The 144179-nt window shown below is 43.5% G+C and overlaps 6 protein-coding genes, 1 long non-coding RNA gene and 2 other non-coding genes across 11 annotated transcripts; 5 read left to right on the forward strand and 4 right to left on the reverse strand.

Annotated features, from left to right (window-relative positions):
• Nucleotides 1-10397: 10397 nt before the first annotated feature.
• Nucleotides 10398-13136, forward strand: s1pr3b (sphingosine-1-phosphate receptor 3b). 3 transcript variants are annotated; one of them, XM_076988841.1, is made up of 3 exons: nt 10693-10825; nt 11235-12517; nt 12609-13136. In XM_076988841.1, exon 2 carries the CDS (start codon nt 11445-11447, stop codon nt 12498-12500), a length of 1056 nt encoding a protein of 351 aa, XP_076844956.1. In that variant the 5' UTR covers nt 10693-10825; nt 11235-11444; the 3' UTR covers nt 12501-12517; nt 12609-13136. The 3 variants fall into 3 exon arrangements, with proteins under 3 accessions (XP_076844955.1, XP_076844956.1, XP_076844954.1); XM_076988840.1 differs by lacking the exon at nt 10693-10825 and adding an exon at nt 10398-10465 and having other exon boundaries at nt 11235-13136; XM_076988839.1 differs by having other exon boundaries at nt 11235-13136.
• Nucleotides 13137-17539: 4403 nt separating this feature from the next.
• Nucleotides 17540-41238, reverse strand: shc3 (SHC (Src homology 2 domain containing) transforming protein 3). Its single transcript, XM_076988859.1, has 12 exons — nt 38527-41238; nt 31005-31075; nt 29455-29518; nt 28410-28529; nt 28171-28224; nt 27756-27807; nt 24196-24325; nt 23553-23700; nt 21620-21674; nt 20611-20805; nt 19914-20239; nt 17540-19625 (listed from the first exon to the last, which is right to left on the reverse strand). Exons 1-12 carry the CDS (start codon nt 39130-39132, stop codon nt 19497-19499), a joined length of 1950 nt encoding a protein of 649 aa, XP_076844974.1. The 5' UTR covers nt 39133-41238; the 3' UTR covers nt 17540-19496.
• Nucleotides 41239-45962: 4724 nt separating this feature from the next.
• Nucleotides 45963-47328, forward strand: LOC143490243 (uncharacterized). The gene is made up of 2 exons (XM_076988857.1): nt 45963-46902; nt 47034-47328. Exon 1 carries the CDS (start codon nt 46083-46085, stop codon nt 46857-46859), a length of 777 nt encoding a protein of 258 aa, XP_076844972.1. The 5' UTR covers nt 45963-46082; the 3' UTR covers nt 46860-46902; nt 47034-47328.
• A 3136-nt stretch (nt 47329-50464) lies between these two features.
• On the reverse strand, nt 50465-75635 carry dmgdh (dimethylglycine dehydrogenase). Its single transcript, XM_076988864.1, has 16 exons — nt 75391-75635; nt 74561-74732; nt 71456-71554; nt 70966-71130; nt 60297-60501; nt 58041-58289; nt 57592-57790; nt 57162-57331; nt 56597-56750; nt 54752-54917; nt 53906-54036; nt 53194-53411; nt 52150-52307; nt 51823-51882; nt 51441-51575; nt 50465-51305 (listed from the first exon to the last, which is right to left on the reverse strand). Exons 1-16 carry the CDS (start codon nt 75510-75512, stop codon nt 51093-51095), a joined length of 2616 nt encoding a protein of 871 aa, XP_076844979.1. The 5' UTR covers nt 75513-75635; the 3' UTR covers nt 50465-51092.
• A 2066-nt stretch (nt 75636-77701) lies between these two features.
• On the forward strand, nt 77702-83181 carry bhmt (betaine-homocysteine methyltransferase). The gene is made up of 8 exons (XM_076988849.1): nt 77702-77955; nt 79000-79132; nt 79489-79601; nt 80101-80292; nt 80615-80762; nt 80863-81045; nt 81530-81758; nt 82378-83181. Exons 1-8 carry the CDS (start codon nt 77932-77934, stop codon nt 82553-82555), a joined length of 1200 nt encoding a protein of 399 aa, XP_076844964.1. The 5' UTR covers nt 77702-77931; the 3' UTR covers nt 82556-83181.
• LOC143490234 (uncharacterized) lies at nt 82913-85389 on the reverse strand. The gene is made up of 2 exons (XR_013124903.1): nt 85215-85389; nt 82913-83235 (listed from the first exon to the last, which is right to left on the reverse strand). It is a non-coding gene; the product is annotated as an uncharacterized LOC143490234 (long non-coding RNA).
• Nucleotides 85390-88022: 2633 nt separating this feature from the next.
• LOC143490294 (U6atac minor spliceosomal RNA) lies at nt 88023-88160 on the reverse strand. The gene has a single exon (XR_013124921.1). It is a non-coding gene; the product is annotated as a U6atac minor spliceosomal RNA (small nuclear RNA).
• Nucleotides 88161-100556: 12396 nt separating this feature from the next.
• On the forward strand, nt 100557-103640 carry LOC143490235 (C5a anaphylatoxin chemotactic receptor 1-like). The gene is made up of 2 exons (XM_076988850.1): nt 100557-100628; nt 101429-103640. The coding sequence occupies exon 2, from the start codon at nt 101434-101436 to the stop codon at nt 102523-102525; it is 1092 nt and encodes a 363-aa protein (XP_076844965.1). The 5' UTR covers nt 100557-100628; nt 101429-101433; the 3' UTR covers nt 102526-103640.
• A 17207-nt stretch (nt 103641-120847) lies between these two features.
• Nucleotides 120848-120985, forward strand: LOC143490293 (U6atac minor spliceosomal RNA). The gene has a single exon (XR_013124920.1). It is a non-coding gene; the product is annotated as a U6atac minor spliceosomal RNA (small nuclear RNA).
• The last annotated feature ends 23194 nt before the right edge of the window (nt 120986-144179 follow it).

Raw genomic sequence — 144179 nt, forward strand, 5'->3', positions numbered from 1 at the left:
CTTGGAAATGGTTCTAGTCAGGGGCGATTTTAGGATCTGGTCTTTAGGGGTGCCCAGCCCCCAGTGCTCACAGAGGCACATTTTTTCTCACCAATTGAGGCGAACTAGTACATTTATAAATTTTGGAGCCGTATTAGTTTTGCTTTGAGTTGTTTTCCCCTACAACATTCAATCTTAAATCAAGTACAAATCATTGTGCTTTTAGCATGTAAACTGATAAATTTAATTAACTTGAACGGTTAGTTTTTTTGTGCTTGTTTTGAGTTCAAATGACTTAAAATAGGGTAAAATTCTAAGTAAGACCGATTAAGTTCATTATACTTAAAATAAGCAAAATAATCCTAAAACTTGCAATGCCTAGTAAGTCAAAAATTCTTATCAGAGAAAAAAAGATTTATTGCCTTAAAATGACTTAATTTTACTTGTTAAGATTTTTGTTTTTTTTTGCAGTGAAGAAACATACCTTCTCACCCCAGCTCAGGTGCTGGCTGCCTCGCAGATCCAGAAATGTAGAATGTGAACAGCTAGCTTACGACCAGAACAAAATGCCAAGCTGTAGACAATTCTAGCAGCAAACAGTCGCGTGAATGTGCCAACCAATCAGAAGAGATATAGTTGATAAGTGGACTGGTCACAAGCCTCGAAGCAGGGTTGCCAGATTGGCCAGTCGAACCAAAGTATTGCGCAGGTGCAGAGCAAGTTTTTTGCATAATATAATATTTTAAAAATGTGTTGAGCCAGGGGGTGCTGAGCAACCTGACGGTGGTGCTCTAGCACCACTAAAAATACCCTAGCCTCGCCCCTGGTTCTAGTCATAGCTACAAGAACGTTCCTATCAGGTAACATGGATAGGATCCACATCCAATCCATGTAAACTCTCCACTGGAGTCCCCCAAGGCTCAGTCCTAGGCCGGCCCTCTTCTCTTCTCTTTATATACTCGTTCCCTTAGTAACATAATTTTGTCTCATGATTTCTCTCATCATTGCTATGCTGATGACACCCAGTTAATTCTTTCTTTTCCTCATTCTGACACCCAGGTGTCTGGGCGTACCTCGGCATGCTTTGCAGATATTGCTTCATGGATCACCACTTGAAGCTCAACCCTAGGAAAACTGAGCTTCTGTACATTCCAGGAACCCCAAACCCACAGAATGACCTCACAGTTTCCTTTAAGAACACATTGTTAACACCATCAGAAACTGCTCGAAGCCTGGGTGTAATGTTCGGCAACTAGTTGTCCTTCTCAACATATGTTTCAAAGCTCACCAGACCCTGCAGATTTCTTCTCTGCAACATACGGAGAATACGACCCTTCCTTTCACAGGAAGCTACTCAAGTGCTTGTGCAGTCTCTAGTAATCTCTAAGCTGGACTACTGCAATTCCCTACTTGCAGGTCTTACTCTATGGGTCATCAGACCTCTACAACTAATTCAGAATGCTGCAGCACGACTGGTCTTCAATCTCCCCAAGTTCTCACATGTGAAATTCGCCAGTGGTTGGCCCCACAGCGAACTAGTAACTCATTGAATCATAAATATAGATCAGAGGTAAATAAACCCTGAACCCTGAATAATTGGGTCTTATTATTAAGGGGTCGGGACACTTTGCACTTTCGCCCCCCGTGGCGCCGGGCCTGCTGTCTTGGCTCCAAGATTGTGGAACGATCTTCCATTAGCTGCTTGGACTGCAGAGTCCATTGCTATCTTCAAGCGTAGACAGAAGACTCACCTGTTTGTTGAGTTATTACCAGAGCACCAAATCAGCAGGTAGCACTTGCTGTTGTTCTTAAATTATATGTCTGTCCAGGCCCGTTGACAGTCTTGCTAGGGCCCGGGACAAGAAAGTCTAATGTGCCCCCCCCCGGCGCACGTCATTTGAATTTCGTCATTTGACAATATAGCCACACATCAAAGCTGTTTCTGACAGCTGACTGGTTATATACTTGACGCGTCGCGAGCGGTGCGAGGGTTCGCGTGAAAATGACGTAATCGCAGTGGCACCGACCGTGTGCGAGGGCCTCGCGCGCTGTCCATGCGAGGTCGTGCACCTCTTGACTTTTGTAACTTCGCGCGCGACGCGCTTCAGCGCAATGAACAAAGTCATGTTTGCAGGGTTCATACACCTTTATAATGTGGAATTAAAGCACTTGTACTTCACTTTAAAGGTCAATTTCAATATTTTCCAACACGTTAAACTTAATTGAGTTAAATATTTATACATTTACTCGAAATAATTCGCTTTTTATCACATTATTTAATGGTTGTTTATTTTCAAAACGCCCAATCTTAACGTCTTCACGAGAACTGTTCAGTCAGACAGCTATTTGTTGTGAAACAAAGTAGTTACTTTCAAGCATTTTCAAGTACTTTAGCCTAAATTCCAGCACTTTTCAAACCTGGAACACAATGCAACATTAAAATTCGTCAGGTAAATGTTTTCCTTTCTTTTCTGCGCTCCAGATTTCTGTATTTACTTTAACTATCCACCACTGTATTTCCCGCTGTTGTGCGGGTACCAGCCAGTTACGGTCGGTGCTGGATCAAACCATTTTCCAGTGGGATGCGGGGGTGTATGCACTTAATGGAAAATATGCAAATAGGTTAAAAAACATATATTTTAGCCATTGAATTTATTTTGAGTACAGAATTTTATATTAATGAAAGATTTCAAGATTATTTAAAAATTATAGACTTTAAATAAAAAATAAATTGCTGGGCTCTTTGATGGGCCCCCCTGGCCCTGGGGCCCGGGACAACAGACCCGGTTGTCCCCCCCTGTCGACGGGGCTGTGTCTGTCTATGGTCATTTGTGCTTCTTGGTGCAATACACTAGGTAATGACATTGACTCCTGAAGTTTAGTAGTAGTTTGACTCAAAGGTGTCTTGAATTCTAAGCCTTTACTTAGATAGTTGATTTAATGAGAGCATATTAGAGAAGTTTCATTCTTGTTCTATTTATGTATCTTCTTGAAATACTGCCCACAATCTCCACAATCCCCAGCTGTGAAAAGTCAAATGACTAGAAAACACACTGTGTACCAATGATGGGAGAGATAGCTCCATATCCTGTGTGGAACAACAGGATACAAGGAGAGGAGTCAAGAAACTCTGGACATCATAACCTATAAACAGTGAAATATACATACAGTCAGATATATGGCATATAATAGCATAACAATCCCAACTTCCCCATTATCTTGAAGGTGCTTGTCATTCTGTACTGTCTATATGAAATTATTTGACACAACAGTTTGAGGAAAGTGGTGTGCAGTTTACTGGTGGGGATGAGTCATGGTTCTAATTTTGTTTTTACGGGTAAACTGTCCCACAGTATCTGAGCAAACTGCTTCTGTGCAAAAGAAAGTCAGAAGGTTTGACGGTGTGCATGCTCTAAAACATCTGAATTGCTGTGTCATTTTAATGACAAAGTCTTTAGAATGCCTCAAATTAATTATACAAGTTAGGAACTGTCTCAGTGGGCTTTTGGTAAGTCTCCATAGCACCACTGCTGATGTGTTTCGCGTCTTGTCCAAGAACTGGGAAAAATGTTCATGTTGAGTGAAATCCTGCTAAATTCGTATAGTGCACTAGCCTGTTTGTGTTCAGTTGTGTGAGATGTTTAAACAGCCTGTGCTGAAGTAAAGTCTCATATCATCATTATGTTGGTGATCAATCTTTTATTTGTTGCCCATTTATGAGTTTCGTATACTTCATGCCTTACTTACCACACTGCACTCTTATTTTCAGTGCAAAACTAAAAAAAGCAAAGTTTTGCACTGGAAATATGGGCAGTAATTATGTCTTGGCTGATTGACTACATTTGGGGTGAGGAACAACCTTGCAAATGTGCAGTTTTGATAAGCAGCTCCTTTAATGGGTCCTAATCTGCTGAGCTCAGCTTACGCAGAGCTATATGGTCTATCCGAGAACAGTTCAGGATGAAGCAATTCAGATCCGTGTTGATTACATCCTGAGCCAAATGTTCATGGCAGAGAGAATGAAGAAATAAATACACGAAGGTGGAAAACTCAACATTGTGACGACGGAAAGTTCGAATCGGAGAGGGTGATGTTGAGGCCTGTGGCAATCTCGCAGTCCCTGGAGTACTGATTTTCCATGAGAGAGAGATGGAGGGAGATCACTTTAAAACTCAGTATATCGTTATTGCAAATGAACCACACTTTGCTCAGAGGTATACAGCATATAGTTGAACTTTAGTCTATTTGCAGTTGGTGACAAGAAGAACAAACTTAAATTATAAATAGCATAAGAATTGCAGAACAGTGCTATCCCCACATGCGGTCGTGGGTAACTTTATAAAATAAATGCCTGACCATAAAGGCTTAATAGACTAATTCAATTAGCATGTGCAAAACTCTAGTGATGGAGCAGGTGAAGAGAGCCAGTCGGTGGCTGGATGAGAAAAAAGTGTTTCTGTCACTCATGATGGCCACGCACATTATAAACTCAAGATAGGTCGTCTGGCACTGTATATGAGTGAAAGAATGTCTTTGCCTGCTTTCACGTTGCCCCACTGTGAGCTTGATTTGACTTGAGCAGGTTTGAGACGTGGCCACCACGGTTATCTGGTATCTGAGCAGGAACATGCAGACCACTGCTGTTTATGTTTTCATATCCCAGTGGATGAATGATTAGAACTGGGGTCGTAGGTCAGGGGGTCGGCCGGTTCTGGAGCAGCAGTGTTGGTCAGGCCTCACCATCAACATTCAAAGCACAAGCAGAGTGAGTCTTTCCTTACAGAACAGATTCAAAATGAATCTCAATCTTTTGCCTCTGACCACAGCAATGGCTACGTCAGAAAAAGAAAAGTACACATTATAAATGAAGAAAACTGAAGAACTGGGGGAAATGTCAATCAAGAGGTTGTTGACTTGATTACAAAGAATAGCACTGAGTCCTTAACATTCAAAGAGACCTTTATATCCCCAAACATATCCCTATATTTTCATAAGAAAATATGAACATTACACAAAAGATAGAGAAGGTCCCACTTTAAAAATAGAAATATTAGTTCTTGCCCAATTTAAACCCTAGCATCCTTACTTACTAAATATGGTGCTAAATATGGTGCTAAAATGTATCAAGCGCCATCAGACTCCAAAGAAATTTGAACAAATGTGCATCAGAAATACTGAAAAATCTGGAATCTAATGACCATAATGATCATCCAGCCGGCTGATAAAGGAGAATCAGTTGTGGTTATGAGTTTTGAGCATTTAATTAGCATAACAATCCCACTGGCTGAGACTCTATGAAATAGATGTAGGACTATATTGTCTCTGCTTTTACCATTTTTTTTAGTTGATTTGGTTCATTTCACAGATCAGAACTGAAATTCTCAAAACTGTTAATTCAGTTTCCACATCTCCTTGTCACTTGTGCACATCATAATAGCATTTTGCAATTTTGTACATTCTGCAAATGGTTATGGACAATTGAATTGTCTGCTGTTTTTTTTTTTTTTTTTTTTTTTTTTTTTGCATTATCAATTGCTTATGTCATGTTTATCAAAACATGTTCTACGGATTGTCTGTTGAGTTGTCTTACCCTCCAAAACATTTAGGCTTTAGGTCATCGCCTAGATCATTACATGCAAACGTGCTGAACAAGTTGCCATAATCTCTCAGGCATCATTTGTACATTTCTTTTTTGTTGACTGACCTAAATATTGATTGATCAAATAAAGAACTCTGAGGGAAGTTTGTTCTTTTGTAGGTATTTCATTGAGTTTTGCTGTTTGCACTAACTGTTTTGAGAAATGCACTTTTGATGTCAATGTAAACCATGATGTGAGAAATGTTCTAAATTCATTGAGAAAAACTGTAAGAGGCGATGGATAACAGAAAGAGAAAAGGCCGTTTTGATTGAGGAATGTCATAAATATTTGTATCTCGGGATCTTGTTCACGAGTGAGGGGAGGATGGAACAGGAAGTTGACAGGCGGGTCGTTGTGGTGTGTTGTGGATGCTGTACTGGACCGTCGTGGTGAAGAGAGAGCTGAGCCAAGAGGCAAAGCTCTCGATTTACTGGTCAGTCTACATTCTGTCACATATGGTCCCGAGCTCTGGGTAATGACCGAAAGAATTAAATTGCGGATTAAGTGGCTGAAACGAGTTTCCTCCGCAGGGTCTCCGGGCTCTCTCACAAAGAGTGAGGAGTACAGTCATCCAGGAGAGACTTGGAGTAGAGACACTGCTCCACCATGTAGAGAGGAGCCAGGTGAGGTGGTTCAGGCATCTTGCCTGGATGTCCCCAGGGTGCCTCCCTGATGAGGTCTCCTGGGAGGAGACCCCGGGGAAGACCCAGGTCATGCTGGAGAGATTATATCTCTCGGCTGTCCTGGGAACGTGTCAGAATCCCCCCAGAAGAGCCGTAAGAGGTGGATGGGGACACAGAAACTTGGGCCTACTTTCTTAGGCATCATGAGACCAAGATGACACCTTAAATTTGTACCTCACCATTACGAGGTTTCAAACAGGATGTTTTCAGATGGAAGTCGTCACCGAGCTTAGACTGTCACAAAGTGTCATCGGCAGGTTGCAACATGAGATACAGAGAGACTGGAAGCATCACATCCTTCGGTCACAGCTGACACCGCTCACACCGCTGACCTCATCACTGTGAACAGTTCCCGGCAGAACTAGATGATGATGCCACACAACACCAAGCACATTTAAGGGAAGTGAGAGGTCAGACCATTCTAAACCGTTTACATCAGACTGGCCTGCATGCTAAACAACCTGCAAGGCCACCTGACCACACGACCAGACACAGGAGTCATCATCTTGCGTGAGCTAGAATGAGTTTACGCTGGACGATGGACCAGTGGACCTCGGTGCTGTTCACTGATGAAAGTTGATTCAAGCTGAGCAGAAATGATGGTCACCAACGATGTTGGAGACGTCAAGGAGAGCGCCATGAATCAACCACTGTTGTCACCAGACGAGCCTTTGGTGGTGGTGGTGGTGGTGGTGATGCTGGTGGTGGTGGTGGTGGTTTTAGAGTGGTCAGGTGTGTCTAGTCAATACAGAACTGCCCTACACTTTGAGTCAAGTTCATACTACATAAATAACAGGACATTAGGCCTGTGTTGTTCACATGGTGTGAAGGGAATTGCAACAAACTACTGTACAATGAACAAACAATAAGGAGACCAAACGTGCAATAACAGCAATGGTATATTTACAATATATGGCAATAGAGACAATACAAAGGCTAAAGTACAACAGCGGTTATAAACTTCAGAAACAAATGGTGACAAACCCACAACCCCTACTTGCAAATGTACATACAGATGGATAGAACAGCAACCAGGATGTGACGACCAAAGTTTGCGTGCAAAGAAGCAAAGTCCTACACAGACATCAAACACTTCATCGAGTGACCACAACCACAGACATCACACAGCACCGAGATGAGCAACAAAATCCCACGATAGCTTTACGTCCTTCTGCTTTTTATATGGTCTGACGAGGGCGGGGACACCTGATTGGGCAATGGTCAGTACAAAACCCCAGAACAAAACACCGGACACACACAACATATAAGAGAGATGACCGTAACACGCACAACATATAAGAGAATGACCGTAACGCACAAGCTATAACAGATCGAACATGCCCTAAAATCCTGCTACTATCACATTAGCATTAAAATGTGATCGTGTTTGGAATGTCCTACCATTCATTTGACAGTGGTGAAAAGTCTGGGAATGTTTACCTGCAATATTCATGTGATCAGTGTGGTCATTAAACCAGACAGTGAGAGTAGGTACAGGCAGGTGATTCTACTACAGTATGTTATTAATGTACCTATGCCCGATCATTTTGACCATTTACATGTGTTGTTAAGAGTTCTTTTGAGAAAGATATTGTGAGAATACTAGCTCTGTGTTTCATTTCTCCAGTGCACATTTCTCCTGAGAACATCTTAGACGTAGTCTGTCTCGAATGCACACATATCGAAACACTATTGCTATTAGGGGATTGACCTGTTTGTACAGTCAGGGATTCAATCATTACACTTCCACACACTGGGACAAATCTGAAACTTCAGCTAGATGTGTGTTTCTGCTATATTACTGTTCCAGGAGGCACTGCTGACTTTGGATACAGTTATTACTGTAGTTCCACAGCTGCTTGGTGTTAGCAAGCGATTATCTCAGACCCACTCCGGCACTAACAGAGCCTACTCCAGAATGATTGGCACCCCTGGTGAAAATGAGGTAAAAAAAAAAACAGAGACACAGACAGAGAGAGAGAGAGAGAGAGACAGACAGAGACAGAGAGAGCGATGATAATCAGTTTTATCTGTCAGTAAAGTACAAGAACGACATTTATAGACAATAACTATGGCATTTATAGTTCCTATTTATTATTTACAGGATTTTTTGTCTGTTTTTCATAAAGGACAGCTCAAGTGATGAAGAATCAAATTGATTTGTATACTTCAAATGAAACTCTAAAGAATTTTAGATCTAAAGAATTTTCTAATCTAATGATTTCCTGGTTCACTGGGGTGATGAGGTGACATGATAGGGATAAACCATTAGTTTAGAAATTAATCTAGAAATTAGATTAGAAATTACACCAAATGTAAAAATGCCTACAGCAATAGCTACATTTCAAACGACCAAAGCCATGTCGAATATACATGCTAAAGAACATTTTTGCCTCCGTGATGAAGAGAATTCAACGGGCAGATTTTCTCCGAAGGTCAGAGCTGGAGAGTTTGAGGAGTTAGTTTCGTCCTGGCATCAGCTCTGCTCGAGATGGCCACTCTATAATTACACACCACTGCCATGACAGCAAACTCTCGCCATGCTTGCCAGAAAAGAAACTTCTGTGTTTGCCAAACCGCAGATGTAAGTTGGAGTTTGTTAAACTTTACTGGAGCTTTGAATGGATGAAATGATGAAATCAAAACAGATTAGATCCTGACGTGAATATGGTATAGAGACAGTGTAGAATTCTGCAGAAAAATGAAGCTAATCTTACATGGTGGTGGAGCTGTGATGGACTTTCTGCATCGTGACATGGCATTGTGGATTAAAATTATGTCAAATATCAGGAGACGATGGCTTTTCGCCAGGAGGCTAACACTAGGTACACGTCCAGTAGGATAGTGATCTAGTGCACACTTCCCCAAGTCCACACGACAAAGGGTCACAATACAGGTTTTAAATTCAATACAAAAAAACGTGAGGCCAGGCTAATTCACCGCTGGCCTTTTTGCTAAGCTGTTTGATGTTTACATTTCACCCGATAAACAATGTTAGAAGTGTAATAACCGAACTCTCACAGTCTCACAGTCTCTCACATATGGCTTGGCTGAGGCCCGTTTGAAGCTAAACTCTAAACGCTAGCCAGTGTTTTGTGCTGTAATGGCCGCCGTGTCCTAGTTGCAGGTCACTTTTCCTTCCTGCTGCTCGTGTGAGGATCAAACTCTTCCCCATCTGAGCTGCTGCCGTGGTCCAGCGTTCACCGGACCCACCCAATCCTGTCCTCCCTTACAGTAGCACCACCTGCTAGGATCACACAATGCAAGACAAAAAAGAACTACACCGCAATAAAAATGTGATTTCCATGCTTGAACCAGTGAAACCTCAATTTCACAAAAATTATCAGTGTTTATGTGACCTGAATGATTCATCAAAGCACGAAGATGAATACTGAATAATGAGCACGAAGCAGCCCATGTATGATATGGTGACCATATTTTTATTTTGGAAAAACAGGACACCTTGGAGTGCGGTTATACTGTGGCATGCACTCACTTAACATAGGCCCACGTAATCCTACAATAACATGATATCTACAGTTGGTTTATTAAAAAGGCTTTTCAGTGAAAGTCAACAACAAAAACTCCAATAACAAATGATATTCCAATGAAAGTAATTTAAAAACCAGGACATTTCCTCACTTAAAAATAAAAACCCCGGGACAGGACGTGACATACGGACATGTCCCGGGGAAAATACGGACGTTTGGTCTCCCTAATGTATGAGACAGAAATAGTGCTAACCCAAGCACACATCAAAAGAGAAGCCAAGCCTGACCATGCCACAGAGCGCAGCACAAACCCAGATGGACACCACTCACATACTCATTCACTTCAGCTCTCTGCATGGCCATGGCAACCAAACAAACCTCACCTAATCATACCATCACCCAGGATTGTTGACATATATTTAGAAAGGTCAAAGGGCGCCCTCTGAATATTTTTCTGTAAGCATAAATAAATATTTTTAGGTCATCACTCCTTTTTCTTTCTCCTACTCTTTTCTTTTTGTTTATTTGCAAAGCCATTATTGGTGAACTGCCCCTCTTTCTCTCTGTCTGGCCTACACCCACACAAGGTCAGTCCAGTCTTTCCACAAACACAGGCAGAACTTGACCAAGCGTTCTTGACACTCCCTGGACCAAGAATGGACATTTTCCATAGGTAGCTCTTCCTATAACTCTCAGTGTTGTACGCATATTGTATTGCATGTGTGCATTCTGTATTATATGTTATGTTTGTTTACATAACTATAATAGCCATGCCACTCTAATCGCTGTAATAACTCTTTAAACTGATTATTCCTGCTGTACAGCCTCTGAATTTATTGGGTTAAAGGGGGTCGAGACACCATCATATCCGCTTCAATTATTACCGGACGGGACATTCCGTCTCAGACAGCCCAGCAGTAGCGACTTTTCTTACAATACGGACCATTTCGCAACCTAACCATGTGTACCGGAGATTTATTACAGAAAACCTAAAGGATAAACTTACCACATTTCAGGATCCGTTTGAATAGCTGTAAGACTTTTTAAATCTCTCTGAGAAATTGAGATGACCAGCGTTAGACCACGTACTTAATTCCGTGATGTTTCTCATTGTTAAATGTGCAAAGATTATGTTGAAAGACGTAGAAAGTATGCTTGTATTTAGTGGTCTCGTTATTTTTGTACAGACTGTTATGTTGATTTTACTTTTGAATGACAGACTGCTTACCGTATTTTTTATTTATTAATCACACAAATGAACAAAGTCTTTGCGTACTTGTCCAGCAGACAAGATTGAGGCGAAAACTAAAAACCTATCAAACTGTTCGATTAATATGAATTAATATTAATGTTTTAAGAGTTAACGTGTTATTCGGATATTTGGACATGTTTAGTTTTAAATGATTGATAAATATAACAATTTGCTTCTTTTATTTAACCAGGAAAATATGTTGAACTAACCTCTCAACTTCGACGTGGTCCTAAGAGACATCGTGGGATAAAGTACAAATACACTGAGTGTCTAAAGCCAAAACAGGCTGACCGGTGAATTCTCACCTGCTCAGTCCGTTTCATTCTCCTCAGAGAGTTCTTCGTTCGGTGATTTCCAATACTCTACCGCCACCTGCTGGAACAACTCGAGCACGGCAGCAATGAGAAACCCGGTCATTCTGGAGCATTACAATCACACCGGAAAGATGGACAATCGCAAGGAAAGTACTTTAGATGCCGAAAAGGTGGTTTTCCTGGTTATATGTAGCTTTATTGTAGTCGAAAACCTGGTAGTCCTAATAGCAATATGGAAAAACCACAAATTCCATAATCGCATGTACTTCTTCATTGGAAACCTGGCGTTGTGCGACATGCTGGCCGGAGTGGCGTACACAACAAATCTGCTGATGTCAGGCGAGAGGACGCTGCACCTGACCACAGCCGAGTGGTTCATGAGGGAGGGGAGCATGTTTGTGGCCCTGGGGGCCTCTGTCTTCAGTCTGCTGTCCATAGCCATAGAGAGGCACCTCACTATGATTAAGATGAGGCCCTATGACTCCAGTAAGAAATACAGGGTGCTGCTGTTGTTAGGCACGTGCTGGCTGATCGCCGTGGCTCTGGGCTCTCTGCCCATCCTGGGGTGGAACTGCCTGGACAACCTGCCCGACTGCTCCACCATCTTCCCGCTGTACTCAAAGAAGTACTTGGGCTTCTGCGTCGTGGTCTTCACGGTCCTGCTGGTCACCGTGGCGGCGTTGTACACCCGCATCTACAAGCTGGTCAAGTCGAGCGGGCGCAAGGTGACCCAGCACGGCAGCTCGGAGCACTCCATGGCCCTGCTGCGCACCGTCCTCATCGTCGTGGGCGTCTTCATCGCCTGCTGGATGCCCCTCTTCGTCCTCTTCCTCCTCGACGTGGTGTGCGAGGTCAGGAGCTACAACGTCCTGTTCCGGGCGGACTGGTTCATCGCCCTGGCCGCCCTCAACTCCGCTATGAACCCCGTCATCTACACGCTGGCCAGCAGGGAGATGCGCAGGGCTTTCCTGGCCGTGGTGTGCGGCTGTCTGCCCGAGCGGACCGCCCCGGAGGCCAGCAGCAGGAGCAAGCCCAGTTCCAGCCACAGCCACAAGCCCGCAGACGAGCAGGAGACCCCTGAGACCGTAGCCCCACAAACGCCCCTGAGGAAGGGGCCTCACAACCACGGAGGGCAGTGCTGAGACTCCCGGAGCCCCAGGTGTGTGAACATAGTCCCCATCACCAGAAGGGCCGGTATTTAAGACAGAGCTTCGCTGCTCTCTCACACTCTGTATTTGTCTACGCCGCAGGGGCAGTTATGTTCACACGCGTACATCCCTCTAAAGAACACAGGCCAGAACAGACAGGGCCTGGGCCTTGGGCTGAAGAAGAGGCAGATGGTGACACACTCCTGAGATTGTATTGACAGAACAGCACAGGCTGGTCCGTGGCTCCAAACCAAACCCTAACGCTGCCCTTCAGTGATTCATGAACACCAGCTCGGCTCTGGTATTCCCAAAGCACACCGGAGTCCTGCTGGGGCTTCAGCTTTGTGACTAACACTGAGATGCAGAGGAGGAATTGGGTGTTTCAGCAGCTCCCATTTGAAACTTTTTAATGAACGTTGAGCCTGGCCGTCTCTGCCTCAGCTGAGGAAACAGATGATGTCCTGGAACAAGATTCATGGACAATAGTATAACCTAAACTAGTAAAACTTTTAACCAAGTCTCTCTCTTTAAGGCTGTTCTGTGCTCTGGGGAAAAAAACTGCCCTTGGAAATGTTATAATTTTCCTGCCCATAAGTAGACCTCACCACAGAGAGCTGGCAGAGAATTATAAAGCGGGAAGTGTGTGGGGGTGGGGGTTGGGGGTGGGGGTTGGGGAGGGGGTTTGCCTCCATTTGCCTCCTTCTACTTCAAGTAAAGTTTCCATTTTAGGACACAAACCAGCAGCTTGAGGAGAACACAGTAGTTCCTCACACACCAGATCCAGGGCAACACGTTCAGCTGATACTCAGCGATGCACTTCAAGTCCACGTTCAGCTGTGGGCACCGTCCACACAGCCAGCCACCGCAGAACGGGCCTGTTCGGTTCATCTGAGGGAGAGCTAAAGACAGTCAAAGTCAAATTGTGTTGAACTCAACCTCATGTTGCATAGCAAACCTTTCTTCATGGCACACGTCGGACCCAACAGACACGACAAAGTCCTGTTTGTGTTTCCAGATTTACTGCCGAGCGACCAAGTTATTTATAAACAAGTTTAACACACTTGTGTTTTTGCTTTTTGTAAATATTCTGTTTTGAAATTAAATGTGCCATATTTGTCAAATGTGATTTTCACCTAAATCGAAATTTGTCCTCCGCATTTACCCATCTGTGCAGTTAGAACACACACACACACACTAGTGATTACTAGGGGGCTGTGTTGCGTGCACGTGCCCAGAGCGGTGGGCAGCTCTAGCCCGGCGCCCGGGGAGCAGTTGGGGTTAGGTGCCTTGCTCAAGGGCACCTCAGTCATGGCCTCAGGCCTGGGAATTGTTTGTATGCACTATGTAAGCATGATTTACATATTTATCAGAGTCTGTAGTGAAGGATTTAGCAGCTATATATTGACACAATATGTTTACATGGAAATTAATTAATAAAAATTAATAAAAGAAATATAAATGCTCAACCCCTGTATCATACTGTTTGGTTAACGATCAGGTCTGGTGACCCAGATTAATGTTGGAGATTAACAGTAGGTGGTCAGTCAGCTCAGCCTGGTTTGGTATATTTTCTTTTGTAAAATGGAGAGAGAAAAGGAACCTTTGGTTAAAACATGATCACATAGGGAAGTTCTGGTCATCAAACCCAATTGCACAGTTACCCGCAGTTCTATGAGGATCTTATCATTGTTTTTCTAATCAGAAATTATCACTTGCAGAAGATCAGAAAGATTTTCTAATGATAAGGGATCCAGCATTTAGAGTGGGTTATATGCACAGGGGGTAAGAGAGACAGGGAAGGAATTCAGAAAGAAGACTGTGGAAGATTGTGGTGCTATCTGCAGAAGTAGGGTGGAGCAAACGTGTTGTACCTGGGGAGTGTTCCATATAACGACCATAAGGATAATGGAAGTGTATTGTAGATCTGGGTGATTGGGTGGATCATTTGAATTACCATTATGGGTGATTTGATTCAGCAGTAAAAGATGCCAGAGACAGGACTAGTGATCTAATGTGCAACCTGTTTGCTGACTGGGGTGCTGATACAGAGCTAAAGTACAGTGTACCTAGAACCTGGAGTCATGAGCTCTAAAAGGCTTTTACACAGTTTTTCCCATTTCTGCTCAATGTGTTTGCTCTTCTGATGAACTCATGGGTGTGTTCAGTAGTTACACCTGTGCCTGATCTTCTGATGAACTCATGGGTGTGTTCAGTAGTTACACCTGTGCCTGATCTTCTGATGAACTCATGGGTGTGTTCAGTAGTTACACCTGTGCCTGATCTTCTGATGAACTCATGGGTGTATTCAGTAGTTACACCTGTGCCTGATCTTCTGATGAACTCATGGGTGTGTTCAGTAGTTACACCTGTGCCTGATCTTCTGATGAACTCATGGGTGTGTTCAGTAGTTACACCTGTGCCTGATCTTCTGATGAACTCATGGGTGTGTTCAGTAGTTACACCTGTGCCTGATCTTCTGCACCCGCTCGTCTCCCGGCCACGTGTACGCAGAGAGTGTTCAGTAATCATCTCTGTGCTTGTGTTAGAGATTGGCTGAACACAGTGCCGCTCACACATAAACCACATCAGGGTTCTGAGAACGCAACCCTTATTTTAGTGAACTCAGAAGCTAAACTGAGTTCTGTCTAAATATTTCGCACAGGTTTAGTTTATTGATTTTGGTTCAACTTTTAAGGTAATAGGCTGATATCCTTTTAGACATCGAGGATGTATACAGTGGATTAGAGATTTCCTCACAGATCATTCTCAGAGTTCTGATGAATGAGACCGATTCAGACGAGAGTGTTGTAAACACCCAACCTCCACAAGGTGGCGTGCTTTCACCTCTACACAAACAAGCGGACAGCAGAAAACATGACGTTGCTTACTCTCCTATGTATGGTGTCTCTTTCATGTATGTCACAGCACTGTAAATTGGGGGGAAGTATCGGGAATGACAGATATTGACAACACAGAATTGTGTATGAAGCTAGTGACAGGGAGGGAGTTGAACAGCTGAAGATTTCTGATTCAGATTTTAAATGAAAATTCAGTAGATGTTTTAACGAAAGCTGAGCATGATCTGTTGTTAATTAGGCAATTAAAAAGCTTTGGAAAGACGTGTTGGAGATCTTTTTTATGATAACATGGTTTGGAAATCTAAATGTACAAAATAAAAGTGTGTTTTCCAAGGTAGTCACTTGTGTTGGAAAAGTGATTGGTAAGGCACAAACACATTTTAGTGTGTTTATTAAGAGATATTTAGTACTTAATATCTCTTTGATGAGGAAGGTATCTGACAATAAGAAAAGGCCCTTCTCACCCTCTCATTGTAGAATGTGAATCATTTGCGTCTGGCTGATGATTTTTGAACCCAAGAGCTACCAGGAACATTTCTGAATGTCTTTTTGTCCGGCAAAGCTTTAAATATTTTAGAGTAGTATACATGAGCGGTACCGAAAGATGACAAAGATGGTGTTCTGATTCTCAATTGTCTTGCAACACTATTACCTGTTGAATGTTTTATGTTTTTATGTGTCATTAAACTGTTAACTGAACAGTTGTAGTGCACCGCTTTACAAAGGGACACTTGGCTACATCCATTTCATCCATAAATCCATTTCAGATTTTGCTGTTGCCAGTGGAGAACTGGCGCCCTCTGCTGGACGCAAGCGTGACGTTCATGTGGACTGGCTGGTTTTTTGGCAGCCGGTCCTTCCTGCTATTTGGTCTTGTACTGGGAAATTCAAACTCTTAAAACCAGGATATTGTGATATTGGGATATTGTGCTGTCCAGTTTCATGCTTTTCCTGCTCTAACAGCTCCGACACAGCCACTTTGCATGATACACCATAGACAATCTGAATCTGTGAAGGGCTGTTTGAGTTAAAGATAGAAACCCAGGCCCCTGTACGTCTGTGTACTGACAGTGAACCGTACTAAAGCGTTGAACTGTATATCGTTACATATCTGTGACCATGTACAAACACACAAAAAATAACAGAAGAAATATTACTATTGTTAATCTGCTTGACGCATCGTGGCATTGTCTGGCAACAAATGTTTATAACCAGATAACATAGCAGGAACGGAGTCCTGCAGCACTAAGGACTGGTGAACAAGAATACGGTTTAAAATGAGCAATGAAACAGCCACTACACTGACACCTAGTGGCCGGACGTGTCAGAGATTCTGTACTAAATCATCCATTTTAAACATGGACGCTTCCATGTGAGGCGCCAACTCGAATTGCTTCATTAAGGGACTAAAGCAATCTGATTCATCATCTAATGTGAACTGCACTTTAGAAACAAATAGAAATAGCAAATCACTTTAATATTTATTCTTTGTAACTTTCTGGTGGTAAAGGTGGTCAGATTGCTCCTTTAAAATAGCATTTTATTGCACCGTATTCCCGTGACTTGTAATCACGCGGTCACGTTGAGCGGCGGTTTAACCGGTTGAACTGAGCAGAAAGGCCAATGGTACAAACAAAAAAGTAACGACTTTATGGACAGAAATCGGCCAAACCAGCTCTCCTCCCCAACCTCACTCACGGTTTAGGAATTACGGAGTCGGTCAACTGTCATTTAGCAGTTAAAATGCGATTAACCAAAAATATGTAGGACTCATTTTCTTATATTCATATATTAGAATCAGAAATATCTACAGGACTAGGCTACAGGAAAACCCTTGACTTTATAACCTTTTAGGTTCACTGCGACCTTCAAACCCAGTTGCTGAACTAAACCAGGTCCACTTGTTTGCCTGCAGAGATACAGTGTTGAGGTACAATTGTACCAGATAAACACGTGGATGAAAATATCTAAATATGTTAATGTGCCACGTCTGCACGACCAAACACACTCGTCTTTCTGTTTGAGTCTATTAACAGTTGATTATAAATCAAACTGGGTTGCATCTCAGTGTTTTATATCCAAAATATTTCTGGGTAGGGGTGTGGATGCGGTGTAAATATGATAATTTCTGCTTCTTCAAATTAGGACCAAGAGATTTTCACATAATCCCTAAGGGAAGCATAAATACACTTTAGTAATAAAAGGTATACTGAGACCTTTTTAGCATTCGTGAAAACAAATAATTTCATTTGAAACCATTATCTGTACAGCCAAAATCCACTCTCAAAAACATGTGACCTCATTGGTTTTGGCTAGCAGGTTTTTTTTGTTTTTTTGTTTTTGCATGTTTTATGTCATTACATTCATATTGTGCGTCCAGTGTGCGATTCAGAAAAGCTCACAATATTCAGTAGGTGCTTAAAATTAAGGATCAAAACAACCTTATATGAAAATAACCGTTTTGCCTATGCAAATACTCGAGCTTTGGAGTACAAGCCCACTGTCTGCTGCATCATGTAACCTCCTGTTGAATATTCATAAATGCAGATTATTATTACACATTAAAAAGCTTTTTTTTTTACATGAATAACTGGACATGGATGCTGCATAGGTAAATGATTAGTTTCATATTATCGCCTTAATGAAAGTCATAAACAGTAGGTGTACTTTTGTAACATAACTGTGATTTACTTTGGAAAGACTTGTCAAGTACTGTGGTTAGCTTTCCTTCAAATAAGGATGCACACTATGAAAAATCTAATCCATGGTTGGCACTGTGCATAAAAACATTGGCAAGCATCCTTGTTAACAAACAGACAATCTAAAACACTTGATTCACTAAAGTCATTAGCATGCGCAGAGTTTCTTAGCTTGCGCAAAACCAAAAACACAGTCAGTGATTGGGTAATAACTTTTTGAGCATCCAATCATCGATTGTGTTACTAAAATTTCCTTTGCTAACAATTTTAATATCTACTAATTACCTTAGTAAATCTGAGCTTACGTGTTGGTTGTGCTATCCATTTATAATTGTTTAAATTTAAATTATAATATCAATGTATTTGTTTTTTAAGCCCACAATCAAGTCATGAAAGCCATAAGTGATATAAACATCCATGGTATAAAATAAGCCCTGAACATATTAACTACACACCTTTACAAGTTTAAAGAAGGAACCAAATTCAGTAAGTGTTGGGAAAAGCATAACTATTTTACACAGGGCGCAAACACAAGCACCTCTCAGAGGGCCCGAGGAACTAACAATGACCACAAGAACAGGTACGTTTTCAAATCATGCGGATGCTTTGCCAAAGACTGAACATCATAGAAAAGTGTCAGTACTTTTAAAGCTGTGTGTGTGTGTGTGTGTGTGTGTGTGTGTGTGTGTGTGTGTGTGTGTGTGTGTGTGTGTGTGTGCAAGATGTGTGTGCGGGTAAGCATGTTTGTGTGCGAGCAAGTGTGTGTGTGTGCATGTGTGTTTGTGATTACTGTTAAAGCAAATATTTGATATCTTCCTCCATAAAAACAAACCCCAACAGTGATTTGATAGAAGCCTACCAAATGATCTCTCACACAAGCCGCAGTTAAAGAACAATTCCTAAAATAGTTCAATATAAACAACTTTTTTCTCAAATATTTGTTTCTCCTCTAACTCTTAACAACATACATGTGAATCCTGTTGTGCTTCATAGACAAAACTAAAACTGTTTAGGTTATTCTAAAATACTTTTTTAAATCTTATCCCTCCTGGAGGTTGACTTCCTTGTCATCTAAACTACATTTGCCTTTTTAGTTTAAAACACCAAATCAACGCATGTCCAAATGCACCTATGTCTTCTCAAAAAATATAGAATTTCAGTCATCACAGCAAAATAATTATAACAGTTCTATAAATCAGGTGTCATCTTTATACCCACAGATCTCTTACATGGTCCAAACTGATCAGATATGAATCTCACTGCTGTTTCACTGACCACATCCACTGGCATTTTCCCATAACTGTCAGAACTCGTCAAATATCCTTCGGTGTATTCATATCATCACGGCGTTATTCTTCAAGTATTAGGGTTGGGGGGGGGGGGGGGGGGGGGTGCTGACACAGCTCTGCTCATGCAGGTGTTTTGAGGGGAAATCACTGTTTTCTTTCCACGGGCTGCTTCAAGCACAGTTCACTTCCTGCTGAGACGATTGGTAGGTTGTTGTCACGGTGATGACCAATCAGGTGGCTGATGCTCTCGAATATGTGATCTTTAGTTCGTACCTTTGGAAGATAAAAGATTAAATTGGCATTCTTTTTTGCATCAACGTGACATAAGTTAAAGTTTGTTTTACTTTAGATGCTGGTAAAAATGAATATTGGGGTTAGTTAACAGTTGTAGGATGAAACTGAAAGAAGCATTAAAATATACTGAACAAATAGAGAAAACACAAACACACACACCCACCCACTCTCTCTCACACACACACGCACACTCTCACACACACACGCACACTCTCTCTCACACACACACCCCCCCCCACACACACACACACACACACACCCCCTCACCGTTCCCTCCGGGTCCACCAGCAGCAGGTGTTTGGTCAGCCCGTTGTGCATGCCCGTCAGCACGTACGAGCCCGGGTTTGTGGCGCTCTTCCGCACCAGGAAGTCTCCATCATTCAGCAGCATCTTCTCGGCCTGCCGGCGGTTCATCTCGCCGTGGTACCACGCCTGGACCTCCAGCTCGTCCGGGTCGCGCAGAGCCGTCGTACGCACCAGCAGCGGGCTGCTGTTGTCCACCGACGCCACCTTGTGGAGCGCCGAGGGGGGGGCGGGCCCTGCTGCACCCCCCACACTGGCAGGCTGGGACAGGATGGCGTCTTCAAAAGGCTCTGCAGGACAAACGGAATCAGGAATGTGAACCAGACGTTTGAACTTCATATCTGAGAGTTTTATTTTATCTGAGAGTTTTATACATTTTTCATCAGAACTTTTTGATCTGAATGTCTTCATGCCCTATAGTGTTTTTATATCATCCTATATACACACAATTAGTAAACATGTCTATAGTTACATCTATTTACATAATGTATGTACTTTATCTGCATATGCATGTATTTTGAATTTTTTTATCTATAAGCAAATACTGTAGTCTACTCCAAGATACTACGCTTGCTCAATCCAAGCTGTTCAGCCTCATTTCCAGGATTCCTAAAGACACGAGACATGCGGATAACCCTCCGACCCCATGAACATGTCTCACTCATGTCGAAGAGGTCCTTCCTGGGACCGTCCCTGGGGGCGGAGCTACACGTGGGCTCACACGCCCCCTCTGCCTCGCCCTGCAGCGCCGCCCGCACCTGCGTGTCGATGTGCTGCGTGTTCACGTACGTGGGTGCCTCCCCGGGTTTAGGCATCTGACCTTTGACCTCAGGCAGACTATATATGTCGCAAGACCCTGAACAGAGCCAGACATCAGCATGTATGTTTATTTGACATGGTTAACAGTTTGACTCTTCACTAAATGACTGTAACCCACTGGGTACATTAAATAACCATAACCCACTGGGTACATTAAATAACCATAACGCACTTGATACATTAAATCACTGTAACCCACTGGACAGATTAAATCACTGTAACCCACTGGGTACATTAAATAACCATAATGCACTTGATACATTAAATAACCATAATGCACCTGATACATTAAATAACCATAACCCACTGGACACATTAAATAACCATAACGCACTGGGTACATTAAATCACTGTAACCCACTGGGTACATTAACCATAACACACTTGATACATTAAATAACCATAATGCACCTGATACATTAAATAACCATAACCCACTGGGTACATTAAATCACTGTAACCCACTGGACACATTAAATAACCGTAACCCACTGGGTACATTAAATAACCGTAACGCAGTTAATACATTCAATCACTGTAACCCACTGGACCCATTCAATCACTGTATCCCACTGGACACACTCATTCACTGTATCCCACTGGACACACTCATTCACTGTATCCCACTGGACACACTCATTCACTGTATCCCACTGGACACACTCATTCACTGTATCCCACTGGATGGTTACATAAAAAATCCAAAACCCACTGGGTACAGGGTACTGCTATACTGATACTGGGTATATTCAACAAGCTGCAAACAAGAAAAAAAAGGAGATGGAGAGAATACGGAATGAGAGATGGAGAGAATAAGGAAGACAGAAGAGAGAGGAGAGGTGGAACTCTACCTTGCTGGATGAGTACTGGCCTGCCCTGGTAGTACGTCTGCTCCTCTCCCACCTCCTGTGATGAGAGAGAGAGAGAGAGAGAGAGAGAGAGAGCGGAGAGAGAGAGAGAGAGAGAGAGAGAGAGAGGCATGACTCACCCCCTCCATAATAAAGCACACGCTCTGCACCACTGAAACCACAGGCTGCAGCCGTAATGCACTGCAAATAAGACCTTATGTAAGCAGGAGGCAGCACACTTGCTATATGTGTTATCGTCTCATTTCAAGTGGACAAGGGAGAAAGCAGGTCTGGGGTCAGGAGTTTTGGCGTTTCAGTGGAGATATTTGTTAACTAGAAGCTTCTTCTACGTGTTTTGTTGGACTCTATAGCTGATCTATTGCCATGGACAGTTTATCCCATGTTAGCCTCGAGCTCTTTAAGAGTGGACCTCTGACCATGGGGCCACCATTGGCTGGATTCTTCTGGGGGAAAGATCACTCTCACCCAGGCAGCGACACAGACACAACAAAATTCTCCAGTAACATTGCTGTATCTGGTAAACTAGGGCCAGCTTGAAACCTGCCATCCCACTGTTACCATCTCAATGCTGTGTGGATATGTGACCTGCCACTACAACACGATCTGCTCACAAGTGCCCCTGTAATGAAGCCCTGACACACGATCCACAGTGTAGAGGGTGACTAACAAATGTTTCATTCAGATTCTGAAAGAGGCTGAAAATGTCTCTGTAATGGACAGTAATGTAAACGGTCGCCGACGTCAGCAAAGCCAGACATCAGGAAACTGAACCAAGGGTTTACCTGGTAAAGGAAGCCAAAGTCTTTCTGTGAGATTACATTGAAACAATGACGATGTAACAAAGATAGATACATGTTAATCATTTCCTTTGTTATAGGTCACCAAATGTAATTAGATATTCTCCACTGGGTGTTACTGCATGGCTAGTCAAGGCATATGAAGGCCAACCTGAGCCCTCCTACTGATTCTAGATCAGTGTGTACATAGATATGTGCGCTTGGACCTGGGGTCAGCTGGTGTTGTATGTCAAAGACCAAAGACATGTTAATGCCAGCAAAGCAGTCCTAAATCAGCCTGAATCAATCAGAGACAGAGGCAAGACGTTAGTGCTGTCTCACTCAAGCACTTTGTTGCTACGAGGAAGAAAGCAGCCCGACACTTAGAAACGAGAACAAGCTTGTGAGACCATAAAAGACAGTAGTGCAGTCACGACGAAAAAAGCGCTGAACAGATCAAGAATATTATCCAGGACAGAGACACCAATGTGTCAGAGACTGTACTAGAAAAAGAAGAATACCTCGGCGTGACCTTAGAGTGCCACCGGAAGACACAACACGAAGTTTTAAGAACAGCAAGGCAAGGTTACAGCTTGCTAAAAATGACACAACAACGCCTGTAGTTCAGTGAATTATGGGCAGACACGATGAACTGTTATCAGCCTCCGAGAACCACGAAGAAGAGTGGTGGAGGAGGAGAAGGAGAAGGAGAAGGAGAAGAAGAAGAAGAAGAAGAAGAAGGAGAAGAAGAAGAAGAAGGAGGAGGAGGAGGAGGAGGAGGAGGAGGAGGAGGAGGAGGTGGTCAGGAAATAAAGTGCTTACCACCACAACTTTATTTAAGATGAACGAAATTAATTTTGTCCCCTGAAACGAACACGCTGTGCATGAAAAAATCATGCATATGTGCCTCAGCTACTCGTAGATATAAACACGGATGAATCAAAGGTGTTTATGGTCACTTTTTTTCCAGATCAAATGCCAAAGATTTCAGAGCCAGAACTGCAGTTACGTCACTGCCCAATTACGCAAACTGTACAGCTAAATGAAGAGTCCATATGCTATAAAGACTGTGCGCATCAAGACGAATTTCTATGTTAGTTCGTTTATATTAGACAGTAGATTTGCTTGGCAAAGGAGACCTGGCTGCTCTCTGACGTCTGATTGGTTAGTCGAGCATCAATAAAGCCACCGGGCGGGGGCATCTTGCCAGGGATGTTGTTGTAATAAGGATGATCTGGAGGTTCCTCCTCTTCCTCAGTCCACGAAGGTTCCTCCACACTGAGAACCCTGGCAGAAACAGACAAATCGAACAGAGAGAGAGAGAGAGAGAGAGAGAGAGAGAGAGAGAGAGAGAGAGAGAGAGAGAGAGAGAGAGAGAGAGAGAGAGAGAGAGAGAGAAAGTCCTGCTTAAGGAAGCCTGATAAAGTCTCTCACACATCCTCTTTTGGAATGATAAATAAAATGACCTTGATCTGAATATATCTTAATGCCACATCAGGTTTCTGATAACACACTGAACGATCTCCACTTTCTTTAAAATCCAATAAAACCTTTAATGACATTGATGACTGCCAACTCTGTCTGAAGAATAACAGACCAGTGATGCAGAGAGAGGAAGGTTTGGTTGTGTCTGTGTCTTTATAAGATACTGTCTGTTCTGGTAATGCCCAAACTTGCACTAACAAATAGCCCATGTAACAGGAACGAGGCCCGAGGTTCCCAGCCTGGCCCTGATCGGCCACCCAGCGTGGGTCAGCCAGGTGTGCTGAGCGGGACACTCACCTGTCGTGGACCGCAGGAAGCTTGCTGGGAGGACACTGCAGATACTGCTGGAAGCGCAGGTCAAACGCCTGGCCTATCGTACAGATCACGTCCTGGGCCAGACCGTCCCAACACTCCAGTATGTGGCACGCTGCGAGATATGCAAAATACCAACACACACACACACACACACACACACACAGACATACACACATAGACATGCACCCAACCAGAAGTATACAAACACAGACACACACACGGACACATACAAACAGATCATGCACACAACCAAAAGTGTACACACACACACACACACACACCCACACCCAACCAGAAGTATACACACACACACACACACACACACACACACACACACACACACACACACACACACACACACACACACAAAACCCACAGACATACACACATAGACATGCACCCAACCAGAAGTATACAAACACAGACACACACACGGACACATACAAACAGATCATGCACACAACCAAAAGTGTACACACACACACACACACACACACACCCACACCCAACCAGAAGTATACACACACACACACACACACACACACACACACACACACACACGGATTAGAAGGATTAGATATCAGCAGATTGCCAGGGAAAACGGAAGTCAGTTTGCTGACTCATTCCCCACACGGCACTCATTACTGGACCTCCCCCCTGACGTCATCATGCATTCTGAAGGGGGGGCATTTTCAACCGTGGTCTCTGCAGCCTGTACAGGATGTCAAAGACACATGAAAGGAGGGAAAGAGACAGCAGTAGCTACAATCGATTTGTCCTCCGCCTAACTAGCTAAATATGGCCACACAAGATCAATCAAACCCTTTCATTTTTAAATACAGATTTGCAGACTATGAAGACTAACCATATTACCACAACTCCACCCCCACCCTAAAACACCCTGATATTACTGCTACAACACAACTCCACCCCCACCCTAAAACACCCTGATATTACTGCTACAACACAACTCCACCCCACCCTAAAACACCCTGATATTACTGCTACAACACAACTCCACCCCCCCACCCTAAACACCCTGATATTACTGCTACAACAACTCCACCCCCACCCTAAAACACCCTGATATTACTGCTACAACACAACTCCACCCCCCACCCTAAAACACCCTGATATTACTGCTACAACACAACTCCACCCCCCACCCTAAAACACCCTGATATTACTGCTACAACAACTCCACCCCCACCCTAAAACACCCTGATATTACTGCTACAACAACTCCACCCCCACCCTAAAACACCCTGATATTACTGCTACAACACAACTCCACCCCCACCCTAAAACACCCCGATATTACTGCTACAACACAACTCCACCCCAACCTAAAACACCCCGATATTACTGCTACAACACAACTCCACCCCCCCACCCTAAAACACCCTGATATTACTGCTACAACAACTCCACCCCCACCCTAAAACACCCTGATATTACTGCTACAACACAACTCCACCCCCACCCTAAAACACCCCGATATTACTGCTACAACACAACTCCACCCCAACCTAAAACACCCCGATATTACTGCTACAACACAACTCCACTCCCACCCTAAAACACCCCGATATTACTGCTACAACACAACTCCACCCCCCCACCCTAAAACACCCCGATATTACTGCTACAACACAACTCACTGCTACAACACAACTCCACCCCCCCCACCCTAAAACACCCCGATATTACTGCTACAACACAACTCCACCCCCCCCACCCTAAAACACCCTGATATTACTGCTACAACAACTCCACCCCCACCCTAAAACACCCTGATATTACTGCTACAACACAACTCCACCCCACCCTAAAACACCCCGATATTACTGCTACAACACAACTCCACTCCCACCCTAAAACACCCTGATATTACTGCTACAACACAACTTCACCCTCACCCTAAAACACCCTGATATTACTGCTACAACACAACTCCACCCCCCCACCCTAAAACACCCCGATATTACTGCTACAACACAACTCCACCCCCCACCTAAAACACCCCGATATTACTGCTACAACACAACTCCCCCCCACCCTAAAACACCCCGATATTACTGCTACAACACAACTCCACCCCCACACCCTAAAACACCCCGATATTACTGCTACAACACAACTCCACCCCCCCACCCTAAAACACACCTTGATATTACTGCTACAACACAACTCCACCCCCTCCCACCCTAAAACACCCCGATATTGACTGCTACATACACAACTCCACCCCCACCCTAAAACACCCCGATATTACTGCTACAAACACAACTCCACCCCCCCCACCCTAAAACACCCTGATATTACTGCTACAACACAACTCCACCCCCCCACCCTAAAACACCCTGATATTACTGCTACAACACAACTCCTCCACCCCCCACCCTAAAACACCCCGATATTACTGCTACAACACAACTCCACCCCCACCCTAAAACACTCCGATATTACTGCTACAACACAACTTCACACACCCCCCCACCCTAAACACCCTGATATTACTGCTACAACACAACTCCACCCCCCCACCCTAAAACACCCTGATTATTACTGCTACAACACAACTCCACCCCCCCACCCTAAACACCCTGATATTACTGCTACAACACAACTCTAACCCCCCACCCTAAACACCCTGATATTACTGCTACAACACAACTTCACCCCCCCACCCTAAAACACCCCGATATTACTGCTACAACTCAACTCCACCCCCACCCCTAAAACACTCCGATATTACTGCTACAACACAACTTCACCCCCCCAACCCTAAACACCCTGATATTACTGCTACAACACAACTCTACCCCCCCACCCTAAAACACCCTGATATTACTGCTACAACACAACTTCACCCCCCCACCCTAAACACCCTGATATTACTGCTACAACACAACTTCACCCCCCCACCCTAAAACACCCTGATATTACTGCTACAACACAACTCCACCCCATCCCAAATCACCCTGATATTACTGCTACAACACAACTCCACCCCACCCTAAACACCCTGATATTACTAGCTACAACAACACATCCACCCCACCCTAAACACCCTGATATTACTGCTACAACACAACTCCACCCCCCACCCTAAAACACCCTGATAATACTGCTACAACACAACTCCACCCCAACCCTAAAAACACCCTGATATTACTGCTACAACACAACTCCACCCCCCCCACCCTAAAACACCCTGATATTACTGCTACAACAACTCCACCCCACCCTAAAAAAAACCCTGATATTACTGCTACAACACAACTCCACCCCCACCCTAAAAAAACCCTGATATTACTGCTACAACACAACTCAACCCCTTCCCTAAAACTCTGTTATTAGTGCTACGAGCTACAGACCTTCAGGTTTATTAAGCACAATTGAGGATGACCAGTGTATAACTCTTCATCACCTCATTCTTCTATATGACACATTCATCTAACAGTTTGGCATGAAGTTCATTTGGTTAACGTACTAAAAAATGAAAAGCTTAATAAAGTTGGACAGTGGTACCATCTTACCTCTCCTGTTGACTGGATCTTTTGCTACGTAAGCGACGTAATCTGTTGTGTCCTGTAATCATAGAACAGAAATAGTACCTGATTAGCAGCTCCATCTAGAACCCTGCCCTCCAGGAAGGACACGGTCATTCTCACATTTAAACTTATGAACTGCTCTTTACGGTCATGACCAGTGGTGGTGTTAGGAATTCTGGGTCCCCTCACATGCAACTGGTTTAAGATCTTTTCCTTTCTTAAAAATAGCACAGTGAAAGAAAAATAAAGCAATACACCCTTAAAATACCCTGGAAGACGGAAGGATCTAGAGAGGGGCAGGATTCTCCTGTCTGATCGAACATAAACATCCTCTTTGGTATTTGTTCTATATTACGGTCTTAAAAGAGAAACAGCTCAAGTTACCAACAGAGCATCTTACCGGATCTCCACCGGATGCAAAAGATATGGACTGCATATGGTGATTGGCTATTATCTAGCAGGGGGGAGGAGACAGGAAAGACAGGCATTGATATCTGGAAAGACAGACCTATAGTTTTTAAATGCTACTCCATCCTGATCATTATGAAAACAGGCACCATAGAATATCCCTATATTTAAAATAGTCACATGAATGTATAGTCCGTGTGTGTGTGTGTGTGTGTGTGTGTGTGTGTGTACCTGTTTGGAATCAGGCGTCATCAGGTTCAGACTGCTGATTGAGATGTTGAGGTTTATACTCATCCCAGCAAACTGCAGGTTACTCTTCCCCAAAATACTGGACAGAGCTTTGGAAGGGGGCTAAAGGGTTAGTAGTAATGGGGGGGGGGGGGGGGGGGGGGGGGGGGGAGACAGGGTGAAGGAGAGAGGGAAACAGAGAGGTAGTCATCCAATTAGGTCCCTCTTTTTATCAGTCACTGTAAAGTTTACTTTGCACATTCTATAATGCAAAAGATCAGCTACAGAACACAATTAGATATCAGTCTGTTTCTTACTTCAGTTTCCATCCATCCACTAATCCATCCATCAACGGCTGTAATTCCTCACACAGTTCACAAATGCATCTATCACTGATTACATCATTTTAGACACGTGCACCACAACAAAGCGAGTGATCTGATCCATAGGGACAGTAAGACAACAACGTTACTGATGGAACTCATTACACATCTTGGTTGATAAATGTAAGCATACAGAAAACATACACAAACACACAGGGCCGGAGTGGGCCCCTTTTTCAGCCCGGGAGTTTCATGCCCAAATCCAGCCCAAAATAATTTTTCCCTCCCAATCGGCCCAAACTAGAGATTGACATGAGCTGGCCCATCGGGAATCCTCCCGAATCTCCCGATTAGCCACTCCGGCTCTGCAAACACACCTAAAAGCGCACGCGCACGCGCGCACACACACACACACACACACACACACACACACACACACACACACACACACACACACACACACACACACACACACACACACACACACACACACACACACACACACACACGACTTGCTGAGCTGATTACGATTCCTCAACACAAAATGAGTCACAGTTCTAGCAGTGTGGATGTTGGGCTGCTTGCACACCCCCCACACACACTCTACTCTCCCTCTCTCCCTTTCAGAATCCCTGACTTTTACTTCATCTTTTTCACTCTCTCTGTCCGTCTCTTTCTCTCTCTCCCTCTCTCTATTCCCTCCTTGATCTTTTTTCTTGTTCTACCTTTCTCTTGCGCAGACCTCCTTTGGTGCCTGGTACTGCCTCACACACCAGACTGATGGCTTCACTGAAGAAGAGAGAAAGAGAGAGAGATAGAAAGAAAGACAGATAGTGACAAGAGAGAGAAAGAGGAAGAAACAAAGGAGAGAGAGAGAGAGAGAGAGAACAGAGAGAGAGAGAGAGAACAGAGAGAGAGAGAGAGAGAGAGAGAGAGTGAACAGAGAGAGAGAGAGAGAGAGTGAACAGAGAGAGAGAGAGAGAGTGAACAGAGAGAGAGAGAGAGAGAGAGAGTGAACAGAGAGAGAGAGAGAGAGAGAGAGAGAGAGAGAGAACAGAGAGAGAGAGAGAGAGAGAACAGAGAGAGAGAGAGAGAGAGAGAGAACAGAGAGAGAGAGAGACATACAGAGTTGACATGTGGTGCCACCATCTCAGGATTGTGACATTATTCTTACTTAAAAATAAAATAAAAACAACGTTAACTTTTGAAGAAGCAGATAGTTATTTATAGGACAGCATTCAAGGCTTAATGAAAAAAATTCATTTTGATTAAAGGAATTCAAAACCAGCACCCGTCCTCCGAGCACGAGTTAAAACATCGACTAGCACAAAGAAGGAAAAATGAGATGTGATGTACTAAAGACACATGCAAGCTGGATAAATCACCACCCTCAAACGTAGCCAACACTCAAACTCCCTTACAACGTGGAAAGAAATGACAAAACTAAAGAAAGTAACAACAAAACTGGTTCCTGATACCATATTTCTATCTACAGTGTCAATCAGCCAGTCTGTACTTTGTGGAGTAAAAGTAACTTGTGTGGTTCTTAGATTTCCACATTCGTCTGTGGCTGCTTTTGCTGTAGACTGCTCTGTCCGTAGTTAACATGACAGCACTGCCTAGTGCCGTGTGTGAGGGTCATAGGGGGTGAGAGACGTCCTCCATCTTCACATCCGACAGCCGAAATCGTACAGGAAAAGCACAGATGTGTTCGCCACTCTGAGCTTTGGTTTAGTCCCTAAAGAAATCTATAAAAAGTGCTTTCACCTCCAATTGTGCTGAATGGAGAGTATTAATGTGTACATGTGCGTACGTGCGTGCGTAAGCGAAGTAGAGAACAGGAAATCACGTGGAAAAGTAGATGTGACATGCCATATTCACTGTTTGTGCTCTCTCTCTCCCTCTCTCTCTGCGCTCGATAAACAACCAGTGTCCACTGGGAGCTTCTCCTAACCAGTGTCACACGGCGAGTCATCCACACCCATGGACGAACTTCCCCATTCCACGCTTCACATCTCCAGACCTGAGCAGACGGTCCGAGCAGAGCACGAATTTACACCTCAGCATCCATGAAACTACACTCCCAGAGTCTAAGAGAGTCTCTCTCACCAAGAGTCTAAACAGGTACCAACACCACACCAGACAAATGTGTCCTCATCAGACACACCCTTATCGAATATTAATACTAGTTCTGGATTTTTTGCAGCAAGAAGTCCGTTTCAGAGTCAGGGCGACTGATATTACCGGGCGATGGGGAGGGTAGGAGGAATCTTACCGCGTTATTTGGGATCTTGTGGTGAAGTCCAGCGATCTCATTGACCGAAGCACTTCAATGCAGCCCAAATACTGATGAAGAGAAGAGAAACGTGATCAGCACACAGGAATACTGCAGACAGCTCCTTTCAAATAACAAACGCTTCCGTAGAACAGTGAGCTCCAGAAAAGTATAATATTAAAGATGCAGAGTTATGTGTAGCTTGCCTGAAAAAGCCAATCCCATATCATTTATTTAGCACAATATTCATGGCATCCTGCTGAATGCTGTCCTGAGATCACTGCCCACTTTTTAATTGCTAATGAACACAGAAATGCTGTCAGTACAGAGCTGATTTAAGATCAGTACTGTATTATGGAATTTCTTGATGAAAATCATAGAAGTTCATGAGCTCAAAAATATTGCCTATCCTTTCCAAAGTGATTTGAGTAATGCCATTCTGATGCCGGTGATAGTAATACGTGAGTATTGTGAATGCAGTGAACACAATTTACTTAAAAAAAAACACACACTCAAAAACACACACACACACACACACACACTATTTAGTGTTAACCCAGATTATCATAAATGTACATGTAAGGGAAGTTACACAGTTTAACACCAACCAATTTGTGTACAAGTACAGACAACACACACACACACACACACACACACACACACACACACACACACACACACACACACACACACACACACACACACACACACGCACACAAGTGCAAGTAACTGAGTAGGAGAGTGAGAGAAAGAACATGCCGATTACACACTGTCAGCTCACACATTCAACACACTACAGCAGGTGCTCAGTGCGCTGACGCAATGCATGTGTGAGTTTGCAGGCTGAGCCGCTCACAACAAATGTGGCACCTTTAGCACTGCCTGATGGGCAGTAAGAGCTGACCCGCAGTGACCTCTGGGGCTGACCCGCTGACCTCTGGGGCTGACCCGCAGTGACCTCTGGGGCATAGCCTGAGGTTTAGTTGAAGAGGCACAGAGCCTTCAGCCAGCATCGAGCAGCCAATCTCACTAACACTTCACCAACCCTTACGAGCCTTCACCAACCCTCACCAACCCACACAAACCCTCACCAACACACACAAACCCTCACCAACACACACAAACCCTCACCAACACACACAAACCCTCACCAACACACACACACACACAAACCCTCACCAACACACACACACACACACAAACCCTCACCAACACACACACACACACACAAACCCTCACCAACACACACACACACACACAAACCCTCACCAACACACACACACACACACAAACCCTCACCAACACACACACACACACACAAACCCTCACCAACACACACACACACACACAAACCCTCACCAACACACACACACACACACAAACCCTCACCAACACACACACACACACACAAACCCTCAACACACACACACACACACAAACCCTCAACACACACACACACACACACACAAACCCTCAACACACACACACACACACACACACAAACCCTCACCAACACACACACACACACACACACACAAACCCTCACCAACACACACACACACACACACACACAAACCCTCACCAACACACACACACACACACACAAACCCTCACCAACACACACACACACACACACAAACCCTCACCAACACACACACACACACACACAAACCCTCACCAACACACACACCAACACACACAAACCCTCACCAACACACACACCAACACACACAAACCCTCACCAACACACACAAACCCTCACTAACCTTCACCAACACACACCAACACACACAAACCCTCACCAACCCTCACCAACACACACCAACCCTCACTAACCTTCACCAACACACAAACCCTCACTAACCTTCACCAACACACACAAACCCTCACTAACCTTCACCAACACACACAAACCCTCACTAACCTTCACCAACACACACACAAACCCTCACCAACACACACAAACCCTCACCAACACACACAAACCCTCACCAACACACACACACACACAAACCCTCACCAACACACACACACACACACAAACCCTCACCAACACACACACACACACACACAAACCCTCACCAACACACACACACACACACACAAACCCTCCTCAACACACACACACACACACACACAAACCCTCACCAACACACACACAAACCCTCACCAACACACACACAAACCCTCACCAACACACACACACACACACACACAAACCCTCACCAACACACACACACACACACAAACCCTCACCAACACACACACACACACACACAAACCCTCACCAACACACACACACACACACACAAACCCTCACCAACACACACACCAACACACACAAACCCTCACCAACACACACACCAACACACACAAACCCTCACCAACACACACAAACCCTCACTAACCTTCACCAACACACACCAACACACACAAACCCTCACCAACCCTCACCAACACACACCAACCCTCACTAACCTTCACCAACACACAAACCCTCACTAACCTTCACCAACACACACACAAACCCTCACTAACCTTCACCAACACAAACACACACACAAACCCTCACTAACCTTCACCAACACACACACAAACCCTCACTAACCTTCACCAACACACACAAACCTTCACCAACACACACAAACCCTCACTAACCTTCACCAACACACACAAAACCCTCACCAACCCACACAAACCTTCACCAACACACACCAACCCTCACTAACCTTCACCAACACACACCAACCCTCACTAACCTTCACCAACACACACCAACCCTCACTAACCTTCACCAACACACACCAACCCTCACCAACCCACACCAACCCTCACCAACCCACACCAACCTTCACTAACCTTCACCAACCCACACCAACCCTCACTAACCTTCACCAACCCACACCAACCCTCACTAACCTTCACCAACACACCAAAGAGCCTCCAGAGGATACTGCAATCTTCCGATATATCTTTTACATATATGTATCTTTTATATATATTTATATAAAAATGAAAAAAAAAGTTCTCAAAAGTTTGAAACACTCTCCACTTCTGATTAATGCTAAAAAATTTTATAAAATGTAAAAGTAAAAAAAAAAAGAAAAAGAAAAACACCAAACAAATAAATAAAGAATTCTTGTCCAGACAGTGAAGACAACCAAATGAAACAGCAGGTCGTCTTTGTTCCTGATACAGAAATACAACAACAGAACGTTTGCAGAACTTGTCCACGGCGGATTCTGTGCTGAGAGTAACGGTTCATGTCAGGAGAGACACTGAGAAGCCACACTGCTGTCTCCACACTGGTGCACGCGAACTCGTAACAAACACTAAACACACGGCCCGTTAGACATCAACACGCCCTTAACACCGCATACAATTACCACCCGCCATTGGAAAAGCTGAGGTAAGTCGACCATACTGAGGCCATTTGGATCCAATTTCTTTCTGAAGTCCCATTCAGGAATTTCTGCAGTGGCTAGGGCAGAGCTGAACAATGAATCACTGAACAGTATTCAAACAGGCCACACCCTCTTCTACCTATGACCTCAGTACCATGATGTCCCTGAGCGCTGGAGACAGTGCAACCTCAAAAGGTTCTGACTGGGGCTTTAATGTCATAGTGACTGTATCAAAGCTGAATATCCAGATATCCGGTCATGTGCATATTATATACCCACAACCTTTGTTGTATAGCTTGTGGATATGAACTTGCATGCCTGAGATACCCCCACACTTGTTCTCTAGGTTTGCTCTCGTACCCACCCCACATGAGCACGCCGGCGACTCACCCCACATGAGCACGCCGGCGACTCACCCCACCTGAGCACGCCGGCGACTCACCCCACATGAGCACGCCGGCGACTCACCCCACATGAGCACGCCGGCGACTCACCCCACATTAACACGCCGGCGACTCACCCCACATGAGCACGCCGGCGACTCACCCCACATGAGCACGCCGGCGACTCACCCCACATGAGCACGCCGGCGACTCACCCCACATGAGCACGCCGGCGACTCACCCCACATGAGCACGCCGGCGACTCACCCCACCTGAGCACGCCGGCGACTCACCCCACCTGAGCACGCCGGCGACTCACCCCACCTGAGCACGCCGGCGACTCACCCCACCTGAGCACGCCGGCGACTCACCCCACCTGAGCACGCCGGCGACTCACCCCACCTGAGCACGCCGGCGACTCACCCCACATGAGCACGCCGGCGACTCACCCCACATGAGCACGCCGGCGACTCACCCCACATGAGCACGCCGGCGACTCACCCCACATGAGCACGCCGGCGACTCACCCCACATGAGCACGCCGGCGACTCACCCCACATGAGCACGCCGGCGACTCACCCCACATGAGCACGCCGGCGACTCACCCCACCTGAGCACGCCGGCGACTCACCCCACCTGAGCACGCCGGCGACTCACCCCACCTGAGCACGCCGGCGACTCACCCCACCTGAGCACGCCGGCGACTCACCCCACCTGAGCACGCCGGCGACTCACCCCACCTGAGCACGCCGGCGACTCACCCCACATGAGCACGCCGGCGACTCACCCCACATGAGCACGCCGGCGACTCACCCCACATGAGCACGCCGGCGACTCACCCCACATGAGCACGCCGGCGACTCACCCCACATGAGCACGCCGGCGACTCACCCCACATGAGCACGCCGGCGACTCACCCCACCTGAGCACGCCGGCGACTCACCCCACCTGAGCACGCCGGCGACTCACCCCACCTGAGCACGCCGGCGACTCACCCCACCTGAGCACGCCGGCGACTCACCCCACCTGAGCACGCCGGCGACTCACCCCACCTGAGCACGCCGGCGACTCACCCCACCTGAGCACGCCGGCGACTCACCCCACCTGAGCACGCCGGCGACTCACCCCACCTGAGCACGCCGGCGACTCACCCCACCTGAGCACGCCGGCGACTCACCCCACCTGAGCACGCCGGCGACTCACCCCACCTGAGCACGCCGGCGACTCACCCCACCTGAGCACGCCGGCGACTCACCCCACATGAGCACGCCGGTGACTCACCCCACATGAGCACGCCGGTGACTCACCCCACATGAGCACGCCGGTGACTCACCCCACATGAGCACGCCGGTGACTCACCCCACATGAGCACGCCGGTGACTCACCCCACATTAACACGCCGGTGACTCACCCCACATTAACACGCCGGTGACTCACCCCACATTAACACGCCGGTGACTCACCCCACATGAACAGCTGTTGAGGGATTTATGATGCTCAGACATTACAAAACCACAAGAAGATAGAAGACCAAAACCTTCTCATCATGCATGATCATCCCTCAAACGTACAGGACACCATCAAACAGGAGGAACTGGACCTCCTGTCCACCCGAGGGACGTCACTGTCCTCGTGCAGAGCTGGATTACAGAGCCACATTACATGTCCATTGATGTTCCTGCACCGTATCAATTAGGCAACGTACACCACAAACACTAATAAAATAGATCGTGTGAAAAATAAATATAGATAGCCTGAAGATCAAGCTCACACACTCGCTGTAGAGGGCAAAGTTATGTTCATATAAAACAGAACAGAGGTGCACGGCCTCTTTAAACGTGAGGAGAGAAACAGCACGCTGGGAAGATGTATCACACCATTATGTATTCAATCAATCAATCAAAGTTTATTTGTATAGCGCTTTTCACAACACATGTTGTCACAAAGCGCTTTGTATTGTATGTATTGAAACGCAGGGAGCAGTCATCAACCAAACCCAGGACCATCAACCAAACCCAGGACCATCAACCAAACCCAGCTCCACACGACACACATATCCACCTGCCCATCTAACACATACACACACAAGACGTTGAACCGGAAATTCTGGACCACAATTTTGCCTCTCATATCACTCTTGATTTGTTACTTTTCAATTAGTAATTCAGCTGAGCCACAACGGACACAAGCTTCCACATAGAGACCAACAAGTCATGTGGGGGTGAGACCCCTTTAACATGAAAAAATAATACATCACTTTCTCTCTCATCCCTATGGCCCATTACCCATCTTCGTTTTCTCTCATCTTGTCCCCATTGTCTCTCTCCATCTTTTTCTCCCTCCCTCTATCTCTTCATCTTTTCCACTTCCCCTCTCTATCTCCACCCATCTCTCTCTCTCTCTCCCACCTCTCTCTCTCTCTGTGTGCAGTGTACAGTGCTTCAGTCCTCCAGCTGTAGCAGTGGGTGATTCATACTGGAGGGGAGAAAAGCATGAATCATACTGTAAGAATGGGAGTTACCTTTACCTCAGCACACGTCTAATCACACATGATGGAGAGGAGGTCAGAAACCACAGCACAGGAACCACGGCCTGGTCCAGGTGTGTTCTGGAACACGTTCAGGTACCATTTCTTCTACATTTGCCTATGACCATACCTACATTCAAGATTCAGCCGCCTTATACGCCTGATTAATAAAAAAAAATAACATACACACCATACACAGATATTCTCACTTCGCTTCTGACCAGTACAAACACAACTGAGCAGTATTAGCACATCCCAGAACTGGTTCTACTTATGGGTACACTACCAGAACCTGCCAAAGTTAAAACACACACCAAAGCTTCCACAGCCAACATGTGTTTAGAGCCACTTGCATATCACCTAACCAACATCACAGCAGAATAAATAAAGCGCGAGTCTCTGTGGGAAAATATTTAAAATACGCTTTTCTCAAAGATATAATAATTAAATTCCCGATTTAAGTGACGTTCATCACCCATTCACAAATAAACAAGGCTAAAGCAGAATGCGTCTATTAAAAATCCAGCGTGCACAGAAAATATGAGTACAGTTCATCTTGATCCATAACAGGTTCCACCGAGCAGCGGAACCCCGTTGTCTTAAACTCAAACACACGTCTCCACAATTCCACCATAACACAACTGCTGTAAGGACGGCTGTATCGCCATCGCTCCGGTTGCCGTGGTTACACCATTTGCATGTTGTTTCTGTTTGATGAGATAAACGTGGTGCTCGTTTGACTAGATTAGCTCTGGCGGTAAAAACAGCGATCCCATGAACTACCTGACCACCGTGTCCCTGCAGCACAGAGGACAGAGACGGGACGCTACTGCCAGCAGCACAAGGAGACGGTCAGAGATGGCAGGGGACAGATAGGACCCAGCAGTGCAAACACCTGATGTTTGTCTCCTAGAACTGATATCTGCAGACTCAGGGGCAATCAAGGTTCAGATACCACACACACACACACACACACACACACACACACACACACACACAGAGGTGCTTTATTCTCCTCCATCGTTTCTCTCCGCACGCCGTCCGACCCGACCCAGACGAGCCCGGCGCTGCTCCCCCTGTGTTCGCCCTGCATCACGCACTCATTACAAACCCACACAACCGGAGGGGGGTTAAAAGACACAGGGACGTGGGGACAGACAGGGAAGAAATGGGGGGGGGGGGGGGGGGGGGGGGGGGGGCAGCCGTACCTTCACGATGTACGTTACTCCGGCTCCCGATATCTTCTCGCTGGAGTGCAGCCATCCGCGCGAGGGTTTATTCACCAGCCCTACGCACCCATCGCCTCCTGGTCCACCCGCACCACCCAGGTTCCAGTCCTCTCCACCAGGCTGCACCTCCTCCAACCTCCCCTTCTTCCCGGAGCTCATGGAGCTCGCTTCCTGCGACCCGTGTGGGGCTCCTGAGGTGGTGGCCGTGGCAACGGCGGAGGAAGCGCATGAGCTGCCCCCAGTGGCTGCCCCTGGGCTGACCCCGCCCCCGACCCCTCCCGCCCCCTGGAGCTTGGCGACGGCCAGGTCCTTCACGGCGGACGGCAGGCCTTTGATGCCCAGCAGGCCGCCGGAGTTGGCGAACTTGAGGTTGGAGACTCTGTTGATAAGGGTGCACAGGGTGGTGCCCGTGTCCTCGGTGGGGTCCGGAGGGGGCGGGGCCTCGGCGGGCATGGCGTAGGGGGGCTCGGCGGCGGGTGGGGGGGCCGCCGACACCTTGGCGTTCATGGGCAGGCCGTGGAGCAGTTCGTCGACGGACGTCACTGACTCATTCCTGAAGCGGTTGTATTTAGCGCGATGAAGCATGCCCCCGGCTCAGCCTGCCTACGTACTCATGGGCCGAACCGACGCCGAACTCACCGTCCCCTCGTCCGGCATGCTGGAGAAAAAAAAAGCCTCCACCACACCCCCCCCACCACCACCTCCACCTCTTCTGCTCCACCCGGGCGCAGCGCTGGGCGCTGGAAGGCTGCCTCTCCCGCTCTGCTTGGTGATCGGTGGTGGTGTTTGTTCGCAGTGATCTTGGGGCTGGTGGCGTTAGCAGTGGTGGTGGTGGTGGTGGTGGTGCAGATTCTGCTCCCGAAATCCTATGAAAACCCTGCACTCCGCTTCGCCACCTCCAGGCCCAAAATGACACCAGGACACGCACAATCCATCGAGGCCAGAGGACAGAAGGAAGAGAAAAACAAGGAGGATGGATGTGGAGACGGAGGAGAGGTTCTTCTTGAGCGATGGGAGGTCCAGTGATATAGGAGAAAACAGCTCTATGAAGGAGATGTCTCTCTCACGCTCCGCATCCTGGCAGCTCTGGCCACATGCATGACTCACTCGCAGAGAGAGCGGGAGAGAGGGAGAGAGAGAGAGAGAGAGAAAGGACCCTTCTCAACAAAAGACTCACTCAACACCACAGATCACTTCCTGTTACAGAAAAAAAAACTCCCACTTACAGCACACTAGAACCAATCAATTCTCAAATTTCCACCCAGCGATATTTTGTCACCATCCACAGGAATGTTTTACTGTTTAATTCACTCAAAAATAAAAAATAAATAAACAAATGAGAAAGCTGATTCGAGCTTTTATAATTGCCTCTGATGAAAGGTCCCCTCTCTCTCTCTCTCGCCTGAACGTCAATCAAAATACACATATATCTGGTCCAGACAACAACTGGTGCCGTGGGAACAAATACGAAAACGAGTTAGAAGAACCCAAATCAACACAGAGATTAAAATAACACAACTAAAGGGCACGAGACGTCATGAGCAGATAAAAAACAACCGTCACGTTTTGAATCATGACATTAAGCAGAGCTGCGATGGCGCCAGCGGCCAGACGTGGGCTTGTGTGTCCATGACAGAGAAGTTGAGCTGCGCTTCACGGCTCTTTCCCCAAACACACGGTAGAAGGACGAAGCTCTCGGACTCTGTGTCGTCTCATAAAGGCAGTCCATCAGGGGCACGCGTAGGAGGACACGGCCGCGTCTCATTGATAAAAAACACCGTCCGGCAGCAGCGGAAGACGCGGGCTCTGCGGGCTCGGCGCAGATGTGACGCGCACTAATATTCGCACCTATAATAAACGCACCTGTGTTTCATCCTCGCGCTCTCCATGGTTACCACCAGGCTCAGAATAACATCCCAAATCACATAGAAAAGGAGAAAATTTTCCTCTTTGTTCATCAGCTTAACGTATCTGTTCCATACATACTGAAAGACAGCGCGAAAGAGACGATTTAATCACATCTAATGTCTACTCTGGAGTCCAACAAGCCTTTAGTGCGCTGCTGAATAATTACCATACCAAAACCACAACGCTAAGAAGTAATCAGACTAAAATCCAGTATGGGAGCGAACAGCATGGCAAATCAGACAGTCCGATCTCTCTCGGTCTCATTAAGAGCCAGCCAGTAGCGTGACGCCCACGACGTTAATCCAGGAGAGAGAGAGAGAGGTAGAGATAGAGAGAGAGAGAAAATAGCCATTCATGTAAAAACTGTCGGCGGGAGTGTGTCAGGAGAGCGTCGGTCATTCATGGACCTCCTCCTCTTCTCACTACTGCTGCATTCGCACTGCAGTGCCTCCCAACCGCCTGTCTGCAAACCCAAAAAAAAAGAAAGGAAAGAGAGATAGCGAGGGCGCGCGCACGAGAGAGAGAGAGAGAGAGAGAGAGAGAGAGAGAGAGGCAGTACGTTTCAGCTCTCCGGAGACAACAGCAAAAACACACACACACACACACACGGGGGGGGGGTGCCTCCCTGATGCTGTGCCAGAAAGGGAGAGGATGATGAGGATGAAGAGGGGGGGGGATAAGAGAGGTGAGCGAGGCAGGCTGGAGCGCGGATGCTAAAGGGTGGAGATGGCCGGGCTGTGAATGGGGCAGCAGGCCTGTGCCGTTTCTGTGAATGGAGGCAGAGGCCTCGACTCCTTCTGCAAGGCAGTCCCTCGGGATGACACGCGCACCGGCCAATCAGAGGCGCGCGGGATGACTCATTCAGGGGAGGCTGGCTGAATAGTGGGCCGAACCATTCACGTCTCAGGTGATGGAAGAGACCATTCTCAAATGTGCACCACTGCAGTATCGTCACACTGCGTTTTCATTTCCATCATCCTTTCATTGTTTGTTTGTTTGTTTTTGGTTTATCTCGTGGCTTGTTATGATGTTTTTTTTTGTAGAGTGTTACAGTGTCTCCAGGATGTGTTCATTTTTGGAGTTTCGTTTAAGGTGCTAAATTAGGACGCAGTTCGCTCTTCTGAACGGTTCCCAGGGGCCATTTCCTCATTCAAACGTCCCAACTGGGGCATTCTCGCTCTGAATGTCATGGAGAAGGAAACTGTGTAAAGGACCTCTGGGTGTCATCTGTCTGGTAATAATAAACCATGTCAAATATCTGACCAAAAAATAAAACAGAATAAAAACAACAAAAAAATTTAATTTATAAATATTATATATATAACATTATTATGTATATAAATATAAAACAGTAATTTATATATTTTTTTTTACATTTTTAAAAATCCTATCTATTTAAGATAGGATTCTACAATTGGTTACATGCTGGAAGTGTCAGAAAAGATTCTCTCAGTCTTTGGTCTTTCATTTGGTGTTTCCATGAAGGGATGAGCAGAACCAGACTAACCTCTCACAAAAAAACACTATACTGCAGTACAACCTTTGCCTGTGATTTACATAAACTACCATTAACCTGAATTCAGCAACATAATATGCAACAAAGAAAATGATTAGCACTTCTATCCAGAAAACACTATAAAAGACTATAAACTATTAAATTTAACATCAAAGTTCCAACATTGACCTTTTTTCTTTGTAGAGTCCAAACACGATGCCTGCAGGTATCCAGATGGTTGGCCGGTCGCAAACACAGCAGGACATTCCCTGATTTCACTGCAGCAACATCACTCCCGAACGGAGCCAGTGAGCACTTATGCAGGTGACTAGGAACCATGCCTGACACAGGGTAGCTGCGTCCTACTGACTTAGGAACGTAGGTGAATAATGATGACAAACTGGAATAAAGTGCCTTTGTTTTATGAAGCAGACCCATAGTCTGGATTTTACATGACACTCATGCATTTGATTTGAACAACATTTTCAACGAGAGCATTAAAGCCCAGACTCGTACACAGGGGATGATTCAGAGCAACGGAGGCAGTTCACCGAGTTCATTATATTCTGAAACCCATCAGACCTGCAACACACTAGATTTGTTTTACAATGTTGATAGATGTTATGCTCTTTACATGCTCAGATGGTTGGATTTTTATTTTAAGAGTATTTTCAGGACTGTTCTAGTTGGCTTGCTCTAGCCATGATGTATCTAGAGTTTTTTTTCTTCAGTCTGTTTGTTGCAACATTTTGTAAAAAGTTATTAATAATCCAGGAGTGGATTTTGATTTTCCTCTGTTATCTAAATTTATTAGTCTGATGTCAGTCAATCTGCATATAATTTAGTTTTCTCTCCAGTTGTGATATTCAACAATTACTGGGAAATATTTCTCATTAGATTTTTCTGTCATATATAGATACCCTCTCTGGCTATTTGGAGAAAGAGAATGAAAATAAATGATGTCTTTGTGTGTGCCTGTGTGTGTATGTGGGTGGGGGAGTGTGCGTGTGTATGTGTGTGTAAGCGCATGTGTGGGTGGGGGAGTGATCTCCATAGTCGTGACTGAAGTGTGTCAGGTTTACTCCTACACCAACTCATTAAAGTGGTAGGAAAGGCAGAGAGAGACAGGGAGAAAGAGAAAGATAGGGGGGACGAGAGAAAGAGAGGGAGAGAGATGGAGAGACAGAAAGAGAGGGAGGGGATAGGGGGTGAGAGAGGAACAGAGACAGAGAGAGATGAGTGAAGGATACAGAGAAAGTCAAGGGTGTTCCTGTCACCTTCTCTGGAGCAAACAGCTAAACTACAGCCATAATCAGCTCTAGGAGACCACAGAGCAGGTGCCACTGGCCACAGCGACTACAGTCAGTGGGTTGGATGAGGTAAATGCTTAGTACTGACAATATAACTCAGATTTACAGCAAGCTCAGGCCTGTGACCTGACTCTAAACCCACTCTAAACCCACTCTAAAACCACTCTAAACCAATCTAAAACCACCATGAAACCACTGTAAATATACTCTAAACCCACTCTAAACTCACTCTAAACTCACTCTGAAACCACTGTAAATATACTCTAAACCCACTCTAAACTCACTCTAAACCCACTCTGAAACCACTTTAAACCCATTCTAAACTCACTCTAAACCCACTCTGAAACCACTGTAAATATACTCTAAACCCACTCTAAACTCACTCTAGACCCACTCTGAAACCACTGTAAATATACTCTAAACCCACTCTAAACTCACACTAAACCCACTCTGAAACCACTCTAAACTCACACTAAACCCACTCTAAACTCACTCTACACCCACTTTGAAACCACTCTAAACTCACTCTAAACCCACTCTAAACGCACTCTACACCCACTCTGAAACCACTTTAAACTCACTCTTGTAGCAGTGGCTCATTTGCATATCGTGTCCTTCTGCAGTACCGGTATTGTAAATGCCAATATTGTCATCAATATATTGTGCAGCCCTTTGTTTGTGTGCAGCCCAGCCTGTGAAGACCCCATGGGCCCAGAGATGAGGCCCTGATCATACACCAATCAATGAGGTCTCACTGCAACATGCAGCATCTACCTCAACTAACAAGATGACAAAATCACATTTTATAATAGCAAGGACCAGTTTGGCTTGTTAACAGCCTAACACAGTCGTGCCCACAGACACGTCTTTGGGAATCCAACGGCACCTTGATTGTAGCCAGAGCTGAGGACTGTGTGAACACGGAGCTATTCCCAACAGGCACCTTTACCGTAACCATAGTTTCAAAGATAGCATAGCAACAAGAATGGGGCGAGGGGGCCGGCCATAGTGACTGACAGCTCCTATGTGGCGAACGCCATTGGCTGACATGGGTCAGGGCTCCAGTGTGATGCGTTCTGGTGTTCGTGCCATCAGCCATCACCGGCAGGGAAGTGATAGCACAGGATGAAGCACTCAGGAAGTGTGTTACTAGGTTACCGAGTCTAGGTTAGCGATACTGCTATTAATAAATACTGTACATGCGGCTTGACTGCACAGAGAGTCTGAAGAACACATGACAATATGAAGCACATACAGGTGACACGTGTTGAACGTTACCACTGGTTATGTGAACAACCCACGGATAACGGGTCCCACAGCTAAACGCTGGGACTGAGTCACGCACGAGCACATCGATCCCAGACACCAGCAAACCTGCAAGAGAATGACTGAAAAACAAATGAATCAAACTGTTGCCATGTCATTACGCCATTAAGAGGAGACAGATTTAGAATTCACATGTCCTCTCCTTTATAAGATTTGACTACAAACTACGTTTGGCACCTGGGGTCCAACATGGCACATTACCTGCCTACATTTCTATTGTCTGCACTATTTAGCACTATCAACAGGCAGGTGTGAATGTGTATATACGTACACATGTGTATAGGTGTGTATATATAAACATTCCTGCAGTGCTTATCTAAGGTATTCAGGGCAATTTATTATACACTGCTCAAAAAAATAAAGGGAACACTTAAACAACACAATGTAACTCCAAGTCATCCATACTTTGTGTTCAGATAGGAAGCAACACTGATTGTGAATCAATTTCAACTGCTCTTGTGCAAATGGAACAGACAACAGGTAGAAATGAGAGATTTTCAACTGATTTCAAAGATCTTTATTAATTGAGATCTAGGATGTGTTATTTTAGTGTTCCCTTTATTTTTTTGAGCAGTATATATTAAGTAGTATATAAAAAATTCTTGCAGTGCTTCTTGCAGGTACTCAGGGTAATTTATTGTATACTTCATATATTACAGAGGTCACATAAACAATACATAAATACCTTTATTAAAAAATGATTTCTATTATAATTACAATACTGTTTTTATCATGCATTATGGAAATATTAATTTATATATTTCCATTAGCTTCAATTTATACATTGTTTTAAATTTTCTAAGTGAACTGCATCATTTTAACTTACTTTCTAGATTATTCCAAAGGACAACCCAGAAATACATAAATACAGAAATACACTGACGTTTAATATTAGTTCTTATCTTTGGTTTCTGGAACATACAAACTGCTCTAAATGTATAATTACTCTCTGTGTAGCTAAATAAGTCCTGAATACAGTGCAGAAATAAGTAATTGTTAACCTTATACATTATAATTAGTTCTTAGGTCAATAAGATGTTCTAATTTTAAGGTATATATATTAATAAACAATGGGTTTGTTGGTTCAAAGTAGTCTTTTTTACTAGCTATTCTTATCACTTTTTTAAGCAAAACTATTTGTCCTGTATTAGTTTTATATTCGTTCCCTCATACTTCCACACAGTAACTAATGCTGTGTCATATCTAGCCCCGCCCCCTCCTGTCCAGTGTACCTTTTGTTTTTCTAGCCATGTGTCTATGTTTTGGTTCCCCATGCCACGCCCATGTCATTAGTAACCCCGCCCCTTAATTATCATTCCCACCTGTTTCTAGTTGTTTCCCTTGTTAGTCCAGTGTATGTAAGCCCTGGTTTCAGTGTGTTCTGTGCTGGTCATTGTTTGTGTAACAGCCCTGCGAGTTCTTTTTCCCCTCCTCCTGAGGTTCATGTATATAATTCTGCTTCTGTTGCTTTAGTCCTTTGTATATTTTTTGTAAATATGAATAACTCTCTTACGGATTTGACCCTTGCGTGTTTATATGACCCTGATTTTGGAATGCCCTTCAGAACATCTGACTGTGACCAGTATATGTGTCTGCCTCATGGCTCCCAGACGCCACGGGCGATACAGGATGACCGGCCTCACCAGGACGCGGTGCGAGATCGAGGAACTGGTGAGCCGATTCGCTGTGATCAGGCTCTGACTGTCTTTGTGCAGATGGAGTTTAATGTGGCACAGTGCTGGCAAGCCAGTGAGAGTAAATCCCCTGGTTCTGTGGGTACACGGGGAGCTCATCGGGCAAGCAGCAAGGCCCAGGCACGTTCCGTTATGGCTGACTGTGAGGACGAGAGCCCAGATAAGTGCCAGGAGTCTGCCCGTCTTGGCCAACACTGCAGACCTGTAGTACAAGACGTGGTTAGACACAAGGGGAAGGTGGATAACCCTTGGATAGGGTCTCGACTCGCTTTCAAACGACAGTGTGACCTCCCGGTACCTCGAGTGAGGTTGACCAAGCACTGTGAGAGCCACCGAGAGGCTGTGTCTGCATGTTCCCACAGGCTGTCCCAGATCCAGTTGGAGGAGGCCCAGGAGAGGCCAGTGCCTGCATCTAAAGCCCACCTGGGGCCTGCTCCTGCCCCCGCCGCCCGGGCGAGGGCGTCTCCGGCTCCTGCCCCCGCCGCCCGGGCGAGGGCGTCTCCGGCTCCTGCCCCCGCCGCCCGGGCGAGGGCGTCTCCGGCTCCTGTTCCTAGGGCTAAGCCCCCGTCCCGCCGCTGAATGTCGCTGCCGTGCCCCCGGCCTGCCGCTGCTGGACATTCTGGTTTGTTTTGCGCCCCCTGGTGTGGGGAGCTTTGGGGGGAGGGGAGGGGGGTTGAGTAAACTTGCATATTGATTCATTGTTACATTTTCTTTCCCGACACCCTGATCTGTGTCTTGGATCTCGTTCTGCAGATCTTTTGCAAGATGACGTCATGCAAGACAAAGAAGGGAAACCTGCAGAATGTTGTAGATATTACTCCACCCTCTGTGCCTGCACCACCCATACATTTGTTCCATGGAAAAGTGTTAACATGACCTGTGTATTTGCACAATCTACTGTCTCGGAGTTTTGGAGTATTGACTGCTTTTTTAATTTTTTTTTGTGTGTGATTCTAGATAAATAATCTATAATATGGAAGACATTATAACCATCACTATATCTGATACTGCTGTATGTCTGGCAATACACTAAAATCATGGTGCTGAACCCCTGAAGTGACCTGGTTGGTCTATATTCTGACTTAAAGTATCTATTTTGTGAAGTTACTGTATTAATCAAAACATGTCAGTGAGATGTCCCCAGGCAGCTGTGAGACTGTACAGGAAAGGTTTTCACTCTGCTGATTTATGGAATGGCCCTCGGGTGCTTCCTGATCAGTCATTCTTGAACTATCAGCCATTAGTTCATTAACAGGGCATACCATTGAACTGAGCTCCAAACAGCAGTGATGGTCCATAACGGGCCAGAACAATCAAAACACTCTTCACTCTGTGTCCTGTTACATTTATCATCTCAATATAATATAATCCAGGCATCCAAAATACATCTCGTGAATTTGATCATGTTCATGGTTTTCATGCAAAGCTGCATACATCTGACTAATACAGTCTAATATTCAAACTGCATTCTGGCAAAAGTGCCCCCTGTGGGCAGATGGAGTTGTAACCCCCTCCTGAAATGACCAGCTAGCCCATTAAAGCACCACACACACATTATCTGACTGATTTTGTGTGTATTTGTTTGCTTCTGGAAGTCACATTCCTCTTAGTTAAATTTGTGTTTTAGAAATGTGTTTCCTTTTATAGCAGAGCTTTAATGGACGCTGTGTTTGATGTGTTGCTATGGTCAAATATGCAAATAAGCATTGAGAAAGCAGTATTTATACAATAATTATGTTTAAGAAATACATTTTTTTTACCACCAAACAGTAACAATGTTTCTGAAAGTGATAAAATATAATTTACCTTTTTTTTCTATGAACTGCAGTTCACATGACATGAAGAATCAATAGCCCCCCGCAAAATATTTGCAGTTATCAAACGAACCAGTTTATTCTTCATGGAGTACTCTCTCCATGTCAGGGACCACGTTTATAACAGAATCACTGAGAGATCCGGCCACTAGGTGGCAGTATAACGGTTAAACGGTACGTTTCTATGGAATCATTCAAGAGGCAATGAGACCACACCTAATATATTAATCAAATAACACTTCTAATTGTTAAATAGGGTTGTTAAACAGCTAAATGAAATAAACACGTTAGTGCAGTTGCTTCAAACTAAATATTTTTTACGGCGTTATTGCTCAGATTTTTTTATATTCGGGTTACATTTTCAAATCTATGTTTATTGTAGGCTGTACCTAAACTACGTTTTCTGGTTTGCACCCATATACTGAAAATACAAAATCAATACTCACTTAAATGTCACACTTTGTATGAAACTTTGTAGGAAAACGTATTAAATTGTACGGATAAGAGTTCTTACATCTATTCATAATCATAACTAGGTATTTTAAACCTGTCGACTAGCAATTATACTCATATAGCTCATGAAACAGAACAGTTATTTTCTAATAGGGTCGAACAAGCAAAATTGAATTCCTGATATCAAGAAAACGTGCAGAAAATAAGGACATCCCCCCCCTTTATTTTTAAAAGTTTGAGTATGTAAGTCCCGAATGGTTCCCAGTACGGTGTTGTTTTACTGGGTTCCCAGTACGGTGTTGTTTTACTGGGTTCCCAGTACGGTGTTGTTTTACTGGGTTCCCAGTACGGTGGCGGTCACACCTTCGCAGGTAGAGAACGACGGTGCAGTGCACTGGAGGCTTCGTGTGATTGTCCTTCACGTGTCCAGACACAACATATGGCTATTTATGAAGTAAAACAGTAAATGTAAGATCCAAAATGGATGTGTGTTATACAAACAGCCGCCAGATTTATCTTTTCTTTAGACATACACTCATATGACCTACAGGAGGCGCTACAGTTCTCAGTCCTCAGTCCTACAAAACATAAGAGGCAATTTGTCTGGGAATGCGTCTGAATATAAATTAAAAGTCCTGTATAAATAAAGTCACCTTGTGGAAGTATAACAGACCTACATATTCATGAGTCTACTTTAAAAATCAGTGTTACAGTTTTTCTCGGTAGCTTTGGTGCATTTCTCGAATCATCTTGAAGATTTGCATTATTATAAGTCCATTTCTCAAAACAATTCATACAAACATAGTGGATTACCAGCTAAAGCCAGTAACTAACTCAAACCCCCTCATTCATGTCCCAAAAGTATTTATATCAATGAACATGACAAATCGTTGTGTCATTGATTATGAACATGATGGTCATATCACTCAGTCATGTTGTAATACATCAGTGGACTGTTGTAAACATTTTCAGTTTTGAGGACAGTGATTGAAAATGCACATCAACCTCATTAGTAAAAAGTTACATATTACTGTGTGGGAGATTGATTGCCAGACTTGACTGGATTCACAATCATGCCTTTACTTATTGAACAGTAATGTACTGCATTGACAGACCATATCATTGCAATACAGAAAAGAAATACAATCATAACACTCCACATCACAAAGGAAGAACATATTAAATTAGAAATGGAAACATGGGAAACAGACAGAACATGCAGCCCTGTATGCAAAATTACAGTGAAACTATAATTTTCAGGTTTCTAAACCTCCTGATCCATAAGTCCTGGGGAAATAGTATAAAGTATAAAATAAGCTTTAAAGGTTGTGACAACTGGTTTGGCCATTTTGACTGTATTGACTTCTGCAATAAACAGAGAACAAGTACATTTCGATCGACATGACAACAGTAATTGATAATGTAGGAAGCAGTAGACAGTTTTACAAAATCATTTGATTGATTATGCCAAAGCATGTAATATTTGTTCAAAATGACCGAGATACTGAGTGACTAGACAGTGTCGAGACTGGACAAGCCATCCTGCAAAACCCAATTCTGATCTGAATGAAGCATCAAAGCGACCAAGAAAAATTGTAAATTACAAAAGATGACAGTACTGCATTTGTGGAGATATTTTAGTTTATTGTGTCATAAGTCCAAATATAGCATTCCTAGTATAAATGAAAAAATGCATGATGAAAAATGAAGCCTGTTGATGATACCCAGCATATGATTCAGTAAAGAATGAAAATAATAATTTAGCTTTGTATGCATATTAAAAGACATTTAAAGAAGCCAAATTCAACCTGTGAAATGTCGTTCAGTGTGAAAAAACCTTTCAACGGTCCTTCACCCGATCTGCTCTGCCTACAGGTATGCACAGAGGACAAAACTCATCTGATCACCCAACGGCACTGAGGTAGACATTCATTTATTATTACATTCAGAAAAAAAGCTCTAAAATACTGATGTAAATTCACAAGTCATAAATGTTCTTCCTCTCCTCTGCAACCCCACTGTAGGAGGTTACTGAAACAAAGGCAACATCTCTGCACGTTTTTGAATCCTTTAAAAATACACATAAGGACACCAGAATATGAGACCTTCAGGTCAGCAAGAGAAGCAGAAATATCATGTTTTTTCCACAGTGTTTTGTCCTTTAAACAGGTATCGATGTGGATGGTGGCTGTTCCGCTGCTGTGTGTCAAAAGAGTTTAATATTTCTAGAACATGGCAGTACTGTAATCCATATTCACAAAGAAAAGTACATCTCTTTATCCTTTTTGCAAAACAGTACATTTGTGTTTCTGTAATGAACTACAGCATTATAGAAGTTTATAGCATAATTAAATGCCATCACTGAAACTAATTTTTATTCTCCTCTTTTAATGGCTGTACACTGCAATTAATACAAAATTAATTTTTGTATTAATAATTAAATGCAAAAAATGTAAAAGCTCTCTTTTTGCTGAAAAATGCTGATTGATCAATCACACACAGCCAAGGTCTGGTTGTCTTGTCCAATCATATGCATGTTCCTATCTCAAGCTCCGCCTCTGGCCTTCCTCTGAAGGCGGGTCCTGGTGGGTTCAGTCTGGACTAGGGGCTCCTGGACAACGGTGGCCGGGTACTTCCTGCCCAGGAGCTCCACCTCCACCTTCTGACCAATCGTGGCTAGGTGGGTGGGGAGGTAGCCAAAGGCGATGCTCTGCTGCGTGGTGTAGCTGTAGGCCCCTGAGGTTGTGTTCCCGACCACCTGCAGGATCATGGATATGGATTCATAAAGATACAATATATCAGCTTACATCCACAGTGTAACAGTTCCAAAATTATTTATTTCCTTTGATTTCTCAGTACTAAGTTCTCGGACGATTGTGGTACAGTAATTTACCTTTCCACTGTGCCAGATGGTCTCGTTGCCCTCGGGGTCCACATCGTCCGTGTCCATGGTGAGGTAAGAGAGCTTCCTTGTTAGTCCTTGGGACTTTATCTCCAGTAGTGCCTGCTTCCCAATAAAATCTGCAGGCTGACACACATACACACACACACACATGCACACACACACGCACAGACACACACAAACACAGACACACACATACGCACAAGCACATATGCACAGGGAGAGGGAGAGAGAGAGAGAGAGAGAGAGAGAGAGAGAGAGAGAGAGAGAGAGAGAGAGAGAGAGAGGAGGGGGGTCAGATTGTGTTGTTTTTTATATTAAGTCAAAAAGACTTTAGGACATGAGTAAGATAAGAAATCACAAGAAATCTCACCTTGTTGAGTTTGATGAAGTAATCCAGTCCAGCCTCAAGGGGATTTGTATCACAATTCATCTAAACACAGAAAAGCCATCAATTTCTATTCAGGTATAACAGCTGAACCTCATGAATGTGTTTGTTAAATATGGGTCTCTCTCTCTCTCTCTCTCTCTCTCTCTCTCTCCCTCTCCCTCTCCCTCTCTCTCTCTCTCTCTCTCTCTCTCTCTCTCTCTCTCTCTCTCCCTCTCCCTCTCCCTCTCCCTCTCCCTCTCTCCCTCTGAGTTACTAAGTGTGTATGTATAGGCATGTGTGCATATGTGTGTGTGTGTGTGTGTGTGTAACCTCAGCTCCCCAGCCCCGGAAGCCTTTCTCCAACCGGAGGGAGGCCATGGCGTAGGTGCCAAAGTTGTCGATACCCTCTTCCTGTCCCGCCTCCATTATGGCCTGGTAAACCGTCGCCATCTTTGACATGTCCATATACAACTCCCATCCCAGCTCCCCTTAGCGGATATAAAAGGGTATGTTCATTTCTCTCTTTCTCTCTCTCTCTCTCAGACACACACACACACACACACACACACACACACACACAGGTCTGGGTTGTTCATTTCCTTGTCTTAATGTATCAATAGAGCACAGAACATTTCTATAATAATATAGGTTACAGGCACTAGGTTTCAGGCACTAGGTTTCAGGCACTAGGCTACAGGCACTAGGTTACAGGCACTAGGCTACAGACACTAGGTTACAGGCACTAGTTTAACACTAATTTCCTTGCGCACAACACCATGGCAACTGCAGTGTGTCAACAGCTCACATCATATCTGTCAATCCAAAGACCTTCAGGCTTTAGGCTCAAAATGGTGAGGCTAGAAGGCATGTTGTCACATCAAATACACACACACACACACCCAGACAGACAGACAGACACACACACACACCCAGATAGACAAACACACACACACACACACACACACACACACACACTCAGACAGAGAGAGAGACACACACACACACCCACACACACACACACACACACACACACACACACACACACACACACACACACTCAGACAGAGACACACACACACACACACCCACCCAGATAGACAAACACACACACACACACACACACACACACACACACACACACACTCAGACAGAGAGAGAGAGAGAGACACACACACACACACACACACACACACACACTCAGACAGAGAGAGAGAGAGACACACACACACACACACACACACACACACACACACACAAACAGGAACAGCACATAGCACAGACACCTGTGCACATACACTCCACATTTATCTACATCTTAGTGACTGGTGGTGGTACTGGGGTTGCCACATAAGGCAGAATTCCCCTTGCATATACCTGTGTATGATATCCGTATAGCTCGGAGGGAGATGCCTGCTAGCTCGATGGACTTGCACTGGAGGAACCTGAAGGCTCCATCACTCATGTCCTCACTGGTGAGCTTCTGTAGGACACGGCGTGAGCTCGGTCCAGCCACACCTAGCACTCCGATGTCATCGGTCACATTGGAGATGTCCACGTCATATCTACCATCACATCTCTCTCTCTCCATCCATCTGGTGGAAGAGGATAAACCAGAACAACACAGAATTATATCATGTGGATTCATTTAGAAAATTTTCTTCTTTTTTTGATGAAGGGTTTATGATGTGATATTTAACTCCCTTGAGCAAGCGTGTTATAAACTTGGCCACAAGGGGTCAGTCAAAGCACACATACTGAGTGGAAGCTGAGTGAGTGGAGCCCACTGTGCTGCTTTCTGATTGGAGCAGAGGGGAATTACTCAGACTGAGGTTTTACATCACTGGAGTCTAAAACAGGGCCTCACTAACACCAGATGGAGCTGGACCATATGGACTACAATAGCTCATAAGCAGTGCTAAAGCGTGCTTCTCTGAGGTCTGCTTCCTGGTCACTGTAAGGTCTCATGACTGTGATTCAGTCTCCCCTGTGATTATAAAATGTCTAGAACATATTGAACAGATGCCTGAATGGGTGTGTGTGTGTGTGGGAGGGGGGGGGGGGGTGTGTGTGTGTGTGTGTGGCTAACCTGAGATCATGCAGTTCTGATCCTGAGCCAGTGATGAGCATAAACTCTCCAGGTGCAAGCTGGGTAATGGTGAGCTCAGCATAGACACGCCCCCTTGGAGTCAACATGTGACTGATGTTTGTTAGACCAACCTGGCAGGTGTAACCATTATGACAGTTTCAACCACCCACACAGGAGCACCCAAAACACTCAAAAACCATCACCATCTTAGTACTCAGTATACTCAGTACTACAGGACAGAGGGACATTTTGTGCTCCCAAAATCAACAAATCCTTATCTTCAAAACTACAAACAATGACTTTCATAGTTGTACAGCTTTAAGACCAGACAGCACTGCTTTATGAATACAGCAGTGACATGTATGACACATTACTATAGAACAGGGCTAATCAACTATATTTTTCTGCAGGCCAAATTTGGCAGATAGCTCTGACCTGTGGTCCGGGGGGGGGGGGGGGGGGGGGGGGGGGGGCGCAACACTCGTGACACAGTGTTTTTTCAATAGCCCTGAAATAAATGCTCTGGTTTAAAATTAATTCTCCCGTCAAAATAAGAAAATGTTTTTAACAATTTATTCTGGGTCTGGATGGGATGGCATTTGGTTCGTTGGTTGCGGACCACGGAAATAGAAAATTGCAGAGTTAATCAGGAATGAGATTGGGTCCGGACAGGACTGCGTTCGGGTCCGGATCCGGGCCGCTGTCCGCCTGTTAGTGACCTCTGCTATAGAATATTCCGGTGGTTCTGGAACATTCCAGGACATTCCATGACATTCCAGTCCGGTAGGGAAGCTCCTGATACAGTAGAGCTGTTAATCGTCTCCCTGTCTCCAACATGCGTCTCACCTTAGGCATGGTGTTGGCAAACAGTCGGTCCAGCAGCTTATGAGAGTCCTTCCCTTTGACAATGAACTTGCCAAAAGGTGAAAGGTCAATGACTCCCACTTTCTCCATCACGAGCCGGCACTCACGGCCAACCGGTCCAAACCAGTTTGTCCTTTTGAAACTGGGTCTGTGTAGAGACAGAAAGAGTGACACAATACTTTTAGTTCGATGGTCAGACTGAGGCTCGGACAACATGGCCCGTTCAGCAGAATATGAACCTAGGAATGCCGTAACAAGGGTGTGGCTCTTTGCAGACCCTAGGGATAAATTTAAAGCTATGGGTTATGTTGCATTCGTGAAGAAGGTTTGAGGCCATAATTCATCAGTACTACTCATACAGTGTATATCCAATGCAAAAATGTTGTAATTCCTCTAAGAAGTGCAGACTATCATTTTCCAGAGAAGTGCATCACTTGGAATGATTTTAAATGAGGAGTTTTTTTAGCCATCATGGAGCATAGCATGGCAGCTTGAACCTAGCCCAACAGGAAGCTGAACCTAGCCCAACAGGAAGCTGAACCTAGCCCAACAGGAAGCTGAACCTAGCTCAACAGGAAGCTGAACCTTGCCCAACAGGAAGCTGAATCTAGCCCTAAACCTAGCCCAACAGGAAGCTGAACTTTGCTCAACAGGAAGCTGAACCTAGCCCAACAGGAAGCTGAACCTAGCTCAACAGGAAGCTGAACCTAGCCCAACAGGAAGCTGAACCTAGCCCAACAGGAAGCTGAACCTAGCTCAACAGGAAGCTGAACCTAGCCCAACAGGAAGCTGAATCTAGCCCTAAACCTAGCCCAACAGGAAGCTGAACTTTGCTCAACAGGAAGCTGAACCTAGCCCAACAGGAAGCTGAACCTAGCCCAACAGGAACCTGAACCTAGCCCAACAGGAAGCTGAACCTAGCCCAACAGGAAGCTGAACCTAGCCCAACAGGAAGGCAGGCCTGCCAAAGGCAGCTCCTCCTCTTCCAGATCCACATATGATGACATAAGCTTACTTTACTCTCAGGGCCTCTGTGTGAATTAAGGGAAGGATAGAAAAAGAAAGAAGTCAGAAAGAGTGAGAGAGAAAAAAAGAGAAAGACAAAAACAGCAAGAGATCCCCTTACGACTTTACTGCCCTTTGGAAACTTGATAGCCACTTATTTTAACCTAACAGAACTTTTGTAGGTATTTATCTTTTCTCTGAGGTAAATTAAAGGCCCATCCCTGAAACCTTCTCAAAAATAATTCATGTTGCTTGCTTGATAGATAGATACATAGATAGATACATAGATACATAGATAGATAGATAGATAGATACATACATACATACATACATTGTTCGAAATACTGAAGGAGAAGCCAGGTCACATGACCTGGGGGGATATTCTTATTTGTTGAGTCTTATTTGGTTCATGGGGCAACTAGAGTATTCAACCTTTTTGGGAAAAGATGGGACATATAATATTATATAAATATAATATTTAAAATTTTGTATCCTGGGCCTTAATGTTGACATTTTTTGTTCAGTGCATGGTGTTATTCCTGAGGGTTTATGGAAGGCGATGTATGCTGAAGATTTCCTTGGTTGCATGTATAAATTCAGCCACTAGATGGTGCTAGCTCTGAATTTTACTGCTCCTGTGTGTGGGACGAGAGCTACTTTGGATATGTGAGGTTGGCCCTCACTGGGGAGTGCACTCTCAACAAAGATCCACTGTTTAAACCGGATACCAGTTTACTCCATCTATAGAAATATTTCCAAAACTGTACATGTTCAGTCAACACTGGCCTCTGTGTATGTATGTGTGTGTGTGTGTGTGTGTACCTATAGCCCACATCGTCCCCTGGCTTGTGGAAATAGTGGGGCTGTTCCCAACCTGTGTGGAAGCCCATAGAACATTTCTCCTTCAACAGCTGGTAGACTCCACTCACTCTGCATGTGGGCCGCCCGGCGAAGCGTTCCTCCTTAGGGTAACCCACTGAGAGAGGGACAGGCACACACATCAGCGAAACACGTGACAGGTAGACAGGTAGATGGCAGGTAGACAGTGAACATGAAATCCATTCAGATATAACATGGGCAGGTAAAATACCTAACTAACAGAATACCCACTTACCTGCTAAATCCACCTAAAACTGTTCATTGTAACATTTTTGCCAGAATAACGTCATCGCGCACATTTGCTTACATGAATATCTATATAGTACACAGTACAGACTTTATGCAAATGAGAGGAACAAGATCTCACGAGCTTAGGCCACACCCTCCAGGCTAAACCACACCAGCTTACGTCTTCACCACACAATGTTCACCACGTCTGTTGCCCTGCTATGTTTGAGCTGTTTGAGCTTTTCTGAGCCATTTGAGGGTGCGTGGCACTTTCACGTACCGACGTTGTTAAAGCCATAAGACTCTCTGGCTTTTGCACACATGTACGGCACTGTGGTCCACTTGCTATAGCGGTTTGGGTCACATTCAATCAGGTCGTAGGGAGGTTCACCACTCATGATCCAGTCACCGAGAAACTTCCCCACTCCTCCTGCGTGGATGATGCCATACCTGAAACGACCATCGAGACCATCTACCCAAAGGGTTGGAGAAGTTCACCAGTAAAACTGATTTGGGCTGAAATGTGCCTTCTCGGGAAAAACACATGTTAAAAATGTGCTTTACAACTTAAAACCTAAAAACAGCAGAAACATGATCAGGATAAATACGTGTGAAGGATCCTGGTCTTTTGACCTGTATGGTACGCGAACGATGATCAGGTGTGATGCTACTGCCCGAAACCCAAGCAGACGAGTTTGAAGAGCGTTTACCCAAAACCGATAGCAGTCCAGTAGTTTTGGACCCCCTGGTGCGGTCCGATCATGGGTAGCAGGTCCGGGGTGTACGTGATTGGCCCAGATACAATGTTGATGATGTCAGCATGCTTGAGGACAGGAACCATCTCCATTGCCATCTCGACATGGTCCATTATGCGGTCCAGGTCCGATTCAAATAGCTCCTTACCAAAACCTTTGAGCACATGCAAGTGTAGATGCAACACACACACACACACACACACACACACACACACACACACACACACACACACACACACACACACACACACACACACATACAGTGGAAGCTATTCATGAAGGGAGAATTGGAGTAACATTCACAGATATTTGGATCCATTGGTGCTGTTGACTTATGAACATGGAGACATGCTATTTTCCTGATAAAGTAATAAAATTATGGTTCAGACTAAGTCCTGCTTCACCTGGTGGGACTCCATCTGTCACCCACGAGTCTTGCAGAACCATCTTCTCCTGTTTCTCGTAGGGGCCGAAAAGCAAGCCGTCCCTCTCTTGCCTGAGGTAGTATGAACCCTCCAGGTCCCGAATGACCGGAAGCTCCTTCTTCAGGGCTTTCACCTCAGGAACCGTCGCCGTGACCACATACTGGTGATGGACAGGAATGGTGGGATGATCCAGGCCAATCATCTGGCCCACCTCCCTGGCCCAAAAACCTGTGGACCAATAAGATCACGATAAGCCCTGGAGAGGCTGGAATGTGACGGAAAACCTCCTCAAGGAGGAGAAGTGGATAAGTGGAGATAAAAACATTATCATTTAGACTGGCCTATATTTATGTTATTCTATTTCATTTTTTTCACATATGAAAGACAGTAATGAATCATGATATTTCATACATTTTCTTTATTATTGTCATCTAAAACTTTTATGTTTAATCCTCTTTAAATGTAAAATACATTTGGAATCAAGGTATAAAGTGTCCCTAAATGTCGACCCTCATCTTCACTGGTTCCTGTTAGAACCGGAGGCCAGGATGTTGGCTAATGCAGGCATTTCCTGGAACAAGGCATCAGTGTCCATGGATCCCAGCTATGCTAACTGCACCCCTCTTTTCAAAGCACTGTGCTCCATGGTTCATGGGGTCATATGTGTGGACATACACGTGACCTTTTGTGTTCTCTCTCAGAATCTCGATCTGAACCTCTTGGAGAGCTGAGCAAGGGCTGATGTGCATTGTGGGATAGAAACAGTGGGTAACTTTCCCCACAGAAAGCTCATTTCTAAGATTAGCAGTGATGGGCAACTATAGGAAGGTTCAAGGTTGTGCTAAGCTTCTCAACATTCAAAACTGTTGAGGCCATGTGAACCTTTAGACACGAATTTGGTGTGAAAAAACAACAGCTTCCTGAACTGTGTCCAGTCAATTCAAACTGCAAAAGTTGAACTCCAGCTAACATCTAAACCATCTGAAGGTCAATAAAAGCAGAAAGGATGCACCTGAACACCATCTAGAAAACCAGAGCGAAGGTTCTGAACATTTTTGTGAAAATCCTAAACCTCTAGAGATTTTTTCAGTTCCTTATTATATATCAATTCAAAATCAAAGATTTCTGCACAAATAAAGCAAGACAGTCCAGGGGTCGTGACTGTTGCAATGCGCTCTGCTGATTGGCTGTATGAGAGGATGAGGTTGGTATATAGTGTGTTTATGATTTCAGTTTTGGCAGTTACTACTGTTTTCTAATTTTACCTGACAGAAAGGTCATCATTTTAACGAGAGCATTTTATAATTTAGTAAAAACAAAATATTTAGTTTAAATATAAGTTCCTGACAAAGTCAAAAAGTCTTGATGCAATAAACAATTTTATGTAGTACATTTGTGCATTTAAAACCCACAAACAGGTCAGTCACTACCCTAACACTTGAGGAAGGTTATAAAATGGACAGAGAATGTAAATGAGAGACAAACATTATGTGCGATATGCACTACCTATGAATCTTCTCACTCAAGTTCATTTCTGTAAACTAAGAATCCTCATATGTTCCAGCAGTATATCTACAATCACTTATTATGATTTCACCAGTTAGAGATATTCCAGAATGTTCCCTGGGCTAACCATCTGCTTCTGATTTCTGGGGAGAACCCTGCTTCTTACAGTTTCTACCTCCTGATTTATTCTAATATATAATAAATATATTGATAAGCAATATAGTGGACAGAAGCACCTTGTTTGCACTGCCACAGCTGATAAAAGCCCTTAGTCCAAAACATCCTGTTTATTTACTATCGTTGCTCAAGGGTCATATGCAAGCAGATTCTATTGGTTAAGAGCTGGCTTGATAACAAGATGTGATTGGCTAATATGGAAGGCGGCAGCATGCGGCCTCCCAACATAAATGGGCTCAGTTAAGTCATTCCTTACTGCTGATGTAGTGGTGTAGCCTACCGCACCACAGAAACAAAACGTGCAGGGTAGTAGAAAGAGTTTCAGGAATAGTTGTGTTTGTGATGATAAAAGCCCCTTTCCTGACCCAAATAAATCCTCACGCCTACAGAAATAAGCACATTACCCACACACACGCACACACACACACACACACACGTAATATTTACTAGGTTGTCACATCGAGCAAGGTATAATAAATAAACCTTTAGCCTAACAGTAACCTTAAACCTAACCTAACCCCCCCCCCCCCCCCCCCCCCGGTTTGGACTAACCTGCAGTGTTGACCACACGGTTGGCACGAATGGTGCCGTGGGGGGTCTGGACGTCCCACTTCCCATCGGGGGTGGGGAGGAGGCCAGTGACGGGGGCTGGGTTGTAGAGGTGGGCACCATACATGCGAGCGCCAGCCGCAAGCGCCATGGTAAGAGAGTACGGGTCAATGTGCCCATCACCGGGGGTATAGAGGCCTGCCAGCACCTTAGAGAGGAGCACATGGGGACACGGGTTTTTAGGTCCGCTTAGTTGTGTAGCACTACTCACTGTTTCTGGGTTTGACACAAGCACAAATGGGCATGGTGCCCTCATCTGAATGGTCTCTGTGTGACTAGTATTTGTTTGTTTTACAGTATAACAGTTTTACAGTTTTTTATCCAGGTACCGGAACAGTTTTTTTCCAAAAGCTGTCACACTCCTGAACTCTGCCTCGTGAATTCAAACAATAACACTGGTCTGAACCCCAACACATACATTAAACACCACCGAACACTTTAAAACGTCACTACCAGTTCCCCGTTGTATATAATATACATATATATTAGGGGTGGGACGCGATTTAAAAAATTAATCGAATTAATCGGAAGCTTTGTAATTAATTAATCGAAATTAATCGCATTTTAATCGCATTTCAGTATTTAACATGAGAAATATTAATTTAAGTTTGAATGATGAATGAATCAATGAACATAATCATAAACTCCAACATCTTGTTTATTTTTCCACCAGTCTACTACGAAGACCAATATATGTGTAGTGTGCAGAAAACAGTTCAGAACATTGGAAATTCTGACCAAAAATGTTGTTTAATTTAGGGAGTTTTGCTCAGGATATCGGAAGAATTTAAGTAAATCAGAAGATGTTTTTTAATACCATTTTAGATGGTAGACTTTCTTTAATTTCCCAGGCCTCTGCCATAGGCATCTTCATAGTGCCTAGAAGTGGTCTTCTGCATGCTCAAAGCAAATGACTGGATCTTCATCATCTATAGATTCATCATCTATAATATGAGCTGTCACACCAAGATCATTCTTGTTGCTAACAGAGGTCCAGTGATCCCCAGTCAGAGCCACATTTGTGGCACTCTTCACAATAACCTGTTTTAATTCTTTCCTCATCATACAGCTGCTGGATTTTCTTCGACATTGTCTTTCTGGGGTGAGTTTCCCAAAACGTTCTTAGTGCCAAGTACTTCGTCACCTCGTTCTTACGTACGAGGTTAAGAAGTACTTGGCGCTAAGAACGTTTTGGGAAACTCACCCCTGGACGGTAGTTCGTAACTTGCATCAGTTGACGCAATTCGCAGCGCTTCTTGTAAGCATTTATCTTCGACCACAGAGAGCGGACAACACAAATAATGTGACGCATCATGTATAAACGCGTGCGGAGTCGCGCGCTACGGCCATTCGCGAAAGTTTAATCCAGTCTTAATGGTCCAATGAAGGTCATTTAAAAACCAGGACGTTTCCTCACAGGATGTGAATTACGGACGTTTGGTCACCCTATCGTACTAGGAATACATTTAGCAGCTAAGTTATCATTACTGACCTGCGCGTTAAGCTGGGCGTACACTGTGCGATTTTTGGCCCATTTTCAGCCGATTTTTCACTCGTTTCGGCTCAATCGCGTGTCGTGCATCGTATAGTTTACACAGGTAAACGAGGAGCGATTCACAACTCCCGATCAGAAATCGCAGCGTCGCAAGAACATCAAACATGTTTGAAATTCAAATCGCTCCTCGTGAGAGTATCGCACTGTTGAAGCAGCTCCACGAGCCGACTCTCCCTGCGATTTTGTACAGTTTGAGCTGGAGCTGAGTACACGATTTAAAATATCGCAGTGTACGCCCAGCTTTAAGCCTGGTTTTTATACTTTCGCGAGCGACCGTAGCGCGCGACTCCGCCCACCTCGCGCGACCCTGCGCGAGCGGTGTAGGCGTTTATACTTTCGCGAACGTCGCGAGCGTCGCTGCAGTGTTCTCCGAAACGATAGGTGGCAATAGGTGGCAGTGGAGAATAAAAAACCTCTGCAAAACCGGGGAAAGAAAATTTTTACCTGACCAGAGACCGTATATATACACCAGGCATCAAACATAAATATGGCTTTGCAATGTTGTCCGAAACGATATGTGGTAGTATAAAGAAACACCCCTCAAAAAAAGGGGAATGAACATTTACCTGACGCATTTTGATGTTGCTTTGTGTTTCAGGTTTGAAAAGTGCTGGAATTTAGGCTAAAGTACATTAAAATGTTGAAATTACGTTAACAAATACGAGCCTCTTGTAATTCCAGGACGAAACATGAGAGAACGTGAAGACGTTAAGATTGAGCGTTTTGAAAATAAACAACCATTAAATAATGTGATAAAAAGCGAATTATTTCGAGTACATGTATAAATATTTAACTTAATTAAGTTTAACGTGCTGGGAAATATTGAAATGGACCTTTAAAGTGACGTACAAGTGCTTTAATTCCACCTTGATTAGGTGTATGAACCCGGCAAACATGACTTTGTCCATCGCGCTGAAGCGCGGCGCGCGCGCGAAGTTACAAAATTCGAGAGGTGCACGACCTCGCGAGCGACCGTAGCGCGCGACTCCGCCCACCTCGCGCGACCCTGCGCGAGCGGTGTAGGCGTTTATACTTTCGCGAACGTCGGGGATTCGAGGAAAAATGGCGGGTTGAGCGGCTGTTTTTTAAGAGCTCGCATTGCAGGTCCTTATTTTTTATATTTCTTGTAAGTTAATTCTCCACCAAAATTGCTGAAATGGCTTCCCAGAACATCAACAAATCACTCAAGCCTAGAGTTGACTCGAAAAAGAAAGAAGCCGCTTCCGACAGAGACCACGGTTACGCCATGGACATCGCCACTAAAAGTAAAAGGGAACGAGGTGACTCGACGCCCTCAACGCCTAGCAAGACACCAGGTGATAAGCGGCTCCGTTCTGGGGAAGAGCAAGAAGAGGAGGAAATATCTCTTAAAGATATAATGAAAGGTATTGTTACGCTTGGAGAGAAAGTGGACAATATTGAACAACAGGTTATGCACACCAGTGTTATGCTCGCTAACCTAGCCAAAGCGGTGGAATTTAATGCTAACGAAGTTAAAGAATGTAAGGCTAAGGTTTATGAGCTGGAAAAGCAAAGTGACAAATTACGAAAGGAGAACGATGATCTTAAAAAGAGGCTCAGAGAACAGGAAAGGTACAGAATGAGATGGAGCCTTCGCATAAAAGGCTTGAAGGAGGAAAAAGGTGAAGACGTCAGGGCTTTAGTCATACAGACCCTGAAGCACATCGTTCCTGAGTCCGCAGCCAGAATGGAGGATGACGTGGATGTGGTACACCGACTGGGACGTAGGTTGGAAAATAAGCAAAGATGCATCATCGTGTTATTTACACGAAGACTAACAAAGGAAGAGGTCTGGAAGAAAGCCAAAAAGTCCACCTACTGCAAAGAACTGGGCATCCGCTTTGCTGAAATGTTACCCAAAGAAGACTGGGAGGAGCGAAATCGTCTGTGGCCACAGATTGATGAAGCAAGGAGAGCCGGAAAGGTGGCCTACTTTCGTGGCCCCTTTGGGTATATTGACGGTCACCTAATTGGTTTTGAAGGTATGCATACTAAATAAGGAGATGTAGAATTTGCAAAAGGTCTTGCTCCTGCGTCTCTTGAGTTCATAACTTGTACAGCTAGCTTACTGAGTATCATCTTCTGGTACTCAGTTTAACTGAGCTTTTTTCTTATCTTTCTATTTACAGTTTATTCTTGTATTTTTTGTGTGTTGTTTCTAATGTTAAAACAGAAAATTTCACTTGGTTCACTCAATGTTAGAGGTTTAAAAGATATGGTTAAAAGAAAGGCATTATTTTTGTTTTCAAAAGGACAGAATTCAAACTGTTTATTTTTTCAAGAGACTCATTCTTCCAGTACAGATGAAACCTTTTGGGCTAATCAATGGGGTGACAGGATTTTATTCAGCCATGGTACAAACCGATCAGGTGGTGTTGCTATTTGCTTTAATAATTTTCCCGGAGATATTCTGACATACAAAGGAGACAGAAATGGACATTGGTTAGCAGTAGCGACCCAAATTGATGACTTAGTCTTCATTCTAGTTAATGTGTATGGTTTTGGTAGTGACAGTTTGAACCGTAATTTACTGGATGAGTTATCTCAAATTATATTGGAATTTACAACTCGGTATCTCACTGACCATGTTATTCTAGGTGGGGATTGGAATATAACTCCGAATGAATGGCTGGACAGATGGCCTCCAAGATTAGGCAGACAACAACATAACACTCTGTTAAGTACTTTCATGAATGATAACAAATTAACTGATGTGTGGAGAGCATTAAATCCAGGGTGTGCTGAATATTCATGGATAAAACCTAATGGGCTTTGTAAGTCAAGACTAGATTATTGGTTGATAAGTGATTATTTCTTAACAGGCACCGCAGTATCTGCAATTTCTAAAGCACCGCTATCTGACCATTGTTATGTTAGTTTAATAATAGGACCTACAGCACAGACGAGTAGACATAAAGGCTATTGGAAATTTAATGCCAGTTTATTAGACAATGAGGACTACTGTGCCAGGATTAAAAAGATTATAAAGGAAGTTGAAGCTGATCACTCAATTGTAGAGGATGCGAATAAGTGGGACTTTTTGAAATACAAAATACGTTTAGAGACTATATATTTTAGTAAAGAACTTAGAAATAAAGAAAAACAATATGAATGTGATTTATTCAGAGAAATTAATCAGTTCTGTAGCTCCTCTGATTCAACCAGTCCATATTTAATTGAACTACAATCTAAATTAGATGCTTTATACCTTAAAAGAGCACGTGGTGCCTTTATTAGGGCGAGAGCTAGATGGATGGAAGCGGGAGAAAAAAATTCTTCATACTTTAGTCGATTAGAAAAAGGCAGACAACAAAGGAACTCTATAACAACTTTATTAATCAATGATCAGGAATGCAATGATGGTAAGGCCATAGAAACAGAAGTTTTTAATTTTTTTTCTAATCTATATTCCTCCCACTTCTCTATCGATGACTCCAATTATCTCTTTCAGAAAATCAAAAATAAGACTCCACAAATTGAAGAGTCATTTAAAAATCTATGTGAGTCTGAAGTCAGATTAGAGGAACTTGAGGTAGTGGTCTTTAAAATGCAATTAGACAAAGCACCAGGTACTGATGGTCTAACTGCCAATTTTTATCGTTTTTTTTGGAATGATATTAAAAATCTTTTATTTAGGACTATAAATACCTGTATAATGAGAAATACATTGACTCCTAGTATGAAAGAAGGTTTAATTTCGTTAATTCCTAAATCTGGTAAAGATAAACGATTAATAAACAATCTCAGACCAATCACTTTGTTGAATACAGACTATAAAGTTCTCTCTGGGGTTGTTGCTGCAAGATTAAAAAAGGGGATCTCTACAATAATTAGTGAAACTCAATCTGGCTTTTTAAAAGGTCGCTCAATACATAATAATATTCGACTTGTATTGGATTTGCTTGACTATAGTGACTTAGTTAATGAAGGGGGTCTTATGTTATTTTTAGACTTTTATAAGGCTTTCGATTGTGTTGAGCACCCCTTTATAATGCAGACTCTGACTTCTTTTGGTTTTGGACCGAAGTTTCTTAATATTGTCGGAACGCTGTACAATAACATTAACAGCTCGGTCTCTTTGACTTATGGTACGAGTCCTAGATTTCAGGTTAAAAGAGGTATAAGACAGGGTTGTCCTTCTTCCCCTTTATTGTTTATTATGGCGGCTGAAATGTTGTCAATTTTAATTAAGTCTAGTAATATTGAAGGGATTAACATATTTGGAAAAAATATTTTGATAAGTCAATTGGCAGATGACACAACTCTTTTTTTAAAGGACAGTAGTCAAATTCCATTGGTGTTACAAACTATAGATTGCTTTTCAAAAGCCTCTGGTTTACAATTAAATATAGACAAATGTGAAATTCTAAGTGTTCATGAGTGTCCTCTGCAAACACTATATAATATAAATGTAAAGAAAGAAGTGAAATATTTAGGAATTTTGATTTGTAAAGATAAAACGGTATCTGAGAAGTATAACATTCATAATAATGTTGAAAAATGTGGATTAATTTTAAGAAAATGGATTCCAAGGGATATCACTATCTTTGGAAGAATCCTCCTAACCAAAATGGATAGTTTATCCAGGCTGATCTATCCTGCATCTTCTCTGGCGGTTCTGCCTGGCATTATTAAAGACATAGACAAACTCAACTTTAATTTTGTATGGAAAAATAAATATCATTATATTAGAAAAGAAGATCTGGTTAAAAACCATGAGGAAGGTGGTGTTAATGTAATTGATTTTGGCTCCATGAATGGTGTTCTTAAACTTAATTGGCTTAGAGCATTTTGTAATGATTCACAATCCTTCTGGTTTATCATTCCTAATTTTGTTTTTCAGAATGTAGGTGGAGTTGATTTTCTTTTGAGATGTGACTTTGTCTATAATAAATTACCTATCAAACTGTCAGATTTCCATCAACAGGTCCTGATGTATTGGAAACTTCTGTACAAACATAATTTTACACCACATAATTCTCCTGTCTGGAACAACAGATATATTTTGTTGAACAGAAAATCTGTTTTTTTTGAGAACCTGTTTTCGAAAGGAATTTGGGCCATTTCACACTTTATGGATGACAATGGAACTATATTATTGTTCAAAGACTTTTGTTCGAAGTTTAATCTTGTTTTTGATGTGAAGATTTACAACAAATTGATAAAAGCGTTCCCAGCTGTTCTTAAATCTATGGTTAAAGAAGATGTATGTAATTCCAAGACCTCTCCTGTTTTGAGCCAACTCTATATAGAAGATATAGACTTTAAAGATAAAAAGATGACTAACAAGTTCACTCGGAGATTGTTACAGAAAGTGTTATATCCTGGTCAGGTTAAGAGGCATTATATTCTAAATGATTATGATCAAGATATAATTTATAAAATTAGAACTAAATACATTTCGTTTCCTCTTCCTCCAAAAGTAAAGGAAGTCCATTTTAAAATTCTAAATGACATCTATCCAACTAATTCTTTTTTAAAGTCTAGATTTAAATTTGATACTCAAGGGTGCTCATTCTGTGATGGTGAAGAGGAGGATTTAGATCATCTTTTCTTTCAGTGTCATGTCATACAAGACTTTTGGTGTAGTATTTGGGATTGGCTCCAAGGTCAAGGAATCGATTTGCCGACTTTGAATCTGACAATAATTAAATTTGGTATTTATCTGCAGAATTCCAGTGCAGAATTTGTAATAAATAATTTAATATTAATGGGAAAGTTTTTTATTCATAAATGTAGATTTTTCAAAACGAATCCTAATTTAGGTTATTTGAAAAATTTTCTTAATTGTTTCTTGGAGTCTCTAATTTTAGTTAAAAGTAATTCTGCTCAAAAACTTATTTTTTTGATGAAAAACTTTGGTCTGATGTAAACCTCTATATAATATACATGTTTTATTATGTGTTTTATTATTTTATTTATTTATTTATGTATTATTTATTTATTTTTTTGTTCATATGCTACTCAACTTATTTAACTGATTCCTTGTATTACCATTTGTGCCTTGATTTTGTTTGTAAGCGATTATTGTAAATAAAGGGAAAAAAAAAAAAAAAAAAAAAAACTTTCGCGAACGTCGCGAGCGTCGCTGCAGTGTTCTCCGAAACGATAGGTGGCGATAGGTGGCAGTGGAGAATAAAAAACCCTTGCAAAACCGGTGAAAGAACATTTTTACCTGACCAGAGACCGTATATATACACACCAGGCATCAAACATAAATATGGCTTTGCAATGTTGTCCGAAATGATATGTGGTAGTATAAAGAAACACCCCTCAAAAAAAGGGGAATGAACATTTACCTGACGCATTTTGATGTTGCTTTGTGTTTCAGGTTTGAAAAGTGGTGGAATTTAGGCTAAAGTACATTAAAATGTTGAAATTACGTTAACAAATACGAGCCTCTTGTAATTCCAGGACGAAACATGAGAGAACGTGAAGACGTTAAGATTGGGCGTTTTGAAAATAAACAACCATTAAATAATGTGATAAAAAGCGAATTATTTCGAGTATATATATTAATATTTAACTTAATTATGTTTATCGTGCTGGAAAATATTTAAATGGGCCTTGAAAGTGCCGTACAAGTGCTTTAATTCCACCTTGTATAGGTGTATGAACTCTGCAAACATGACTTTGTTGATCGCGCTGAAGCGCGGCGCGCGCGCGAAGTTACAAAATTCGGGAGGTGCACGACCTCGCGCCGCGACAGCGCGCGATGCCCTCGCGCACGGGCGGAGCCTCCGCGATTACGTCATTTTCGCCGCGCGGACCCTCGCGCCGCTCGCGGCGCGTCGAGTATAAAGCCTGGTTTATACTTTCGCGAGCGACCGTAGCGCGCGGCTCCGCCCACCTCGCGCGACCCTGCGCGAGCGGTGTAGGCGTTTATACTTTCGCGAGCGTCGCTGCAGTGTTCTCCGAAACGATAGGTGGCAATAGGTGGCAGTGGAGAATAAAAAACCCCTGCAAAACCGGTGAAAGAACATTTTTACCTGACCAGAGACCGTATATATACACATCAGGCATCAAACGTAATTATGGCTTTGCAGTGTTGTCCGAAACGATATGTGGTAGTATAAAGAAACACCCCTCAAAAAAAGGGGAATGAACATTTACCTGACGCATTTTGATGTTGCTTTGTGTTTCAGGTTTGAAAAGTGCTGGAATTTAGGCTAAAGTACATTAAAATGTTGAAATTACGTTAACAAATACGAGCCTCTTGTAATTCCAGGACGAAACATGAGAGAACGTGAAGACGTTAAGATTGGGCGTTTTGAAAATAAACAACCATTAAATAAAGTGATAAAAAGCGAATTATTTCGAATTTTTTCGAGTATATATATTAATATTTAACTTAATTATGTTTATCGTGCTGGAAAATATTTAAATGGACCTTGAAAGTGCCGTACAAGTGCTTTAATTCCACCTTGTTTAGGTGTATGAACCCTGCAAACATGACTTTGTTGATCGCGCTGAAGCGCGGCGCGCGCGCGAAGTTACAAAATTCGAGAGGTGCACGACCTCGCGCCGCGACAGCGCGCGAGGCCCTCGCGCACGGGCGGAGCCACAGCGATTACGTCATTTTCGCCGCGCGGACCCTCGCGCCGCTCGCGGCGCGTCGAGTATAAACCAGGCTTAAACCAGGCTTAAACCAGGCTTTAGCCGCAACATGTTTTGCGTTGAGGTGGTAACGAAGGGTGGAAGTGCTCCTGTGATAAGCGAACTCCTTCCTACATAAAGTGTAAATAACACTATTTTTGTGAAAGTTTCTTATATTTAAATTTCCCATCCACCAGCGTAGCCTCTTCAGTCATCTCCATCATGATCATCTTATTGTGTGTCCATAATCTGTATGCCCGGAACTCGCGCACTGAGAAACATTCCACGGTGCAAAAGTGTCTCGTCCGTTAAATGCGTTAAAATGCGTTAATTTTTTTAGTGCGTTAATTTTCCTGTAATTAATTAATCGAAATTAACGCGTTAAAGTCCCACCACTAATATATATATATCCACCATAATATATTGACTGTATATATATATTTTTAATACTCTGTATATTACTGTAATAACCTATACTACCTCAATAATCTGTATATTACATTTATCTGTAAATCATCTGTATAGTACATTCATAATCTTCATAAAACCTCGTATTACACTTGTAACTGTATATTTTCCCTATATAACATGCATAATCTGTATATTAACCCATATCCTGTATATATGTACATCTCTATTTCTATATTTTACATATTTATATTCTGAATAAGCACTTCTGGATGGATGCAAACTGCATTTCGTTGCTTTGTACCTGTGACATATGCAATGACTAAGTTGAATCTTATCTTATCTTATCTTATAAGCTTTATACTGTTTTTTTTTTTCTTCTTGTGACTGACCACCAATTGTTTTCATAAATTTATTTGTCTCTTGGATATACGGAGTAGATGTGTGACTCTGACTCAGCTTGAGAAGGTTTGTTGGTGTTTTGCGGGCGTGTGTGTCTGCTAGGGAAGCACAGGGATCCCAGCATGTGCGTTTTCTGTCTGTATTTGTCAAGGCATCAAATATACTTGTATCTGCATTCGACTAAAAGCACATTCATGTTGGACAATGGGGTAGTGGTTGGGGAACATGAGTGTCAAAAGAACACTGCTAGCTATGGAGGTAACTTAGCTAGAAGACCACGGCGCTAATGATGGAGTTAGCCAGTTATAAATCTTACTGTGTGCCAAAAGAAGAGAAGTCTAACAGGCTGTGTTCATATCTCAGCTCTTCTCAAGTGTGTGCAACTTGCCTGTTGGCAGTGTAGAAGTCAGGCAGTAAACAGGTCTAATTATCTCAAACGAGCTCCACTACGTCTGTGTCTAATAATTTGAAACAGTAGCGGATTAACTTGTCTAGAACGGCCATGAAGTGCGATACAAGCTGACTGAACATTTAGGTGTGTGTGTGTGTGTGTGTGTGTGTGTGTGTCTGTCTGTCTGTCCTTGTGTGTGTGTGTGTGTGTGTGTGTAGAGCTACATTGCCAGCACCCACCTTGTCCATGTTGAGCAGTGGGCAGAGCTCCTGGACCTTCTCTGGAGGGATGAGGAACTGTGGAGTGGGGTGCCAGTGGGTTCGGGTCATCTGGTACTTCATCTCGTCCAGTCGAGACGCTGACGAGGCGATGCGGATGCTCCCTGGCTGATGGAAGCCCACCGCCTGCAACAGCAAACATGTTATGCCACATTGCTGCCTGGGATACAAACCCACAAACATTACTGGTGTGGAGCTGAACCTCGGTGACCCAAACGAGCAGTCAAAACAATCCAAAGGTCAATGTAATTCCTACAGCTATGTACAACAGCTTTGATGGTTTTATCTCTCACTTTTAAATAAAGGTGTCATTTGTCACACTATTGCAATTCTATTGTATTTAACCTGATGAAGGAGTCTTGCTTTCAGTTTGCTCTGCAGGTGCCCGGTGTGATCAGGTAGGTGATGACCCCTGTTAAGGTCGCAGTCGGAAGGCACGACTATGTCATACCTGGCCGGTCTCTGCTTCCAGCTGCTCATAAAGCTTTATGCTGTAATAGTGAATCTTCTTCAGGTTGATCCCTGGGTGGTAATATGTGGTCAGTCCAGCCTGCAGAAAGAAATGGCACCACCATCAGCATTATCAATACCAACAGCATTATCAATACCATCAGCATTATCAATACCACCACCATCAGCATTATCAATACCATCAGCAATCAATACCACCACCATCAGCATTATCAATACCAACAGCATTATGAATACCATCACCATTATCAATACCATCACCAACAGCATTACCAATACCATAATCAACACCATTATAATTAACTGCTTTTGGAGGTCACCCTTATTAGTATGTTAATACTAATCAACATAAATCGTTGTTGCATTGATCTCTGTGATCAAAAATCTCAAAAGCTTGTCATAATACAGATCTTTTTGCATTTCTCAAAACATCCTGGAGTTTTGGACAATATTAAGTGCATTTCTTAAAACAATTAATAGAAATATCGCCACACAGTGGATTACCAGCAAAAAGTCATCAATCCCTTGTTCATGTAACAAAGTATGCCAATGAACATGACTGTGTCACCAGAATAACAAACCGGTGTGTCATTGATTATCAAATCAAATCAAATCAAATATATTTGTATAGCGCTTTTCACAACATATGTTGTTGATTATGAACATGATGGTCATAGCACTCAGCCATGTTGTCATATATCGGTGGACTCTGTAAACATTTCCTGATGGCTAAAGTTTTGAGGACAGTGATTGAAAATGCACAAGGCTGCACACGTCAACCTCAATAGTACAAAGTTGCACACGTGGGAGATCGATTGCCACAGACTAGACTGGATTCACAATCATGCCTTTACTTATTGAACAGTACTGTACTGCATTGACAGACCATGTCAAGAAATACAATCATAACACTCCACATCACTACAATCATAACACTCCACATCACAAAGGAAGAACATATTAAATTAGAAATAGAACATAGGAAACAGATTGAACATGCAGCCCTGTATGTAAAATTACAGTGAAACTTTTCTAAACGCCCTTCACATTCCTGTGTGTTGCACCACAGATTTACAGGCTGTAACTGTTTCAGCAATGAACTGATGCCAAGATGTTCTGGCGGGAAAGGCCAGTTCAACAGAGAACAAGAATAACCATTTGCTTGATTACATCAAAGGTATCTGGCATTTGTTCAAGATGACTGACAAATTGATTTTCATGTGAACAAGTGGCTGGATTATGTGCAGACTGTACAAGTCATTCTGAGAAATTCTGTTCGGATCCAGTAACTCTAATGCACCAAAGTAAATAAGAAAAATTGTAAGCATTAACTGTATTTACACAGGAGCATTTCATTAAATAAATGAATTAATGCATACTCAGTGAGTCACTATTAAAATGAATTAAATGTAAATAAATGTGCCATATTTGTCAATTGTGATTTTTCACCACAACTGAATTTTTTTTTACCCATCTGTGCAGTTAGAACACACACACTAGTGATTACTAGGGGGCTGTGGATCACACGTGCCCAGAGCGGTGAGCAGCCCTAGCCCAGCGCCCGGGGAGCAGTTGGGGTTAGGTGCCTTGCTCAAGGGCACCTCAGTCATGGCCTCAGGCCTGGGAATTTATCCCACGACCCTCCGGTCAGAAAAAATGATCATGAATTAACCTCAAAAAATGAATGAATGAATGAATTAACCTTTCATGGCAGCTTCAACTGCCATGTTACAAATATTTCCCCCATTGATTCAATTAGATGGAACCAACCCGAACTTAATCGATCTGGGCCAGCTGGTGATTGGGCTGCTGACATCACGCCAGCTAAAACGAGGACCACAATTTTGGCCCCTGGTCACCACTGATGGTAACATGAGGATGTGCTGAGGAGGTGTGAGACCGTATGAGTGTGTAACTACAGCACAGAGTGTTTACCTCTCTTAGCAGAGCATGTGTGTGCTGTGACTGTGAAGAAATAGCCATTGGGGGGTGGTGTTTTCCAAGAACAAATAATTAAGCGAAATCCACAACCAGACACCAGCAGAAACCCTTAAACATACTCTCTCTCTCTCTCTCTCTCTCTCTCTCTCTCTCTCTCTCTCTCTCTCTATGTCTCTGTCTGTCTGTCTGTCTGTCTGTCTGTCTCTCTGCTCCTCTTCCCTCTCTCTCCTCTCCAGTAATACTGACTGAATGTTTAAGCCATTGTTTAACACTGACATCTTTAGCTGACATTGGCAGTTTTGGTTTTGACAGGTGATCTTCACCATACCAGCTTCTTGCAATCAAGAGTTCTACAAACCACCTTTTTGTTACCTTGAAAGTTGACCGTTCAATCTGGACCCACTGAAACACTGGGCAGTATTTAATTTAGATAACCCCCTGCACACGAGGTGGGTGATGGCTTATTAACCAAACGTTCCCATCCAACAAACCTTATTGTATTCATTTACCACTCTGAGGTTTTATTTTTACAACAGGGATAAATCACTGGTCAAGTCAAAAATGCAAATGATTGCCTGTTTCAGTGTTTTGTCAAGGCATGTGGCCAACCACATGATCAGCAATGAGACAGATATTAGCATTCGCTAACAAGCTGAAGCCAGAAGACTGAAGCACGTCACAACTCTAATATCAACAGTCTCTCCAGACCTCTCTCCCACTGCCGTGTCTGAACTGTCACAGTCTGCTCGCGCTCCATTTTCAACTAAATCAGTGCCTGTGTGCACGTGTATTGACGACAGTATTGATTGTATTGTAAAGTCAGGCTCTTTTAGGGTGGAGGACATGATAATGTGATGCCCCTTGAGGGTAAAAGGTTAAAAAAAAACATTGCTGCAGATAAAGAGAGTCGCCATTTAATTCTAAACACTCATGCAGGAAGTTTTTTCAATATCTGGTCATAGTGCACATTGGTTTTTTTTAAAGGTGTAAATGCGATGTGAAGCATGTGTTTCAGTCCATGACTAGTCTAGGCAGTTGTAACAGGTATGTTTTTATTCCTTGATAGTATATTGTCATTAGTATTGATCCCCATACTAATTGTGGAATTGCGGGGCGGAGTTTTGGAGCTGTTCGCTGGACGTACCGCGTGCCAGGTGGACCCGGCAGTCAGCTCAGACTTCTCCAGGAGCACCACGTCCTTCTGGCCAAGCTTGGCCAGGTGGTAGGCCAGACTCACACCTACGCATCCTCCCCCGATGATCAGAGTCTCTGCTGTATCCTTCAGCCTCTTCCGCAGGACTCCCTCACCACCATCACTGAGGAGAGAGAGAGGGAGAGAGGGAGAGGGGGATGAAGGAGGCCGCGGGAAAGGAACGTGGACAGGATGGTGAATGATGACACGAAAATGACACAGAATCATTTACAAAATAAAACTGGCTGATGGTTTTGATGATGTTTCACTACATGAGATTAATAGCAAATCCCACAGGAGGCAACAACAGAACCGATTACCTGTTTGCTCGTGTATGATCAACAGTTTTTCACCGTATTTAACCCCTCTGCGGTGCACGAACCCCCTGCCAGAACACCACGTAACCCACTAAATCAAAGGGCGCTTAGGGTCCCTTACGCCCCCTTAACGTGGCGCTCTGCGCATGTTTACAAAGACAGACACACCAGGTAACATTGTCTAAAAAATGATTGATAAATGCATGTATTGTTTGTCAGTGCCCTCTGGTATTGATCTTTGTTTTAGTATTTTTTAATGAAATAAACTGCGATTCCTCAAAAAAAAATCCCCATCTCTGATCGTATGATGTAAAACGGTGAATCAAATAAACTCTGCGTACGCTTCCAGGTATTCCTGCTCATTAATACATATCGTATTACTATTTGAAAAACATTTTCACAGGAGTGTCGGCTTTTCCAAAATCATGCGTATCAAGCAGAGCCGTAAGACCCAAACTGTCTCACCTCTCTTGCGCGCGTCTCCCTGACGTGCAGCTAACGTTCCTCTCTGCAATTCGCCCAAGTCTTTTACACAAGAGCAAATCTCTCCTTATTCTCGTGTTTATTGTGGTTAGAATTATGGACATGTTGGTCAAACCTGTCAGAAGAGGCACGCCCAAAAGTGAAGCGAACTTTTAAACTTCCAGGCAGACTAAAGTCATCCATGCACATGAAGGGTGAAGACCCGCCCCCAGGACCTGGGGAGACTAAACCCATCCGGTACCGCAGTCCACATTTGATATCCCATGTTAACCGTTAAGCTCCCATGACCTGGTTATTTAGGGACGTATCTTTGCTGCAACTCCAGTTAAACTCACTTGCGGTCTCTCATACTAGAATATATATATATTTATTATACTTCTTTATAGCACCCTATCAACTTATTGCATTTTGCATATTGATAACTGCATTTCAGAAAACTTTTATGTGTCAAAATGCAACCGGAGCTTGTTTTTTTCCTCTTAGGAAATGCTCAAAGTTGAACTACGAAACAAAACGTTCACATCAACATTGTGTTTACTGCGACTTCTTATTTTGCAGCTGTGACGCTCCACTAAATAACGGAGCACATTGCCAGGTTCGTTTAGTTCTACGGGCCCGCCGCTATTTTGGAGCAGCACGCGCTGTCTGTCCCGCTGAAGCGTGAACACAAGTGTGCGGGTGCAGCCGTAAACGATCTCGCTGCTATGTCTCCGATGTAAAAGTATCTTCTTATGAAGGCAACGAGAGCCGATGGTCCCGGGTATCAGGAGCAGGTTGTGTTAGTGTGTAGGTATGTCGGATCCAGTCTGAACAGGCTAGTGCAGGGCAGCCCCATGGGACTTTAGTCTGGGACCTGGGGCTACACATGCAGACCGCGACACGCTGATGTTATGACCGCACTCACCTTTATTTCATTTACATATTGTCTTATGGTTCATCGGGGGTTCATGCATAAATTTTGCATGCATGTGCACTTACTGGGATCTGCTGCTGATCAGAGAACAAATAAGAAAAACCTACACAGACAGATGTGTAGATACCAGAGACAAAAAAATGGATTATCTGCATGTCATTATCAGTAAGTACCGCAACATCAGAGTCTGATGAAAGCACTGATTCACGGCTGGGTCATTTCAGAAACATAATGGACGTTTGATATCTCTCCTCAAAGTTTCACTGGTAACACTGTCTACAAATCGTAGACAGCTATTCATAACATTCAGTGTCGTGCACAGACTGCTGTTTGACGCAACAAACAAACAGGACTTTTAACCACAACCTTTAAGCCAAACGTTAGACAGGTTTGTTGTCACACGGGTCCAGAGTAAATGATTACTGCACCAAACCAAGATGTTCCTTTGTAGATGTTGGCTTCATTTTGTAAGTTTATTTCCAGCTGGGTTTCTGTGACCCATGAAAGGCAACTGTTTGTATTTACATGGCATGGGTTATGGCAAATCTCATGATCAACCTCCATCTGTTACTGCATTGTACCACAACTACCAAATAATACTTTCAATTGAGCTTTAATTGACGGACTAAATAGTCTATTCCCATTGCAATATAATCCCATTATTCAGCCGGTGATTTAAGCGTTCGTTAACATAGCTAACGTGTCAGTACTTGCTTGTGCACGGCTGAAATCACGTGGCTCACGTGTGCGCAAGGCGCGTCAGCTTTTCGTTCTACCTGCGGGTCCTGCGAAGCTGACGCACGTTTGACGCTCATCAGCACAAATGATTTCGGCTGTCAAACGTTTTGGGGAACTTTGATGTTTAGCAAAGGGTCATCGTGATGGCCTTTGGGACAGGTTTATTGATTGGATTATCAGTCTGTAGCTGGACCTAAACGCTTCCAAAACTATGTTTGTGTCAGTCCACCTCATCTGACACGAATGAGTTAACTTTGGTACCATATGTGACTACTATCAAATAACCGATTTGACTAATTATAATTGACCTTTTCCGGTGTCCCGTTTAGTCTATAGATGCATCATCTGCAGATTAAGAAAACATTAACTTTTGTCTATATCTACATGACTAACCACTGTTAATGCAACAGGTAATTAGTCAAATGTATTATTTGATAACAGCCTGGTGATAGTGTAATGTGTACGTTAATTCAGTTTAAAGAAAACGATTTCGGAAAGTGCATCATTTTGAGAATAAATTGGGAGTCCCTGTCGTTTAATATTTGCTTCCCATGCAAATTGGAGCAAATCTGAAATACCCCGAACTTCGATCAGTGTCGATACTCTTAAACAAACACACTAGATTCCTCTTGCACTTGTAAGCGTGATGGTTCCGCGCTTTGGGCAACACAGCAGCAGAAACGATTGCGCAGCGCGAACTGGACAGTGACATTTTTTAGTGACATCAGTTATAACGCAGCAAACTCCTCCTCCGGTTAAATATAAAAGCAAGCAGAGAAACGCATGCAGGTTACCTCCGATCAAGACGGCACAGCGACCCAGGACAGTCGGTCCCCCCCGAACCTGAATTCTCTATCTAAGCTTCTGCAGCAATGGCACCAGTCGGGTCTAAGAGGGTAAGCATTCACGCTGCATCACTTTGACTATATTTTCGACTGGTTGCTATTTAAACACAAATTCCTGTAAAACTGAAACGCGAAGTTCGTTAGTACAACGTAAGGCGATGGGCGAACGCCAAGATCCAAACTCGGTCAACTTTACTTATGTGCAACGTGGTGCGCTCCCATCTTCCCGTGAAGCGCGAAATATCTGCGCCAAATGTTTGCGTCAAACTAATAGAACTTTTTTAGTAGGCTACTTACTTGGACTTACACGACCAGTAACTTATCTATATGACTGATAACCGTATTTCTCTTGCCCCCAAATAAATTAACAAACGTATTAATGCATGTTCATAGTCATAGATTAAAAGAAAATAGTTGCTATAAATCATTTAATATAATTTTCAGATTTTTCCCCCTCTCTCGCTTTTAACAAGGCAGAGGTGCAGTTCGCACGGGGGGAATCTGGTCTGCACGGATTTCCACGCAAACGGACCATTTCACTTCTGTCAGATTTGCTTCTAGACTCGGTGGTCTAATGTAATCGGGGTGTAGGTGGTGGGAGCGTGTTTTTTGTCACACGCGTACACAGACAAAATGCATGTCGAAAAAAACGAGCCGAACTCTCGGAGCATTAATGTCATCTCTGAGCTCTGTGCGTATTCAAGCCACGTTATTAAAGCGCCATACAAAAGATCATGTAGATGGTTGACGTCATGCATCTTTTCTGGTTACACGTTGCTGTGAAGCTGTTGCGCAAACGCTGAGCAGCAGTCTGACCAATGGCGCTGTGCGGGGGGCGGGGGGTCAGGGCGATCGACCAATCGTGGCGTGCGAGAGGGCGGGACCTATCAATATCAAAGCAACGTGTAGAACGTAAATGTCCAGATGATGGGAAAGACATATCCTTCATAGTTTAGCCATTTTAGAAATCCCAGCTGGATATATGTTTAGATCCGAAATGGAGGACGTCTGATCACCCTACTTTAACGCTTATTTGTTCTGAGTTCAACCCTGTCACAAACAAACAAACAAACACACCAAAACATGTCCCTGCAGGGTATTCTGGAGCGTCTCAATGGGGGCGAGATCGTAATCGGAGACGGCGGTTTCGTCTTCGCCCTGGAGAAACGAGGGTACGTTAAAGCCGGCCCCTGGACCCCCGAGGCAGCCGCGGAACACCCGGAGGCTGGTAAGAGGGCACAGAGCCATCATGGAGAATCTTGTCTTCTACAGCAACCTGGCGTCTGTCAACCTCAACACCCCCCTCCCCAAAACCCCCTCAACTTGGCCCCCATCATAACTATGTAGCAATTATCACTTTGACCCACTGATAGGATTCATCATATGCCTGATTATACTGTTAACATTTGCATGTTTAACTGTTTTAATTCATTCATGTTCTATATGTCTATTTAAATCCCTTGCTTTACATGTAAAACCAATTAATCATGCAATGACTGCCAGATCTGTGCAGATGGACAGAAAAGCTTTATTACACAGTAGTCAGCAACATTCTCTCTCTCTCTCTCTCTCTCGTCATATCAGTCCGACAGCTGCACAGGGAATTCCTGAGGGCAGGGTCAAATGTCATGCAGACCTTTACGTTCTACGCTAGCGATGACAAACTGGAGAACAGAGGCAACGACGTTCACTTCACTGTAAGACGCACGGGGGACAGAGACGTGAATATTAAACACAATCTGTAGTATTGGTAGTGCTCGGCTAGACAAGCCAGCGGGGGAAAACTCAGTCAGTGTGTGAACATGTGCCATCCTGCTTTTCTTGGGATCTTCTCCTGTGTTTCTCTGTGTGGTTTGTGATGAATTACAAAAAAAAAAAACAGATGTCGCTCTTGTGGAATTCAAATCATTCAGCTTTCTGTTTGTGGAAGCCCTCCTCAAACAGTTATTATATTACTGTATGACTCTACAACATGAGTATTTGGTAACATAGATTCAAGGACAGATTCCAAAGCAAATTCATGATAGTCACTTGAACTTATTGAAAAGGTGATCGCCCAGAGTACAGACATGCACAGAAATGTCCATGAACGTCTAAAAGGCACAAAACAGAGAAGAGCCTGTAGAAGACCCACTCTTAAACGTATTAAATGTTGTTTATACATGTGTTATGAGCAATACCACCTCTGACCCCTAGGGGCAGCAAGTCAACGAGGCTGCTTGCGACCTCGCCAGGCAGGTAGCCAATGAGGGCGATGCACTGGTAGCTGGTGGAGTCTCCCAGACACCCTCTTACCTGAGCTGCAAAAGCGAGACCGAGGTGAAGGACATTTTCAAGAAGCAATTGGACGTCTTCCTCAAGAAGAACGTGGACTTCCTTATCGCGGAGGTGAAAAAGTCATGTCACCATGTTTCACTTATCTTAGCATCGTTAGTTGTAGCTTATATATCAAATAACCTGGCCAGGACTGCAGTATCCGCAGGCTTGGTTCAAAGATGATGGCATGTTCTGCTAACTTGTGTCCTGGAGCAAAGATCCTTAACTCCAGGTTGCTCCAGAAAGTTTTTCAACAAACTCTTTGTTGGAAGAAATGTTCTGGAGTTTCCAGTAGAACGGGGCATAGTCCTAATAACAATAACGCACAAGGCTCTTCAGCCAAGATGTGTGTGAGGAGCTGATGGCAGGTCGTGTGTGTGTGTGTGTGTGGCAGTATTTTGAGCACGTGGAGGAGGCGGAGTGGGCGGTGCAGGTGCTGAAGGCTACCGGCAAACCCGTCGCAGCCACCATGTGTATCGGACCCATGGGGGACATGCACGGGCTGAGTCCTGGAGAGTGTGCAGTCAGGCTGGTGAAAGCAGGTGACACACACACACACACACACATACACACACAAGGAAGCAAATCTCAGCTCAGGCCTTGCCCCAGCCCATCCACCTCATCACTGCGATCGTGCTGCAGGCGCTGACATCGTTGGTGTGAACTGTCACTTCGACCCGATGACCTGTGTCAAGACGGTGGCCATAATGAAGGCGGCGGTGGAGAAGGCGGGGCTTAAGGCTCACTACATGGTTCAGCCCCTGGCCTACCATACCCCTGACTGCGGCTGCCAAGGGTTCATCGATCTGCCCGAGTTCCCATTCGGTACACACACACACACACAAGCACATGCCCTGTACATCATGTCCAGTGTATGTCTAAGCAAAGGGGGTCCTCAGGGCAATGTCCACACAAACACACACATGCACAATGTCCACACAAACACACACATGCACAATGTCCACACAAACACACACATGCACAATGTCCACACTCACTTTTCCTATTTTCTTCTCTCTGCTTCAGATATGAGGCCATTCCAATGTATTCTTTTCTTACAATGAACATCATCCCATCTAACTTTTAAAAAGAAAATGTGCATTCATGAAATATTAAGTATTTATAAAATGTATAAAATTATATCATTTCACGAGGTGAAAATACCTTTACACAGTGTACATCATCTAGCAAACCTTAGCACATTAGCACTACAAACGTCAACACATTCGCACACACACACATACACAGGGTCTGATTCTGTAAGCTACACAGTCAATAACCCTGGATCTGACTGGTGCCCCCCCCCCAGCCCTGGAGCCCAGAGTGCTGACCCGTTGGGACATGCAGCAATACGCCCGGGAGGCCTTCAAGGCAGGCATCCGCTACATCGGGGGCTGCTGCGGGTTCGAGCCGTACCACATCCGGGCCGTAGCCGAGGAGCTGGCCCCAGAGAGGGGTTCCCTGCCCGAGGCCTCGCAGAAACACGGCATGTGGGGCAGCGGCCTTGAGATGCACACCAAGCCCTGGGTCCGAGCCCGGTAGGTGGGGCTCCCGCATCGCACACATGCTTCAAGATGATCTTCAGCGGTTGGTTGGGTTTCTCACTCCACCGACACACGTGAAAGGTTCTATCTGATTATCAGAATTCAGAGGCTGTGATGATGATCTGGAAGTTGTGGAGTGCTGATTCTTAAACTGTCGTAGTGATCAGGGAAAAAACGCGGAATACACAGTAGCAGCTTAACCTCAAACACAGGAGCGGCCCAGACCTCTGCACATTACACTGGCCTCTACGGTCAGGAAGGAGAATACGGAAATGTTTTTACAAAGCAACAAACTTGTTAAAAACATTCTCATTAATCTTTTGCTTGATTTTGTTGAACAGTGCACAGATGTGTCTTTTAGGACTTCATAAACTGTTCTATAAACGTTCACAGTTTATTTACATTCAAACCTATAAGCACTAAACATATTAACTCAACTGAATATTAACTCGTACTAAATAGCAAGCAGTATCCTGTAATCCTTCCGCTAAACGTGTCTGTAGGCCAGTTTAGCGTTTCCTCACATTGTCACACGGGATCAGGTGTTGTGGATAGAGATGTACGCACAACCTTTGTCCTGATGCGGTGTCTCCTGATTGGCCTGTTATTCCAGAGCCCGCCGTGACTACTGGGAGAAGATAAAGCCAGCCTCCGGCCGCCCGCTGTGCCCGTCCATGTCGGCCCCGGACGGCTGGGGGGTCACTAAAGGTCACCCCGACCTCATGCAGCAGAAGGAAGCCACCAGCCAGGAGCAACTGCGCCCCCTGTTTGCCAAAGCTGACGGCAAGTGAGGAGGGTTCCCAGGAAGGGGCGGGGCTACAACCTGTTCCCACGTTACCAAAGATACGACGAATCCAACCAAGAAACCCCTTTGCTGGGCATGTCAGATCAGGGAGGTAGAATGAAAGACACAAGAACATTCTCCTCATCATTGTTCCCTTTTCCCCCACGTTTACATATGCACAATTAAAGGACGTGTTCTTGTTGCCTTGGTATGGCAGGACCATTTTTTATCAGTATTTTCCCCAGCTTTGTGTTGCAGTGTTTTGCGTTTGGCAGGTTTTCTTCCTCAAGCAAGATTCATACACTCAAACGTGTGCTTGAAATTCTATTCGCGGCACTGCAATCCGTATAAGTTTGTAGCCATCCACTATTTCTGCTGTTTATACTCAGTAGGTTGTTGTATAAGGACGTTAAACTCAAGTTCCTCGTCATCATCTCTAGATGGCACTCTAGAGCTCCTTATTGCTTGAGATAACATGACCACATCCTGATTTAGGAGTAGTTCAAAATGTAGCAAAGCTACATTCTGTGTTTTCTGGACACTCCAGTATTTTGCCAGTGTTGTCCATTCAAGTGATTGTTTATTGACTTTCCCCCATTTTTGCTTCTTGCTTCATTAAAAATTCAACATGCACGTTTCTCTTTTTTTTCCAGTAGATTTTTGTCTCTTCACTTTTGTCATGCATACCTGAAAATAAGGCACATCGCACCATTTACAGATGACAGAATCAATATGCAATTTTTTTGCATTCCATCACTGCATTATACACAAACAGCGGGTATATGATTCGGGAATATTACTGTGCGTTCACACTGAAAGCGACGAGAGCGACACGGCGACCGGAAGTCATTCATTTTCAATGAGAGTGAGCGACACCCAGCGACGCGACGCGAAGTGAGCGATTCGAGCGACGCGAACAAGTTGAGCTTGGCTCAACTTTATGCAAATGAGCAGTGACGCGCGGCGGCGACTACCAATCAGAAAGTATGTTTGCACCCTCCTCCGAAACCGCACCTCTGACTTTGGTTCCTACTGATTATTTGTTCCGATTGCAAAATGGAAGAGAGATTAATAGTGGCTGTCTCTGGATGTCCCGCACTTTACGATGTTTATTTTTGGAGGGAATACTGTTCATTTGTTAAAAAACATCTGCAATAAATTAGCGTATACCCTATTATTGGTTATGATTTTTTAAATTCCTGTTTGATCTTCGGGTCAGGGGTAAAAAGTAAAAAAAATACATAAACATTTTAGGCTTATATACTATATGTGTTTTATACACACACTATGTTTTATACACGCACTCCTTTATAATCGTGTGTCCTGTAATCAATAGATTAAAATAAATACTGCGTCCTGCTTTAAAAACGTGATTTGCATATCTGTCACGTGCTGCATGCAGGCGTGATGTTGGACACGCCCCCACGCGACGCGATGCTGGCGACTCGGCGACGGAGAGCAATTTTATCGCTTTCGGTGTGAACGCACAGTTACACGAATATGGAGCTCAGGTTCTCCTTTAAACAGGCAAACGTACCGAGGTGGGGATTGATGTAGTGATTTTCTGAGCCTAATACAAATCTGAGTAGACAACAAACGACACCCAACATTTCAAGTTTATGGTTTTGATCAGTCGCCAAACGTGTCTTTCCTACCGAAATAAAAGTTACAAAAGCAGTATAGCTAATGTTCTGGGATTTCTCCTCAACCTAATCTATGTCTACCGCATCTCTAGTGTATGATTGATTACCACACTTAAATACAATTTCAACATGTCTTCCTATCCTTTGAAAACCATAGAAAACTCCAGACGCTGTAATCTAGCGTATGGTGATGAACTATTGTAAACGAATTGATAGACGATTTTCGCCCTCTCGTGGACAAATAAAAAACCGTAATGTTGCACTGGGTTGACTAGACACTTTGAAAATATAATTCGGTATTGACACCACAAATTGGCCACAAATCCACTCGAGAGACACAGAATTGTTTTTCATTAATCATCAAAGCGATTTGTCACTTCCGGTTGCGTCAAGAGAAATGTAATTGATTCGTCTTTCTTATGGACAGATCATCATCAATTATTGAGCGGAAATCAGTTCATGCCCTTTCAACAACATTATTCACTGTATTTTTAGCATCCGTGATTCTAAGCGTTTTTTTTGTGAGCCGTATTTATTTATAAACTACTGTACTGAATACAGGATTCTTTTCCTTTCTTAAACTCAGTGAGTGGTTGCCACGCCCCCTGTACCCGTTTCCATTTCTATGTTTTGCTGCAATCATATTTAATGAATAAATATTCATCACCAGGATTTTGCTCAAGCTTGCTAGATTTTCTAATTAGCAATCCAGGTAAAATTAGTGGAATTAACACAATCCAGGAAGCCTGAGCAAAATCCTGGTGAGGACTTTTAATCGCGGCACCTGGAATTGACAGCACTAATAAATATAAAACCTGAGGTTGAGTTAGTGGTTTTTACCCTGATTCAAGTACTTTATAGTCAACTGGCGCCATCTGGTGGAGCAATCATAGTTTTTCAACTCCTGAATTCCTTTATGAAGGCTCCTTCTCCCTGTACACACCTGCGTGTTTGAGGAAGGTACATACACCACCTACATTAATTAGGGATGCCACCAGACTCCCCTCCATTACACACCCCTACCTGCTGTAAGAAGTGAATCTCACACTGACGTCTGGTCCTCTCATTTCACATATGAGTGTTGCTTGATTTCTGAGTGGATATAAAGTGTCCTTGGCTGCAGGCTCCTTTTAGCATAAAGATTACCTGTGTGATTTTAACTCAGTGAGTGGTTGTCACGCCCCCTGTACCTGTTTCCATTTCCCATTAGTCACATGCTGCCAACCGTCCTGTCACTCCATCACTCTCAACCTATCAGGACCAACTCCTGTGTTCCTCCATGATTATTGGAGAGACTACACCTGCTCCTAATTAAAAGTATCTATTTAACCTGTCTGCATTCACATACTCATTATGAAGAACTGTCATGTCTCCTTCATGCGTACTGATGTGGGGCTTTGCTTGGTTTGGTGTCATTTGCATTTATTTATGATTTGTTTATTCTGTACACACATTAGACACTTTATTTATTATAAATGTAAATTAAAATGTGTGCCATATTTTTGTCAATTGTGATTTTTACACCGCAATCGAAATTTGTCCTCCGCTTTTAACTAGTGGTGGGCCGTTAACGGCGTTCGTTAATTTGATACTCTTATCGGGCGATAAAAAAATTATCGCCGTTAATCTATTCTTAAAGTTGGGTTGGGAACTGGGTCAACTTGATAGTTTAGTTCGGCTGTATTCCTAACCAAATTGCACAGTAGGGGCGAGAACGAGTTTTCAAACCTGTGAATTACAAATCGTACGTGTGTTTACATGGATACGGCCACGAAGTCGCCAGGTTTGCTTCATGGAAAATTCATTTTTAGGAACGTAAAGTGTTACTGGAGCTAGAGGTCTGCACTCCCGCGGTAATCCCGCGGGTCCCGCGGGACCCGACAGAATATCTTGCGGCGCGGGACAGAATTTAATTGTTATTGGCGGGAGCGGGAGTTGAATTAGTCCAGGCGATGTGGGAGCGGGACCACATATACATGTAGAAAAATCCCGCAAATTAATAGTCTAGAACATTATAATAATAACAACGCAATGATTTCCATGCATAAGGAACAGGACGAAAACAACTAATCATTCAGTAAGTAAGCAATAAACTAATTCAAAATATTGGCTAAGCAACTGATCATGTGAACATGAAGTGTGCGTCATTTTGTCATTTTGATACAGAAATGGCAGAGACTGTAGACCAGGGGTCGGCAACCTTTGAGACATGGAGTGCCAACTTTAACATGTCCAGTCAATGAGTGTGCCACTATGGCGGCGAGTTTAATTTGTTGACCGAGGAGGGGGGAGGTGTAAATCGACACAAAAAGTATTATATCGCGATCGATCGCCAAGTTTAAACGCCTCCGCCGTTCGCGCGAGGTGTGCGAGCGGAGTCGCGCGCTACGGTCACTCGCGAAAGTATAATCCATTAATATAATAATTTATATTAAAATATATATTTTTGCTGATGCTGGTCCAGCGTGTCGCGTGCCAGTGACTATGCCTCGGTGTGCCAATGGTGGCACGCGTGCCATAGGTTGCCGACCCCTGCTGTAGACGGTCAACCAGTTTCAGCTGTGGAAAATTCTATTAAAACAGGCGAATACACCACAATTAAGCCAACTACATGAAAGTCTGATGTATGGAAGTCATATTCCATTGTAATTAATGGAGATGGAAATCGGCTTGTTGTGATACATGTCAGAAAGTGTTGGTGTACGTCACCTAACGGGATGTGTTTGGACTGTGATAAGAAATGGGACAGCGCGATCAATCGCTATATTGCTGTTTTAATAAATACATAAGAAAATTAAGTACTAAATCTAATTAATTCAATTCATATTAGGATTGCGGGTGGGGGCAACAGAAATGTGTATGTGGTGGGCGGGTGCGGGATTAAAACAAGCGATTTTTTGGCCGGTGCGGGCGGGAGCGGGATTAAAACAAGCAGGTGCGGGCGGGAGCGGGATTAAAACAAGCGATTTTTTGGCGGGAGCGGGTCTAAAACAAGCGGGAGCGGGATTAAAAAAGCAGTCCCGCGCAGACCTCTAACTGGAGCGGAGCTCGGAGCGGTCGTTTTCTGCATGGTCCTAGTGCTAGATTCGTCGCTATTTAAATATTTCTTTTTAACCGTTAAAACTGCAGAGGACCAAAACCGGCTTTTGAAAAAGTCCCCCCCAAATTACGTCCGTGAGGTTAAATGTACTAAATGTTAGCTTACATTTCAAATACCATGTTTAGCTGAATAAACATGTTATCAACCCCTTTTAATGTACAGTATGTAGGCTTACAAATTCATGTTTAACTGAATAAACGAGTAGTCTACATTTTATTGAGCATGTTTTTTTCTTCAAGTATCAAAGTAGAACAGCTTCCTCAAGCAGTCATTGATGCATTTTGGAAACAGGAGATGAGCCCCTGGTCTAATGCACCCTCTGTATTAAGAAATCCTATCTCAAAAACTGACTTTTAGTCATTACTTTGGTAGCACGCATATGAGCCATTTTAATATAGATTAATCTAGATTAATTTCAAGATTTCAGTGAGATTAATCTAGATTAAAAAAATTAATCTATGCCCACCCCTACTTTTAACACATCTGTGCAGTTAGAACACTCACACACACACACACACACACACACACACACACACACACTAGTGATTACTAGGGGGCTGTGGTGCACACGTGCCCAGAGCGGTGTGCAGCCCTAGCCCGGCGCCTGGGGAGCAGTTGGGGTTAGGTGCCTTGCTCAAGGGCACCTCAGTCATGGCCTCAGGTCTGGGAATCGAACCCACGACCCTCCGGTCACAAGACCAGTTCCCTAACCACCAGGCCATGACTGCCCCATAAAAGACGGTTAGATGACACGACGAAGGTGGCATTTTTAACCGCGTGTTGCAGGTCACAGGGAGCGCTTCCCTTCAATTCCTGCCATTCCATTCCTTTCCAAGGGAGTGCTAACCACCTGGACTTCCATGAAAATTATGGAGTTACTGAAGAACATGGCAGCAAACAACATGATTATTTTACATAATTCAAACATAATTTATCAGTCATCATTGAAGAAGGGTAAAGAATCTCCAGGCCAGTCTAGAAGATGTAATGGAGAAGAAGGAACGTTTACTCAGGGTGGTCCAGTCATCACAGCAGAGGTTAGAAAACAGGCAGACAAATGAGGCAGACAGGCAGACACTGGGGGCAGTGTGATCTCAGTGTGTCTTCATGCCCAGCACACTTTAACTACTCTCAGTCTGCCAGGCAGTGGAGGTCTTTGACTCTTCTCATCTTCAACCTGTACTACAGGTGTTTGGCTCCTTCCACCTCCCACCAGTAGTAGAGGAGTTTGGCACCTCCCACTTTCCTCCAGCTCTGCAGGGCCTTTGCCCCTCCCACTTTCTACAGCAGTGGATGGTCTCTTGCAGGTCTGGAAGCCCACTGCTCTCCCCACTTGTTCTGTCTTCTTTGCTTTCTTTTCTGCCTTCTTCTCTGCCCTTTTCTCCTCCCACTTTCTCCATTGAGCCTCCCACTCCTGTCACTTCTGCTCCTGTTTCATCAGCTGTCTCCTCCTCTTCTGCTCAACCTGAGCCACGGTGAGCACTTCATCACGGTGCCAGATTGCAGAGCCTGTTTGAAGAGAAAACATGTTGAAAACTGGTTGGAATTCATCTGTTCTCTCTTTTCTCTCTTTCTTCATCTAACACACTGATTCTGGATTTTATGTAATGCATGTTAACATACACTATGTACTGTTTAAAAAGGCCTTACATCAAACTATAATGTAAACAAACTGTAAAGTGTTTATATAAGACACACTTACTGTTCGATAGAGGAAAGGTTGATGGACTGCGTTAGGCGAGTTCTTAATATGATTTCGTCCACCTTCGGAGTGTCGGTCAGAACACTGGAGAATGCACGGGGGTGATGCTCATATTCTTTAATCACAATCTCAGCACAGCACATCAGTTCCACGGTAATTACAGTGCTCACGAGTTTATATAGCAGGTAAGCAGTAAAGATAACGAAGTGTGTAACGTATGGTCTGCAACAAATAGCAGATGACATGCATTAATATAACCGTACAACAGTTAACGGTAATAAACATACATGGTGGTTTTACACGCTCACAGCGTGCCTAGTATTCAAATTAATTCAGTATTGTCCTTAGACCTTACAAGAATCAACTACAAATAATAAACTGGACAATGTCATAGAAATCAGCGGTAACTTCACGCTATTTAACTAGCAGGCTAAACTCGTAAGTTCGCGGCAGCTGTACTTCAACATTACTCTAGTCCGTTAACAACAGGGAGGAAATATAAACTCTTAATGAATCAAGTTAACTAACAATAATTCCAGGACCGTAACAAATACTCACATTTTGTCATGAACGCATACAAACACAAATACACACACGCCAGGTTGGTGAAGAATCAGTACAAGTTCGCATGTGCTCAATAACTCCCGCCTGTCACGTCGCCAGCCTCTGACGTGTCAGCAGTGGCGCTCTCCGCTGTAGTATGTACGGGGGGAGCAGCGGTCTTTCCAACATCGCCGCCCCCAAATTTATTCTTAAATTTGCCCCCCTGGAAGGACCGTTTGAGTGACCTGTTGATCATCCTCAGCATCCTGCACCTTCGGCAGCAATATCAGTCGGGTGACTGGCCTGAGATACACTTTGCCCTCTATCTGAACTTCTGCTGTCCTCACTCGATCATCAGACCCAGGGAAAACTCTCACGACTTGTCCTATCTGCCAACTTGACCGAGGCAGTTGTGGGTCGACCAACATCACAGTCTCTCCGATTGCAATGTTGTCAGTTGGGCTCTGCCATTTCCCTCTAGTTTGCATCCCAAGCAGGTAATTGTTCACAAAGGCTGACCAGAATTTATCGGCCAAGAGCTGGGAGTGTCTCCATCTCCTGTTGCTGAGGCGCTCTGACCTGGGATAAACTACCTGAGGTAGAGAGCTGTCTGGCCGCCCCATAAGGAGACAGTTTGGAGTTATGGGATCGGGGTCTGAACAGTTTGAAGAAGCATACCCGAGTGGCTTGGAGTTGAGGATTGCCTCGATCTCTATGAGGACTGTCCTGAGTACTTCCTCAGTAACTGCATCTGTGCCAAGGATGGTATAGAGCGCAGTCTTCAGAGAGCGGATCTCTCGCTCCCATGCTCCTCCGAAGTGAGGTGCAGCTGGGGGATTAAAATGGAAGTGGATCTGTTGAGTAGCCAGCTTCTGCTGTAGGTTGGGACTGAGCTGACTGTAGGTGTTCTTGAGCTCGGTATTGCCTCCACGGAAATTAGTTCCCTGATCAGAATAGAGTTCTGCCGGCTTTCCACGGCGCGCTATGAACCTCCTAAGGTCCATAAGGAATGCATCAGTGTCTATTGCAGTCAGGATTTCTATATGAGCCGCTCTTGTTGTGAGGCATTTAAACAGAAGGCCCCATCTCTTCTCGCACCGTCTCCCGATCTTAACCAGGAACGGCCCAAAGCAGTCTACACCGGTTGAGTAGAAAGCAGGTTTGTATAGTCTAAGTCGAGGGGGAGGTAGATCTGCCATCTTCTGAAAGGCTGGCCTTGACTTCCACCGGCAACACTTTAGGCATTTCCTCTGCTCTTTCTTAATGGCTTCTCTGCCTCTGAGGATACAGACCTTCCGGCGGAGTTCTGCAAAGACTCGTTCAGGTCCTGGGTGACCCAAGCGCTCGTCGTAGTTCTGAATGAGTGATCGGGTTATTGGGTGGCAGGGATCTAATACTATGGGGTGTTTTACGCTAAAGTCAAGGTCCTCGACTCTCCTCAGTCGGCCACCCACTCGAATAAGCTCGGTCTCTCGATCGAAGTCCGGGGATAAGTTAAACATTCTACTGTTTGCACGCACTGGTTTACCGGCCTTGAGTAGACAATAGTCTGCGAAACTCTCCATTTGGGCTCGTTTGTGCTCGGTGGTTAGGAGCTTTGCTAACTGGGCGCCAGTGAGGGCTGCACAGAGCTCTAATCTCGGTATAGAGTGCTGTTTTCGGGGGGCCACCCGTGACCTAGCTAAGAGGAAAGACAGATTTATCTTACCTCCCTTATCCTCAGAGCGCAGGTATGCCACGGACCCATATGCTCTCTCAGAGGCATCACTGAAGATGTGGATGTCATGGAGTACATCGAGTCGGTCCATGTCGGGTGGAGTGTAACATCTAGGTAAGGCTAACAGGGGTAGATATTGGAGCTCGTCTTCCCAGCATCGCCAGGCTTGGAGTAGGTCCTCGGGGATCTGAGGATCATCCCAGTCTCTGTGTCTTCCCCATAGCTGCTGTACAATCAGCTTAGCTCGTGTGGTATATGGGAGGATGACTCCAAGGGGGTCATATTGACGTGCCAGTACCCTGTATATGTTCCGCATGGTTGGTGCCTCATACCTGACAGGTCGGTACTTGAAACCTAGTTCATCTGTTCCGCAGTGCCAGCTAAGTTCAAGGGTTGATTCGCGTGGATCTGTCTTGTCCTGGGAGAGCCACAATTCTAATTCTGCAGAACGAGCTTCTAAAGGTAGGTGACTGACCACCTCAGGGATGTTGGAGGCCCACTGGCGAAGATCAAAGCCTCCCTGGGCCAGGTGCACTCGTAGTCTGTCGAGCAGATGTCGCGCTTCTTGGGCTGTCGTCAGGCTCTGCAGACAGTTGTCCACATAAAAATGTCTCTTTACAGAATCATGTATGTCTGCATCTAGGAGAGAGGCATGCCTTTGGAGTGCGAAGGATGCACAGCAAGGGCTGCAGGTCGTCCCAAAGGGTAGAACCTGCCACTCGTAGACATCTGGGGTGTCTCCCGTCCTCAGGTTCCTCCACACAAACCTCAAGAGGGGCCTGTCCTTGGGTAGAAGCCGAACCTGATGGAACATACCTTTTATGTCGCCACTTATCGCAACAGTGTGTTCCCTGAAACGAATGAGGACTCCTAATAATGAAGGGCTTAACATAGGGCCCGGCAGTAGACTCTCGTTTAGGTTGAGGCCTTGATATTGGAAAGAGCAATTGAACACGATGCGATCCTTTCCATTATTGCTCACCATGTGATGGGGGATGTACCAGCTCTCCTCGCTTGCGGATAATGTTGTTGACGATAGCTTCTTGATGGCTCCAGCGCGTTCTAGTTTGACAATCTCCTCGTTGTACACAACTGCTTTATCTGGAGCTCTTGCCAGACGCCGCTCGAGGCTCCTGAGGCTGGGCATGACGGCCTCCTTCGTGGCGTTGAAGGAAGGAGAGTTTTTCTTCCGCAGCAGCGGGGTGGCGTAGCGGAGCACTCCGTCCACGTCCACTCTGGAAGTCTCTGTTTCAAGGTGCTTCATGGATTCCTGTTCTTCCTTTGACCAGGTAGCCTGCTTCTCGCTGAGGTAAGGCAGGACATCAAGCTGCCAGAGCCTTTCTACATCTCTTTTCAACTCCATCTGTGCTGGGGAAAGGCAGAGGTACAGGCACTGTTGTGGTTGAAGTTGTGTCTCTAGCTGGCTGGTAGGTCCTTGCAACGTCCATCCAAGCTTGGTCTTGATGGCGGCAGGACCGCCTCGCGGGCCCATCCGAACCGGGGCAATGGGTGTTATGAGATGTGTGTGATCTGCACCTATGAGAAGTAAGGGGCGCACCTTATTAAGAGGCTGGATGGGTAGATCTTTCAGATGCTGGTATTTCCTCAATAGATCAGCTGAGTAGGAGTAGTCAGCGAGGGCAAGGCAGTTAGCTGTGAAGGCTGCTGTGATGCTGTAGGTCTTCTTTGGGTTAGATGTAGGAGAAATGTGAAATGAAACTGATGCCCCCTGTATGTTCTGAACGTCCTGGCGGATTGTCCTTAGTGCTAGGGATTCTGCGGTGCCTTGGGTTCCCAGCTGACGCGCAGCAGCGGGAAGAAGGATTGTGCGCTCTGATCCATCATCCAGGATCGCATATATATCCAGCAGCTTGGACTCACAGCGCAGTAGCACTCTAACAACCTTTAAGAGGACACGTCTCCCGTCGGCAGGTCTGTCCACATACAGATAACTGTTCTCTGAATTAATCAGGCAGGAATCCTCTCTGGGTCTAGGGCTGTTGATATCGTGCAGGATATGGAGGTGATTCCCTTGACATTTGCTGCATGGCTTCTTAAGCGTGCACCGTGCCGCTTGGTGCTCTCGTGCGCAGCGCCAACAGCGTCGGTTAGAGCGGATCCAGTCTGTGATCTCTTCTCTACTGAAGGTTATGAAGGTGGGGCACTGACTGAGGTAGTGATCTTCCTTGCAATAGGGGCAGTAGGTTCTCTCACTTCGCCTGGTTGCCTTCGGTGTAGGTGATCTGCTCGAGTCCTCATCTGTTCCATGTAATATGTATACCGTGCGTGGAGCGTACTTCATATCTCGACCCTGCGGCCGTTTAGCGTTCGGTCTCTGCCCTTTGGAGCTTGTCTGTCCTCCACTATTCTGACACCAGGCTTCATAGTGAATCCAGTCTGCGAAGTCCAGTAAGTCATACGTAGTGCGTGGCAGACTCCATACATGTCTCCTGAACTCTGACCTCATCTCCTGTGGCAGTTTGCTCAAAAGCCTCTCCACATGTGATCCGCATCTCAGCTCTGCCTCACCCTCTGTTCCAAGGGTTTTCAGCAGTCCCACAAGGGCTCTGATCTGAAGTGCAAAGTGATCGAATGCTTCTGTGTCGCCGCTCCGTATCTCAGGAGAGTCCATCACCTGAGCGATCTTTTTCAAGGCGAGTTCGCGGGGCTGGCCGAATCGCTCGGTTAATGCGGCCATGGTGGCTGAGTATGGATAGGGAGAGTTGAGGTAGGAGTCTGCTATGAGGCGTGCTTCTTCGAGTTTCAGGTGATCCAGGAGTATCTGGTATCTGAATAGTTCTGTGGTTTCAGGGGGTAGGAGATTCTCTAAGGCTATTCTCAGTCTGGTGAACTCACTAGGGTCTCTTGTGCTGAGGTTAGGTATCGTTGGTCGTGGGCCTCGGTAGGTGCTCTCTATCATGGCAGGATGCCCACAAGGGATGGCCGGGCCTCCTTGTGGAGGTCCACTCCCACTGAATGGCGTCTGTCGGTAGGTAGGCTCCAATGCCGGCTGACGCAGATGCACATTGGGGTGCTGATAGCGAGGGAGGTTCCCTGGGATTCCCTGGTGCCCGGGCCGTGCCTGTGCATAGTATGGGGCTAAGTAGGCATCATTCTCATTACCCTTTAGACTATGGTTGACATCATGGATCGTGCGATGGGGCTGGTAGGCAGCTTCAGCCGCGTTGTGAGAAACAGGTATTTCGAGGTGATCTTTCATCATCTGGAGTTCGTTCATCATCTTTCCTAGGTATTTAATAATTTCTTGATCTTGAGAGGGTAGGGGTGCGTCAGCTGTGGTCCTCCTGTGAGGGTAAGGATCGACCTGGGTACTGTTCAAAGCATCTGACTCCAGAGCTTGGCTTCCTGAGGGCTGCAGCTGTCGCTGAGGGTGTTGTCGGGGCAGTGTGGATGCACACTCCCGTTGGGCCAGTGGGCCGCCTCTCACTCCTGCAAGAGATGGCCAGTCATGAGGCGAATGATGAAAGGACGTTCGCATCAGAGAGGGGGGGTCGCTAAGTGTGAGCAATTGAGACATGTCGAGCTGAGGTCTCACGCCTTGAACACTGGGCGCATCTTCCCATGGGCGACGAAAGGGTGCAGGCGGTGGCACAGGGGAGAGCTGGCGAGGAGTGCTATAGGCTGAACGTTCGCCCTCACCTGTTGGCCATCTCACGGCCGTGGTCGGCCATTCTTCAACTGTTTGCCATAGGGTCTGGCTTATAGGGCTGAAACTGCTCATCAGAAGGAGAGGCAGACCTTTCACTGTGGTCTGGAGTAGCTATGTTCTCCTCTTCAATCCTGTGTGTGTGCTGTGCTGCGTGAGAGGAAGTAGACTGGAAACTCATCCTCGCATCTGAATATGAGAGGTCGTAATCTCTCAAGTGCGTAGGGGGTCGGCTCTGACGTCTCGGCCTTCCTGAATAATCACCACTACACGTGACTTCGGGCTGCATTCTTAGAGAACTAGACCGAAGGAACACAAAATCCGGCTCGAAGGACCAAATGTTCGATAGAGGAAAGGTTGATGGACTGCATTAGGCGAGTTCTTAATATGATTTCGTCCACCTTCGGAGTGTCGGTCAGAACACTGGAGAATGCACGGGGGTGATGCTCATATTCTTTAATCACAATCTCAGCACAGCACATCAGTTCCACGGTAATTACAGTGCTCACGGGTTTATATAGCAGGTAAGCAGTAAAGATAACGAAGTGTGTAACGTATGGTCTGCAACAAATAGCAGATGACATGCATTAATATAACCGTACAACAGTTAACGGTAATAAACATACATGGTGGTTTTACACGCTCACAGCGTGCCTAGTATTCAAATTAATTCAGTATTGTCCTTAGACCTTACAAGAATCAACTACAAATAATAAACTGGACAATGTCATAGAAATCAGCGGTAACTTCACGCTATTTAACTAGCAGGCTAAACTCGTAAGTTCGCGGCAGCTGTACTTCAACATTACTCTAGTCCGTTAACAACAGGGAGGAAATATAAACTCTTAATGAATCAAGTTAACTAACAATAATTCCAGGACCGTAACAAATACTCACATTTTGTCATGAACGCATACAAACACACAAATACACACACGCCAGGTTGGTGAAGAATCAGTACAAGTTCGCATGTGCTCAATAACTCCCGCCTGTCGCGTTGCCAGCCTCTGACGTGTCAGCAGTGGCGCTCTCCGCTGTAGTATGTACGGGGGGAGCAGCGGTCTTTCCAACACTTACGGATAGAGATGAACTCGTTTCCATGTTTCCTCTCCTTCCTGATGCTGTTCTGTATCGCTCTGTTGTGTCCCTTTTTTACCTCCCTGTTGACCCAACCAATCAGCCTCCTCCTCTTGCTCTTGTATTTGGGGCTATCACCTTTACCAGCTGTGGGCGGAGCCTCCGTGCTCTGCCCCTTTGGCCCACTAGAGGTCTGAGGCTTAGCAATATGTTCCTCAGGCTGAACTCCATCCAATAAAGAGGCATGGCTGATATCTCCAGCAGTTTTCTGCTGATCTCTCTTCTTGGGGGTAAATAAGGTCAGTCTCTGAGAGAATCAGTGTCATTAATTTAGAATCAGTCTCATATTCTAATTATACCAGAACCACAAGTTTAGTTATCAACTAAAGGTAATTCATGGTTTGGTATCTGAAGGATTTAACTATTAATTCTTTGGAGGTTTTGGCAACAACCACCTTTGAATGACATCAACAGACAATTTGGTGAAAATAAATGATACATTTATTTAAAACCAACTATTCTAAAACAAACAGCATCAACAAGGATCAGTTTATTTACAGTGAAGACTCAGCATCTATTGTGTGTGTGTGTGTGTGTGTGTGTGTGTGTGTGTGTGTGTGTGTGTAAAAAGGGGAGGAGAGTAATGTGTGCACGCGCTTGTGCGCGTGTGAGGAGGCGTGAGTTGTAGTCTCAGTTCTATAGAGAACAAAGCAACTAAAATGGCGCCGACTTTAAACGGTAGAGCAGCGCGACTGTATGTTAATGGGCTCAGCTGGTTTATTCCAATGTGGTCAGAACAAAGAGTAATGGTGCTGGCTTAATAACTAAAAATTAATGTGGTGTGTCTGAAAATGGGGAAGACTACAAGTTGTTCATTAATTAGATAAATAAAAACATGGAGAGATTGCATGCAAGGTGGAGAACTTTGTGTGTACAAATCTTAATGAAGATTATGAAAATAAAGTTAAGCACATTCAGAATGTATTAACAGAAAGCTTGGTTAACTCTACAGTTCAAGTAACTTTGCCCTTTGATAAACTATGCCCAGCGGCAAGAGTCTCACGTGTTGAGGATTTTGGGTAGTGTCGTCGTCCTCCCTGAATTCTCCCTGAATTAGGAGGGAATTTCCACCACAGGCGATTAAGGCGACGTCATCCAGGTGTGCTGGGAATCGTCCTTCTGGTTCTGAAGTCCAGGAATGAGAGTCTCGTTCACGGTTTAACAGCAGGGAATTGATCGCCTTTGTTTCAGTCCGTGTGGCCGCGTTAACAAGCTTGACTGAAGTAGTTCGGTGAATCTGTTGTCGCGGTAGCGTTGATCGGTTGCTGGTTAGATTACACTGTAACTCGGGCTCGTTAATGAAGTAATACGACTTTCAGCTGTTTGCTGTTAGTCGTAGCAAAGTTTGCGTGTTCTCAAAGAAAACCGGAGAGAGAGAAATGACGGAGCCTCTCTTTAATAGGTCTAACCTCGGTGTCAGTCAAACCAGAAAGAGAGTGATGAATGGCTGTTCAGGGTATTTAAACACCTGAACTGTAGACACACCCTTACTTCCGTTAAAGCAAGCTTGTTCAATGTGTTGCCAGTGGTACTGCCACCTGCTGGTTTAGCATGGTACCTACACATGGGTCTGTCTTTCCGCTCTGTCCCCTTTACCTTCAAATCATCAATCATGGTTTCTTTCTCATTTTCTCGAAGCATCTCCAAAAATTTTTGATGCAACTTCTCTTCCTGTTTCTCCCATCTTTTCTCAATTTTTCTTAGAAATTCGTCTTTCCTGTGCCATGCTTCTCTGCATTTCTCTCATTTTCTGTTCCATCTCAACCCATCTCTCGTCCCTGACCTCAAGTTCATACTGCAACCATTCCCTTTCATAGGCCAGTTTTTTTCTTTATATATTGCCAGCATTCTGGTCTTCAGTTTGTCCAACTCTCTCTTCAATTTCTGTTCTGTTTGATCCTCTCTCAGTCTCTCCATCTTGGGAAATCAGAAATAATAATAAATAACAGTCTGTTTTTGTAACACATTTTTGACAAACATGTATGACGTGGGTCGGCAACCTATGGCATGCGTGCCACCGTTGGCACGCCAAGGCATAATCACTGGCACGCGACACGCTGGACCAGCATCAGCAAAAAAAATTTATTGGCACGATCCTCCAATCAAAATCTCTCCTCAACGCTCTGGTCGGCGGAGGCGTTTATACTGGGCGATCGATCGCGATATAATACTTAATTTGTGTCCAATTACACCTCCCCTCCGCAAACAATTTAGTTTGCACAGACTCAGAAAAAGAGTGTGACTCCACACTTACATCAAATTCTGAACCTACAATTACCACAACAACGATTAAGTCGACTGCAATGACAGCAGAACAAATGACAGCGCTAGAACTGACTCGAAATGAGCAAAATACAATTCGACAAACAAAATGGGCTACAAAGTGCTTCACGGACTGGCTCTTACAAAATGACTAAGGTCAAATTGGGAACAGTTGAAAAGGCTGAGCTAAATAATTATTTTATTTTTTAGGTAGACCAGGGAACTGTTCTTTCATTTGTTGCGAAAGTACTTTTTGGTGGAAGGCACAGTCCGTATTAAAGCATATTCATTATGAATGTCTTGAGGTTCTTGGATTTATTTTCTTCATTTATTTTGTAAAAAAACTTGTATAAACGCAAGAACACTCGGGGTCGTGTGTTATCGCGAATAACATCACGGCTTTAATCTACGACCAAATCACAATAGCACCGATACTTCATGCCGCTAGTCTCCCGTTTTCCACTACGCCGGTAGTAGCGGCTCGCTTGTAAACAAACCGCGCAGCACGAAGATGTATCAGTGTGTCGCCCCCAGAACTGATGAACTAACCGGGCCACGGCACAGACCGTTTGTGCAGGTGAGAGCGCGGACCGGCTGGGGACTTGGACCTCTCCCCTGGACACAGCTCGGTTCGCCCTAAGAGCCGCATGAAAACCACTCCTGACCTAAACGTTTGCTACCATTGGCTCAATGTGTATTAATGGACATTTAGCTAGTAAATTGAATTTTTCATTTAATTCAGCGACCTCTCGTGGGGATTTTCAACTTGGTGTTTGCGCCACGAACTAACACACGCGCCTAAAAGACCGCCGCGAGACCGGTGCAGTTTTAGCAAACATACTCAAAACGTTCTATGCTCGCATTTCCTTGTGTTTATAACCAACTGATTTCACATCACTTCTTAAGTACACTCTGTGCACTTTTTTCTTTTTCAGACTTCGCTTTCTATGGATCAGTTTTCAATGTTGTATTTGCATTCGAAGTATTTTAAGTTTTTTACTAGACCCCGCCTCTTTGAAACAAATGTATAACAGTTCCAAAGGTTAAATAGTGGGTTGCGCATCAGAAACAAAACAATTTGTCCCCAAAACAAATGTTGAATCTATAGCTACTTTAAAAACCGCATTTAAAAACGTAATTAAAGTCAAAGGAACGTCAGAAATCCTTAGCGCTAAACGTCCAAAAGACATACATACCTCTGCAGCAATCTGCGTAGCTGAAGCCTATATGCTGTGGTAAGTAAATATTGTATCTGTGTCCAAGATCGCCAACTGCTCTCCTCTGTCTGTATACCGCAAATGACGTGAGTCAGATCAGCGTGAGTTTATATACAGTTGCCGCTTTGTGACGTCATGCTAATTCGGTGACGTCACAATCAGAGGCGGTGTTTGTGTAGAGGCGTTGCTAGGCAACTTATTCCTCGCATGTTGATGGGCCCCCTAGCTAAATTCGCCTTGAGCCACCAAATTGCTAAGTCTGCCACTGTACAACTTAAAAATATAAATATTCTGTTTACAAACCTGCTTTTTTAACTCTCAATATTAACGACAGTTTTCTCAATTACAAAATATCATTTATTGGTTATGGATTCTGTTTTTTGATTCTCAAAACTTTTGGACCTACTTTGACGCCATATATGTCACTCACTCTGTGGTGTTGTCTTTTTCCCCCACAGAGAAACAGTAACGAGGTGCGCAGAGCACGCGGGGGCGCACGGGTGATAGGTGTTGTGTGTTGTTATTGTAATAATAATAATTAATTTAACTAATATTATTAATTAAACAATAAAATTACAATTATGTGGACTTTGCTTGTTTTCACATTTATTAATTGTTCATTTGTAAAAAAAAAAAATGCATGCACGCGAGCGCCCCCTGGACAGACGGCGCCCCTAGAATTAGCCTATATTGCCTAATGGAAGGGCCGGCCCTGGCTGTGAGGGAACCAGTGTAAGGGGACGTGGGAGACTGAAGTTGTACATTGTGACCAGTGGCAGACTTAGCAATTTGGGGGCTCAAGGTGTATTTAGCTAGGGGGCCAGGGCCGGCGCTAGTGGGGGGCAAATTGTGTCGTTGCCCACCCAAGCACAATGCAAGCAACAGCTATTTTAAAAATTATCTCTGAACCAATCACAAAAATACATTTTGCTTTACAGCGTGAAGATATTTCCTTGCTAATTTCTGATTGGCTCTTTGAGCCATATAAAATCGGCAGACCGCCCCAAACAGTTCAGTTCGGTATATGTTCTGTTAGTGGGAGTGAGAGGCAGGCATACTGGATCTTCTGAGTTTAAACTTGACCTCCACATGGTAATATTTGCTTTACTGTGGTTTTTCGTTGCTTTAATGTTACTTATGTCTTACGATACATAGGTGTTGTTTAAATTATTTTATTAGCCATTAGCGGTTAGGCTAACTTGGTTTTCCTAACACAGGCTTAAGTATATTGATGTCTTTCTGTGTGCATTTTTCATTTAATGTTTCTGTGAACTTTGGCTATTTGAACAGTAAATGACATTGATTATGTCCTTCCATTCTGAAAACTGTTCTGGCAGTAGCAGGGGAGACATAATTGAGACTTAACTGAGACTAAGCTGAGACTTAGTTTGGTCGATGGTTTGGCATTAGAGGTGTGGTGAGTGGTGGCACAAAACTGCTCTAATAAGGTCAAGGTATCTTGGGACTTTTTTACCCATTTTTGTGGAGGTTCTCATTGTTCTGGCTAACATGTCATCCAGGCAAATATACAAAAATAAAATAAAACTTGGTAGTTTGACAGGCAAAAGGGCACCCGTATCGTGACAGGTAGCCTCAGTTAAAGAGATAAAACATTTGTGTAATATTAAAACAATATGAATCTAATGTTTGGGTTGCAGAATTCAGGTTTGCTCTTAAAATGTATTGCATAATAAATCATAATCCCAGGGATGACAAATTAAAATGAGTACTTCTCAAAACTTCCCTGATAACTCGGCATGCAGTGAACTATTGACTTTGTCCTTCATAAAAGTGTTAATAAACGTGTGGTAGTTCATTAGTGATGATGCAAACACACGTATTTCTCAACTGTTTTGCTTCATTTCCCTGTTGTCTCTTTGTTTTGATCACAGTTAAAATGGAAGACTACGAAGACTACGACTCTGAATTTGACTTTGACAGCTTGTACAGGAACTCCACGCCGCATCCCTGCATCACGTTCAAAAACTGCTCCTTCCACCTGGAGGGTGGCGTGTCTGTCGTGGGCTGGCGCCACACCTTTGCTCTGGTCTGCTACGGCCTCGTCTTCCTGTTGGGCGTGCCCAGCAACAGCCTGGTGGTGTGGGTGACGGCGTTCCGGATGGCACGCTCGGTGAACGCACTGTGGTTCATGCACCTGGCTCTGGCCGACCTGCTGTGCTGCCTGTCACTGCCCCTGATCATGGTGCCCCTGGCGCAGGACCAGCACTGGCCCTTTGGCCTGGTGGCCTGTAAGGTCTTGCCCGGCCTGCTCTACATGTTGATGTTCTGCAGCGTGCTCCTCCTGACCCTCATCAGCCTGGACCGCTGGCTACTGGTGTCCCAGCCGGCCTGGTGCCAGAACTGGAGGCATCCACGCTGGGCGAGCTGGGCGTGCCTCTCCGCCTGGGGCCTCTCCCTGCTGGCTGGCATCCCACAGTTCACCCACACCATGCTGGTTGAGAACAGCTCCAAGACCAAGTGCATATCTGGCTACTACAGCCAGGCAGAGGCCTGGGGCTTTGTGGTCAGCCGCGTCCTGCTCGGCTTTCTACTGCCCTTCCTGGTCATTGCTACCAGTCACTGGCGCGTGTACCGGAGGGCGGGGCGCGGGCCGGGCCGGCAGCACAACCAGCGATCGGCGCGCACCCTGCGGGTTATCCTCGCCGTGGTGCTCAGCTTCTTCCTGTGCTGGACGCCACTGCACACGGTGGACATCGCCGAGGTGGCACTGTACCACGATGGGTTGGACAGCAAGGCCAATCTGCGCCTGGCCCAGGTGCTGGCTCTCTGCCTGGCTTACTTCAACAGCTGCCTGAACCCGCTGCTCTACGTCTGCCTGGGGCGGAGCTTCCGCGAGAGCATCACCAAGTCTCTTCGGAGTGTGCTCCAGTTCGCCTCGGAGGAGCCGTCGCGTGGGCACAGCATGACGGCCAACACCAAGAGCACCACTGACACCAACATGCATGCAACATGGCACAAACCCAGCTGAAAGGGCCCATCGCCCCACAGCATGGCAGGCCAAGTACCTTCTCATGCACGGCTTAATTATAATATTGTTACGGGTCATCACCATTTTACCTCACCAAGCTTGCCCAGAACTCTTTAAGCTGCAATTTATATATGCATCCTGTGCATGTGTGTATGTGTGTGTGTGTGTATATTATGCAAACAGTGCATTGAGGATGTTAAGCAAAAGTACTGATCCATGCTCTGGGAAATCCTCCTCATTTTACTTCGTCAAATCTCAGATTAGTAACTAATGCACATGCTCTACAGAGCAGTGACGCTTGGATCACAGTGATCACTATACAAATGGTAGCCAGATGTGAAATTACATATAAAAGCTACAACCACTTACACAATGAAAAAATACTTTGTGCTGTGTGCTTAACTCAAGTTACCCTCAACAACATGTAAATAATGTCATCATCACATGAAACATGAACATGAAAACATGAAAAAACGACACTGATGTTTTTATGTTAACACGCCTCAATTCAAACTTTAAAACTGACAAGCATGCTAATTAGGCTTTTATGCAACAGCAAGATGGTGTGGGTTGACACTGAGGTGTAGAGGATTGTGGTCATGTGACCTGAGTCAGTTGTAATATTTCTTTCCCAACCACCCTATTCACCACAAGCGCCTGACCACACAGCTAAAATTATCAGAGCACCATGGCAACCCTTCAGAAGTAAAAGCAATAATGGAAATAAAATGTATAAGGAAGAGGTTTCATAACCCTGGTCACTTCTGTGGTAGAGCAGATGTTCTTTCCACAGGCATTAATGTCAAATTCTTTGTGCTTGGAATGCAGAACCTGCTCACTCACTGCCAGCCCCATGTATTCATGCAGCTGAAACTGGTCTTCTTGAAGTGCTTCTCTTGTGGTTTCTGTTCCTTCTGGGTGTATGTATGCTCCTCAACCATGGGAAAATGCACAGTCCATTTGTATCAATAAAGTTACATTATATTTCTTGAAGACTTGTGAAATACTGTCCAAAACTGTGTGACAATTAATCTTTTTATTAATCTCTGGTGATCTTAATAATCACCTAAATTAGCCTGATGGTTTTACAATAAATCTTTTGGTCTTACACAGCATTTGTGGAGTGTAGTATTCTGCTGTTTACTGAGACATGGTTAACATCAATAACACCGGACACTGTTGTTGCTTTAAACGGATTTAAACACATACGGGCGGACAGAACGATGGAGAGTGGAAAGAGGAAAGGAGGAGGATTGTCAGTTTTTGTGAACGATAGATGGTGTAATTCTGAACACATCTCTATTAAAGAACAAATCTGCTGTAAGGATGTCAAACTTTTAGCAGTTAGTATAAGACCACGTTATCTCCCGAGGGAATTCTCACGCTATCGTGACGGCTGTGTACGTTCCTCCCTCAGCGAGTGCAGCGGCTGCCTGCGACGTCATCCACTCGGCAGTAAGCAAACTGCAAACTAAACATCCACAAGCTCTTCTTCTCCTACACTCTACCTAACTTCACACAGTATGTAAACCGTCACACTAGAGATGACAAGATACTGGACCTGTTCTATGCTAACACTAAGGAGGCATATAACTGCACCCCTTCCTCCCCTGGGCAAATCTGATCACAACATGGTTCATCTCCAACCTGTGTATAAACCACTCATACACAGAGAACCAGCAGTCACCCGCACAGTTAAGAAATCGTCTGTGGAAACAGAGGAGGCGTTAAAGGACTTTTTTGAGTCAACTATGTGGGAAGTACTGTGTGATCCTCATGGGGAAGACCTGGATACTGACTATGTTCATTTCTGTGTGGAGAACACTAACCACAAAAACGGTTCGGTGTTTCTCCAACAATAAACCATGGATCAACCCGAGTATAAAAACTCTGCTTAAAGAAAAGAAGAGAGCATTTAAATCAGGAAACAGAGACGAGCTTAAAGACATACAGAAGGAGTTAAGGAGAAAGATTCGGGAGGGGAAAGCCTGTTACAAGAGGAGAATGGAAGATCAGCTACAGCAGAGAAATGTGAGGGGATCTGGAATGGCCTAAAAACCATCTCGGGTCACAGAAAGCCAGAGTCACAGGTGGTGGGGGACCAGAAATGGGCGAACGACTTAAATCTGTTTTTCAATAGATTTGATCACTCTCCCCCTCCTCCAACTCCAACACCTCTTCTGCAGCCTTTGTCTACAAGTGTATTCCTGACCCAAGGGTACTCAGTGTCTGCCCCCTCAAATACCTCCATTAGTACCTCTTGCTGTTCACAGCCACCCCCCACTGGTTCCAGGAACAACACACAGACACCTGGAACACCTGATCCCTCTCTACCTCCATGCCCCAACTTAACCCTCACAACAACCCAAGTGAGAAATCAGCTTAAGAAGATTAAACCACGTAAAGCGGCAGGTCCTGATGGCATCAGCGCCAGAGTACTGAAGTGCTGCGCAGAACAACTGAGTGAAATTGTTGAATACATGTTCAACATGAGCCTGAAGCTCGGTCGAGTTCCACAACTGTGGAAAACATCCTGCGTGGTACCGGTACCAAAGACCCCACACCCTAAGGACCTAAACAGCTACAGGCCAGTGGCACTGACGTCACATCTGATGAAGACACTGGAGAGACTGGTGCTTGTACATCTCCAGCCACTAGTGAAGTCATCGATGGATCCACTTCAGTTTGCCTACCAGACTGGTGTTGGTGTGGAAGATGCTGTTATCTATCTGCTGCAAAGAGCGCTTTCTCATCTGGAAAACCAGGGAAGCACAGTGAGGATCATGTTTTTTGATTTCTCAAGTGCTTTTAATACCATCCAACCTGGACTTTTGAGGGACATGCTGGATTTAATAGGTGTGGACTCTCACATGTGTGACTGGATTTTGGACTATCTTACACATCGGCCACAATACGTGAGGTTGCAGGACTGTGTGTCGGACTTGGTGGTATGTAATACAGGGGCCCCACAAGGAACTGTCTTAGCACCGTTCCTTTTCACCCTGTACACTGCAGACTTTAGGTATAGCACACAGAACTGCCACCTCTAAAAGTTCTCAGACGACTCAGCTGTTATCGGTCTCATCAGTAATGAGGACGATCGAGAATACAGACTGGTTATTGTTGGAAAAAAGAAATTTAAAGGTGAATAACTTAATGTTTAAACTTAATGTTTTCCTGAAAGGCTATGGAAGAGCAGAAGTGAGAAGGCCTCAATGGCCTTGAGGAGAATAGAATGGGCCTATTCAGTGTAAGCTGCAAAACAAGCAGTTTGAGATAAGGAGATGGATGGCTAGAGAGGAGCAGGGGGGGCTCTAAGGAAGAATAGCAAAGGTGGGGGCAGATATCGAAACTTAGAGAAGAGGTATGAAAGGGAGGACATCGCCCAGCACGAGAACTTTTTGCTTGGACGCTGCTGAGATCCACTTGGGTTAGGTAGAGTTCTAGGCAACTAGCACCAGTGCACTGGAGAGTTTGTACCACGTATACTTTGACTATATCGTATTCAATTATATTCCATATAAATTAATCTAAAAGAACTTTTGGTGTTAAGACTTTGCTTGGGTAATTCAGTCAAAACCAATCGGTTCATCGGGGCAGTGTTGGGGCCTATCTGGGTCAAGAAAAAATATCCCAACATTATTCAGAACTTTGTGGATTGGTGCCAAGCTAACCGCCTCCAGATAAATCCTGGGAAAACTAAGGAGCTGGTGGTGGACTTCCGAAAGCGCAGTCACCCTCACCCAACACCGGTGAACATCCAGGGAACTGACATCGACATGGTGAACTCGTACCTAGGTGTTTACCTAAACACGAAACTGGACTGGTCGGACAACACTGCTGCACTTTACAAAAAGGGTCAAAGCAGACTCTATTTATTAAGAAGACTAAGGTCATTTGGAGTGCGGAGGCCACTCCTCAAGACCTTTTTTGACACTGTGGTGGCATCAGCCCTTTTTTATGGAGTAGTGTGCTGGGGCAGCAGCATCACTAATGCAGACAGGAACAGACTGGACAAACTGATTAGAAAGGCCAGTTCTGTTCTGGGAGAACCCTTGGACACGATACAGGTGGTGGGAGAAAGGAGGATGCTAAAAAAACTGGCAACTCTTATAGTCAATGAATCCCACCCCATGTTTGAGACTTTATCAGCTCTGGGCAGCACCTTCTGTGACCGACTGCGTCACCCAAGGTGTGTTACAGAGCGTTACCGGAGATCCTTCACCCCTGCTGCAGTTAGACTGTACAATCAGCACTGCTCTCGTTAGCAATACACTTTTTGCTTATAGTTCTTTTCGCTTATATTCTATGTATATATGTATCGTGTAAGTTTGGAGTCTTGTCCTTTGTACTACTGTCACTTTGCTGCTGGGAGTTGTGAATTTCCCCATTGCGGGACTAATAAAGGCTTATCTTATCTTATCTTATCTTATCATGTTGTAGACCCTGTCCGTAAAATTTGAATTACTTATCTGCAACAATCTACAACAGGATTGATAGGATATCTACAGTAGGGAAAATAAGTATTTAGTCAGTCACCAATTGTGCAAGTTCTCCCACTTAAAAAGATGAGAGAGGCCGGTAATTGACATCATAGGTAGACCTCAACTATGAGAGACAAAATGTGAAAAAAAAATTGAGAAAATCATTTTGTCTGACTTTAAGAATTTATTTGCAAATAATGGTGGAAAATAAGTATTTGGTCAATAACAAAAGTTCATCTCAATACTTTGTTGTATATCCTCTGTTGGCAATGACAGAGGTCAAATGTTTTCTGTAAGTCTTCACAAGGTTGGCACACACTGTTGCTGGTATGTTGGCCCATTCCCCCATGCAGATCTCCTCTAGAGCAGTGATGTTTTGGGGCTGTCGGCGGGCAACACAGACTTTTAACTCCCTCCAAAGGTTTTCGATGAGGTTGAGATCGGGAGACTGGCTAGGCCACTCCAGGACTTTGAAATGTTTCTTACGAAGCCACTCCTTTGTTGCCCTGGCAGTGTGCTTGGGATCATTGTCATGCTGAAAGACCCAGCCACGTTTCATCTTTATTGCCCTTGCTGATAGAAGGAGGTTTGCACCCAAAATCTCACAATACATGGCCCCATTCATTCTTTCATGTACACGGACCAGTCGTCCTGGTCCCTTTGCAGAGAAACAGCCCCAAAGCATGATGTTGCCACCCCCATGCTTCACAGTTGGTATGGTGTTCTTTGGATGCAACTCAGCATTCACTGTCCTCCAAACACGACGAGTTGTGTTTTTACCAAATAGTTCTACTTTGGTTTCATCTGACCATATGACATTCTCCCAATACTCTTCTGGAACATCCAAATGCTCTCTAGCAAACTTCAGACGTGCCTGGATATGGACTGGCTTAAAATTGCTCAATAATATTATTCTATTTCAAGTAGCTGAGGGTTTTTTGTATACATTTATGTAAAAATATTTTTACCTATTAGCAGTTTTTCAAAAGACAAAACTACTTCAAATAAGGTTAAAAATATCAGAGCCATTTTGACTAATCAATATGCCACTTATATGCCATTATAATTCAAATATTATGTTTGTGTCAATTTCACATTATTTCAACCTTTCACAAATCAAATCTCAAACATATGGTTCTGTAGATGAGGAGACTTCTTGCAAGAGAGCTTGCACAGTCTCATATGGCAGCCAAGGAGGTGCAAGCTTTCAGCAGCAACCACCCATACCTGACACATGCCTCATTTACATAACACTGGAGGCAAGTTCAGCTCTTCTCCCCCCTGCTGATTCCTCAGGCAGTGGCCACTTTTGCAAATGAATGGATGTTAATTGGAGCCACCAGAGGTGTCAGTTTGGACTAAGGGTCTTTGGACCCTCTTTAGGGACTTCAGGGGGAGATTGAAATTTCAGGGACTTCTAGTGTTAATAAATATACATTGTAGAAACACTTATAATGCATCGTTTTTTGATCTCAAAAAAATAATCTGACCATGTGAAGGAATATTTTATCTTCCCCTGGCCGATGTAACTCTGAACATTATGTCCCCTAAATGCTCTCTGTGACTCCTGACACGCTTTTCACAGCTTTCTCCCCTCGCTTGACACCTCCCCCTCCCCTTTCACACCTTTTCCCTCCTCCTGTGCGTTCTGAGTGTGTGTACCAAGAACTGGCTCAGCATTTCTCCTCAAGGTGCTGCGTCTGCTGCACACGTATGAATCATGTTTCCCCTCACACAGGCTTATCAAGAATAAAGCATTTGCTTCCATATATGGTAGAATATATCACCTTTGTTAGACTAGCCTTCTTGAGCCCACCCTGTTGCTTGCATGCACAGGGCTGGTCTGTGTATGTATAAATTAGAGGAGCGCCCTCTCATCTTTGAACATTTGGGTACAGCTGGCCTGTGTGAATAAACCTCTCTTCTTTAAGAGTAGTTTGTTCCTCGTTTGTTCCGAGAGCTCTCAGCCACACACTTCTCTGCAGCGTGTTACTATCTATTAAGGATTTATAGTGGTGTTCCTCCATGACCCTCCGCTCATTTGCTGAACACAAGAAAAGGGCTTTCTACTGAGAAACAAAATTTTACAGCATGTGAGTGTCACACCCGAGGGCTCCTCCACACCATGTCAAACACCACCAGCGTTAGCTGACTGTGCTCTTTCCCCTGCGCAAGCCGTCGCGGCTCATGGTTTAAACCAGGGGTCGGCAACCCAAAATGTTGAAAGAGCCATATTGGACCAAAAAAACAAAAAACAAATATGTCTGGAGCCGCAAAAAATTTAAAGCCTATAAGCCTTATACTGAAGGCAACACATGCTGTATGTATCTATATTAGCCTACCATCAAAATGATCAAGTTAGCTACAAATACGTAATGAGCATTCATAATTAATGTTTATTCTCCCTGCAGTGTGTTCTGTAGAGAACGACGCACCACGTGACTGCTCTGTTGTAGGATGCCGCCTCAAGTTTAACTTCATTACAATATAAATTAATTATGTTTCATTGATTTGATGAAATTAAAGAAATTCAATAAATCAGGGATGCCAACTTTCAAGATTACTTGGAGTGAGATTTGAACCTGGAGGGGGTGGCGAACGTAAATTGTTACCGGGCGGGGTGTATAATGGACACAAATTAAGTATTATATCGCGATCGATCGATATCCAGTGGTTGGTGCCAGAGCGAACTAGTAACTCATTGAATCGTAGATATGGATCAGAGGTAAATAAACTAGATTTTTTTCGGCGTGAGAAATCGGATGTGTGGCGTGTGAGCGTGTGAAGACAGTCAAATGCGTGTGTCTCACACTCAATACATGAGAGTTGGCAACCCTGATAAATACATCTGATTTTTGATGTCATTTTTATTTTTACGATTTGACAAAACAACAATATGGAACGTGCATAACATGCCCCTTATTTGGGCACTAACCAACCCGTTTAATGTGACTTCTGTTTTCGGACATCACTGGTCAGCTTCTCAACATCGGGCATGTAAGATGTAACTTTAATCTTGACGCAGGACTGCAAACTCTCATCTGTGAGGCGGGTGCGATATTTTGATTTGATGTAGTTCATGTTTGAAAATATCTGTTCGCACAGGTATGTTGATCCAAAGATGGATAATACCCCAATGTCTTCATGTTCCTATAATTGTCAGGAAGAGCATTCATGTGTCATAGACAAGTTTCTCGGGTTTTGGGAGGCTTTCAATTTCGCTCCATTTGTGACTTTAGCCAAGTTGAGCTTTCTGGCGAGTGACGTCTTCAAGCTCGCCGCCGGTGTGTTTCCAACAGCCACCTGCCTCATCTCGCCCTGCTAATAGAAACGTGTGTCGCAGGCTACGACGCAAATCTTCGTTGACATAAATGTTGAAATTTAGTTTCATTTATTCTACACATTCTTACAGCATTGGAAAACGTTAGGAATGTTGGTGTCATGTTTGTCTCCTACAAAAACTATATTAAAACAAAAAATATATTTCTCTCCCCCATCTTTTTACATTTTCAAACATTTTTGAAAAAGCTCCAGGGAGCCGCTAGGGCAGCACCAAAGAGCCGCGGGTTGCCGACCCCTGGTTTAAACCATTCCGCGCTATCACAGCAATCTGAGCTGGTATCGATCCAGGCCATGGCTTGAGTACTCTGTAAAAACTGATGCATGCTTTTGCTTTCCGTGTCGTATATTTGAGGGTAAAAATGATAAAGATTTAGCGTTTACAAAGCATGGTTATACAAACTGGAAAGCGGCACTTGACAATGATAAAGGCTTTCAGAAGCACGCATCCAGAGTCATGTACGAGCTATGGCTTTGTGGGCAGAAAAGAAACAGAGAGAGTCAAGAGGTGACACGATCACTGGTCTATTGGGTCCAACTCAGAAAGAGCAAAACCACTACTATGTTCGAGGCATAGCAGATGTGGTTCGGTTTTTGGCTGTAAATGAATTGCCTTTTCGTGGTACACAGGAGTCAACTCGGGAGTCGAGTCAAAATGACGACATATCAGCTGGCCTTTTCATCAAGCTTTTTGAATATACTTTAACCAAAGACCCTAAATTGGCAGATATAGCAAAACAAATTCCTCAGAATGCAAAATATACATCGAAAGATATGCAAAATGAGTTCATTGGCACACTAGCAAATATGGTTTTGATTGAAATTAAACACAAATATGACAATGCAGACACAGCAGGCTTTTGTATAAAGAGTGATGGAACCAGAGACAAGTGTAATGTAGAGAACCTTTCCTAATGATCAGGTTCATCTGTAATTCTGTTCCAGAAGAGCATCTTATTGGCTTACTTGATTTAGATCAGCTAGATGCTGAATATAACTGATCAAATACTAAAGCATCTCTCTGATGGAGGTTACTGTTCTGATCACATTATAAGTCAGTGCTATGATGGAGCAGCTGTAATGAGTGGGTTGAAAGGTGGAGTGCAGACACTGCTTCAAATAAAACTTGGTAGAGAAATTCACTACATTCACTGTTATAGTCACCAGCTACATCTCACAGTGGTCCATGCAATGCAAGCAGATTCACATGCTAAATCCTTTTTTGTACTTTCTAGCACACTTTATTCATTTTTCCAGCGACATTATCTGGTTCGGCGTTATGACACCCCACCTCTCAAAAAGCTTCTAGAGATACGGTGGACCAGTCATTTTGATGTGACAAATTGCTTAGTGCGAAATGAAGATGTCATTTAAAAAATTCTGTCTGATGTGTCTGAAGATTCTGATGCACCTGTGGATTTATGCACAGAGGCATCAGGGCTCTTAGTGCAGATGAGAAAACACAATTTTTTTTTAAATTGGAAAGTTCCTTTTAAAAGTTCTTGCCATTTTGAAGCCGGCCAATTCAATCTTGCAGGCCAATTCTGTAGACCTGTGTAAGGCTGGGGAGGTCATCTGTGCATCGCTGAGTGCTTTAGGGCGTACTCACACTAGGCTCTGTAATCCGGGCCCGGGCACGGTTCCCTGCCGAAGCACGGTTCGTTTGGCTAGTGTGAGCGCTCCAACCGTGCTCGGGCCCGCTTGAAGAGATGGGCCAGGGCACGATTCATGTGGACTCGGGCACGGTTCGCTTCTAGTGTGAGCGCTATCCGTGCCCGGGCCCGCTTGGTGCCTCGTCTGATTGGTTCATTTCGCTGGAACTCAAACATGACGTCAGTGATGTGACGCTCACGTTAAACAGTCACAGCGGCAAAGCGATTAGCAGACAATCGTTGTGTTAAATGATCGATAAATCTGTGCTTGCACCGTGTTTCTGCACTCCCAAAACGACTCCAAAAATACAATAAAAAGAGAATCGTGAACTCCATCGTGTTGTGCGAGTGCGCTTTTTTCCCAAATAAAGTTACGTTGTGGTGACGTAAGCATGCTCGGGCCGGGTTGATGAAGGCAGTGTGAGTGCAGGCCAGAGGGGGAGTGGGGAGGGGGGATAACCGGGCACCAGCACGGCACCAGCAAACCGTGCCTAGTGTGAGTACGCCCTTAAAAGATCTACGTACTGATGAATCCCTGAATGATCTGGCTATGTCAGAGAGTCCACCTTCAAACCGGAAAAGGACTATGAACACACAGTTGACTGACAGCATGGTGCTTTCCAGTGTAGGGCACAGACCTGGTGACTCATGTCATACACCAAATCAATATTTGAGGAGGTTGCTTCTGGAAATTTTAGACAGAGCCATTGCTGAAATGGAGAACAGATTTTGTAAAAAAAAATCTGGATTTGATGACAGCTGTTAATGGTCTCCTTCCTCACGATAACTCTTTTCTTGATCTGGCCATATTAGAGCCCCTACAGCAACTTATAGGTACTGACACAAACATCCTGAGAAATGAAATAAATGTGGCAAAGCCTATGTTGCAGAATAAATTCTTGACAAGATCAGCAAACCTTTCAACAGTGTGCAATCATCTTCAGGCCTATAAAGAAGTGTTTCCTGTCCTGCATTCTCTTTATGTGACAGCTCTGGTGATAGGTGTATCCTCAGCATCATGTGAAAGCTCGTTCTCTTCACTGTCAAGAGTTCTTACTCCCTTTCATCGCACAATGCTGCATGACAGAAAAAGAAATTTAGTGATTCTGGGCCATGAAAAGTCAATAACCAATAGACTTGATATGGAGGAGTTTGTCAGATTATTTGCTAAAAGAAACAGAAGATTGCTTCTGTAAATTCTTTGTTCTGAGTTCATTTTAGAATACAGGCTCAGCTAAAGGTTTTAGATAATTGTATCCACAATGTGCATTTAGAGATTTCAATTTTTGTATATAGTATGTTTCGTTATGTCATTTTTAACTTGGCATTATTTTTACATGACCTTCTGGTTGCAAGGCAGGAGTGTTACTGCCACAATATACAGGTGTAGAGTTGTGTTCAATGAAAATATGATTACTGTTGTTCATTTGCACTTATAGTCTTTACATAATTTGTTATACTGTGCATAAATACTGCATTGTCAAGGTATGGCGGGCCCCTTACTGATCGCCTCCGTCTACAGCAGCAGTTGTGTTGTTGTTGTTTTGTGTTCGTCCCTCAGATGGGCGGAGCCCGTGATCCGTCTCACCTGAGGGTCGTTTGTTTGTCTATATGTCTTGTCTTTGTACCAGTTGACCACTGGTCATTATATCCTTCATTTGGGTCAAGTCACAGGTTTTTGGTTTGCACACTTTTTCTATTAAACCATCCTTTTTCCCTGAGACTTGGCGTGATCCATTCCATGTACTTTCAAAATAGAAATGTGATGAATACCCCCCTTCTTTACAGAATTTGTATTCTTTTGTTTTCTTTATATTTTAATTTTAACAATAATATAATTTATTCCCAATATAATTCCTAATATAATTCCCAATATTCTCATTCATTCCTATTTCCTCAATCTGTGTGTAGGTACATTTGTCAGCTTTGACTTAAATTTGTATTAAAGCCTTTCAAGAAAATAGAGTTGTTCTATTAGTAAGGCGTATTAAAATGAAATACAATTAGATAATCTCCATTTACATAATCAACATGTATTTTTTAATCATTGGGTTTTAAGTTCGAAAACATGCATTTTTATTTCTTTACCTCATGCATCACTTTAAGCCAGTATCAATAGTTTGGCTGTCATCATTCATGCACAAATCAAGCCTTGAATATATTTTTGGCTTCAAAAACATGACTATCAACATGCCCCCTCATTAGGTTTTACTGCCCCCCCAAGCAAAGCAGTCCAGAACCGGGGCTGTAGGGGGCCCATCAACATTGCAAGGAATAAGTTGCCTAGCAACGCCTCTACGCAAACACCGCCTCTGATTGTGACGTCACCGAATTAGCATGACGTCACAAAGCGGCAATTGTATATAAACTCACGCTGATATGACTCACGTCATTTGCGGTATACAGACAGAGGAGAGCAGTTAGCGATCTTGGACACAGATACAAAATTTACTTACCACAGCATATAGGCTTCAGCTACGCAGATTGCTGCAGAGCAGTGGTGTGCACACATAGACATCAGGTGGTGCTAAAGCACCACCAACTCTGCCCTTTATCAACGAAAGTGCCCTTTTGAAACTTCGTCTTTTTTAACTATTATTATTATCATTTTACTGAGGTCGGTTTGAAATGATCTTTTGAAAACCTGAGCGATTAAAAACAATGCCCTGAAATGCGCCACCACCTCGCACACACCCGACCTCTCTCTTCCTTTAACACCAGACGCACTGCAGCAGCAGTTCAGTTCAGCGAGTGGAAGGAAGCGTCTTCAGCACAGCACGCACGATCACAGACAGACTTCTTCTCCCGTGCCCCACCAGCCAGGTCACATACACATCAAGTCAAATCGTACCGTTTGCCCTCTAAGCCCAACGTGAAATCATTTTGTTGTGCAGTAAAATGTCTCATACAGCACCAAACTACTAAGTATTTTAGCCGACTGGTCATCTCATAAACTAGTCGCTCTAGCCCAAATCAATGATAGATAACCTGAAGACGTCCACATACAAATAATTAAGGTAGAGTTTGCAAATCTATTAAGCTGAACATCTTCTGTTGTATAGGTTTTGCTAGGCAACATAAATTACATTCGTTTGTGAAAGAAGAAACGGGAAGTTCCCCATTACCTGTGAAAAATGCCCATCTGCATTCATGTAATGACAACACTCAGTAGCCTATAACTCCTTCTCCTACTTTACAGTCTTTTTACTGTCTTAATTGTAGGCCTATATTGATTGACTAATTGCAAAATATATGCAACAAGGCCTGCAGACAGTGGAGGGTAAACAGAAGTTAACTGAAGGACATGACTGTATATAGTTAATACTGAATATGAATTTTATCAGTTGGCGGTGTGACTTTTTCCATTGAAAACTCACGTTTAGAGAATGTTACAAATAAAAGTCAAATTTCATTCAATGTGCTTGTAATTTTTTTTATAATGAAGTGTTCCACGTGCGCTAAAAAAGCCCCCCCCCCCCCCCCCCCCCCCGCACTTGCCCCCCAAAATGTCTGTGCACGCCACTGCTGCAGAGGTATGTATGTCTTTTGGACTTTTAGCGCTAAGGATTTCTGACGTTCCTTTGACTTTAATTATGTTTTTAAATGCGGTTTTTAAAGTAGCTATAGATTCAACATTTGTTTGGGGGACAAATTGTTTTGTTTCTGATGCGCAACCCACTATTTATTAACCTTTGGAACTGTTATACATTTGTTTCAAAGAGGCGGGCTCGAGTTAAAAACTTAAAATACTTTGAATGCAAATACAACATCGAAAACTGATCCATAGAAAGCGAAGTCCGAAAAGGAAAAAAAGTGTACAGAGTATACTTAAGAAGTGATGTGAAATCAGTTGGTTATAAACACAAGGAAATGCGAGCGTAGAACGTTTTGAGTAGGGCTGGGTATCGATTCAAATTCCAAGAATCGATCCGATTCCGATTCTGAAGATTAAGAATCGATTTATTTCGATTTAATCCGATTTAATGGATTCGATCCGATTCGATCCAATTCGGGGTTTAGTGTTATTAAAAATATTTATTTGAGCTGTTTCCTGACTATGTACAGAAGCAACATGTTAAAACTAGTATTATATCAATATTAATCAGCAAATAGTTACTGGTAGTTGGTAGTTACTGATGGCTGGAAGACTGGTGAAAAGGGTAATCATAAATCTACCTTCAAGAAAGGTAATCCAGGACAATAAACAGAGGACATCTTTGAGGTGTCTATATCTGCAACAGTGGACTCCTACTGGGACACTAACCAGTGCATTATTATTATGATTGAAATAATTTTTGCATTTTTATTTATTTATAAGTGCTCACACTTAATAAACTGAAAGTATAAAATGTAAACGTGTATTTTTCTTTAAAGTGAGAATATAATAACAGAACTGTCACGTTACGGTCCCCGACCCCTCCCTGTTGGGCGTGTGTTAACGTTGTCTGCGTCTACTCGTCTGCGTATCTCCGTGGGTGCGGGTGCGTCTTGTATAATCCGTCTCACCTGTGGCCCGTCTCGTTATCACGTGGGGTTTGTGTGGTTTGTCCATTTAATGTGCGTTCGCGCAGCGTCCTGTGCTCGTCGTTGTTTGAGTCACACATGTTCTATGTAAACGTGTTTTATGTGCGCTGTCTGCGCTTCGGTAAATGTAATAAACATAACGATTTGGAAAGTGCAAAGGATTCTGTCTCGTCCATCGCCTTGCGCCCAACGTTACAAGAGCATTTTTAACTTTTTTAAACTGTAAAAACACTGGGTAAACTGTCAGTGACATGGACTAAATGTAAATAGTCACTGACACTGGATAAACTGTCCTTCTGTTTTTAGATTGCCGATTTGACTATCGTCGTTACCGTCACTGTCCGTCGCCATGTTGTTTTACAGTTAGTTAGACCGAGCACGCCAGCGTGAATTCAGTGACGAGGCGGGGGTAAAAGTTCACAAAAAAATCGATCTTTGGACGTACGAATCGATAATCAGATCATCATATGCGAATCGATTCTGAATCGGAAAATCGATTTTTTCAACACAGGCCTAGTTTTGAGCATGCTTGCTAAAACTGCACAGGTCTCGTGGCGGTCTTTTAGGCGCGTGTGTTAGTTCGTGGCGCAAACACCAAGTTGAAAATCCCCACGAGAGGTCGCTGAATTAAATGAAAAATTCAATTTGCTAGCTAAATGTCCATTAATACACATTGAGCCAATGGTAGCAAACGTTTAGGTCAGGAGTGGTTTTCATGCGGCGCTTCACACCCTACGGTAATTACGGATACGGACCCTTTCGTCCAGTTCCGGAGGTCGTTTCATCCGTCAGTGGGTCCGTTGCCAGAGCGCCTGCTTTAAGGCCCATTCACACCCTACGGTAATTACGGATACGGACCCTTTCGTCCGGTTCCGGAGGTCGTTTCATCCGTCAGTGGGTCCGTTGCCAGAGCGCTTACGAATCCGTAGTAACGGAGCAATATAAACCGCAAATCAGGGGGCAGTAGAGAGTCAGAAGCATCGAACGTACACCAATTCGGGAAAATCAATGAAGAAGAGTACTGGACTTTAAAAAGCCTTAAAAAAGCAGGCTTTAAAGCCTGCTTTATACCTCCGGACACGGACGAATTTCGTCCGTCCGTACCAAACGTAGCCTCCGTAGGGGGCCACTATACCTCTTTCCAGTTCCAACGTTGTTATGATTTTTTAAAATACATCCTCTAGAGGGCAGTATAGTCAAATTTCCGGCACCGGCGCACCAGCAATCTCCTCCCAGCTGTTTTTGCATCGCTGTTTATCGCAATGACCTGGCACCGTAGCAGAATGTAGCCTCTAACCAACTCGCAAAGTTTCTCTTCTAACTCGAGCGTCATTTTTTAAAGTCCAGTACTCTTCTTCCTTGATTTTCCCGAATTGGTGTACGTCCGATGCTTCTGACTCTCTACTGCCCCCTGATTTCCGGTTTATATTGCTCCGTTGCTACGGATTCGTAAGCGCTCTGGCAACGGACCCACTGACGGACGAAACGACCTCCGGAACCGGACGAAAGGGTCCGTATCCGTAATTACCGTAGGGTGTGAATGGGCTTTAAGGCCGTTTGAAGGTAAAGGAGACAGAGCGGAAAGGTCGTTTGAAGGTAAAGGAGACAGAGCGGAAAGACGGACAGGTGGAACTCCAGAAAATAAAAGAGGGAAGAAAGCAACCCATGGGGGGAGACGAGGAGGAGCATGAGAGAGCGTGTGAAACACATGTTCTCTCAGAGACTGACCTTATTTACCCCCAAGAAGAGAGATCAGCAGAAAACTGCTGGAGATATCAGCCATGCCTCTTTATTGGATGGAGTTCAGCCTGAGGAACATATTGCTAAGCCTCAGACCTCTAGTGGGCCAAAGGGGCGGAGCACGGAGGCTCCGCCCACAGCTGGTAAAGGTGATGGCCCCAAATACAAGAGCAAGAGGAGGAGGGTCAACAGAGAGGTAAAAAAAGGGCCACAACAGAGCGATACAGAACAGCATCAGGAAGGAGAGAAAACATAGAAATGAGTTTATCTCTATCCGTAAGTGTGTCTTATATAAACACTTTACAGTTTGTTTACATTATAGTTTGATGTAAGGCCTTTTTAAACAGTACATAGTGTATGTTAACATGCATTACATAAAATCCAGAATCAGTGTGTTAGATGAAGAAAGAGAGAAAAGAGAGAACAGATGAATTCCAACCAGTTTTCAACATGTTTTCTCTTCAAACAGGCTCTGCAGTCTGGCACGGTGATGAAGTGCTCACCGTGGCTCAGGTTGAGCAGAAGAGGAGGAGACAGCTGATGAAACAGGAGCAGAAGAGACAGGAGTGGGAGGCTCAATGGAGAAAGTGGGAGGAGAAAAGGGCAGAGAAGAAGGCAAAAAAGAAAGCAAAGAAGACAGAACAAGTGGGGAGAGCAGTGGGCTTCCAGACCTGCAAGAGACCATCCACTGCTGTAGAAAGTGGGAGGGGCAAAGGCCCTGCAGAGCTGGAGGAAAGTGGGAGGTGCCAAACTCCTCTACTACTGGTGGGAGGTGGAAGGAGCCAAACACCTGTAGTACAGGTTGAAGATGAGAAGAGCCAAAGACCTCCACTGCCTGGCAGACTGAGAGGAGTTAAAGTGTGCTGGGCATGAAAAGACACTGAGATCACACTGCCCCCAGTGTCTGCCTGTCTGCCTCATTTGTCTGCCTGTTTTCTAACCTCTGCTGTGATGACTGGACCACCCTGAGTAAACGTTTCTTCTTCTCCATTACATCTTCTAGACTGGCCTGGAGATTCTTTACGCTTCTTCAATGATGACAAATAGTAAGTAAGTAAAATACATTTATATAGCACTTTTCACAGGCACAAGCCACAAAGTGCTTTACAACGGAAAATAAAATAAAATAAATCAAAGACACAAAAACACACACTATAGAACAGAAATAAAATACAGTGTACAAGGTCAACGGCTGCAACCTCCACCACTAACTAAACGCCTGCGTAAAAAGGAAAGTCTTTAGCTGTTTTTTAAAAGTATCTACAGTGTCAGCTGATCTTAAATGTGGAGAAAGTGTGTTCCACAGTTTTGGAGCAACCACCTTAAATGCTCGGTCTCCACGAGTCTTTAGACATGAGCGTGGCACAGACAGTAAACTCAGGTTGTTTGACCTGAGTGATCGTGATGAAGTGTAGGGGTGGAGCAGGTCAGCGACATACACAGGAGCTGTGTTGTGTAGTGCTCTGTATGTTAAAGTTAAAATCTTGAACTGGATCCTGAATTCTACAGGAAGCCAGTGTAAGGATTTTAAAATGGGTGTTATGTGAGACCGTCTGTTTGACTTGGTCAGTAACCTCGCTGCAGCGTTTTGAATTATCTGTAAACGTCCACGAGCTGATACACTGAGAGATGAAAACAAGGCATTACAGTAGTCTATGTGAGATGAAATAAACGCACGGATCAGCATCTCTAGATCTGCTGTTGAAACCATAGATCTCAGTTTACTGATATTTCTCAAGTGGAAGAAACAGGATCTTGACAGCTGTTTAACATGAGAATCAAATGCTAAAGATTGATCGAAAATAACTCCCAGATTTCGGAGGCTAGTGTGGACAGCAGAGGAAAGAAGTCCAAGATTTTGCTTAATCGTTTGACTAAGCCTATCAGGAGCAATGATCAATACCTCAGTCTTGTTATCATTTAGCTGTAGGAAGTTATTTGAGGTCCATTCTCTGATTGATTGAAGACAATCTAATAGCCTAGACAAACTATGAACCTCACTTGGTTTAAAAGAGAAATAAAGCTGAATATCATCAGCAAATAAATGATAGGAAATATTAAAACTATTTAAAATCTGCCCCAAAGGTAACATGTACAAAGAAAACAACAAAGGCCCTAAAACTGAACCCTGTGGAACCCCACAGGTTAATGGGGTTGCCTCAGACGTGCAATTTCCCATCGTAACTGAGAAACTTCTCCCAGTGAGATAATAAACCAATCAAGTACTGTTCCAGATATGCCCACCCAGTCACGTAACCTATTTATCAGTATTTCATGATCAATGGTATCAAACGCAGAACTGAGATCCAGCAGCACCAACACAGAGCAGTCACCAACATCAGCAGACATTAAAAGATCATTTGAGACCCTCAGGAGAGCAGTCTCTGTAGAATGCCTCTTCCGAAACCCAGATTGTAAAGAGTCGTAGCAATTGTGATTTTCTAAAACTGTAATCAGTTGGTTTGCCACCACCTTCTCTAAAATTTTGGATAAGAAAGGAAGCTTAGATATAGATAAATAAACCATGTTTGAATTATGTAAAATAATCATGTTGTTTGCTGCCATGTTCTTCAGTAACTCCATAATTTTCATGGAAGTCCAGGTGGTTAGCACTCCCTTGGAAAGGAATGGAATGGCAGGAATTGAAGGTAAGCGCTCCCTGTGACCTGCAACACGCGGTTAAAAATGCCACCTTCGTCGTGTCATCTAACCGTCTTTTATGGGGCAGTCATAGCCTGGTGGTTAGGGAACTGGTCTTGTGACCAGAGGGTCAAATAAATGCAAATGACACCAAACCAAGCAAAGCCCCACATCAGTACGCATGAAGGAGACATGACAGTTCTTCATAATGAGTATGTGAATGCAGACAGGTTAAATAGATACTTTTAATTAGGAGCAGGTGTAGTCTCTCCAATAATCATGGAGGAACACAGGAGTTGGCCCTGATTGGTTGAGAGTGATGGAGTGACAGGACGGTTGGCAGCATGTGACTAATGGGAAATGGAAACAGGTACAGGGGGCGTGACAACCACTCACTGAGTTAAAATCACACAGGTAATCTTTATGCTAAAAGGAGCCTGCAGCCAAGGACACTTTATATCCACTCAGAAATCAAGCAACACTCATATGTGAAATGAGAGGACCAGACGTCAGTGTGAGATTCAATTCTTACAGCAGGTAGGGGTGTGTAGTGGAGGGGAGTCTGGTGGCATCCCTAATAATGTAGGTGGTGTATGTACCTTCCTCAAACACGCAGGTGTGTACAGGGAGAAGGAGCCTTCATAAAGGAATTCAGGAGTTGAAAAACTATGATTGCTCCACCAGATGGCGCCAGTTGACTATCAAGTACTTGAATCAAAGTCAAAGTGAACTTTATTGTCATTCAGATTTTACAACAGAGTGCATAGCTGAACGAGATTGCGTTTCTCCAAACTCCAATGTGCAGATATAAAAACAACGCAAGACATACAACTAACATGACATAAGTAACAATATAAGCAGTAAAATGTATTTTCAATCGAATCACACAGTTGTGTTGACGTCCAGTCTCAACACAAAAGAGCTAGTCTCATATTATTCCACAAGGGGGCACAATAGAGCAAAAAACTAGGACAATGATCTAGCAAGTGTAGAATCTGTTTATATAAGGATGTGTCTTTCCAAAAGGCCTGTGGCTCATCTGCTAATGCCGACCAAAGACCCATAAGTGCCCCAAGCCCTAACCCTCAGTGACCCTCACTCTCACCCTCAGTGACCCGAGCCCTAACTCTCAGTGACCCTCACTCACCCTCAGTGACCCGAGCCCTAACCCTCAGTGACCCTCACCCTCACCCTCAGTGACCCGAGCCCTAACCCTCAGTGACCCTCACCCTCACCCTCAGTGACCCGAGCCCTAACCCTCAGTGACCCTCACCCTAACCCTCAGTGACCCTCACCCTCACCCTCAGTGACCCTCACCCTAACCCTCAGTGACCCTCACCCTAACCCTCAGTGACCCTCACCCTCACCCTCAGTGACCCGAGCCCTGAACATGAGCAGTATTTCCTAAAACAGCATCTTCGTGTTTAACTCCGTGTTGGAACACACACCACAGTGGTGCTCCGTTTGTCTCTGTGTTAGCACTGATGTGTCTCCAGACTTTGAGCTGAAGATGGAACTACAGTTGCTGGGTGGAGGAGGGGTCACACACCGCCACCTCCACCCACGGGGTGGTTAGTCGGGAATCGTATCCGGGAAACAGATCCCTGGAGACAGTTGCAACCTGTGGTCTCTATGGCAACACAGCAAATCATGATGACGAAGAAGAAGGCGGAGCAGACTCACCTTGAGCTTCTCTAGTGCATATGGAGAACACACACACACTCACACACACACACACACACACTCACACACACACAGTGAGTGGAGAACACACACACACACACATACGCACACATACACACAGTGAGTTGAAAACACACACACACACACACACACACACAGTAAGTGAAAAATACACACACATACGCACACACACACACAGTGAGTGGAAAATACACACACATACGCACACACACACACACAGTGAGTGGAGAACACACATACACACATGTGCACACGTCTACACATGCACATACATGCACATGCAGAACAAACACACACACACACACACACACTGTATTTATACATGCATGTGTCTGCATGTGCTGTGATGTACTCAGGTGTGGTGTCCATCTTCCCTGAGTAGCAGGTGTGTGGCGGGAGTGTTTGGTTCTGTCTGCAGGGGTCCACGGTACCAGCTCCTGGCCCACACCTGTCTAACGCAGCCGCAGGTGCACAGGTCCTTCAGAAACCATGACTTCACCGTCCCCTGGGGTCGCTGGGGTCACACACCTCCTGTTAACACTAGTTCGCAAATGTGCTGTAGGATCTCCTGTGTCTTGTCAGGTCAGTATGTGTGCGTGTGTGTGTGTGTGTGTGTGTGTGTGTGTGTGTGTGTGTGTGTGTGTGTGTGTGTGTGTTGTAGATGACAGCTCGTTCTGGTTCCCGCTATACGGCAGCATGTGCAGTCGCGTGGTTGCTCAGCCTGTATGACCCAGCAGGTGATGAGTGGAAAGATAGTGCTTCAGGTGAGAATACCTTACCTATGTCACACATACCTAATACACATACCTGTCACACATACCTGTTACATGCCTTGACAACAGCCAGGAGGTCTGGAGTACTCCTCCGAGCTCTATGCTGTCCTGAAAGGAACAGAACTATGCTGCTACCATCAGCAAGAAGATGTGGAAGGTTCAGAAGAGACAGCGTTCACCATCCCCGTGGACAAGGTTAGGCTCAGCTCAAACGGCTATTCATGGATCACACTGCACTAGTGCAGTTGCATGCTTTAACCACAGGAGGTCACTGTGTGCCTTACACATCTGTTCTAAAGCTTTTGCCGTCTTCAGCGCTCTGTGGTGCATGAACTGATATTCTGATGTTAACCGTCTATTTCTCTGTTATTGTGCTGTTTGGGGTATTGACAAATTCATTCTTCATAAACATACATAACATTACATAAACATTTCTTTCAGCTTTGTATGTACACATTTTCTCTTGAGTGGTAGAAGTGTGTGTTACTGTCTAGAGTCAGAAACCACCAATTTTGGAGCATCTACGTAGGATTGAGCAGATGTTATGTTCCTGTGGGGGCTGCAGGGTGGCGTTTCTGTGTAGAAGCGGCAACAGAGGGTGGTGTTTCTGTGTAGAAGCGGCAACAGAGGGTGGTGTTTCCCAGGAGGCCACAGACGGGCATGATGGGGGCAGTGTGCCTGAAGACATTACCATTGAAATGGGACAAAACCGAATATTTATATGTTGGCTCAGTGTGATGTGTTGTGGCAGAGGTAGTGTCCAGTTCACTCTCAGAGGGTAAGAGCCACCTCACTTACTGGGGAAGATTACAGACTTCATCCCCAATATGGGTGTCCTGTGTGGAAATGTGCTCTGATCCACCAGCCTGATTCCCATAAAGGGAGAAGACTTCAGTGTAGGGTTTCTTCATTCTTCATCTCTTCATCTTCTGTTCACTTCCCCTTCTCCTCTGTTCACTTCCCCTACCTTTCTGTTCACTTCCTCTTCCCCTGTGTTCACTTCCTCTTCTGTTCACTTCCTCTTCCCCTCTGTTCACTTCCTCCTTGCACCAGTCTGACACTTAAATCCATGGGGTATATTATGTCTAAATCAAGGTTATAATCGTTAATGAAAACAAACTAAAAAATGAAAACGTATATTGAAAAAACATTTTCGTTATCTGAGATAAATAATAATGGTAATTAAAAGAAAAACCGATAACTAACTGTAACTCTTACATGTTTAGAAAAGTAACTAAAGCATTCTGAAATTATAGATCGGATACCCTTCGTTTTTGTGTTTGTTAATTTATTTATAAGTCTTGTGGACTTGGACTGATATGAAATCGATTTTTTTCCACTAACGTTTTACATTAGCTGTCAGAACCATATGGCACAGGTCCATCACGGTGTTTTTTGTTTACAGCTCCTGCTTGCCGTGCTAGCCTGCAAAATTATGACAACAAATCCTGTATGGGAATTTTAAAAATATGACTAAGAGAAAGACGTGTCTTGGAAACAGGTGATAAAATATGAGTACTTCTCAAGGGGAAAAACCCCATGAATCTCAAAGTCTATTTGAAAAGCTCTCACAAGAGGTCTGACTGCCAGTACCTTGACAAGCTAGTCTCTCTGAGTAGCTCCGCCAAAAGAGAAGCAAAGTTCCTGTGTTCATGTCTGTCCTTAGTCTGCAGTATTACACATTTTGCACTTAAGGCTGCTATCTTGTGGACTGCTATAGTTTTTGTGGACAGTTAGTTGTTCAACAGTAATTGAATACATTTTTTGTAAATGGTATCTTTTGATGAGTTTTTATTACACAATATTTACTCTTTTTTACCTTTTTAAATCCTGCACCTGACAAATAACCCAAAGTATGAAAAAACTAAAACTAAGCTTTAAAAAAAACTAGCAAACGTGCTCTAAAAACCAATTAAAACTAACTGAATTAGAAAAAAAGTCACAATAAAATAAAGACTAAACTATAATGAAAAAACCAAAAGTATTATAACCTTGCCCTAAATATACATAATTAAAACAATATTTGGGAAAATAAACCATAAAGTAGAGGGAGGACACCTGCAGTTAGTTTCTGCTGTGTGTATTCTTCTTTTGCCAGATGTGTGGTGTTCAGTTCCTTTGATAGGGAAAGGAATACTACACACACTCTTTTGTAGAAGTGTGATGGATCAAACGTTTCTGAGCGGCGATGTTTTCATGTATTAATGTTACGCACCTGTGCATGACTTAATTAATACCACATGTCCGGATAAATGTTGTGGTTAAACAATTATAAGTTAATAATTGTGTTGTGTTGTCGCGTGTGCCCGTGCACAGTCCAGGACTCACAAAGATGGATGGAGGCCCTTTGTCAAAATTTTTACACCCTGAGTAAGTACACACACACACACACACACACACACACACACACACACACACACACACACACACACACACACACACACAGCAAACCCACACCCTCCCTCCATGTCTCACACACACACCCACACACACACACACACAGTCATACTCACACCCCCACCACTTTGCACAACCTGCATGACCTAGCTTAAATACAGACTTTCTGGCAACATTTTTATAACATGGGTGACACATGCACTCACACGTGGAAAAATCTTTCTGATTGAGCTTGGACAATATAACTGGTTACGTCATCTGTCTTTGGACACAGATCTAATCAGGTAGTGTCTCTATCACAACCAGTGTCCATATCATCTGCACAAAAGTGGCATACTGTTCCAGAAACATAAAACAGCTTCAACAAACACATACAAACACATGCATGTACATGCGCACACACACTCACACTTACACATACGTGCGTGAGCACACACACACACACACACACACACACACACACACACACACACACACACAACCCACTTAGGTGTGCCAGAGTGTGTGTGAACAGAAGCAAGTGTGTATGATGTTAATGGGCAGAACCATTAATGCCAGATTAAATGCATTGAATGTAGATGTTTAGGGTCGTTGTAGTCTCGCTTAATCTCTAATGAGGTTTGTTTTGGAATGTTAGGACCTGTGATTCTCTCGTCTGGTAGGAAGTTGAAGGTTAGGACCATATTATGTGTATGGTGTGCAGTATCATGTGTGTGGTAGCATGTATGTAGTGTGCAGTATTGTGTGTGGTATCGTGTGTGGTGCGCAGTATTGTGTGTTGTATCATGTATGTGGTATCATGTGTGGTATCATGTGTGTGGTGTGGTATTGTGTGGTATCATGTGTGTGTGGTGTGCAGTATTGTGCATGGTATTGTGTGTGGTATCATGTGTCGTGTGCAGCATCATGTGTGGTATGGTATTGCGTGGTATCATGTGTGTGGTGTGCAGTATCATGCGTGTGGTATCGTGTGTGGTGTGCAGTATCATGTGTGTGGTATTGTGTGTGTGTGTGTGTGTGTGTGTGTGTGTGTGTGTGTGGTATGCAGTATTATGCGTGGTGTGCAGTATTGTGTGTGTTTCCTAGGATGAATTCTGTGATCGGATGCAAAGCACTGCTAAATGCCGTAAATGTAAATGTAAACCGTATTGTGCGGTATAGTGTGTGTGTAGTATCACATGTGCGGTATCGTGTGTGTGGTGTGTGGTATTGTGTGGTATCATATATGTGGTGTGTGGTATCATGTGTGGGGTGTGTTGTATCATGTGTGTGGTATCATGTGTGGGGTGTGTAGTATTGTGTGGTATGTGTGTGATGTCATATCACGTGTGGTGTGTAGTATCGTGTGTGGTGTGCAGCACAATGTGTGTGGTATTGTGTGTGGTATCATGTGAGTGGTGTCATATCATGTGTGATGTGCAGTATTGTGCGTGGCATCATGTGTGGTACTATGTGTGTGGTGCGTGGTATCGTGTGTGGTATTGTGTGGTATCTTGTGTGGTGTGTTGCATCATGTGTGTAGTATTGTGTGTCTGGTGTGTAGTATTGTGTGTGGTTTTGTGTGTGTGGTGTGCACTATCAGGTGTGTGGTGTGTGGTATTGTGTGGTATAATGTGTGTGGTGTGCAGTATCATGTTTGTGGTATTGCATGGTATCGTGTGTGGTATTGTGCAGCATCATGTGTGTGGTATTGTGCAGTATCATGTGTGTGGTGTGCAGTATCATGTGTGTGGTGTGTGGTATCGTGTGCGGTGTGTGGTATTGTGCAGTATCATGTGTATGGTATTGTGCAGTATTATTTGTGGTGTGCAGTATCATGTGTGTGGTGTGTGTTATTGTGCAGTATCATGCGTGGTGTGCAGTATCATGTGTGTGGTGTGTGGTATTGTGTGTGGTATCATGTGTGTGGTGTGTGGTATCATGTGTGTGGTGTGTGGTATCACCCTGCATCATCTTGGGATGCTGGGTGGCAAATGACCAGTCCAGGCCATTCTAATCCATCCCCGCTTCTCAGATGAGCCCAGATCCCCCAGCGTACTGCTGGCCTTTTAGCTGGTTAAATGAGGTTTATTCAGGCTGGAGGTTGCTGCTACTAACCTGACACCAGCCTCAGGCTTCAGCACACAGGACTGAAGGACTGAAGATGCACAGGTGTAGCGACAGTACTGAAGATGAATAAAATACGTACTATTCTATTAAAGGGCATTGTTATGTGTGCTGGACCATAAATATCCATCCTGCATTCTGTTACTATTTGCTGCATCATCAACACTTTGAGTGTAGGAGCAGAGATGAGGACCGTTGTGCAGAATAATCTAATAACATAAAGATCACGGGACATGAAGACTGAATGTAATGGAGAAAGAGAGAGGGAGAGAGAGAGAGAGAGAGAGAGAGAGAGAGAGAGATGCGTGACACTCAGTCAGTTTAGGTTATGGTCCAGTAAAGGTATTCCATGACGTTTGGTGAAATCACGTTAGGTGATACAATCTATGAGGAAATATCATCCCATCATGTCAGACGTGGTTCACCATGTTTTCTTGACCTGGAGGAATTTGTCTAGTCACCTCCATGTCATCACTTGCAGATGTTTTTTGTTTGAGTACTGTCCTGCACTGGTCTTGACTGTATGGATACTCATATTTATCTCTTTACATTCCATTACCTTTAATATTGAGTTGAAACTCATTGACATCATTATTAAGATGAAGGTGCAGATGACCCTTATATCTGTGGTCATATAACATACAAGGTTTATTTCAGATCTTCATTGTAACAAAAAAAATATAGTCCTCCTCTGGGTGTTTAACAATTAGAAGGTTATGTTCCTTTCCCACAGGTGCTGTGTTCAGTGTCCTGACTGCATCTACAGGGCACATGCGTGTTCGTTCATTAGAGCATAGCTGTTCTGTCAGGATACCAAGATGTAGCAAGACAGCTATGTTATCTTAGATTCATGCCACTGATTGTCAGAAAGCATTTGCATGAACAAATACCACTTTTGTTTGTGTTGATGCACACACAAGATCGGCTTATTGTAATAACTTGTTACATTAGAATCGTTTAACTACTCAGCCCACACTACATACTATAAAATATTACTAATCAGTTCCACACTACTTACTATAAAATATTACTAATCAGTTCCAAACTACATACTAGTTATCCTCTTCAACTAAGGATTTTCATAGTCAACTCTGATTCGTCAGATTTTCCCTTTAGTCGACTAATAGTCGAATCAGGATTTTTTTTCTAGGGCACCTTAAACGGGATCCCATTTAAACGGGATCTCATTCAGGACTTTTTTCCACTTCAAAGAAAAAACCTAAAACTTAGATAAAGGAATAAACATGGTAGGTTGGCTTTATTCAGCTTTTATTTATTTATTTATTTACATATTTATTTTTTAATGAAACGTTAAAGAACATTAACAAAAAAGTCACCATCAGTGCGCAGTGCACATATTGAACTTTGTCAGATAGGCACTGTGCAAAATGTCAAAAATATTTTAAATAAAATATGCTTGGCTGAAAATATAAAAACAATTTGCCAAACAACAGCAAAAAATATAAGTAAAGGTTCAAGTAACGGAGTTTAAAAAGCAAACAACAACAAAAAAAATGTTTATAGGCCTACTTGCCGAGACGCACTGCGATGAGACAAAATGACCGAAACGACAAACGGCTGTTTTTTTTTTTTCACCTTACGTGTTTTAAATGGTATGCCATGTTGGTTGTTGTCGTGTGAAATGAAAGACGTTGATGACACAACTTGCACTTTACTTTGTTTGATTCATCTTTATCTTTTGCAACATACTCCCACACTTTTGAAGTTTTCTTAGTAGCCATTATATTCTCGGCAGATGCTGACAATACTGTAGCGTGTTCAGCTCCGCTCATTTGGATTGTGCAACTGCAGGGTGTGATTTATTAATGTGTAGTTAGGAAGAAGCCTATTGTTAATGTGCACACTTCTTCTTCTTCTTTCGGCAATTCCCTTTTAGGGGTCGCCACAGCGGACAGCGTTGCACACATCATTAAAAAAAATGTATTAACAGAAATTAGCATGATTTTATTTGACAAAAGGCTATATATAACGAAAACGGACATTTCATGTAACAACTTGTGCTTAGCAGCATCCTTGGGCACCCCCATGCAGTCAGAATGGTACATTCGACTATGACGTTCATAGTCGACTAGGGGTCCTCCAATCGAAAAGTCGAATCAGCGACTATTGCAGGTCACCCCTACTACATACTATAAAATATGACTAATCAGTTCCACACTACTTACTATAAAATATGACTAATCAGTTCCACACTACATACTATAAAATATGACTAATCAGTTCCACACTACATACTATAAAATATGACTAATCAGTTCCACACTACATACGATAAAATATTACTAATCAGTTCCACACTACATGTGGAACTGATTTTGGAAGTGTGTTCCACACGCTCCAAAACTGTGGAACACACTTTCTCCACATTTAAGATCAGCTGACACTGTAGATACTTTTAAAAAACAGCTAAAGACTTTCCTTTTTACGCAGGCATTTAGTTAGTGGTGGAGGTTGCAGCCGTTGACCTTGTACACTGTATTTTATTTCTGTTTTATAGTGTGTGTTTTTGTGTCTTTGATTTATTTTATTTTATTTTCCGTTGTAAAGCACTTTGTGGCTTGTGCCTGTGAAAAGTGCTATATAAATGTATTTTACTCACTTACTTACTTACATACGATAAAATATTACTAATCAGTTCCACAATACATACTATAAACGATAACTGCTCAGTTCCTCACAAGCTGATGTCTTTTAAAATAAGAGTCTATGAAAACTGAACATAAAACAAAACTGAATATTATGCTCAACGAATTTGCTTGTTCTTGTTAATAATAATAATAATGTTTTTTAACTGGATTTTTAGCTGTGAACTAACCCTCGTGATCGAGAGATCAATCAACGTCATGGCTGTTAGTCCAGCTGTGCTCCCAGGGAAGGAGGCGTGGCATAATCTCTCTTTCCTGTCAGTCACGGTCAAACTGGCCAATCACGGACGTGTGTTAGCTAATCAGAAGGGGGTGGCTAGCGCTATAACACCATCACTAGTCTTGCTCATTAAGATATTTATTTATTTTGTTATTGTAATTCTAATATCAAGTTTATGAAATGGGTTGATAAGCTTAAATCATTTAATAATCCCACACCCCTTAAATCCTCATAGTGTTATCTACATGAATATGGTCAGCAGGAAATGACATAGCACATCTGGCCTCTCTACATGGTATGAGTCCTAATAATATGAGTAAATGAACATTAATAAGAAAACACAGTTAGGTTGTTTGTGCAGGTGCTGAACACACACTTGCACACACCTTTAATACTGATGGAAATCTGAGCTGTTTTACTGCCTGCAGTCTATATGTATTATATTGCAACGGTTATTAATTCACAGCATGTCTGTCTGGGTTGACAATCGCCAATTCTCTGGATTTCTTTAGGCTATTTCCCTCTGAGACATAATGTACTGGCAGGAGACTGAGGATGTGCACCTTACCTGTGTGTGTGTGTGTGTGTGTGTGTGTGTGTGTGTGTGTGTGTGTGTGTGTGTGTGGTTGGGTGGGTGTGGGTATATGTGCATGCCTGTGTATCAATGCTGGGCTGAACTAACATAACCCAGGGTCAGAGGCCTGGCTCTGCCATGCTACCACTGTTGGGCCCTTGAGTTGTAAACTTGCTGACCCTGCACTCTGACCCTGCACTCTGACCCTGCACTCTGACCCTGCACTCTGACCCTGCGCTCTGACCCTGTGTTCGGATCTCGTGCTCTGACGAGCTTTGACACATATATGATCAAATCCATCTGACCTAGATCTGAATCATCCTATAAATGTAACCAGCAGCTGTACTTGAATAACAGGGAAACAATGGCCTCATTGTGTCATTAAAAAATTTAATGTAGCATGTAGCTGAAAGTGAAGCCAAGAGCAATTTAGACCTGGACTATTTAGCTGGAGGTGCTTGGTCACCATCCGATGATGAGATGAATGTGTGTGTGTTGGTGTATGTATGTGTGTGGTGTGTGTCAGTAGCGAACCGTGACCATTAAACCTGGGCCCGCTCCCATCACCCCAACCCCCGAAAAAAAATTGTTTCCTTTCCTAAATAACTGCAAAAAAAAAAAAAAAAAACTGAGACGACAGTACAGCTTTAGAAACGCAATAAACAATAATATCTGTACTAGATAACTTCTTAAGCAAAGTAAGATTCCAACAAAATAAGGTTCACATCTCCATGGTTCTCGGAATATGTAAACAACGTGCATGAAGACATCAAAGGAATGAATGGAAACTAGCTAGCGGTGGTACGCTAACAACAGCTAGCGCCGCCACAGCGGGCGGAAATTATCATACAGTTAAGCCCGCCCACTAAGAGGGAAGATATGATTGGTCAATTTTACTGTCATTTGAATCTGGTATTGCGCTGAATTATAACTGCCTGGCCCTCTGTAAACGAACAGCGGGACCACCAATCACCAACATTCTGCGGAGGCATCACAGTCCTGATGGGGGGAGACACAGGCTCACAGGCTTCCACTTAACCCCTCACCTTCAAACACAGATTGAATAGACACGGATGAATAATTTATTTGCTTATATTTCTGTAATTGTTTAGATGTCGATTGTCAATCTGTAAGTAGATTACAAAATTGGATAAATTATATATATTTAAGAATATTTTAGGCCCTCTGAGAGGGCATAGAGGGCTCTGACAGTTCCCCACTGCTATATATATATATATATATCTATATATATATATATATATATATATATATATATATATATATATATATATATATATATATATAATTGGAGTAAAGTCTATATATATATATATATATGTATATATGTATACATATATGTATTAGTTTTTTGGTATAACTTAAAACATCTTTTAAATAATTGGAGTAAAAGTAATTACACTGGGCACGATGCAGGCTTGGCAGGTTAATCATAACAGTTCTGAAAATCTGCCAAATGACCTTGGCTGTCACTAACAGGAAATACTGAGCTAAAAAAAAAAAATCCCAGTAAAAGCCCAGGGCTACTGTTGACAAACATCACATCTCCACAGGCACAGTATTTCTTAGAATTATATTATAATTGTAGAATTATTGTGTTTTCTTTTCTTTAAAGAAATAAGTATATTTGGATAAATAGGAAGATGACAAATGACCAGTGATACATAGACAGTGGCCAGTAAAATAACTATTTAGTACTTTTACTTGCTTGATTTTTTTTTCCAGTAAGAGGAACGTCAGGAGGAAATTATTTTAAACATTCCCCTTCAGTCATGTGTTAGCAGTCCTACTAATATGAGCATACTTAAATGTAGGAATTTAGCAAGGAAATACCGCAGACACACGTGTACACACAGAAACATGTAAAACATGTCAAACATAAAGCAGTTGTATGCATGATCATCTTTAGGCCATGGCTGTGGGGCTTCTGCTAAACAATCCCACCGCACTGACCATCAGAACATCCTTCACTACAATCTGAGGAGAGAGAATAAATAAAGATTAACCAAAGGCTTTTTACGTTTCCATTAATTAGCTGAAATGAGCTTAATTAGTGCTGAAATACAGGACAATAACTAACCTCCATATAACTAAACAGAAAGTGCAGTAACTATACCACACAGTACAGTGTCTAGTGTTCAGTTACTCAACCATAGTCTGAAACTTTCAGAGGTGCAGAGTCAGTCATCATCTAAATATTCTATAAATAGTGCGTTTGAAGACTGTGGTGGACTCTGTTGTCTGGACAGAGAGAAGAGCCAGCTCTGTGAGTGTGAGGACATCTCCTGCCTTCTTTAAGGGGGTCAGGTCTAGGTTCTGTCTGGGCCCGTGGAGAAATTTGACCTTTGGTTTAGAGATTTGCTTTGGGTGGTTGTCATGCAGAGAAGTGGAATTCCTCTACTTCTTCAACTTCTGAGCTGAGGCCTGTTTTGTGCCAGTATTGACTGATATTTGGAACTGTTCATAATTCCTTGTGCCTTGATTAAAGCCCCCAGTTCCAGTGACAGAAAAACAACCCTGAAGCATGTTGCCAACTCCACCATATTTCACTGTGGGTGTGGTCTTCACTTTGGGTGTGGCATTCTTTTGGTGATGCGCAGTGTTATTTTTGTACCAAACATACCTTTGGGAATTATGGCAGAAAAGTTCAGCCTTGGTCTCGTCAGACCATAACACGTCAGACCATTCCCCGCATACTTCTGGCAGACATGATGTAGGTTTTTGCCAAACATAGTCGTCTTTGGATGCTTTTCTTTGTTAGAAAAGGCTCCTGTCTCTCCACCCAACCCCTCAACCCAGACACGAACACTTGAATACGGGAGCCTGTTGGCACATGCACAGCACAACCAGTAGTTGCCAGAAATTCCAGCAGCACCTTTAACATGGAGGTAAGCTTACTGGCAGACTCCCAGACCAGTTTTGAGGATGTCCAGTTCATGGTAATAACACTGCTGTGTTCCATCTAACGCCTTGGAAACGTCTTGTACCCTTCTGACCGATATCTTTCAGCAATCAGATCTCTTTGATGAAAATTGTTTATGAGCCATGGTTTTAGCTGTAAAATGCAAAGGAAATGTCAGGACAACCGTACTAGAACAGCTGATGTTTATACCGGGTTAATTGACAGCAGGTGTGTTTTTTATTTTTTATATTTTATTTTCTCCCTCTAAATGACATCAGTTTCCTGAATTGTACAGATTATGGGTCACATTGATGATGAAAAAGAATCTGAAATGATTACTCTTGGTCTGGTATTTTTTTACATGACATTTTAACATGTGTGTAGACATGTAGACTGTAGATTACTTCTGAAGGTAAATTAAATTGCTTCTAACTCGGCCTGGGCTTCAAGCCTTCTCATTGCTCCAAGGCAGGTTACAGTGAAGCCCCAAATTATTCAGATGTTGTTACTATTATTCAACCAGCAAGTCTTTTTTACCTAAAGATCTGGGTGTGTTTATCAGCCAATGGACCAGAGAACCTAACCACAGTAGGTAAAAAAAAAACATCAAGATTCTCAACAACATCAGGCAGTTGTTGCAGTCTACAAAGAAACTCACCTTGGGCACCAGTGGGTGTTTCAGCAGGACAACGACCTCAAACACACAACAGAGGTGGTGGAGAAATGGTCAGTAGACAAAAACATTAACGTTCTGCAGTGGCCCAGCCAGAGTCCTGACTTGAATGTAATTGAGAATCAGTGGAGGGAGTTAAAGATCAGGGAGATGGTGAGGAGACCCTCCAATCTGAAAGAGTTGGAGCTCATCTCTAAAGATGAATCGGCAAAAAATACCAGTGGAAGCATGCAGAAAGCTGATCAGCAATTACAGGAAGCATTTGATTGCTGGAATAGCCAATTAAGGCGTTTCTGCTGATTATTGAGAAGGGTATGAAATCTTTTGACATGCCAGGTTTTGGTTAAATGTTAAATGTTTTCCACTATGAGGCTTCTTGTACGTTACCTTATTATCTTCTGGGAGATGCCTGTGTCATTGTCCGGCCACTTGCTGGTTGAATAAAAGTAACTTTAAGTCAGAATTTGTCAGGGGTATGAATAATTTTGGACTTCACTATATAACATCTTTCAGAAACACCAGTGTAACGATACAAAGTCGGAGAGACGCGTGTGGATCAAAGGTTTTTAATTGGAACACAGAAATGTTGTGTAGGGCCGAAGACAGACAACTCCAGGAACAGGCAGGAGTAAAGGCAGGTGTATTCAGGCAACCATGGGAGCAGGCTAGGAACGAAAATCCAGGACTGAAGCAGAAGTCGGAACCAGAACTGTAGCCGTGGAAACGCTTGGTACGCACACATGATAATGAGGCAATACTTCGCAACTAACGGAAAGGGGAATGGGCTTAAATAACAGACATGCAGGTGAAATCAGTAATCCGGTGATGATGATCTTATTATGGCTGTTCGGGCTGGGGAGAGTAAGGAATTCTGGGTATTTGAGTCCGGTTGGTTGCGTGATGTGACAACCAGCAGTTCAAAGAGCTTTACACAGGATTAAAAAAAGTAGTTTATTATGACTGGAGATGTATTACCTTGGGAATGTCATCGCCAAAAAATATAATAAATAAAAGTTATGATTTTAGATAAACAAAATAGGAAGAAAAATTAATAAAATTAAGTATTTAAAGAAATCAAATCAACAAAGGGCTTAAAATAAATAAAATAGTAAATTGTGAGAAATTAAAATGAGATTAAGATAAAATAATTAATCATTTAAAAAGATAATAATGAAAATAAGAATATAAATAAAATAAATAAAAATGGAAGTACTGCTAGGTACAGTGTTTCAGTCAAAACAATAACCAAATAACCAAAAGCCAGCCCAAATAGGTAAGGTTTCATCTTTGATTTAATAACATACTCCTATTTCCAACACACTTTCTTAGCCACATTCAAATGCTCTGTGGCTTTGTGAGCAAAGTGAGGACTGGTTGCTCCGGTCACAGACCTTTAGCTTCCCTCATACGTTTGTTATCAGCCATGCTGGACTTTGGTGTAATGTTCTGTACTAACTATTGTTCTGTATACGATTCGTTCAGAACAATAGAACAGCTAGTTCAGAATACAGGAATATGTGTCTTTACCTACAGAAGAAATCTAAAAACACTAAAAGAAACTCAAAGCTTTTACAGGCTTTCCTTCAGCATATTTTGAAACATCTTATACCATCCTGACCACTCAAATGAAGTAGGTCTACTGTTAAGACGTTAGGATCACTTACAAATCATTGAATGTAATGTTTTCTCTCTTGAGCTCTTCACCTCTGCAATAGTGCTCCAGAGATAATCACCAATGACTTTACAGCATTAGACATACACCCGTGTCCATTTACATGTTTACATATGTATCAGTATGACTGTGTTTACCAAGAGGTGTTATTAAACCTGGGATTATGACTTGTTGACTGATGGATAGATGATTGGATCTTTTATATTATCTTTGTATGAACGTTAATTGTTTGTACTAATTATTTGGGTAAGTGTGTGTGTGTGTGTGTGTGTGTGTGTGTGTGTGTGTGTGTGTGTTCCCATAATCTAGGTGTGTCCAGTGTCATTCTCTCTTCATCATATTCTTTTACTCAGCCTGTCTCCCTCACATCTGAAACTGCTCAGATAAAAAAAGAACCTTTTAAGAATTGTTCAAGGAATTTCTTATAAGTTCTTTCTAGAAAGGGGCAGTGTCTGGGCCAATCAGAATCCAGGATTTGAGGACTTATCAGCTATCTTACCAATGTCTGTGCAAGTCACGGTTGAGAGAAAGATTACTGTTAAACAACAAACAATACACTCACAAATACCCATCTGCTAAGCTCCATTCTGTTAAGGACACAAGTGGAACATTTCATGAAAGATTACGATCAGATAAGAGGACATTTGAAGCTAACTTGCTGATGATGAATTTTCAGGCATAATGACAGATGTAATATTGTAGACTGCTGCTGCTGAGGTAGTTAAATACCAGTCATAAAGAATAAAGACTCTTCCTTCTGTCATGTGTTACCAGTCTTGGTACTCACATTTTAATTTGATCATATTGTCACAGAAACCACCATTTAAGTATACACACACACACACACACACACACACACACACACACACACACACACACACACACACACACACACACACACACACACACATTTGTATGTGACACAAGTGTGTGCAGTCAAACATTTTTAAACATGGTGACAGTGTATAGAAATATTGCAATGCACGTTTGGAACATAAACATTTGAGAAGTAAATGCTACTTACTATTCAAAACTGCACAGGAGTAGTCTGACCACATACTGTAAACATGAACCCTAACCCTGAACACATACTATAAATATCACCACACCCAGACAGACCCAGATGAGCACATTAAGGGTTAAAGTAATCTGCTGTTGTTCTTTTGTGTAATAGTATTTAGTATTTAGTGGCACTACATAAGTCCACTACATAAATTAAGAAAATAATAAATTATTATTATTAAATTATTCAATGACTAAATTATTACCATTATAAATCTATTTTATGTTAAATATGTTTTGTCTTGCTGTATATGAACTCTGTGAGGTGGTGTGTTTTAAGAGGACACTATAAAAGCAAGGTGTGTGTTATTTTGATTTTATTTTGATGTGAGGTGTATGTTTCCTTGTAGGACTGCTTCAGGGCCACACCGCATTCTCCAAGTTTAGGTCATGAGTTTGGTTTGTTCCTGACTCTTACGAAAATAAGATACATGAGGCATGGCAGAAAAATGCTTTCGCTTCGTCCAGTGACTTAATAAATGCATTACAGGAATAATTTGAAGGTTATTGCCATAAACATTTTATGCAGAATTCAATGCATTCCTGCTGCTGGGCTGTTTGGTTCAGGTGAAGAGAGCTTACAGTACATCTGGGGTGAACCACACACTGAACCGCACATGCAACCTGCACTAAACACCACATAGAACTGCACATAGAATCCAGTACATAGAATAGAATAATCTATTAGAATAAAATAATAATTGAAGAAGATATACAGTGAAATTCAGGTGCACTCAAGGGTCAAATTCAAAATAAGAAAAGAAAGAAATTGCTAATGAAAGTGAAGATGATTACTGCAGTATGTTAAGCTGCAAAATTGTCAATTGTGATTTAAATTGAAATTTTCCTACACATTTACCCATCTGTGCAGTGAGAACACATACACTAGGGGACTGTGGTGTGCATGCACACACACACACACACACACACACACACACACACACACACAGACACACACACACATAGGTAGTTGGGGTTAAGCGCTCAAAGGTATTTCAGTCTATTCCTTTGGGCCTAGGAATCGAACTCATGACCCTCCGGTCACAAGAGCAGTTTCCTAATCACCAGACCATGTCTGCACAAAAGAATTGCACACAGTTGTTGCAGGATCAGGACGAGGCTTAAGGCATGTTATAAAGAAGGATGTTGCATAAAAAAATAATAATTGACATGATTATCACAAACAAATGGAGATTAAAGGTGTGTGAGTTTGTGTTTGAGGGGGTTTGTTTTCAGGACAAAAATATAATTCTAGTAAAAGTCTGAGCAATCATATACATTGTAATAAACTCACAGAAGGATGTGATGTAGATTTCATACTTAATTCTTTGGCCTTTTGTAAACATGGACTCATCTTACCAGCAAATAGGTGTATGGTGTACTGCTTCTGTCTCTGTATTGATGCAATTTTTTTTTTCCAGTTTCCCCAAACGTACATGGTAGCCATGTAACTACATCAGTAACTATTTGTAAGTGTCTCTTGTTTTGCAACCAGTTTACGGAAACATGATCAGATTCTTAATTCTTCGATTTCCAAAAAGTGTCTTGATGAACTGTAGAAATTGGGAGGCTATTCTGATTAATTCCAGGGGATTAAGGGAAGGATTAATATCTTTCACTTAATAGGAAGCAAAGGACAGCAGTCCTATGTGACTCATTCAGATTTGCTCAAATAAAAATCAGAAGATGCTGGATAGTCAAATCAAATGAAAATGCTTGTCATGGAGAAATATCCAGAGATATATTTCCAGATGATTTTCCATCCCTTAGTAGAGATGGGGACAGTAAGCACCTCACTAAACTAAAAGAAACATATGAATTCTTACTTGTTAATGTATTATTTATACACAAACATACAATGTTTGTGATGGTGAGTTTATTGAGAAATGGTAGTCAACATCTCACTCAGTAATTCCCAGAGTTCCCAGTTCTGTGCTGCTTTCACCGGCAACTCACGACCCTCTGAGACGAGCAGTCTGTCAGACTTTCTTAGACTTCCCTCTGAATGGAGCAGGATAAACAGGATAGGCTGAGAGACGTTGGCGAAGGTCAAAATTGCAAGTACATTTTGATATTTATAAAACAACATTGCACAATTACAACAGTGAAGTGAAATCAGCAAGGAAAAACTATTTCTCTACCTTAATCAATTCATCAAATAATAACTCGGCTGTCCTGTTCAGAAGTATTGATCAGCTAGTAAACCCCACCTCCTGTGTCTTCCCTGAGACTGTTTCAGTTGAAAAATGTGATGAGTTTGCAATATTTTTTAGGGACAAGATTACTAGTATAAGGCAGAACATAGCAACAAGCACTAATAGACTATCAAACCTTATATCAGTTACTCAGCCTAACTTTAATATGTCTTATTTCCAAGAAGTTGACATGGTAACACTACTTGATGTGATTTCATCACTAAAATCCTCTACTTGTGAACTGGACCCTTTACCTACATGCTTTTTCAAGCAGGTTCTGAGCTCATTAGCAAATGAAGTTCTAACGATTGTTAATCAGTCTCTGCAATTGGGTGAATTCCCTAACTTTTTTAAAACAGCAATGGTTAAACCACTATTAAAGAACAGAAATCTTGATCCCACAATTCTCAATAATTATCGACCTATATCTAACCTTTCCTTTCTTAGCAAAATCATTGAAAAAGTTGTGTCAATCCAGTTGAATGATTATGTAAAAGTAAATCAAATAAATGACACTTTTCAATCTGGTTTCAGAGCTCTCCACAGCACTGAAACAGCCCTAGTTAAGGTAGTAAATGACTTGAGATTGAATAAGGATGCAGGCAAACTCTCAGTCCTTTTTCTGCTGGATTTAAGCGCCGCTTTTGACACGGTTGATCATGAAATTCTTCTTGATCGACTACAGAGTTGGGTAGGCCTTAGTGGCTTAGTCTTAGACTGGTTTAGATCGTACCTAACTGGGCGTGATTACTATGTAGCATTAGGTACCTCTTCCTCCACACGTCAAAAAATAACTTGTGGCGTCCCCCAAGGATCAATTCTTGGGCCGTTACTATTCAACCTATATATGCTTCCGTTACCACATATCATTAATAAACATGGTATTAGTTATCATCAATATGCAGATGACACTCAACTTTACATTTCTCTAGAACCTAAGGCCCTAAAATCAATTTGCTCCCTGTTTGACTGCATAGATGATATACAGACATGGATGTCTGACAATTTTCTGCAATTAAATAAACAGAAGACAGAGGTTCTTGTTCTTGGCAGTGATTCACAAAGGAATGATGTCCAGACCTATTTAAATCAATTTGTCACGTATGACCGTGTCCCCCTCCGTTAGCTGTCACTCCGAACCCCTCGTGTCTGTGTTCCGTACCTGTTTACCCCGCCCCGCTCGTTTGTCTCTGTGATTACCTCGTTTGTTCCCACGCCCCTTGTTATTACCGTCACCTGCCCCTTGTTTAATGTCAGTGTATATAAGCCCCTGAGTCTCCCTTGTCCTTCGTCCGGTATTTTGAATTGTGATCGTGTCTGTTTCATCGCTGTTCTCTGTACCTGACCGTATTCGTGTTTCCCCTGTTACCCGTGCTCCCTGTCCTTGTAATGCCTGTCTTTGCTTGTTTCACGCACTGCCCTCCTGCTATGGACCCTGCCTGGCTTTCGGATGATGATTACGGTATTCCCTTGAATAAATCTCGCTCTTCTCAGCACTTGTGTCCGTCCTCTCGCTCCGTGGCGCGAGCCATGTTACACAAATGAATCTGAATGCCAGACAATGTGTTAAGAACCTGGGCGTCACCTTTGATAATGAGCTCAGCTTCAAATCACACATCATGACTACATGCAAGACAGCTTATTTTCACCTTCGAAACATTGCTAAGGTCCGAGATATGCTCACTCCTGCTGACAGTGAAAAACTTGTCCATGCATTTATCACATCAAGGCTAGATTATTGTAACGCTGTTCTATCTGCTCTTCCAAAGAGCTCTATTTCGCACCTACAGCGAGTTCAGAACGCGGCTGCAAGGGTTCTGACCCGCAGGAGAAAGAGAGATCATATTACACCTGCACTCCACTCACTGCACTGGTTACCTGTCAGCTTTAGGATAGATTTTAAGGTTCTAGTCATGGTTTTTAAATGTCTTCATGGTCTTGCCCCTCTTTACCTCAGTGAAATGATGGTAAGATATGTTCCAGTCAGGTCTCTGAGGTCTTCAAACAGTAATCTACTGGTGATTCCTAGATGCCGATTAAAGATTGGCGAGGGTGCTTTTAGCCACTATGGCCCAAAGCTCTGGAATTCTCTTCCTGAAGAGCTCAGAGGCATTTCATCCCTGAATAGTTTCAAGAACAGTCTCAAAACTTTCCTGTTTAGATCTGCTTTTAGTTAAGAAACTCTAGTCTATTATTTTATAATTTGTCACTTTATTTAATTATTTCTTTTTATCTTTAATTTTAATATTTTATTTTTATCTTCTTATATTTACTTATCTTAATTAATTTTACTTACTTTTTCATTATATTGTTTACTTTACTTTTTTACATTTTATGTTATTTTACTTTAATTTCTTCTAACATTTTCTTTTTGTCTTCTCCTTTTTATGTTTCTTTTATTTATACTGTAAAGCACTTTGAGTTGCATGTATGTATGAAAGGTGCTATACAAATAAATATTATTATTATTATTATTATTATTATAAAAACACTGCCAAACATTTCAGGAATAAATAAATAAATAAATAAATAGAACACTTTTCCCCAGTGACATAATGAAATATCAAGTTAAAATTCTAAATGTTAAAATGCTTAAAGCGTCTTGATTTTGGATTTTATGGTTCCTAACTGAAGTCATAGTGCAGTGGTCTCTCACATCATTAGAGGAGAGAGAGATTTTTGAGACCGTGACATCAGGTAACATCAGTGTTGATGTACTTGGCCTTTTGAAGTTCGGTCTTGTGGGAACATTAACAATTTATGTTACATTTAATGAATCACAATCCATTTTGCAGTCGTTGGAAGCAGAGCAATCAGACACAATTTTCCCCCATCAGATTGATCTCTCTCAAAGACCAACCAACTTAACGAGACTGGAGAGGGTGAAACCTCTCAACCAGCCGAAGGTTGCCTTGACGACCACCAAGAGTCCCTTGACAATGTTTATCCTTATTCCACACCAAGACCTAAAAAAGTCAGATTGTTTTGGAATAGCACGTACCGAATATTCTTCCTCCTTTTCAGTATCATACTAACGATATTCAATATGAGAAATACCAACACCATACGCAGACTTTTGGTCTCAGAACTTTAGTGTTTTCCACAAATGAATTCCACAAAATCAGTCACCAAAATACAATCATAATGCTTAAAGCCAAGGCCCTTCTTATTTAGTTACACATGTAGAGCACACTGGGTTTACACGGTCAAATATCAATAAAGTTTGATGGATGTTGACTATGTTGACTCTTTAGTGGTGTTGTTTTGAATTTTATTAATATATAATAAAACCAATACAAATTATTTCATAACAATTCCATGTGTAATTCCTCTGAGGCGTATGATTATGTGCATGTTAGCACATATGGGCTAGGCCATGTTCTCTATTTCCTCAGCTGACATACCTGACATGGATTTGAGCAGAGAATGACTCACACGTCACAGCACCAACATGTTCCCCAGAAACCTCCCCACAGGACAAAACACACATTGTTCTGATTTGGCAGACGTTGACAAGGACGGGCGGGGGACAATTCTACTTCTGTTCAGAAGGACGTCTGTAGCCTGTAGACATGTGTATGTTCATCACACCTTTACTATTTTCATGGATATTAGCTAATAGCAATATTTCCACTCAGATTAAGAGAATAAAAGGCCCTGTGATTATAATTGATACTCTAACACGTTTGACAAGTTTGATGTACTATAGATAAGCAATCATTTGGAACATAAATATGCTGTTAATGGCATGATAGAATAAAGCTCACAATGGGACTTATGTTAATGTAAATAAAGTTGTATATACATATACTGTCTATTGCCAAAATGGCAGACATAAATGTTTATTTCCTTCATGTGATAAAACTAGATTAAATAATGAAATAGACCAAAAATTCATTACATTGAAAAGCTCTGGGGGGGGAATCCTGAGTGCTGTTACGGCGTCTTAATGACGGATCTTCAGAATGGAAATACTGGATATCTCTAGTCTCAGCACAATCGCCCCTGTGGGTCTACCTGTTCTCTCTCATGCATCTAGATTGCCGATCTTGCGTGCCGTTGTCGGGCATTCTGTCACAACAACCGGGTGTGAAGTGCAATTGAAGAGAGGTAATATGTGTGTGACAGCAGTGCAGATGTCCAAGCAGAAGGTTTCAAATACAATGCGTTTCTTGCTCTGAGACGCAAACACGCACACATGTGTACATGGTGTGTCTCAAGTGTGTCTTGTCTCGAGCTGTAATTTGCTATCTTCTTGTCAGGTGTTCATTACAGGGGTAATGAGAACAGGATTGCTGTTGTCAAGGTGTCAG

Source organism: Brachyhypopomus gauderio, unplaced genomic scaffold (genome assembly GCF_052324685.1).
Source record: "Brachyhypopomus gauderio isolate BG-103 unplaced genomic scaffold, BGAUD_0.2 sc64, whole genome shotgun sequence".
Lineage (NCBI taxonomy): Eukaryota > Metazoa > Chordata > Actinopteri > Gymnotiformes > Hypopomidae > Brachyhypopomus > Brachyhypopomus gauderio.

Bases quoted from the DNA above. Each gene is read 5' to 3' on its own strand.
- shc3 (XM_076988859.1), bottom strand. From the start codon at position 39,132: ATGCTTCATCGCGCTAAATACAACCGCTTCAGGAATGAGTCAGTGACG. The intron at 21,675-23,552 runs GTCTCCTTTGCC...CTCTCATCACAG, and splicing joins AGACGTCAGAGAGCAGCCAG to GAGGTGGGAGAGGAGCAGAC. The intron at 19,626-19,913 runs GTGAGGGGGTGT...TATCTTCCAAAG, and splicing joins TGGTGGACCCGGAGGGAACG to GTACGAACTAAAGATCACAT.
- bhmt (XM_076988849.1), top strand. From the start codon at position 77,932: ATGGCACCAGTCGGGTCTAAGAGG. The intron at 80,293-80,614 runs GTGAAAAAGTCA...TGTGTGTGGCAG, and splicing joins TGGACTTCCTTATCGCGGAG to TATTTTGAGCACGTGGAGGA. The intron at 80,763-80,862 runs GTGACACACACA...ATCGTGCTGCAG, and splicing joins AGTCAGGCTGGTGAAAGCAG to GCGCTGACATCGTTGGTGTG.
- dmgdh (XM_076988864.1), bottom strand. From the start codon at position 75,512: ATGTCCATAATTCTAACCACAATAAACACGAGAATAAGGAGAGATTTG. The intron at 74,733-75,390 runs GTGAGACAGTTT...CTCTCTCCTCAG, and splicing joins GGGAGACGCGCGCAAGAGAG to TGATGGTGGTGAGGGAGTCC. The intron at 56,751-57,161 runs GTACGTGAAAGT...TCCCTCTCTCAG, and splicing joins TTATGGCTTTAACAACGTCG to TGGGTTACCCTAAGGAGGAA.
- LOC143490235 (XM_076988850.1), top strand. From the start codon at position 101,434: ATGGAAGACTACGAAGACTACGACTCTGAATTTGACTTTGACAGCTTG.
- LOC143490243 (XM_076988857.1), top strand. From the start codon at position 46,083: ATGAATAACTCTCTTACGGATTTGACCCTTGCGTGTTTATATGACCCT.
- s1pr3b (XM_076988840.1), top strand. From the start codon at position 11,445: ATGAGAAACCCGGTCATTCTGGAGCATTACAATCACACCGGAAAGATG.